At 40.8% G+C, this 144179-nt stretch overlaps 11 protein-coding genes and 1 pseudogene across 11 annotated transcripts; 8 read left to right on the top strand and 4 right to left on the bottom strand.

Annotated features, from left to right (window-relative positions):
* The window catches only part of LOC122486549, a 2625-nt pseudogene extending 340 nt beyond the window's left edge, over positions 1–2285 (top strand).
* A 12547-nt stretch (positions 2286–14832) lies between these two features.
* On the top strand, positions 14833–15825 carry LOC122486359 (putative gustatory receptor clone PTE01). Its single transcript, XM_043585798.1, has one exon. It carries the CDS (start codon positions 14833–14835, stop codon positions 15823–15825), a length of 993 nt encoding a protein of 330 aa, XP_043441733.1.
* Positions 15826–23458: 7633 nt separating this feature from the next.
* LOC122486548 (putative gustatory receptor clone PTE01) lies at positions 23459–24448 on the top strand. Its single transcript, XM_043585907.1, is given in 1 exon segment — positions 23459–24448. A coding segment is annotated over 1 exon segment (990 nt).
* An 8157-nt stretch (positions 24449–32605) lies between these two features.
* LOC122486547 (putative gustatory receptor clone PTE01) lies at positions 32606–39670 on the top strand. The gene is given in 3 exon segments (XM_043585906.1): positions 32606–32733; positions 38729–39258; positions 39261–39670. Coding segments are annotated over 3 exon segments (1068 nt in total).
* An 8348-nt stretch (positions 39671–48018) lies between these two features.
* Positions 48019–48949, top strand: LOC122486546 (olfactory receptor 18-like). Its single transcript, XM_043585905.1, is given in 2 exon segments — positions 48019–48345; positions 48347–48949. Coding segments are annotated over 2 exon segments (930 nt in total).
* A 7201-nt stretch (positions 48950–56150) lies between these two features.
* LOC122486358 (olfactory receptor 7D4-like) lies at positions 56151–57083 on the bottom strand. The gene has a single exon (XM_043585797.1). It carries the CDS (start codon positions 57081–57083, stop codon positions 56151–56153), a length of 933 nt encoding a protein of 310 aa, XP_043441732.1.
* A 4388-nt stretch (positions 57084–61471) lies between these two features.
* LOC122486545 (putative gustatory receptor clone PTE01) lies at positions 61472–64957 on the top strand. The gene is made up of 3 exons (XM_043585904.1): positions 61472–61564; positions 62373–62430; positions 64266–64957. The coding sequence occupies exons 1-3, from the start codon at positions 61472–61474 to the stop codon at positions 64955–64957; spliced, it is 843 nt and encodes a 280-aa protein (XP_043441839.1).
* An 8211-nt stretch (positions 64958–73168) lies between these two features.
* On the top strand, positions 73169–80247 carry LOC122486544 (putative gustatory receptor clone PTE01). The gene is given in 4 exon segments (XM_043585903.1): positions 73169–73296; positions 79307–79623; positions 79626–79835; positions 79838–80247. Coding segments are annotated over 4 exon segments (1065 nt in total).
* Positions 80248–88367: 8120 nt separating this feature from the next.
* LOC122486543 (olfactory receptor 7E24-like) lies at positions 88368–89360 on the top strand. The gene has a single exon (XM_043585902.1). It carries the CDS (start codon positions 88368–88370, stop codon positions 89358–89360), a length of 993 nt encoding a protein of 330 aa, XP_043441837.1.
* Positions 89361–96555: 7195 nt separating this feature from the next.
* Positions 96556–97492, bottom strand: LOC122486542 (olfactory receptor 7D4-like). The gene is given in 2 exon segments (XM_043585901.1): positions 96556–97263; positions 97265–97492. Coding segments are annotated over 2 exon segments (933 nt in total). The 5' UTR covers positions 97490–97492.
* A 16811-nt stretch (positions 97493–114303) lies between these two features.
* On the bottom strand, positions 114304–115242 carry LOC122486357 (olfactory receptor 7D4-like). The gene has a single exon (XM_043585796.1). It carries the CDS (start codon positions 115240–115242, stop codon positions 114304–114306), a length of 939 nt encoding a protein of 312 aa, XP_043441731.1.
* A 19577-nt stretch (positions 115243–134819) lies between these two features.
* Positions 134820–136121, bottom strand: LOC122486356 (olfactory receptor 7D2). The gene has a single exon (XM_043585795.1). The coding sequence runs from the start codon at positions 136112–136114 to the stop codon at positions 135176–135178; it is 939 nt and encodes a 312-aa protein (XP_043441730.1). The 5' UTR covers positions 136115–136121; the 3' UTR covers positions 134820–135175.
* Between the last annotated feature and the right edge of the window lie 8058 nt (positions 136122–144179).

Genomic DNA, 144179 nt, shown 5'->3' with positions numbered 1-144179 from the left:
TGGCCTATGATCGGTTTGTGGCCATCTGTCATCCCTTGCACTACCCACCTCTGTGTCCTGCTGGTTTTGGTGTCTTTTTTCATCAGCTTTTCACCAGTTGCACAGTCTGATGGTGTCACAACTTACCTTCTTCACAGATGTGGAAGTATACCTCATTTCCTTCATGGCCCTTCTCAGCTATTCAAACTTGCCTCCTTGGAAATCCCCACCAATAACCCATGAATTTATTTTACTGGTGCCGTTTTTGGTGGTGTTCCACTCTCAGGGATCCTTTTCTCTTATACTCAAATTGTTGCCTCCATTCCAAGAGTCCCATCCACAGGTGGGAAGTAACAAAGCCTTTTCTACCTGTGGCTGTCACCTGTTAGTTACTGGCTTATTTTGTGCAACAGGTCTTGGAGTGTACCTCAGTTTAGCTGTCTCATATTTTCCCAGGAAGGGTGAGGTGGCCTTGGTGGTGTATACTGTGGTCACCCCCATGCTCACTCCCCTTCATCTAGTCTGAGGTACAGGGCCATCAAGAGGGCCACAGAGAGGTACCTCAGAACAGCCCGTTCTCAATACTTGTCCCCATTTTTTAGTGTGGGAGCTGGAAAAGTCAGTCAAACCAAACACTTGGAACTGGAAATTCTGCCCATTTGGTTCCATAATTTTGGTAGTTTTTGTGCCTTTCAATCTGTTCAGTGCTTCATATCTGAATATTGCTTATTGTGATACATCTTAAATGGGATTGAGGGCGTTTTGTGGGATCCTACCTATATTAGAGTCAATGCATGAATGAATCATATTGTAACTATAGAGCTTTCTTTATTTCTCATCTATGACCCAGGCATTTTTTTTTTTTTTTAATAATTACAATTGGGGCACTGGGTGGCTCAGTTGGTCAAATGTCTGACTCTTGATTTCAGCTCAGGTCGTAATCTCACAGTTTGTGGGTTTGAGCCCCTGCATCAGGCTCCATGCTGGCAGTGCAGAGCCTGCTTGAGATTCTCTCTGCCCCTTCCCTGCTCACTCAATTTCTCAAACTAAATAAATAAACTTAAAAATAAACTTAAAAATAAACTTAAAAAAATTTGATGACTGCTTCTCACCACAGATTATGGTTTAATTGGACTGAAGTATAGCCTTAGCATAAGGGTTTAAAAATTATCCTGGTTGGCTCTCACGCATAACCAAGGTTGGGGGCTACTGATCTAACTACATGTTTTGTTCAGAGATAACTAGTATGTTTGGGTCTTTTAATGCTCACGAGCAGGTGCTGAAGTTCTTAAAGTAATCTGAGCTCATAAGAGAGATGATGTGAAAAAATTCACCCTAGCAACAGCCAGTGTGATTTTTCCTAAAATTCCTGATATTCCTTTGCATATATTCTCCTTCCATGCCATACAACTAATCATCTGTGCTGGTGAATTAGATATTGTCACCTTGCTCCAAACTCACCTATCTATACTTTACCTCAGTAAAGGGTGGCTCTTCTCTTTCACTAGTAAAAGTATCTTTAGGACTTTACTTTAAAACCTTTGTCTTGTCTCGACACATCTGTCTTTGGGCTCTGTTCTGTGTCCACTATATGGTACATAGTAAAGGCCACTTCCTTTAGAGATGTCACATATAGTTTCTGAGACAATAATTGGGGACTCTTTGAAACCTGCCTAATAAGTTGTTTAATTTACTTACCCTTTGGCCACTAAGCTAAGTCATCTATCAGCATCACCGACCAGGAACTTTAATACTGGAGAAGGGTAGTCCTTTATAGAGGAGAAAGCCATACTAGCCAGTGAGAAGAAATACATCCTATTAAAAATGACTAAATTACGGTTTTGATTCCTTGGTTTTCATGAACTGAGATAGAATACTTTGGGTCTGACCTACTCTGGAACAATGAATAGGGTGTGTCTCTATTTCTGAAAACCTAAATAATGGGCAAAAATGCTTGGAATTTGCCAAGATAATTGTGATGGTTAATTTTATGTGTCAGCTTGGCTGGGCCATAGTGCCCAGATATTTGGTCAAACATTATTCTGGATGTCTCTATGAAAGTATTTTTTGGGTGAGATTAACATTTAGATCAGTGGACTTTGAGTAAAGCAGATTACCCTCTATAATATAGGCGGGCTTTATCCACTCAGTTGAAGGCCTTAATAGAACAAAGACTGACCTTCCAGAGGGAGCGAGAATCCTGCCAGCAAACTGTCTTTGGACTTGAATTGCAGTTCTTCCTATGTTTCCTGCCTGCTAGCCTACCCTGCATAATTGGAGCTTACGAAGCCTCCACAATCATGTGAACCAACTTCTTAAGTCTCTCTTTATATATAAATATATACATATCCTGTTGGGTCTCTTTCTCCAGAGAATGCTAATACAGTAATACTGATGTTGATATCTCATTTAACATTCTCCCCAAAGGTGATGCTTTCTTTTTCTTCTTCAAATTCAAAATTTAGAATGAGTGCTAATTGATTAACACTAGGCATGGAGGTGAAAGCCTGGATAGGGAAATGTGTCAGGTAGGTCCACAGTAGCTATCTAAGAGTGGTGCTAATATCCTTGATATGAGAGAGGCACCACAGATAATAGAAAGGGTATGGGATTCAAAGACACAATTCTATCTCATCTCAACAACAATTTGAAACCTGTGGCAAATCAGTGTACTTCAGATTCCTCACCAGTGAAAAGGTAACCTATGGAATGGGAGAAAACATTTGCAAACCCTATGACTGATCACTGGTTAATCTCCAAAATATGCAAGAACTCCTACAATTCAATGGTAAACAACAACAACAACAACAACAACAACAACAACAACAACTAATTTGTTTAAAAAAAAATGGGTTAAGGACTTAAATAGACATTTCTCCAAAGGAGATATATAAGTAGCTAAAAAGTGTATGAAAAGGTGCTCAATATCACTCACTATTCATCAAAGAAATGCAAATCAAAACCACAATGAGATGTCACTTCACACCTGTCCTGTTGGTGTGTGTGTGTGTGTGTGTGTGTGTGTGTGTGTGTATCTCCAAAAGAATTGAAATCAAGATCCCAAAGAGAGATCTATGTTCCCTGTAGTACTACTCAAAATAGCCAAGATCTGGGAACAACCTAAATGTCCACTGACAGATGAATGGATAAAAAAACTGTGATCTATCTATCTATCTATCTATCTATCTAGTATATATACATATATATACTATTCAGCCTGAAGAAAGAAGGACATTCTGTCATTTGAAACAACATGGTGAGCCTTAAGGAGATTATGCTAAATGAAATAAGCCAATCACAGAAAGATAAATACTGCATGATTCCGTTTATGTATCTAAAATAGTAAAATTCATAGAGTCAGAGTAGAGTTGTGGCAGGAGGGGGAAATGGGCAATCAAAGGGCATAAAGTTTCAGTCAAGCAAGAGGAATAAGCTCTAGAGATGTACAGCATTGTACCTAAAGTCGACAATAATATATGAATACTTCAAAGTTTGTTAAAAGGGTAGATCTCATGTTAAGTGTTCTTAGAGCCACAAATATTAACTGAGAAAATGGAAGTACTACCAGATTCCTGATATAGAAGTCCTAATTCTCCCTAAATTGCTCAGTCATTTGCATGCATTTGATGAATGATAAACTCACATTTATGTATATTAATTTAAAAATTAAGTCTCGGTTTTTTATGGATATATGAAACCTGAAAATCAGAAGCGTACAGGTGCTATTCCCCCTGAGAAGTGGAAGGCCTCAGAGCCGACAAAAGACATTTCCTTTCCCTATGTTCCTGGTCCATTAATATTAACAAGTCTTCAGAGATTGGGAGAACACAGACCAATTTGGCTAATTAGGAGCTCTGTACATTGAGCTTTCAGGCCCACACAACTATAAATAATTGGTCTGTGCTCTGCAGACTTTCAGTTGGCCTGTCCCAGCACAGTTGGATCTGTATGTGTGTCCTCTCTTCCCAGAATCATTATATGCATCAAGGGGTCCATACCTGACTCTGTCTTCCTGCAGGTCCTGAGAACAGAGCCTGAGCCTTCATCACTCACCAGGCACAAGAAGGGTGATGGATCGTCATTCCTTTGTTATTCCCCAACACAGAGGCAGCACAGTGCCGTGAGTGATGCTGGGGATATTGGATACAGGAATGGCTTGGGGAGCGTTGTTTCTTCATCATCAGGATAAGCAGGATAGTTGGAGAAGCCAGATGGAAGGGGACCATATGTCCCCTTTGTAGTAGTTTCAACTCAGAGGCTGTGAGGTTTGTTCTTGGTTCTGGTGGGAATCTGAAAATTCTCAAAGTTCTGCTTTCCTCCCACACTGGTTCTAGCTCCTGTAGGAACCTTTCTAAATACTTCTTTAAAAAAAATTTTTTTTTAACGTTTATTTTTGAGAGAGAGACAGAGCACGAGCGGGGGAGGGGCAGAGGGAGAGAGGAAGACAAAGAATCCAAAGCAGGTTCCAGGCTCTGAGCTGTCGGCCCAGAGTCCGATGCAGGGCTCAAACTCACAAACTGCAAGATCATGACCTGAGCCAAAGTCAGAAGCCCAACTGAATGAGCCACCCAGACGCCCCTCCTGTAAGAACCTTTCTAACCAGAGCAGGAAACAAGTCCCTCTAAACCATCTCTTAAACATTCCAAAATGATCATGAAAGTGGAAGATGAGCAGGGGAATGATGCCAGATGACTACGTACTTGATATCATGAAGCCTTTTTAAGGATTCGCAAGTACCAGGCTCTGAAATAAAGTGCTTTATGTAGCCTGTTTCTTTTCACCTACGTAGTCACCCCTAAAATATGTGTACACATTATTGTCCTTTTAAAGAGGAGAGGATTATAGCCTTTTAATGTAACTTGTACCAGGTCATGGGATAGAATGGGATGAAGCCAGGTTTGAATCAAACGGTCTGTCTCCAGACACAGTGCCCCTGGCCAGTATTCTCTCCTTGCCAATGCAACCAACCACTTCACTTCTCTGGTCATTCCACCCATACACTCTCTGCTCACTGTGCTCTTCTATTTGGAGGTAACTGGTAAACCACAGTGGTGAGCCGTTGGTGTATCATCTATAGGGAGGGCGTCTGAGATCGCTGGCCCAGATCACAGAAAGAGCCGGCTCATGACAGTACAGCTTAGGGTAGGTCTTTCTCTGGTCCTGGCTCCTGGACTTTGCCTCAGTTGTCCACTTCCTCCTCCATTCTCTCTCTCTTTATTTCTTTCTTCTTTTCTTTTCTTTCTTTCTTTTCTTTTTTTCTTCTTTTCTTTCATTCTTCTTTTCTTTCTTTTCTTTTTTTTCTTCTTTTTTTCTTTTTCCTTTTCTTTCTTTCTTTCTTTCTTTCTTTCTTTCTTTCTTTCTTTCTTTCTTTCTTTCTTTCTTTCTTTCTTTCTTTCTTTCTTTCTTTCTTTCAGAGATTGCAAGTGGGGAAGAGGGGCAGAAAGAATCTTAAGCAGACTCCATGCCCAGAGTGGAGTCAGCCATAGGACTCGATCCTATGACCATGAGATCATGACCTGAGCCAAAATCAAAAGTCAGACTCTTAACTGACTGGGCCACCCAGGTGCTCCTCCTACTCCATGCTTATAATTTAGCCCTTCTCCATTTCAAAGGGAGACATAATGGCAATGTCTCAGTTTCTATCCACAATCAGGAAGCCAGAAATTATTAAAAGATGTACAATAGATGTGTTATTGTGAAGACCTGTGGATCCCTGCTTTAAAGTTTCTGAGTTTTAACAGAGTGAAGAAGTAAAATGCATGTGCCTCAGAACCATAATATAATTTTTTTAAAACAAAGATTACTGGAAATCTGCATTTCTTTTTTTTTTTTAATGTTTATTTATTTTTGAGAGAGAGAGAGAGAAGAACCAGGGAAGGGGCAGAGAGATAGGGAGACAGAAGATCCAAATCAAGCTCTGCATTGACAGCAGAAAGCTCAATGTGGGACTTGAACTCACGAACCTCGAGATCATGACCTGAGCTGAAGTCAGACACTGAACCAACTGAGCCACCCAGGTGCCCCATTCATAATATAATTTTAAGTCCTATGTTCTCTACTTATTATCTAGTGACCTGGAGCAAGTCCTTAGTATCTCTGAGCCTCAAAATTGTCATCTGAATAGATTCCTTGTTGATACTACTCCACCGAGTAAGGACTAAATAGATAATGAATACTAACAATGTCGTTAAATATGTGATGGATCCATATAGTAAGGGCAAAAGATTTAGATATTATTATTGATAATGTTGATTAATATTGTTAATACCAAGCTTTATTATACCATTCAACCCAAATATCCTGTGATCTGATTGATTTTCAATGGATACTAATAAAAATTTCAATTTTTGTCCCTGTACAAGTATTCAGTACTTGGAAGGGAATAACTGAGTCACATTCATTTCTGATTCTCCAGAACTTATATTATCTTTGTCCCAGAGTAGGCAACAACAACGAAACCCTCAAATATGTTAAATATTGAATAGACCCTTCTTTGAGTCACAGGAACGAAGCATAGTCAATATGGCTTGCACAAACTGCTGCTTTCCTGCTTGACCCTTCATCCATCCTGGGGACATCCCATAGGACAAGGGATAAGAAAAAATACCACTTGTTTGTATCTATGTCATAAACTTTCAATAGGATCTATTATTTTCTATTTAATAGCATCTACAACATTCAGTTACTAAGAAATCGTTACAGTGATTTTCATAAGTATCAAAAAGAAAAGGCAGAATGAGAAGGGGAAGATAAATTTTACTGTGTCAGCTTAGACACATTTTAAGACTCCTAGCACCTTGAGAAGAGAGCCTTCAGATTTTCTCCATATAATCGAGTAAAAGGTGATTCAAATGTGCATAGGATTGCATTTCATCAAGAAACCCACTATTACAATAATGATTCAAATTCTGGGTACAAAGTGACAAATATTTATTAAGTTCCTCTTCCTTTAAGTGCCACACATCTCTGGAGATGGCTCTTATCCTCTCCATTTCCAGAGGAGGGAGTTCAACACAGAGAGGTTGAGGGATTTACACATATTTCTGTGAATTAGGTTACTGTGGTTTTGGGGAGTATTTACAGCACTAATATAGTGGATTATAGGATTTCCTATGAATAGTAATGCAGTTTACAGCCAAGTTTGAAAATCTGAGATATGGAAATATATTCCCTACATAAAATGTGAATATTTAAATGGAGCTATCACAGAATGACTATTATTAGATACTTGAGAAATATTTCTGATTCTATACCTTTAAAAAATTTTTTTAAATGTTTATTTATTATTGAGAGACAGAGAGATACAGAGCATGAGCATGGGAGGGGCAGAGAGAGAAGGAGACGCAGAATCCGAAGCAGGCTCCAGGGTCCGAGCTATCAGCACAGAGCCCGACGCGGGGCTTGAACTCACAAACCACGAGATCATGACCTGAGTCAAAGTCGGACTCTTAACCAACTGAGCTACCCAGGTGCTCCTGATTCTATACCTTAATAATAGCATGTAGTTGTACCAACTAATTTTTCTACTGGGAAAACAAATGTAGGCAATAAATAGTGAAATTGGACTTGCACTGATTTTTACAACACAAACAACTATTTTCCATGCACATGTCATATAGAAATTCTCACCTGCATGATATGCAAAAAGGATTTTCATAGAGTTATTGAAATAAGGAATTGACAAATCAAATGAAGTTAATCCTCGGATAGTACTATGTATCACTTAAAGTATTATATCTAGATTTAAACACAATGTAGTAAACAAGAACACTTTAGATGCAGTGTATGTAGTAATATACTGTTTAGGTAAATTTTCAAGAAAAGTTTGTAAATATGTAAATCAGTACTAACATTATAGAAACACCGACAGAAAATATACTCACCTAATTGATGACAGTGGTTGCTTTGGGGGCAGGTGTGCAGGGCAATTAGATTCCGCAGGAATTTATTTATTTATTCATTTACTTTTATTTATTTATTTATTTATTTATTTATTTATTTATTTATTTCTAATTTACATCCAAGTTAGCATGTAGTGCAATAATGATTTCAGGAGTAGATTCCAGTGATTCATCCCCTATGTATAACATCCAGTGCTCATCCCAACACGTGTCTTCCTTAATACCCCTTACCCATTTAGCCCATCCCCGCCCCCCCACAGCCCATCCAACAACCCTCAGTTTGTTCTCTGTATTTAAGAGTCTCTTAAGGTTTGTTCCCCTCCCTGTTTTTACATTATTTTTGCTTCCCTTCCCTTATGTTCATCTGTTTTGTATCTTTAAGTCCTCATGAGTGAAGTCCTATGATATTTGTCTTTCTCTGAGTTAGTTTGCTTAGCATAACAACCTCTAGTTCCATCCACATAGTTGCAAATGGCAAGATTTCATTCTTTTTGGTTGCCAAGTAATATTCCATTGTGTGTGTGTGTGTGTGTGTATGTGTGTATATATATACACACACCACATCTTCTTTATCCATTCATCCATCAATGGGCATTTGGTCTCTTTCCATACTTTGGCTGTTGTCAATAGTGCTGCTATAAACATTGGGGTGCCTGTGCCCCTTTGAAACAGCACACCTGTATCCCTCGGATATACACCTAGTAGTACAATTGCTGGGTCATAGGGTAATTCTATTTTTAATTTTTTGAGGAACCTCCATACTGTTTTCCAGAGTGGCTTGCATCAGTTTGCATTCCTACCAGCAGCGCAAAAGAGATCCTCTTTCTCCGCATCCTCACCAACATCTGTTGTTGCCTGAGTTGTTAATGTTAGCCATTCTGACAGGTGTGAAGTGGTATCTCATTGTGGTTTTGATTTGTATTTCCCTGATGATGAGTGATGTTGAGCATTTTTTCATGTGTCTGTCAGTCATCTGGATGTCTTTGGAAAAGTGTCTATTTATGTCTCTTGGCCATTTATTCACTGGATTAGTTGTTTTTGGGTGTTGAGTTTGAGAAATCCTTTGTAGATTTTGTATACTAACCCTATATGTGTTATGTCATTTGCAAATATCTTCTCCCATTCTGTCAGTTGCCTTTTAGTTTTTCCGATTGTTTCCTTTGCTGTGCAGAAGCTTTTTATCTTGATGAGGTCCCAATAGTTCATTTTTGCTTTTGTTTCCCTTGCCTCCAGAGACGTGTTGAGTAAGAAGTTGCTGCAGCCAAGATCAAAGAGGTTTTTGCCTGTGTTCTCTAGGATTTTGATGGTTTCCTGTCTTACGTTTAGGTCTTTCATCCATTTTGAGTTTCTTTTTGTGTCTGGTATAAGAAAGTGGTCCAAGTTCATTTTTCTGCATGTTGCTGTCCAGTTTTTCCCAGCACCACTTGCTGAAGAGACTGTCTTTATCCCATTGGGTATTTTTCCTGCTTTGTCAAAGATTAGTTGGCCATACGTTTGTGGGTCCATTTCTGGGTTCCCTATTCTGTTCCATTGATCTGAGGGTCTGTTCTTGTGCCAGTACCATACTGTCTTGATGATTACAGCTTTGTAATACAGCTTGAAGTCCAGGATTGTGATGCCTCCAGGTTTGGTTTTCTCTTTTAGGATTTCTTTGGCTATTCAGGGTCTTTTGTGGTTCCCTACAAATTTTAGGATTGTTTCTTCTGGCTCTGTGAAGAATGCTGGTATTATTTTGATAGGGATTACATTGACTATGTAGATTGCTTTGTGTAGTATTGACATTTTAACAATATTTGTTCTTCCAACCCATGAGCATGGAATGTTTTTCCATTTTTTGGTGTCTTCTTCACTTTCTTTCATAAACTTTCTATAGTTTTCAGTGTATAGGTTTTTCTCCTCTTTGGTTAGGTGTATTCCAAGGTATTTTATGGTTTTTGGTGCAATTGTAAATGAGATCGATTCCTTGATTTCTCTTTCTGTTGCTTCATTATTGGTGTATAGGAATGCAACCAATTTCTGTGCATTGATTTTATATCCTGAGACTTTGAAAATTCATGGACCAATTATAGCAGGGGTTTTTTTGTGGAATTTTTTGGGTTTTCCATATAGAGTATCATGTCATCTGCAAAGAGTGAAAGTTTGACCTCCTCCTGTCCAATTTGGATGCCTTTTATTTCTTTGTGTTGTCTGATTGCTGAGGCTAAGACTTCCAATACTATGTTGAATAACAGTGGCGAGAGTGGACATCCCTGTCTTATTCCTGACCTTAGGGGGAAAGCTCTCAGTTTTTCCCCATTGAGGATGATATTAGCAGTTGTTCTCTCATATATGGCTTTTATGATCTCGAGGTATGGTCCTTCTATCCCTACTTTCTTGAGGGTTTTTATCAAGAAAGAATGCTGTATTGTCAAATGCTTTCTCTGCATCTATTGAGAGGATCACGTGGTTCTTGTCCTTTCTTTTACTGATGTGATCTATCACATTGATTGTTTTGCAGATATTGAACCAGTCCTGCAACCCAGGTATAAATCCCACTTGATTGGTGAAAAATTCTTTGAATATATTGTTGGATCCAGTTGGTTAGTATCTTGTTGAGGATGTTCATCAGGAAATGGATCTGTAGTTCTCCTTTTTATAGGGGGTCTTTGTCTGGTTTTGGAATCAAGGTAATGCTGGCTTCATAGAATGAGTTTGGAAGATTCCCTTTGATTTCTATTTTTTGGAACAGCTTCAAAATAGTAAGTGTTAACTCTAAATGTTTGGTAGAATTACCCTGGAAAGCCATCTGGCCTTGGACTTTTGTTTTTGGGGAGATATTTGATTACTAATTTGATTTTTTTACTGGTTATGGTCTGTTAAAATTTTCTATTTCTTCCTGTTTCAGTTTTGGTAGTTTATATGTTTCTAGGAATTTTTCCATTTCTTCCAGATTGCCCATTTTATTGGCGTATAATTACTCACAATATTCTTTTATTATTGTTTTTATTTCTGCTGTGTTGGTTGTGATCTCTCCTCTTTCATTCTTGATTTTATTTATTTGGGTCCTTTCCTTTTTCTTTTTGATCAAACTTGCTAGAAGGTTATCAATTTTGTGAATTCTTTCAAAGAACCAGCTTCTGGTTTTGTTGATCTGTTGTACTGGTTTTTTCGGTTTCAATAGCATTGATTTCTGCTCTAATCTTTATTATTTCCTGTCTTCTTCTGGTTTTGAGTTTTATTTGCTGTTCTTTTTCCAGCTCTTTAAGGTGTAAGGTTAGGATGTATATCTGAGACCTTTCTTCTTTCTTTAGGAAAGCCTGGATTGCTATATACTTCCCTCTTATGACTGCCTTTGCTGCATCCCAGAGGTTTTAGGCTGTGGTGTTATCATTTTCATTGGCTTCCATCTACCTTTTAATTTCTTGGTTAGCCCATTCATTCTTTACTAGGATGTTCTTTAGTCTACAAGTGTTTGTTGTCTTTTCAAATATTTTCTTGTGGTTGATTTTGAGTTTTATAGCTTTGTGGTCTGAAAATATGCAGTGTGATCTCGATCCTTTTGTACTTGTTGAGGGCTGATTTGTGTCCCAGTATGTAATCTATTCTGGAGAATGTTCCATGTGCACTGCAGAAGGATGTATATTCCCCTGCTTTAGGATGAAATGTTCTGAATATATCTGTTAAGTCCATCTGGTCCAGTGTGTCATTCAAAGCCATTGTTTCCATGTTCATTTTCTGTTTAGATATCTGTCCATTGCTGTAAGTGAGGTGTTGAAGTCCCCTACTATTATGGTATTATCAGTGAGTTTCTGTATGTCCATGATTAATTGATTTATATATTTGGGCGCTTCACGTTGGGGTCATAGGTGTTTACAACTGTTTGGTCATCTTGGTGGATAGTCCCCTTAATTATGATATAATGTCCTTCTTCATCTCTTGTTACAGTCTTTATTTTAAAATCTAGATTGTCTAAGTATGGCTACCAGCTTCCTTTTGGCGACCATTAGCATGATAGATGGTTCTCCATCCCTTTACTTTCAATCTGAAGGTGTCTTTAGGTCTAAAATGGGTGTCTTGTAAACAGCATATAGATGGATCTTGTTTTCTTATCCATTCGGTTACTCTACGTCTTTTATTGGAGCATTTAGTTCATTGACATTTAGAGTAAGTACTGAAAGATATGAATTTATTGCCATTGTGTTACCTGTAGAGTTGGAGTTTCTGGTGGTGTTCTCTGGTCCTTTCTAGTCTTTGTTGCTTTTGGTCTTTTTTGTTGTCTTTCATCTTTTCTTGCCTCAGAGAGTCCCCCTTAAAATTTCTTGCAGTGCTGGTTTAGTGATCACGAACTCCTTTAGTTTTTGTTTGTCTGGGAAACTTTTTATCTCTCCTATTTTAAATTACAGTCTTGCTGGATGAAGAATTCTCGGCTGCACATTTTTCTGACTCAGGACATTGAATATATCCTGCCACTCCTTTCTGGTCTGCCAAGTTTCTGTGGATAGGTCTGCTATGAACCTCATCTGTCTTCCCTTGTAGGTTAAGGACTTTTTTTTTTCCCCTTGCTGCTTTCTTGGTTCTTTCCTTGTCTGTGTACTTTGTGAATTTGACTATGATGTGCTTTGTTGATGGTCGGTTTTTGTTGAATCTAATGGGAGTTCTCTGCGTGTCCTGGATTTTGATGTCTATGTCTTCCCCAGGTTAGGAAACTTTTCTGCTATGATTTGCTCACATAAATTTTCTACCCCTTTTACTGTCTCTTCATCTTCTGGGACCCCTATGATTCTGATGTTATTCCTTTTTAATGAGTCACTGAGTTCTCTAATTCTTATATTATGCTCTGTTGCCTTAGTTACCCTCTTTTTTCCTGCTTCATAATTATTGATAAGTTTGTCCTCTATATCACTGATTCACTGTTCTACTTCATGCATCCTTGCTGCCATGGCATCCATTAGAAACTGCAGCTCAGTTATGGTATTTTTATTTCACCCTGACTGGCTTTTATTTCTTTTATCTCTGCAGGAAGGGATTCTAATCTGTTTTCACCCCCAGCTAGTGTCCTTATTATCATGATTCTAAATTCTTGTTCAGACATCTTGCTTGTATATATATTGATTAAGTCCCCAGCTGTCATTTCTTCCTATCCTTTCTTTTGGGGTGAATTCCTTTGTTTTGTCATTTTGGAAGAAGAAAAAGAATTAATAAAATAAAAATTTTAAATTAAAAACAACACAAAAAAATCAAATAAAGGATGCTAGGTCCTAGGTTGTTTTGGTCTGGTTGTTGAAAGAGGCTTGATAGAATAGAGGAAGAAGGGAAAGAAAATAAAGGGAAAAAAAGGAAAATGTTTGAAAATTTAAAAAATGAATACAATAAAATAGAATAAAATGAAATGATGAAAGTAAAATGGAACAAAAAATTCACAAAAAAGTGAAAAATATTTTAAAAATATAAAAAGAAGCAGCCCTTCTAAATGTTTAGGGTTAGAAATACCTGTAAGCACTTGTACTAATACCAAAGCACTACAAAATGCAGACCAAAAAAACAAAACAAAAACAAACAAACAAACAAACAAAAAGCACCCCAAAGAGCAGTGTCAAACACCAGTGTCAATTTCCCTGAGATTGTGTAGTGTTTATATATAATCCTGCATAAAATGAGATAAGATGACAGTATTTTTTAAAAGTTATTTATAGTTTAATGATTGAGAGCTGCATTGTACACGAATGCCATCTATGGGGTCACTGATGATGCATGATTTTGTGCATTTATCTAAAATATGTTTATCAAAATTTAAAGTCTACAGTTAAGAGTTATATTTGAAAAGACGTTCAAATTTATTTATTTTGAGAGAGAGAGAGAGAGAGAGAGAGAGAGAGAGAGAGAGAGAATTTTAAGCAGGCTTTGTGCTGTCAGCATAGAGTCCAACACAGGGCTTGAACCCATGAACCATGAAGTCATGACCAAAATCAGGAATTGGACGTTTAACCGACTGAGCCAACAGGCACCCCTATATTTGAAAAGACTTTAAGGAGACAACCCACATATTTGAGTGAATACATATTTCCACTGAGGAGAAAAGTCAGAAAACCAGACAGTGATGAAAGCCATGAAGAAAATTAATACACTTTGAAAAACTTTCTGGGGCGCCTGGGTGGCGCAGTCGGTTAAGCGTCCGACTTCAGCCAGGTCACGATCTCGCGGTCCGTGAGTTCGAGCCCCGCGTCAGGCTCTGGGCTGATGGCTCAGAGCCTGGAGCCTGTTTCCGATTCTGTGTCTCCCTCTCTCTCTGCCCCTCCCCCGTTCATGCTCTGTCTCTCTCTGTCCCAAAAATAAACGTTGAAAAAAAATTAAAAAAAAAAGAAAAACTTTCTGATTGTAAATATTTGACTTTAATTTAGAATGTCAGAATGTAATTCTAGCAATTACACAGTTTATCAATATCCTAAAGAGAATTTCTTGCAATTATTTGAATAAAATAGGATGCTTCTAAGTGCCCTTTAATTAGAATAATTTTTTCCTTAAAGGGAGAAGAATGTTTCTTAATCAATATATTTCTTTAAAAGAGTATTTTGTGTTGATCATGGATTTATCATTTATCTCTGAATGTTCTTGCTCCTCTAACATTCTTCAGTTGAGTATCTTTAAAGTGTGTATAGGAGGAGGGTACCTGGATGGCTCAGTTGTTTGAGTGGCTGACTTGATTTCTGTTCAGATCATAGTCCCAGGGTCATGAGATGGAACCCTGGATTCTCAATCCCACTCCCTCTGCCCCCTCCTCCACTCCTGTGGACTCTGTCTAAAATTTAAAAAAGAGAGAGAAAGAGAGAATAACAGAGAAACGAGTGAGGAAACAGTTCTAAGACAATTGAATTTTAGGCACAGAAATATTGTTGAAGGTACTGGAGTGTATGATCCTAAGTGTGAATATTTTCCTTGTGAACTGCTTGAATACACAATATGGACACAGTGCTGAATGCCCATTGACTTGTTTACTTTCTCCAACCTTCTTTTCTTTTTCAAAAGGTGTCCAAGGTACATAGAACCACAAAATCTAACAAGGGTTTCAGAATTCTTCCTCACGGGACTCTCAGATGATCTAGAACTGCAGCCCCTCCTCTTTGGGCTGTTCCTGTCTATGTACCTGGTCAGCGTGCTCGGGAACCTGCTCATCATCCTGGCCGTCAGCTCTGACCCCCACCTCCACACCCCCATGTACTTTTTCCTCTCCAACCTGTCATTGGTTGACATCGGTTTCACCTCTACTACCATCCCCAAGATGATTGTGGACATCCAAACTCAGAGCAGAGTCATCTCCTATGTGGGCTGCCTGACTCAGATGTCTTTTTTTATGCTTTTTGGATGTTTAGACAGTCTCCTCCTGGCTGCGATGGCATATGACCGGTTTGTGGCAATCTGTCACCCCCTGCGCTACTTGGTCATCATGAACCCTCGCCTCTGTGGCTTGTTGGTTTTGGCATCACTTTTCATCAGTGTTTTGGTCTCCCAGATGCACAATTCAATCGTGTTACAACTTACCTACTTCAAGGATGTGGAAATTTCTCATTTCTTCTGTGATCCTTCACAACTCCTCAACCTTGCCTGCTCTGACACTTTCACCAATAACATAGTCATGTATTTTGTTGGTGCCATCTCTGGCTTTCTCCCTATCTCAGGGATCTTTTTCTCTTACTATAAAATTGTTTCTTCCATTCTGAGAATCCCATCAACAGGTGGGAAGTACAAAGCCTTCTCCACCTGTGGCTCTCACCTGTCAGTTGTTTGCTTATTTTATGGAACAGGACTTGGGGTGTATCTCAGTTCAGCTGTGTCAACTTCCCCCAGGAAGGGTGCACTGGCCTCGGTGGTGTATACTGTGGTCACCCCCATGTTGAACCCTTTCATCTACAGCCTGAGGAACAGGGACATCCAAAGGGCCATGCAGAGGCTCCTCAGCAAAACAATCTAATCTCAATACTGTGCTGTCCATTTGGAGTATAGGTAGGAAAATGCAGCAAAACTAACCTAGACTTGCAAATCCTACCTCTCTCACCGTATCATTTTTTTAGCTGTCATGGCTTTCACCCCTCTCCTTGCTGAACATTTCCATATTGCTTTTTTTCATGTCTTCAATGGGACAGAGAAAATATTCTGGGGTCCTTTGTATATCATAATCATTGCATGACTGAATCCTATTATATCTGTGGAGATTCTGTGCTTTAGCATTGGTGATCCAAGCATCCCAGAAAGATGAGAGGTTCTCTTTTTATACATTTAAATCACATTTCCCCCACAGTTCTTGTGTATTTTCCATACAGATTTCTCATTTTTCCAATCAGGTTATGTGGGAGGATTCATGTCACTGGTTGTCAAACTTGACATTCATTCATTCATTCATTCATTCATTCATTTATCACATTTATCCTTTCTTTCTTTCATTTATATTCAAGTATAATTAACATACAGTGTTATATTAGTTTCAGGTGTACATTATAATTATTCAACAATTCATACATTACTCAGTGCTCATTGTGATAAGTGTACTCTTAATCCCCTTTATCTATTTCACCCATCCTCTCACCCACCTCTCCTCTGGCAATCACCAGTTTGTTCTCTGTATTTAAAAGTCTGTTTTCTTGTTCATGTTTTTGTTTGTTCATTTGTTTTGTTTCTTAAATTCCACATATGGGTAAATTCATATGGTATTTGTTTTGACTTATTTCACTTAACATTAACCCCCGTAGGTCCATCCATGTTGTTGGGAATGGCAAGATTACACTGCATTTTTTATGGCTGAATAATATTCCATTGTATATAAATATACCAGATCTTCTTTATCCATTCATCTGTTGATGGACATTTGAGTTGCTTCTATACCTTGGCTATTATAAATAATACTGCAACAAACAGAGGGGTGCAAATATCTTTTTTAAAATTAACTAATTAATTAATTTAAATTCAAGTTAGTTAACATATAGTGTAGTATTGGTTTTAGGAGTAGAATTTAGTGATTCGTCACTTACATATAACACCCAGTGTCCATCCCAACAAGTGCCCTCCTTAATACCCATCACCCATCCAGCCCATCCCCCTACCCACCTCCCCTCCAGCAAGTCTCAGTTTGTTCTCTGCACTTAAGAATCTCTTATGGGTTGCCTCCCTCTCTGTTTTTATCTTATTTTATTTTTCCTTCCCTTCTCCTATGTTAATCTCCTTTGTTTCTTAAATTCCACACATGAGTGAAATCATATGATATTTGTCTCTCTCTGACTGACCTATTTTTCTCTGTTTCCATCCACGTTGTTGCAAATGGCAAGATTTCATTCTTATTGATTGCCAAGTAATATTTCATTGTTTATACATACCACACCTTCTTTATCCATTCATCAGTCTATGGATATTTGGGGTTTTTCCATAATTTGGCTATTGTTGATAGCACTGCTATACACTGGGATGCATGTGTCCCTTCAAATCAGCATTTTTGTATCCTATGGATAAATACCTAGTCATGCAATTGCTGGGTCGTAGGGTAGTTCTATTTTGATTTTTTGAGGAACCTCCATACTGTTTTCTAGAGTGGCTGAACCAGTTTGCATTCCTACCAACGGTGGAAAAGTGTTCCCCTTTCTCCACATCCTCACCAACATCTGTTGTTTCCTGCGTCGTTAATTTTAGCAATTCTGAAAGGTGTGAGATATCTCATTGTGGTTTTGATATGTATTTGGGCATGAAAATATCTTTTCAAATTAGTGTTTTCATTTTCTTTTCTATTTTCCATTTCTAGTGGAATTGCTGGATCGTATGGCAATGCTATTTTTAGAATACGGTTTTTCACAGTGAGTGCTCCAATTTGCATTCCCACAAACAGTGCAGGAGGTTTCCTTTTTCTCCACGTCCTCAATAATACTTGTTACTTCTTATGTTTTTGATTTTAGCCCTTCTGACAGGTATCAAGTAATTTGCATTTCCCTGGTGATTAGTGATGGTCAGCATACTTTCATGTGTTTGTTGGTCATCTTATGTCTTCTTTGGAAAAATGCCCATTTTTAATTGAAAAAAATTTTTTGGGTGTTAAGTTGTATAATTTCTTTAAAAAAAATTTTTTTTTCAACGTTTATTTATTTTTGGGACAGAGAGAGGCTCTGAGCCATCAGCCCAGAGGCCGATGTGGGGCTCGAACTCACGACCGCGAGATCGTGACCTGGCTGAAGTCGGATGCTTAACCGACTGCGCCACCCAGGCGCCCCTAAGTTGTATAATTTCTTTACATATTTTGGAAATTGACCCCTTTGTTGGATATTTATGTCCTCTATACTCATCTTTGGCAGTGACACTAATATCTCATCTCCTCTACCCACTATGCTGACTTCAGTTTAATAATATTTTTGCTATTGCCCAAATATTAAAAGGCCCCAAAACTCACCTTCTCCTTCTCCAATACATTTCTTCTACCTACTTGCCATTTGGCCACTACTCATCATGGCGGGAATTGGAAAGTGGAAAAGAAAGCACATATCACATTTTACTACACAAACATAAATGCCTTTGGTTTTCCTATTCTGTGTCCTATAAATTCATCTTTATCATGACCCTAGTATCCTTTCCCCCTACTAATGTCTTTATACACCCTACTCTGAAATAACTTCAGTTTAATAACACAGTTTTTCTATGGGATAACTATTCTAAATGCCTTAACACCCCACCTCTCCCTCTCATATCTACCTCTACTTATCTGTCATGTGCTCTCCCCTAAAAATACCTTCTGTCATTTATCCACACACAGGTAAATAGCATTCTTTCCAGTACCCAGTTTAATTGGGTATACCCTAAAGTTTTCTTCATATCACTTAATGACAAACTAATCTCCATATTTCTCAGCAGAGAGATCTCTGAGTCAGGAAGGATGCTTAGAGGGAATTTAGAAGGTTACATCTCACTATCCACATACATCTCACTTTATCCACTAGAAAAAAAAAACAGATAAACCAAAACCACAGTTTATTTATGTCTTTAAAAGCTGAGAATACAGAAATCTAAAGAAAATAGATTCTTTTTTTTTTTTTTTTAATTTTTTTTTTCAACGTTTATTTATTTTTGGGACAGAGAGAGACAGAGCATGAATGGGGGAGGGGCAGAGAGAGAGGGAGACACAGAATCGGAAACAGGCTCCAGGCTAAGAAAATAGATTCTAGAGTGAGTTGATTCCTCTCTAGTTGGCGGAAATCAGAACTGCTGGGGATATTTGTTAAATTTGGCCATGGAATAGCTGCAAGTTGGCTTAAAGTTGGTGGAGGGGCTCTCATGGTGCAACAGAAACCAAGGAGTCTACTTGAGATGGCATGACCAGAAGCAGTAAAGTGGGGTCTGCAGAAGTGCCCAATGGAGAACACATTCTACCCATTTGCCAGTGTGTCTCCTAGGAATTTTTGTTGTGTGACAAATTCGGGACTATACTGGAAAGCAGACAGAAATGTCTTGAAGTGCTTGGAGCACAAAGTTCTTATGGAGGATGAGACTTGTGTGATAAGCAGTACTTGAGATGTTTCCAATGATCCCCAACTCCCGGTTTTCTGGTTCTTGTGTATTTCCCTCCCCCTGAGTGTGAAATAGACATAGCGACTCACTTCCAACAATGAGAAAGTGGAAGAAATGTTGGGAAGTCACTTTTGGGAATAGGGTGAAAAAAAAAAGATTTCTTCCTACCGCCTCTCTCTCACTCTTTCAGTTGATCATGTTGATGGAACCCAATTGCCATGTTATGAACTGCCCCATCAAGAGGCCTGAGTGTGAAGGAACTTAGGGTATTCTTTGGCCAACAGCCTGCAAACATGTGAATCCTACCAATGGCCCATGAATGAGCTTGTAAATGGGTTTCTGCCTGTCAAGACTTGAGATGATAACAGCCTTGGCCAACACCTTGATTATAACATTATGAGAGGCTCTCTAAAGTATTGAAGTAAAATATCAGTTACCAAATAAATATGTAAGAATCAATAGTTTCCTAATATATCAGTGTAACTCAATTAGAGAGAGAAAGAAAAAAAGAGAACTAAAGTCTCATTCAAATTAGCAAAAAAATAAAAATAACCCTGTGAATCTCCAACATATAAAATGCCAACCTGGGGCACCTGGGTGGCTCAGTCGGTTAAGTGACCCACTCTTGATCTTGGCTCAGATCATGACCTCACAGTTTGTGAGTTCAAACCCCACATCAGGCTCTGTGCTCATGGTGTGAAGCCTGCTTGAGATTCTGCCTCTCCTTCTCTCTGCCCCTCCCCCCACATGTGCTTTCTCTCTCTCTTTTTCTCTCAAAAAAAAAAAACTTAAAAAAAAAATGCTGACCCAAGTAAGAGCTAAAAAATGAAAATAAGAAGTTATCTTTAGAGACAGCTATTAACTGGGGCACCTGGGTGGCTCAGCCAGTTAAGCATCTGACTTCAGGTCATGATCTCACTGTTGTGGGTTCAAGCCCCCCACCAGGCTCTGTGCTGACAGCTCAGAACCTGAAGCCTGCTTCAGATTCTGTGTCTCCCTGACTGCTCCTCCCCTGCTCACACTCTGTCTCTCTATCTCAAAAATAAACATAAATAAAAAAATAAAAGAGAAAGGCAACTATTGACTGAGAAAATGGAAATAGTATCACATTCTCTGTATAGAAGACCTAATTCTGCCTAGATTTCATGATTCATATATAATGGATTTACAGATATCAAAATCTCATATTGAGTGATTCAATTGAAAATAAAGTCTGAATTTTATGTTAAGATCCTACAACTTGGAAGTAAGAAGCAAGGAGTAGAGCTGAACTTCTTCCATAGGAGAGGAAGGACCTAGAACCTTCTAAAGATACTCATTTGTTCCCCTTTCTCTTCTATTAACATTAGCAAGTCCTGAGAGATCGGGACAACATGGACCAATTGGCTAATTATAAGCTTTGTGTATTGAGCCTCCAAAGTCATACAGTTGTAAATAATTGGCAGGTGCCTCCAGCTGTTTAGTTTGACAGTTCTAATACAGTGGCTCCATACCTGTGTCTCCTCCCCTTGTGGGCATCTGCATAAGAAGGTCCCAGCCAAGTCTGTCTTCCTGCCTGTCCTGAGGAGGGACTGTGAACCTTCATCATACACCTGACAGGAGACCTGTACTCCTCCATCATGCTCCAGCAGAGATGCATTCCCACCCAGTAAGTGCTGAAGGGGACAGTGATTGGAGGAGGGACCATCAGGAACATTTTTTCCTCAACAACACAAACATGATGATGCTTGGGATAGACGGATGGGAGGGCATCATTATATAAACCTTCAGATGAGAGCCCTGTGAAATTTATTTTCTTGGTTCTGGTGGAGGTGTGAGAATTCTCATTAAGAGTTCTTCTGGGGCACCTGGGTGAGTCTGTCGGTTAAGCGTCCGACTTCAGCTCAGGTCATGATCTTGCAGTTCTTGGTTCAAGCCCCAAGTCGGGCTCTGCTCTGACCGCTCCAAGCCTGGACCCTGCTTCAGATTCTGTGTCTCCCTCTGTCTCTGCCCCTCCCCCACTTGCACTCTGTCTCTCTCTTTCAAAAATAAATAAACATTTAAAAAAATTAAAAAATAGTTCTGCTTCCACCTCTCACTGGTTCTGGCTCTTATTGACATCTGCCCCGCCATATAGCCGCAGATGGATCTCTCTAGCCTTTTCCTAAGCTACTCCAAAATGATCATGAAGGAGATTATGATGATTACAAGGAGGAGGATGACATTAACCATTAACCACAACATAGTGTGCTGGGGGCTTCCTAAGTACTCCCATAGTACTGGGGGCTTCCTAAGTGCCAGGCTCTGAGATATGTATTTTATGTATCTTGTTTGATTTCACCTGCATAAGTTGTCCCAAATGATAAATGCACACATTATTATTATTTTATATAAGGAGAAAGGAGAACAGAAGTTTATGTAACTTGTGCCAGGTCATAAGTCGGAAAGGGTTGATGCCACGTTTGAATCTGAACATCAGACCAGTATTCCCCCCCCGACAACCCAAAATGGTCATTTCACTTCCTTGTCAGTCCTGGCAGAGACTTCTTGCTCTTCCCTTTAGGGGTTTCTGGTAGACCACAGTTGGAGAGCAGTCAACTTCCTGCATCAACTATGGGAAGAATGGCTGAGATCACAGGCAATGATCTTAGAGAGTTGGCACACAGTTCTTCAGGGGAGATCTCTCTCTCTCTCTCTCTCTCTCTCTCTCTCTCTCTCTCTGCCCCTGTTCCTGGATTTCCCTTCAACTGTCCACTTCCTCTACCATTCTTATAATAAGCCTACTCAATCACAAAAGGAGACAAAGTCAGAGTCTTGGGTCTATTTCTACTTAGGAAACTGAAAACAGTTAAAAAATATGTCTCAGATGTACCTATAGTTAAAATCTCTGTACCCCTGTTGAAAACTTTCAGAAATTATAGAGACAAGGAAGTTCATGGGACTCAGAGAATAACAATTTAATTTTGAATCCTGTCTGCTCCACTTATTATTAGTGTGTTATAGGTCAAGTTCTTGGTATCTCTGAGACTTAGAATTGTTGTCTAAGTTGATCCCTAATTGGTACAACTCAACTGAAAAAATATTAAACAAACAAAGGATGCACTCTATGCAATAAGTATGTGATGAGTGCATAAAGTAAGGGCAAATTAAATTTTAGAATTTTTATTACTAATAATGATAAAGTTAACTATCATGTCATTGGACTTAAATATCTGATGACCTGAGGTTATGATTTCCCTACAGTTCTAACAGTACATTTTACTTTTGTTTACACAAGTATATCTTTCACATATGGAGAGAAGCAACCAAGTCTCATTTATGTCTGAATCCCTGGAGTCTATACCTTTTTGGCACAGGGGAGCCATCAAAAATTTAAAAATCTCTGTTAAATGTAGGGTAAACCTTTCCATTGTTCACAGAAACAAAGAAGAAACTATCTTCATAGTCATCAATGTTGGATGATTATACATACTTAACTAAACTGTGTTTTTCAAAATTTGAAGTCCACCAAAGCCAAGGATAGAAATTACATATTAAATGACTTTTAAAAGACAACCAACATCAAATCATTGCTTACCTCCATGAAGGAGAGAAGAAAGAAAATCAAAAAATGATAAAGCTCATGAATATAAGTAACAAAATATTTTCTGATTATGAATATTGAACTTTAATACAGAATCCAAATCACACAGTCCTGCCTTTCATGGGGTGTTTATGAATACTCTAAGTGAAGAGAATATCTAGCATTGCATTTGAGTAAAGAAAGATATATTTAACTGCATCTCCATTTCTTTAAATTAGAGTGATTTTTGTCTTATTCTGTGGTTTCTCTTAAAGAAGTAGGCTTGTTTACTGTGATCATGGTTTATTACCTCTTATGTTCTTGCTCCTCTGACACTCTTCAGTTGAATTTCTCTAAAGTAAATGTATATATAGAGAGGTGAATAATGTGAAACCAATGAGGAAAGAGTTCTAAGAAATGGGATGTGTCATTGAAAAATATTTCTAAAGGCACTAGGGTGCATGTCTACAAGTATTAATATTTTACTTGTGAATTGCTTGAATATACAACATGGACACAGTGCTGGATGCCCATTTACTTGTTTCCTTTCTCCAACCCTCTTTTTGTTTTCTAAAGGTGTCAAAGCTACACAGAACAAAATCTAACAAGTGTCTCAGAATTCTTCCTCACGGGACTCTCAGATAATCCAGGACTGCAGCCCCTCCTCTTTGGGCTCTTCCTGTCCATGTACCTGGTCAGTGTGTTTGGAAACCTGCTCATCATCCTGGTTGTCAGTTATGACTCTCACCTCCACACCCCCATGTACTTCTTCCTCTCCAACCTGTCCTTGGCTGACATCGGATTCATCTCCACCACTGTCCCTAAGATGATTGTGGACATCCAAACTCAGAGCAGAGTCATCTCCTATGTGGGCTGCCTGACTCAGATGTCTTTTTTGATCCTTTTTGGATGTATGGATGGTATGTTTCTGACTGCAATGGCATATGACCGATTTGTGGCCATCTCTCATCCTCTACACTACTCAGTCATCATGAACCCACATCTCTGTGGCTTCTTAGTTTTGGTGTCCTTTTGTGTTAGCCTTTTGGACTCCCAGTTGCACAATTTAATCGTGTTGCAACTTACCTGTTTCAAGGATGTGGAAATTTCTAATTTCTTCTGTGACCCTTCTCAACTCCTCAACCTTGCCTGCTCTGACACTTTCACCAATAACGTAGTCAGGTATTTTGTTGGTGTCATCTTTGGCTTTCTCCCTATCTCAGGGATCTTTTTCTCTTACTATAAAATTGTTTCTTCCATTCTGAGAATCCCATCAACAGATGGGAAGTACAAAGCCTTCTCCACCTGTGGCTCTCACCTGTCAGTTGTTTGCTTATTTTATGGAACGGCTATTGGAGTATACCTTGGATCAGCACTGTTGCCTTCTCCCAGGAAGGATGTGGTGGCCTCAGTTGTGTACACCGTAGTCACCCCCATGCTGAACCCCTTCATTTACAGCTTGAGGAACAGGGACATCAAGAGTGCCCTATGGAGGTCACTCAGAAGACTAGGTTAATCTCAGTATGTGTGCATTCCTTTTTGAAGTGTGTGTTGAAAAAATCAGCCAAACCAAACATGTAGATCAGCAAATACTGCTTTCTGGGCCCCATTATTTTTTAAGTCTCATGGTTTTCATTCCTCTTCATGTTTCATACATGAATACTATTTTTTAAAATTTGTTTTTAATTGGATTGGAGGAGTATTCTGGGACGCTTTGTACATCATAATGAATGCATGAGAAGTTCTCCTCAATGACCCTGGTATCCAGGGTGCATTCTTCCTTTTATATACTTAAAATTTATATCCTTTCCCATGGTTTCTGTTTATTTTCCATACAAATTTTGCATCTGTCAAAGCTATTTATCTGGGTAATGTCTAAATATGCCATTACTGGCCCTCAATCTTGGATTTTTTTTTAAGTTTATTTATTTTGACAGAGAGAGAGAACACGAGCACACAAGTGGAGGAGGAACAGACAGAGGGAGATAGAATCCCAAGCAGCCTCTGCACTGTCAGTGCGGAGCCCAGTGTGGGGTCAAACTCATGAATGGTGAGATCATGGCCTGAGCTGAAGCTGGACACTTAACCGACTGAGCCACCCAGGCAGCCCACAATCATGGATTTTATAGAATACGCTGAGAAGTTTTATAATTAATGATGACTGAGTCTCATCACCAGAGATTCTGATTTAGTTGGACAGGTGTGTGTCTAGGTATGAGGATTTTTTTAAAAAGCACCCAAGATGGTTTAGCTGTGAGTTGCTAAAGAGATCAAGCTCAAAAGGCTAAGTTATAAAAAACGTACTGTAGCTCGAAGCAATGGGTTTCTTCAAATATATTGTCCTTCAACACTATAAGGTTTTCCTTTGTGCTGGTTGTCAACTCTTTCTGCTCCAAACTCATCCTTCTATACTTATCCTGTAATGCTAGAGTGGGTCTCTTGAAATCCCTGCTTTGTTTTCCATATATATATTTTTTTCTTTCTCCAAAATTTTACGTAAATTCCAGTTAGTTGATGTAGAGTGCAATATTAGTTTCAGATGTAGAATTCGGTGATTCATCACAAGTGCCCTCCTTAGTACCCATCATCCATCTAGCCCATCCCCCCACCCACCTCCCTTCCAGCAACCCTCAGTCTGTTCTCTACAGTTAAGAGTTGTTGCATAATTTGGGGGCTCCTGGGTGACTCGGTTGAGTGTCCAACTTCGGCTCAGGTCATGATCTCACAGTTCATGAGTTCAAGCCCTGCATTGGGCTCTATGCTGACAGCTCAGTCTGGAGACTGCTTTGGATTCTGTGTATCCCTCTCTCTCTCCCCCTCTCCCCACTCATGCTCTGTCTCTATCTCTCTCAAAAATAAACAAACATTAAAAAAATGAAAAATGAGTTGTTACATATTTTTCATAATGGTCAGCAAATTATATTACACTCTAAAATTAAAGTTCACTCCTACCTCTAAAAACCCTAAGCCCTTGGTATTTATTGGCTTCCATCTGTCACCACATTTTCCCATCTTTTGCTTTGTCCTGAAGTAGCTATTTACTCAACTACCTACACTTAATTCTCTTTATTACAATAATCCATTGATTTTTTTTTTCTTGACCGAACCCTGAATGTTAAATTATAACATGAGGAGAAAGGTGTGTAATAAGTTGTGTGCAGTTGGAATATTGCATAATGAGCTCATAAAATAAAGGTGGTTTTAAATATAGAATTAGGAATGTACAACTGAGATCTAAGTCCTGGAATCCTATTTCCAGTAGATGAGTGGCTCTAATGGTGTCTGAGGATTATAAAGTCACAAATTTCATTATAAATAAATTGTACTTTGTCCTCCTTTTTAAAAAATCCTCAGCAGCAAAGGTTTATGTTGTCAGCAAAGGTGAGCTCTTTTCTTTGTCCGGTAACAAACAGCCTGTTTAGGACTTCACTTTGTTGCCTTACCGTCTTGTCTTCTGTCATTGATAAATCAGTCTTTGGGCTCCATTTGGTATCCATCTTTCCTTAGAAATGTCATACGTAGTTTATTGGTAGTAATCTTGGTTCTCTGAAAACCTGTCCAAAAGTTACTTTAATTTACCCTGTCTTTTACCTCTATGGTAAATCATCTACCAACTACATGGATAAGGAACTTGATATTGGAGAAAGGCATGACATTGACAGATGATGAAGCCAAAACAGTTAGCTGGAAGTTACCATCCAAGAAAAATTACCACATTTCTATATTTGCTTATCCATTTATGCAGACCTAAGTGATGGCCAAAGAACCTTGGTAAGGGGGAAAGTGATGCTGCCTTTTTGGTCAGGTGGTAGACTCTACCCAGTGGCAGCACTTTGGTTTTGTTTGTTTGTTTTTAGGTTTAGATTTAGAAGAAAGCTGAGCATGGGAAAAGACTGGAAGATTCATACAGCCATGTAAATGTGGTGTGACAACACTTGATTAGAATAGGAAACACAGAAGGAGACTGGGTGGTTCAGTCAGCTGAGTGTCTGACTTCGGCTCAGGTCAAGATCTTGTTCATGAGTTTGAGCCCTGCATCAGGCTCTGTGCTGACAGCCTGGAGCCTGGGGCCTGCTTTGGATTCTGTATCTCCCTCTCTCTCTGCCCCTTCCCCTCCCACGCTCACACTCTGTATCTCTCTCAAAAATAAATAAACATCAAAAAAAAAAAAAAACCCAACCCCCAAACCCAGAAAGAATAGGAAACACAGATAATAGAAAACAAAATGTGGGATAGGAAAATACTCCATGGCCTGGTATTGGCTCAAAAATTTGCAAATTAGTAAGTCAAAGTTCTTTTCTGAGCCTCAGAATCCTCAGCAGCAAATGAAGTGCAACAGTGTTTATCCTCTGAGGCCATGAAATAATTATATATAATTGTGCCATGGGCCAGTCAGATGGTATATGGTAATTCTTATTATACCATTAAGGAAGTTAATTTAAATAAACATTCCAGTAATTTATAAGTAACTTGATGTTACAAACAGTGTGACTTTGAGTATGATACATAGCATATTTCTATTTAATTTCTTATCTGTAGAGTTATGATAGTAAGAGCATCTAAATGAGAGGCTGATTGAGAAGATATCATCAAATGTAATGATAGAACACAACTGAGGATATAGTAAGGAGTCGATAGGGCACATTGTTGTAGTATATTGACAGGCCAGTGTATAGTTCCAACATACAGGCTTTGTAGGCCAAAATTTGACTTGTAACGTCAGCTCTGGCTTCACCATCAGCTAACTCATTAGCTGAGTGCACTGGGATATATTTTTATAACTTTCATGGCCTCTGATCCTTCATTTTAAGTAATATTTAGCTGAAAGCACTCTAGGATTCAAAAGAGAGCAGGAGGGACGCCTGGGTGGTGCAGTCGGTTAAGCGTCCGACTTCAGCCAGGTCACGATCTCGCGGTCTGTGAGTTCGAGCCCCGCGTCAGGCTCTGGGCTGATGGCTCAGAGCCTGGAGCCTGTTTCCGATTCTGTGTCTCCCTCTCTCTGTGCCCCTCCCCCGTTCATGCTCTGTCTCTCTCTGTCCCAAAAATAAATAAATGTTGAAAAAAAAAAAAGACAGCAGGAAAACAAAAGGGGGGTGGCACCTGGGTGGCTCAGTCGGTTAAGTGTCCTACTTCGGCTCAGGTCATGATCTCGCAGTCTATGAGTTCAAGCCCCACATCAGGCTCTGTGCTGACAGCACAGCTGAAGGCTGGAGCTTGCTTCGCATTCTGTGTCTCCCTTTCTCTCTGTTCCTCCCCAATTCATACATTTGTCTCTCTCTCTCAAAAATAAATAAACATTAACAAAATAATTTAAAGAAAAGTAAAAATAAAAAGACAATATGCTCATGGTAAGAACTAAATAAATATAGATATCATTATCATCAGTATATTCTAAGGTTGATATATTTCTTTTTTCTACTCTATTGAGATATAATTGACATACAACATTGTGTAAGTTCAAAATGTACAGTGTATTGATTTGATGCACTGATATATTGCAAAGTGATTTACAACTACAGAGTTAGTTAACAATTCCATATATCACATAAGTACCATTTCTTTTTTGTGGTGAGAACATTTAAGATCTCCTCTCTCAGCAACTTCCAAGTATATGATATAGTACAGTCATCATGCTGTACATTAGATCCTCAGAATTTATTTATCTGATAGCTGAAAGTTTGTGCCCTTTGACCAACATATCCCTATTTTCCCTACCCTCTATCCCCTGGTAACCAGTTTTTTACTTTTTGTTTGTTTGAGTTTGGTTGTTTTAGATTCCACATATAAGAGATAGTATGCAGTATTTGTCTTTCTCTGACTTATTTCACTTAGCATCATGTCCTCAAGGTCCATCTATGTTGCAAATGGCAGAATTTGCTTGTTTCTTTCTTTTTAAAAAACGTTTATTTATTTATTTTTGAGAGAGAAAGAGAGAGAGCAAGTGAGCAGGGAAGGGGCAGAGAAAGAGGAAGGGAGAGAGAGAACCCCAAGCAGGCTCCATGCTGTCATTGCAGAGCCCAACACAGGGCTTGAACACTCGAACCATGAGATCATGACCTGAGCCAAGATCAGGAGTTGGATACTTAACCCACTGAGCCGCCCAGGCACCCCAAATTTACTTCTTTCTTTTTGCTGACTAATATTCCCTTTTGTGTGTATGGATACATATTGCATCTTCTTTATCTGTTTGTCTGTTGAAGGACATTTAGATTATTTTTGTATTTTGGCTAATGTGAATAGTGCTGCAATGAACATGGGAGCACAGATATCTCTTCGAGATCCTGTTTTGATTTCTTTTGAATATATACCTGGAAGTGGGGTTGCTGGATCATATGCTAGTTCTATTTTCAATACTTTGAGACATCCACATGCCGTTTCCATCGTGTTTGTACTGAGGAACATTCCCACAAAAGTGCACATGGGTTCGCTTTTCTCTACTTTTGCCAACATTTGTTATAGTATCTTTGAAGACAGTATTTTTTTTCAACATATGAAATTTATTGTCAAATTGGTTTCCATACAACACCCAGTGATCATCCCAAAAGGTGCCCTGCTCAATACCCATCACCCACACTCCCCTCCCTCCCACCCCCCATCAACCCTCAGTTTGTTCTCAGTTTTTAAGAGTCTCTTATGCTTTGGCTCTCTCCCACTCTAACCTCTTTTTTTTTTTTTCCTTCCCCTCCTCCATGGGTTTCTGTTAAGTTTCTCAGGATCCACATAAGAATGAAAACATATGGTATCTGTCTTTCTCTGTATGGCTTATTTCACTTAGCATCACACTCTCCAGTTCCATCCACGTTGCTACAAAGGGCCATATTTCATTCTTTCTCATTGCCATGTAGTACTCCATTGTATATATAAACCCCAATTTCTTTATCCATTCATCAGTTGATGGACATTTAGGCTCTTTCCATCATTTGGCTATTGTTGAAAGTGCTGCTATAAACATTGGGGTACAAGTGCCCCTATGCACCAGCACTCCTATATCCCTTGGGTAAATTCCTAGCAGTGCTATTTCTGGGTCATAGGGTAGGTGTATTTTTAATTTTCTGAGGAATCTCCACACTGCTTTCCAGAGTGGCTGCACCAATTTGCATTCCCACCAACAGTGCAAGAGGGTTCCCGCTTCTCCACATCCTCTCCAGCATCCTGATTTGTTCATTTTGGCCACTCTGAATGGCGTGAGGTGATATCTGAGTGTGGTTTTGATTTGTGTTTCCCTGATGAGGAGCGACGTTGAGCATCTTTTCATGTGCCTGTTGGCCATCCGGATGTCTTCTTTAGAGAAGTGTCTATTCATGTTTTCTGCCCATTTCTTCACTGGGTTATTTGTTTTTCGGGTGTGGAGTTTGGTGAGCTCTTTATAGATTTTGGATACTAGCCCTTTGTCCGATATGTCATTTGCGAATATCTTTTCCCATTCTGTTGGTTGCCTTTTAGTTTTGTTGGTTGTTTCCTTTGCTGTGCAGAAGCTTTTTATCTTCATAAGGTCCCAGTAATTCATTTTTGCTTTTAATTCCCCTGCCTTTGGGGATGTGTCGAGTAAGAGATTGCTACGGCTGAGGTCAGAGAGGTCTTTTCCTGCTTTCTCCTCTAGGGTTTTGATGGTTTCCTTTGTCACATTCAGGTCCTTTATCCATTTTGAGTTTATTTTTGTGAATGGTGTGAGAAAGTGGTCTAGTTTCAACCTTCTGCATGTTGCTGTCCAGTTCTCCCAGCACCATTTGTTAAAGAGACTGTCTTTTTTCCATTGGATGTTCTTTCCTGCTTTGTCAAAGATTAGTTGGCCATACGTTTGTGGGTCTAGTTCTGGGGTTTCTATTCTATTCCATTGGTCTATGTGTGAAGGCAGTAATTTTAACAGGTCTGAGTTGATATCTCATTGTGGTTTCAATTTGCATTTCCCTAATGATGAGTGATGTCAAGCACTTTCATGCACCCATTGGTTGTTTGTTGGTCTACTTTTAGAAAACTGCTTGCTTGGTTCTTCTGCCCATTTATTATTATTATTATTATTATTATTAATCCTTGAGTTGTGTGAGTTCTTTATATATTTTGGATATTAACTCTTTATCAGATATATGATTTCCAAATATGTCCTCTCATTTTCCCATTCCGTGGTTGCTTTTGCATTTGTTGTTTCTTTTGCTGTGCAGAAGCTTTTTACTTTGATGTAGTCCCACTTATTTATTTTTGCTTTTGTTGCTTGTGCTTTTGGTGTCCTGTTTAGGAAATTGCTGCCAGACCAATGTGAAGGAGTTTTTTCCCCTATGTTTTCTTCTAGGAGTTTTATGTTTTCAGGTCCTCTGTTTAAATCTTTAACCCATTTCAAGTTCGTTTTTGTGAGTAGTGTAAGATAAGGGTCCAACTTTATTCCTCTGCATGTAGTAATTTAGTTTTCCAAACTTTTTTTTTTTTTTTTTTTTGGAGACAGAGTGTGAGTTGGGTAGGGGCAGAGAGAGAGGCAGAGAGAATCCCAAGCAGACTCTATGCTTTCAGTGCAGATCCCAACACGGGTCTCCATCTTGCAAAACATGAGGTGAAATCAAGAGTGAATCAACTAAGCCACCCAGATGCCCCTTCCCAACACTATTTTTTGAAAAGAATATCCTTTCCCCATTGAGTGTTCTTGGTTCTCTTGTTAAATATTTGTTGACTATATATGCAGGGGTTTATTTCTGGGCTGTTGAGTCTGTACTATTGGTTTCTGTGTCTATTTTTATGTCATTACCATACCTGCTTGTGGTTGATATTGGTAGTGCTTACACTTCTTCCTTGTTTCTAGCTGCATCTATATGTGCAAGCTTTGCCATTCTCTGGGTGGGGTATACCAGAAGCAGGTCCTTTGTGCAGAGCCCTGAACCTCAGGGCAAACTGGTCACTCACCCTACTCTCCCTTTCCTTTTGAGAGGAGCTCTTCTAGCTGAGGAATACCCTCTGGGTGCTGAGCAGTGCTAGCTGAGGGATGGAATGATGCAGGCAAAATGAAGCTATTCTTTCTTCCCTTTTGTGTAGTTATTCTTGTGTTAACCTTATTCTCAGGTTATTCCCTTTTGTGTGGTTAGTCACTGTTTGCTGAAGTTTCTTAAGTAGACTCCTGAGCTCTTCCAGAGCTGTTTTTGCTCATGGATGGTTAATTATTGATCTCTCAGGTGGGTGTGGCAGAGGCCAGGGTTGCTTCTTCACCATCTTGGATTAATTGATTTTTCTTTGCATCAGTTAACGATAAACCATTCTCTGAGTTACTCACCCAGAGTCCTCTGAACCAGGAGAACCACATGATAGGCTGTGGCAGGTTGTGAGGGACCAATATTTTCACACAATTTATTTTGTCACCCAGAAAAAAACCAACAGGCCATTTATTTAAAAATTTTTTTTTTTTTACATTTACTTATTTTTGAGAGACAGAGAGAGACACAGCACAAGTGAGCTGTCAGCACAGAGCCTGACATGGGGCTTGAACTCACAAACTTCGAGGTCATGACCTGAGCTGAAGTCCGACGCTTAACCGACTGAGCCACCCAGGTGCCCCTCAACAGGCCATTTATTTAAATGTTAGGATTTGTGAACACAAAGTAATGTAAAGAAAATACATTCGAGGGCAAATGAATTCTTCTCAATGTGCAGAAATCAGAAACTACTGGGGACATTTGTTAAATTTGAGCACAGAATGGCTCAGCTTGGTGTGATGTCAATGGAGGTAGTCATCTACCTTGGATCTTCTACCCTGGTGGTAGAAGAGAAACTATATTACCTTCATGTCCTGAAGCAACATGGTAGGGTCTGCAGAAATACCAAGTAAGTGGCCATTTCTACTCACATGTCAGATCTTTTGCAGAGGAATTTTGTTGAGAGTCTTTTGGTGTTATGGGTTGTGGGCTGTGTTGGGAAGCAGAGAGACATCTTCAAAGTCTTGTGGTGTTTAAGACCAATGTCCTGAAAAAGGGTGAGACCTGCATGGTGGGTAGATTCTCATATGTTCCAAAGACCTCCACCTCCTGGATTTATACCAAAGTGGAGACTTATCCCCTTAAGTGTGTCCTGGGCCTAGTGACTTGCTTCCAACCAACACAACATGGCAACACTGATGGGATGTCACTTCTGAGATTGGGGTACAAAAAGACTCTGGCTTTCAACTTCCTGTGTGTAGTTTCCTTGTCACCTGCCTGCTTATCCTGATGGAAGCCAGCTGCTATGTTGCTTCCCCATGAAAGACCCATGTGGCAGAGAACTGAAGAATACCTCTGGCCAACAGCCCACAGGGAGTCCATCCTTCCAACAGCTATGTGAGTGCGCTTGGAAGTAGGTCTTCTCCCAGTCAAACTTTGAGGGGACTGTAACTCCAGCTGGCACACTCATTGCAGTCTTGTTAGAGACTCTTGTTTATTTAAGAGAAGTAGCAAGTTATAAATAAACATATAAAAATTAATAGTACTTAATATGCCAACATACATCAAAGAAACAGAGAAATTAGAACTTGGGCTGTCATTTAAATAAGGGAACAAAACCCCCTAAAAACGGGAAAAAGGAAGTTCCTCTTAGGAACATAAATTTTAACTTAGAAGATGGAAATAGCCTCTGATTCTTGTTGTAGAAAACCAAATTCTCCCTAATTTACATGACTGACATAATCGATTTGTAAATGTCAAAGTCAAAAAGCCATACACTAAATTGAAAAAAAAAAGAGTCTGTATTTTATATTAAGATCCTTGAAATTAGAAGTCAGAAGGAAAGTGTACAGACAGATGAGCTTTCTCCAGAGAGGAAGAAGGGCCTAGACCCTTCTAACTCCAGTCACTTTTCTCATTTCATTCTTCTGTTATTAGGAAGTCCTCAGAGAGTGGGATAGCATGGACCAATTTTGCTAATTATGAGCTCTGTGCATTGAGCTCTCAAGGTCATACAGTAGTAAATAATTAGCCAGTGCCTCCAGCCTTTCTGGATGGCAATTCCATTAGGATTCATACTGTGTCTTCTCCTCCAAGAGTCATCATCTGCAGAACAAGATTGATGCCTGAGGCTGTCTTCCTGCCAGTCCTGAGCACAAAACCTCAGCCATCATCACTTACCAGGCAGGAGGGGAGGATGGACCCAAACTCCTATGTCATGACCCGGCAGAGGTATAGCACAGACCAGTGAGTGTCCAGGAAGATGGTGGATGGAAGAGGGACTGTGGGGAACTGTTTCCTCCTCAGCAAGACAAGCTGGGGCTGGCCAGATGGGAGGACAGCCATTGCAAAGTTTCAGCTCAGAGGCCTATGAAGTTGATGTTCTTTTTCCTGTTGGGAATTTCAGAATCTCATTCAGAATTCTGCTCTCCTCCAACACCATTTCTAGCTTCCATATGTCACACTCACATGAGAGCAAGAAATGGATGTCTCCAAATTGTTCCCTAAGCACTCCAAAAGGATCATGAATGTGATGATGGTAATCATGATGGTGATGAGGAGAGTAGCCATTCTACAACACTTTATTGAGAGTCTCCATGTGCCAGGCTCTGAACTTTGTGCTATACAGCTTTTTATTTTCATGTACATAATCCTTCCCAAAACACAGGTGCACAATTGAGGAACAGAGCACAGCATTCTTATTTATTTTCACCACGTCCTGGGGTCAAAAGGGGTGAAGTCAGGTTTGGATCTGAGGATCAAGACTCTATTCACAAGGCACAGGGTGTGGGCAATATCTTTCCGTACAATTTAGTTTCATGTGGCTTGTGAGCCCTTGAAACGTGAGTGGTCCAAATTGACATGTTCTGCCCATACAAGATACCAGATTTTGAAGATGTTCAAAAAAGAATGTAAATATCTCAGTGTTGTTTATTGGTGAAATTATAATATATTTTGACATAGTTGGTGAAGTAAAATATTAAAACAAACAAACAAACAAACGAAAACCAACCAACATCTCAACCTGCCTTTCCTTTTTCTTTCTAGGTCACTGCAGGCAGAATGTCAGCAGGAAACAACCGAGTCTCATTCATTCCTCAGCACCTACACTGTGGTTAGCATAGTGTATGTGTATGTATATGTATTATGTATATTATATATACATATAATATATATAATATTGATTACCCTTTGTTAGTTCACAGGAAGACAATGTAATCAATATGGCTTCCATACACTAGAGGCTTTCCTGTCTAAGTTTTCTTTTCTTCCAGGGATGTCCTGTATGACAAATGAATGAGATTCAGTGGTTTCCTCCAAGCACTCTTCCAGAGTGACAAATCAAATTAACTAAACCCTGAGGAAGGGGCCATGGGAACCCCTGGTTTGTAGCCAAATCAGACAGAAATTGGCCAGAACATGACGGACATACTACTCGCGACTGGCATCTGAAGTGGGGTGGGAGCAGTCTTGTGAGACTGAGCCCTCATCCTCTGGGATCTGACACTCCAGGCAGATAGTGTCAGAACTGAGTTAAACTGTAGGACATTCAGCTCTTGTAGAGAATTGCTTAGTGTGGGGGGAAAGTATTCTGTGTAAATAATGGAGAATTGGAGGAGGTGAAAAAGTGCGTGGGTTTTTCCTATACAGTGCCAAAGACTTAATTCAATTTTAGTTTACTCCTCATAGGGTCAGAGTGTTCATGCCCATTGTGGGATCTTTGAGGGCAAGGCAATAGTTTTAATGGTGAAGGTGAAGCATACATGTTTTTTCACTGTTCTTATGTTCAAGAACCTCCTCCCTAAGATTCTAGAGGGCACGTTGTTTAAATTTAATGGGATCCCAAGAAATGACTGTAACCTGAACCCCTGTATTGATTGAGAACATGAAATTTGCCAACTGGTGCATTTCAGCAGATATTAAAGTTAATTCAGTACCTGTGTGAAGAGATGCAAAGCCAATCAGCACCTTTTTATTTTTTGTTGTATAAAGTATTTTAGTACATTTCAGATTTCTAATTGGATCAAATTGTATACCTGTTCTATTTTTTGTCTCCTTCCCCATATGCAAGTTTCTTTCTTTCTCTTCTTTTGTTTTCTTTATTTTTAAACACTGTATATATTTCAAAGGAGGTCCTCTCCATCCTGCTCATATTTGTAAATTTATTTCTCCAGAGAGCCTCAAGCCAGGATCTTCATGATGAGGGGCCTCTTCCATGATGATGATTGTTTTATAGGGTTTAGATACCCCATGCCTAAGCCAGGTCTACACTAACCTCTTTACTGTGCTACAGGGATGCTATGGATGTTTCTCCCTATAACCCTGATGATCTGGATCTTTGTTGTGACAAAGGCATGGGCAACAGGAACAGCAGAGGTATTGAAAGGTCCCAGTCTGTTTTTAGGAATGCAGACCTCATATGACACACAATGACTGCTTTTCTTCTCCTTCTCCTTCCTTCCCCTCCCCTCTCCCCTTCCTCCTTCATTTCCCTCCCTCTGTCTCTCTTTCCCTTTCTATCTCTCTCATGACACTTCCATGTGCAACCACCCATTGGACCTAGATCATGCACAGGGTGTACTCTTTCCCTTGAGCACCCATAGAGGCCAATGCTCAATTTACACAACAGTCAGGGTAAGAGCCTTTCCTCAACCCTAATGTCAGTCACAGCTTCATTCTAAGACATGGATAGGTCTGGGCCAAGACACAAGACCCAGGGCCACATTAAGAAAAGACCCAATCCTGGGGCACCTGGGTGATTCAGTCGGTTGAGCGTCCATCCGACTTAGGCTCAGGTCATGATTTTGTGCTTGGTGAGTTCGAGCCCCACATCAGGTTCACTGCTGTCAGCCTGTCAGCACAGAGCATGCTTCAGCTCCTCTGTCCCCCTCTCTCTACCCCTCCCCCACTTGCGCTAGCTCCCCTCACAAAGATAAATGTTAAAAGAAAAAGACCCCATCCCATACTCTTGTCTCTAACAACCAAGTGATTATTGACACTTCTAAATTAGGTCATTTGGATCTCTAAGAAAGGATTGGAAGGGCTCAAGAAATGCATCACAGTGCAGCACAGTCCAGAGTGCATGCTTGCCATGAGGCAGCAGAGCCAGTGAGCAAGCCAGACCAAGAGAAGAAAGACCTCGTCTGGTGGTGGTCACTGCCTCATGCCCTAGTCACTGCATCAATAGGACACTGCAGAAATAGGATTGACTCCTATTCAAAATTTGGCTTGGATGTTGAGGCTGATAATGCCACACATACAAGAGGTTATAAAACGTTTTATTCTTCATAAAGATCTCCTTTTAGGGAAAGCATAGCAGGCTTTCTAAACTGGTCTGAAATGGCACAAGATGGTGTATATATATATACAATGGAGTATTACTCGGCAATCAAAAAGAATGAAATCTTGCCATTTGCAACTACGTGGATGGAACTGGAGGGTATTATGCTAAGTGAAATTAGTCAGTCAAAGAAAGACAAAAATCATATGACTTTACTCATATGAGGACTTTAAGAGACAAAACAGATGAACATAAGAGAAGGGAAACAAAAATAATCTAAAAACAGGGAGGGGGACAAAACAGAAGAGACTCATAAATAGGGAGAACAAACTGAGGGTTACTGGAGGGGTTGTGGGAGGGAGGATGGGCTAAATGGGTCAGGGGCACTAAGGAATCTACTCCTGAAATCACTGTTGCACTATATGCTAACTAATTTGGATGTAAATTAAAAAAAAACGAAATGGTACAAAAGTTCAAGGAAAGTGATTGGCTTCGATTTTGTATTGTGGCTATGGTGTGAGTTCAGAGAGAGAGAATTCCTGCCTATGTGCTTGTGAGGTTTGAATGTTTCACTGTCTCCAAAGGAGGGAGAACCCAGGCTGCCTGGCTTGCTTTTTTTGTTATTTGTTTTTGAGATAAATTGACATATAATATTATATTAGGGTCAAGTATACAACATAATGATTCAAAATTTATACATATTACAAAATGATCACTACGGTCTAGTTAGCTTCCATCACATACATAGTTCCAATGTTTTTTGAGAGAGAGAGAGAGAGAAAGAGAGAGCAGACAGGCAAGGGAGGGTCAGAGGGAGAGAAATGATCTTAAGCAGGCTCTATACTCAATGCAGAGCTGGATGCAGAGCTTGATCCCATGACTCTGGAATCATGACCTGAGCCGAAATTAAGGGTTGGGTGCTCAGCCGACTGTGCCACTCAGGTGCCCTGCAAAAATTTTTTTCTTGTAAGAGAACTTTTAAGATCTACTCTTAACAGCTTTAAAATATGAAACACGGTATTATTAACTATAGTTAACATGCTGTACATCACATCCTTAGAACTCACTTATAACTGGAGGACCCGGGTTTTTTTATCAGCTAGCCCAGGTGTTGGGCAGATGGGGTAAAGAGAGCCTTAACCACCGTTTGCAGCCAAATATCACCACAAAAAATGGAGTCACTTTATTACATAGTTCTTTAGGGTGTTTGTAATTTCTCTGCATTTAGACGAAATAAAGTACTTTTGACTGATAATTAGTGCCCTTAGATTAGAACAGTCTTTTAAGGGAGAATGACATTTCTTATTCCTTTTGTTTCCTTTAAGGAGGGTACTGATATGTTAGTGTGTTTATGGAATTTTAAATCTGTAAGTATCCTTGGCATCTCTAATTTCTTTAACTCCATCTTTCCAAAGTGGGTGCACATAGAAACAGGTGAATGGAGCAAAAGACAATGAGAAAAGAGTTGTAGGAAGAATATGTTGTCACAACTGAGAAATGTTGCTACATTTCCCTCAAGGGTGAATACTTTATTTGTGAATTGCGTGCATCCAAAGTATAGCCACACTGATGGATTCCTGTATACTTGTTTCTGTTATGTAAACTCTCATTTATTTTCCAAAAGCTGTCTCTGCTCTGTGGAACCAGATAATCTAACAGATGTGTTGGAGTTCCTCCTCCTGGGGTTCTCAGATGATCCAGAACGGCAGCCTCTAACCTTCAGCCTGTTCCTGTCCATGTATGTGGTCACCATGCTAGGGAATCTTCTCATCATCCTGGCTGTCAGCTCTGACTCCCACCTCCATACCCCCATGTACGTCTTCCTTTCTGTCCTGTCCGTGGCTGACATCGGTTTCACATCTACCACAGTCCCAAAGGTGATTTCGGACATTCAGACTCATAACCGAGTGATCTCCCACGTGGGCTGCCTGATTCAGTTGTCTTTTTTTTATCTTTTTGGCTGTTTGGACAGTGTACTCTTAACCGTGATGGCCTATGATCGATTTGTAGCTATTTGCTATCCTCTGTACTACCCAGTCATCATGAACCCCCGCCTCTGTCGCCTGCTGATTCTGGTGTCATTTTTGATCAGCCTTCTGGACTCTCAGCTGCAATGCCTCATTGTGTCACAACTTACCTTCTGCACAAACGTGGAATTCCCCATTTCTTCTGTGACCCTCCTCAACTCCTCAAGCTTTCCTGTAATGATACTTCCACCAATAAAATATTCATGTATTTTATTGGTGCCATCTTTGGTGGTATTCCAGTCTCAGGGATCGTTTTCTCTTATACACGAATTCTTTCCTCCGTTCTGAGAGTCCCCTCAACAGATGGGAAGTACAAAGCCTTCTCCACCTGTGGCTCTCACCTGTCAGTTGTTTGCTTATTTTATGGAACAGGTCTTGGGGTGTACCTGGGATCGACTGTCTCACATTCTCCCAGGAAGGATGCAGTGGCCTCCATGATGTATGCTGTGGTTGCTCCCATGCTGAATCCCTTCATCTACAGCCTGAGGAACAGGGACCTCAAGAGGGCCTTGCAGAGGCTCCTTAACAGAACAGCCTAGTCTTAATACTTGGGCTTTTTTGTGTGTGTGTGTGCCTATTGATCAGAAATGATTGCCAGACCAAACATATGGAATTGGCAAGCATGCCTCTTTGGTCACATTTTTTGTAGGTCGTGGTCCATTCCTCTTGATTTGTCATTTCTAAATATTGCTTATCTTGGCACCCTTTTGATGGAATTATGGGAGTATTCCAGGACGCTATGTATCCCAATATCACTGCACAATTGAATCTCTTTATATCTATGGAATCTTCTGATTTGTCACCTATGACCCAAGCTTCCTGTAGAAATTCACAGCTCCATTTTCAAATAGATACACAATTCTCAGCCATTTTCACCATAATGTCTATTATCCATAAAAATTTGGCTTTGGTCAAATCTATTTATCCATGTTGTGTGAGAGAATGTATGTCACTGGTCCGTAATCTTGGCTTCCTATTTGGAGTATCTGATAAGCCTTTTAAAATCCTCATACTATGGAGTGCCTGGTTGACTCAGTCAGCAGAGTGAGCAACTCTTGATCTTGAGGTTGTAAGTTCGAGCCTCACATTTGGGTATAGAGATTACCTAAAACTAAAATCTTGGGGCCCCTAGGTGGCTCAGTCCCTTGAGTCCAACTCATGATTTTGGCTCAGGTAGTCTTCTCAGGTTTCATGAGATTGAGCCCTTGCACTGGGCTCTATGCTGACAGAAAGGAGCCTGCTTGGGATTCTCTCTCTCTCTCTCTCTCTCTCTCTCTCTCTCTCTCTCTCAAAAATAAATAAATAAACTGTAAAAAATCTTTAAAAATATCCTCATGCCTGAGTCCCACCATTATAGATTAAGATTCAATTGGACTGGAGAGTGAGAACAATGTGAACAGTTTTTTTCTTTTTCTTTTTTAACAGCTCCCCAGGTGGGGCTAATGTGCAGCTAATTTGGAGGCCTATGGGATTTTGTCAGACCTTGCATTCAAAGATGATTTACATGTGTTGGGTCCTTCACTGTTCATGGCCAGATCCTGGAAATCTCCAAGTGATCAGAGCTTGTAAAGGAGGAGATATGACCTTTCCATAGCTCATATCCAATAGAGGAGACATGAGTTTTCCATAGCCATAACCAATATGCTTTTTTCCTTCATATGCCTGGTAATATTTTTTTACATGTCTTCTTCCTCCATACTCTACAGCTGGTTAACTGTGCTGAATAGCTGAATATTATGCTCTTGTTCTCTGCTCCAGACTTACCCTTCTCTACGTTAAGTTGTGATGCTGTGGTAGGGGCTAGGGACCTTTCAACCACTGCTCTAATTTTCCATCTGTCCTTTCTTTAAGTTCTTCCAGTAATGGTGATCAATGTCACATGCACTAATCCCCAATCTTTTCCCCATACTTCCTAGCCCATGCTGTTATCACTACATCCTGCGGCTACTGCTCTGTTGCCATATTTTCCTTTTGTGTCTTTCACTGTTCAATTAGTATTTAATCATAACTACATTAAATTACCTTCATTACAATAACTAGTGCAGGTTTTTCTTGATTGAACTCTGGTAAATCGTAATGTGGGGAATAAAGCTACATTGTGAGATGCGATGGGAAGAATGCAAGTGGGTGAAGATGAAAAGGTGAGTGTAATGATGTGTCTTGGTCAAGGGTATACAACTGAGGTTTCAAGCAGTGGTGATATTTCCAGTGGTTTTGATTGTGCCTGTAGGTTGTAAATCACCTAAGTCTTCGTGGATAAATGTAACTGTATCTTCATTGTCATTACTCAAGGATAGCAAAGGACCGTGTCCTCAGCAAAGGGCAGATCTTCCCTTTCACTAGTAACCACCTTATTAGGATTCCATTTTGTCACCATGCTTCCTTCTCTTCTATCATGACCACTTCTATCATGACGGGTTCTTCTCTCTTCTGCTACACTCCCAGGAACCCATGTTCATATCAATCTTTCCTTTACAGGTGGTACAGATAGTTTCTGAGGTAGAAATTTGGGGGCTTTCTGAAAAGCTTTCTGATAACTGCTTTCATTTGCTCTGCCTCTACACTAAGCCAATGGCCTACCAGCTTCACTGGCAATGAACCTAGCATTGGATTAGCTCTTCCTGCTACAAAGTGACTACAGTTTAATACTAAATTTTCCTGTTGTTCAAGCATTATAAAATATCTCAGTATGCACACTTCCTTCTCCAACCCTTCTCTATATTCCTGTCATTTGGTCCTTTGGACACTCTAAAATTTTCTTCTGCCATTTATGCACACACAAACATGATTAGCACACTTTCTTTCATATCCAATTAATTTGATAATTATTGAGGTTTTCTTTGTATCAGTAAATGAGAAATCAATCTCTGAGCTCATCTTCCAGTCAAGCCTTGAGAGGACTACATCCCTGGCCCACATTTTGAATGTAGAGATCTCTGAGAGCCCCTGAAGTATTTAAGCAAACTATCAAGTCACCAGATAAATATGTAAAACTAAACATATGTCTAATGTAGCAATCTATATGGCTAGATGGTAAATTTAGAACCTGGAGAGTCATTCAAAACAGCAAAAACCAGACATCTCCAATGTATAAAATTCCAAACCCCAAACCAGGTCTATAGAGAGAAAAATAGAAAGTTCTCTGTAGAGACATAAATTTTCAGTGAGAAAATACAAATACTATCAGATTCTTGGTATAGAAGACCTAATTATCTCTAAATTATGATTAAGTTAATGGCCTCACAGATATAAAAGTCATAAGGTGCTTTCTCTGGTTGGAAAAAAATGTGTCTGAATTTTATGGTTAGGTATGTAACTTGGAAGTCAGAAGTGAGGAGTAGAGGTCAGCTTTTTCCTGAGAAGAGGAAGGGTCTTGACACCCCGTCCCCAACCCCCTGCAACCTCAGTACATTCACTTTTTTCCTTTTCCTTTTCCATTAGTAATAGAATGTCCTTAGAGATTGAGAGAACAGGGACCAATTTGGCTAATTATGTGCCATGTGCTTTGAGCCCTCAAGGTCAAACAGCTGTAAACAATCAGCCCGTGCTTTCCAGCCCTTTAGTGGCCAGTTCCAGTTAAGTGGGCTCCATACATGTCCCTCCTTCTCCCAGAGTTGTCTGCTCCAGAAGACCCGTAGCTGCATCTGTGTTCCTGCCAGTCCTGGAAACAAAGCCTCTGTCCTCATCCAGTTCCAGGTAGTGGAGTGGCAGTGGGATCTGCATTCCTCAGACCTGCTCCAGCAGAGACACAGCACAGTCCAGGAGGAGTAAGTGCAGTGGGAGAGACTGAAGGCAGAAGGGACTGGAGGAGCATTGTTTCCTCCTCATCAAGACAACTAGAGCAGTTGGAATAGCCAGACATGAGGGGACCAAAATGGAAAGATTCAACTCACAGCCCTATAAAGACCTATTGTTACTGGTTTTTGTGCGGATCCAAGAACTCTTATTTAGATTTCTATTTTTTCCCCCATGTTATTTCTGTCTCCCGTGGGCATCTTCCCCATCAGAGCAGGAAATTGGTCCTTCTTAACTGCCCACAAGTCCTGCAAATGATCATGAAGGTGATGATGATGGTGATGATGGCAATGATGACAGTAACCAGAATGTTACAAACTTTTACCTTGGGACTCCGAGTTTCAGGCACTGAGTTAAGTTTTCTATGTAGCTTGCTACCTTTTATCTGCATTACCACTCCCAACAGACAACAACATGCATTATCATCATTTCAGAGATAAGGAGAGGAGCACAGCATTTTCTTTCACTTCCTGATTTTATTTATTTTTTGTGTCCAACCCACTTTTATTTTTAAGACTTAACTTAAATTCCAGTTAGTGATCATAGTTAACATAATATTAGTTTTAGGTGTACTGTATAATGACTCCACAATTTCATATGTCACCTAATGCTCATCATGACAAGTGCTCTCCTTAATGCCCATGACCCATTTCACTCATCCCCCCAACCACCTCCCTTCTAGTTTTTTCTCTATAGTTAAGAGTCTGTTTCTTGACTTGCCTCTGTCTCTTTTTTCCCCCTTTCCTTGTTTGTTTTGTTTCTTAAATTCCACAAAGGAGTGAAAGCATATTATATTTGTCTTTCTCTCACTGACTTATGTCACTTAGCATAATGCTCTAGCTCCGTCCATGTTGTTGCAAATGGCAAAATTTCATTCTTTTTTATGGCTGAGAAATATACATATATGTATGTATGGGTATACCCATACATACATATATGTGTATATATATATATATACATATATATATACATATACATATATATGTATATATATATTATATCTGTACTGTACATGTATATATTATATATACTGTATATATATATATACTGTACATGTATATATTATATCTCACGACTATTTTATCCATTCATCAATTGATGGACACTTGGGATGTTTCTATAACTATTATTGTAGATAATAATGCCATAGCTATCAGAGTGCATGTATCCCTCTGAATTAGTATTTTTATATTCTTTGGGTAAATATCTAGTAATGCAGTTGCTGGATCATAGGGTAGTTCTATATTTAAGTTTTTGAGGAAACTCCATAGTATTTTCCAGAATGGCTACACCAGCAGTGAAGAGTGTTCCCCTTTCTCCACATCCTTTCCAACACCTGGTGTTTCCTGTGTTGCTAGTTTTAGCCATTCTGACAGGTGTTGAATGGTATCTCATGGTGGTTTTGATTTGTATTTCCCTGATGATGAGTGATGTTGAGCATCTTGTCACGTGTCTGTATGTCTTCTTTGGAAAGATTGTTTCTTTGCTATGCATAAAGTTTTTAAGTTTTACCAGGTCCTGGAATAGATAGGGATGAAGTCAGGTTTAGATGCAGACAGTGAGACTCTGTTCACAGGGCACCTAGACTGTATTCACTCCTGCTTATCCAACCTGCCTGTCTTTTTCCCGTTACTCCAGGAAGAGACTCCTGCTCTCTGTGCTCTTTCCTTTGGGGGTTCATGGTAGAAGACACCAGAGAGCAGTGGTGCCACCAGCCTCGTCAACTATAGAAAAGATAGTTGAGATGAAGGTAGAGATCATATAAACAGGCCGCTCATGGGGCACCGAGACTGGATGTCTCGGTCAGCGGAAGCGTCAGACTCTGGCTCAGGTCATGATCTCAGGACTCATGAGTTTGAGCCCCGCATTGGGCTCTGGGCTAACAGCTCAGAGCCTGGAGCCTGCTTCGAATCCTGTGTCTCTGTCTCTATATTTTTTCCCCACTCGCACTCTGTCTTCCACTCTGAAAAATACATAAACATTAAAAAAAAAAAAAGAACTGATGACAGTTCAGAGAAGCTGTCTCTTGCCCCTTCTCCTGGATTTTGCTTCACACTCCACTTTCTCCTCCATTTTTGTAATTTAGGCCCTCTTGATCTCTAAGGGGATAGAGTCAGTATGTGAGATCCCATTCTTAAAAAAAAATTTTTTTTCAACGTTTATTTATTTTTGGGACAGAGAGAGACAGAGCATGAACGGGGGAGGGGCAGAGAGAGAGGGAGACACAGAATCGGAAACAGGCTCCAGGCTCTAGCCATCAGGCCATAGCCCGACGCGGGGCTCGAACACACGGACCGCGAGATCATGACCTGGCTGAAGTCGGACGCTTAACTGACTGTGCCACCCAGGCGCCCCGTGAGATCCCATTCTTAAGAAATAAAGAGTTCAGGGGTGCCTGAGTGGCTAAGTCGGTTGAGCTTCTGACTCTTGATTTTCGCTCAGGTCATGATCCCAGAATAGTGGGATTGAGCCCCACATTGGGCTCAACACTGGGCATGCAGCCTGCTTTGGATGCTCTCCCTTTTTCTGTCCCTCTCCCCTGCATGCTTCTCTCTCTCTCCAAAAAACAAACAAACAAACAACAACAACAACAACAACAACAACAACAAAACAGAAAGAAACAGTTCAAAGGTATATCTTAGCGATTTGGAAAAGACCTCTGGACTTCTCCTTAAATGCTCTGAAGTTCAGGGAAACAGGGACCCACCATTGAATTTTGAATCTTATCTGCTCTACTTTTTTATCTGTATGGGACTGGGCAAGCTCTTAATATCTTTGATCTGGTTTATACAACTGCACTGAGTAAGAATTAACGTGAACACTGTACATGTGACTAAATATGTGATGAATGCATATAGTAAGGGCAAGGTAAATTTTAGGTATTCTTAATATTGTTTTTCCTGTCATTCTCAAGGCTAAGCACCATCTATCCAATTAAATATCCTGTGATTGGAAGTGTTGGGTTTCCTGAGATCCTGAGAGAACATTTTTTGTTGTTGTTGTTGTTGTTCTTATGCCGGTAGGTACTGAGTGTTTGGAGGGAAACAACTGAATCACATTCATTTCTGATTTCCCAGAGTCTATACTTTGCTTGGCACAGAGTAGGTGACAAGGACAACAGTGATCTCTGTTCAATATTGAATAGACCCTACAGTGGTTCTCAGAAACAGATTTCCCAGAGTCTATACTTTGCTTGGCACAGAGTAGGTGACAAGGACAACAGTGATCTCTGTTCAATATTGAATAGACCCTACATGGGTTCTCAGAAACAGAGCATAGACAATATGGCTTCAATGCTCTCTCTGCATGCTTCTCTTCCTTCCAGTACAAACCTCTGTTAGGTGCCACATGGGTACTGTTGTCCCCATTTCTAGGTGATACCTAGAGGGATACCAGCACGGAGAGGTTGAGAGCTTGCAAATACTCCAGATTTAGTATGTGACAGATGTGAGACTCAAAGTCCTGATTCCCATCCCAAGACTCGGTGGACTCCACCAGTGTGGAATGATTTCTTCAATTTCACACATGCTTTTGTCCCAGATGAGAAAACAGAAAGAGGACGACCATTCCTTCTCTTGAGATTTTGTGACTTCGTCTGTGAATTAGGGAAATGGGCCAAATGGTTTACGGGGGCCTTTACTGTATGAATATTATAGATCATGGATTTTTTTATGAGGACTAATGCATTTGGCAGCCTATTTTGGAGATCTGTGATTTGGAAATATTATTCCCTAGACAAAAATGGAATTTTCATGTGGATCTACTATGAAAGAGCATGGCAACACAGACTTCAGGCATCTTTCCAATTCTGTACCTTGACAATAAAAGCATGAAGTTGCTTTTGTCTACCTTTTCTATTAGGAAAATAAATATAGATAATTAATAGTACAATTGTACATGTATTGATTTTTACAATTCTTCAGCTTTCTGCTTATATGGTATAGAAATTCTTGTATAATATGGAAGTGTGCAGAAGAATTTTATTAGGAATATTAAAATAAGAAATGGAAAAATAAAATAAAATCATCCATCAGGTAATACTATGCATCATTTGAAGTGCTTGAAATAGATGTGTGTACTTCACAGAGACACTTAAAACACATTATTGTGGTAAGTGAGAATGAAGAAAGCAATGTGAGCATTATTATAATATTAAGTAAGGTTTTTTTTAAACTTTATTTGTTTTTGAGAGAGAGAGAGATAGAGCACAGGTCGGGGCGGGGTAGAGAGAGAGGGAGACACAAAATCTGAAGCAGGCTCCAGGCTCTGAGCTGTCCGCACAGAGCCTGACACGGGGCTAGAACTCACAAACCATGAGATCATGACCTGAGCCGAAGTCACACACTCGATCGACTGAGCCACCCAGGCGCCCCAGTATTAAGTAAGTTTTTAAGAAAACTGTTCATGAATACACCAGTACTAATATTATGAAAACACTGAAAGGAAAATATACTGCCACATTCGTGACAGTGTTTGCCTTTGGGCAGCTGAAGTGAAGAGGGCAATAGGATCATGCAGGGATAGCAAGAAAACTCAACTTTTCCTGGCCACAAATATGAGTTCCAAAGCAAGTATAACTAAATATTTCTCTTTTTAAAGTTTATTTATTTATTTTGAGAGAGAGAAAGAAAGTACAAGCAAGGGAGGGGCAGAGTGAGAGGGAGAGAGAGAAGCCCAAGCAGGCTCTATGCTGTCAGTACAGAGCCTGATGAGGGGCTTGAACCCACAAACCATGAGATCATAACCTGAGCTGAACTCATGAGTCAGATGCTTAACCAACTGAGCCACCTACGTGCCCCTAAATATTTCTATGTTTATATATTTAGATGCTTGTCTAACATTCTTTGGCTCAATGTCTTCATGATGGGTATATGTAGAACCAGGTAAATTGCCAAGACACCAATCAGGAAAGACTTCTAAGAAGAGTTTACAATTGAGAAATGTTGCTGAAGGTAACAGGAGGTAGGATCCTCAAGTGTGAATGCTTTACTTATGAATTGCTTGAATCAAAATATTCACACTTAGCTGGATGTCTCTACACTTGTTTTGTTTATTCAACACTCTCTTCTTTTTCAAGAGGTGTCCCATCTTCATGGAACCACAGAATCTAACTGGTGTCTCAGAATTCTTCCTCATGGGACTCTCAGATGACCTGGAACTACAGCCCCTTCTCTTTGGGCTGTTCCTGTCCATGTACCTGGTCACTGTGCTGGGGAACCTGCTCATCATCCTGGCTGTCAGCTCTGACCCCCACCTCTACACACCCATGTACTTCTTCCTTTCCACCCTGTCCTGGGCCGACATTGGTTTCAGCACCACTACGATCCCCAAGATGCTGTTGAACATTCAAACACACAGTAGATCTATCACCTATGCAGAGTGCCTAACTCAGGTGTCCTTTTTTTTTCCTATTTGGATGTTTGGACAATCTACTCCTGGCTGTGATGGCATATGACCGGTTTGTGGCCATTTGTCACCCCCTGCACTACCCAGTCATCATGAACCCATGCCTCTGTGGCTTTTTGGTCCTCGTGTCATTTTTCAGCAGCCTTTTGGACTCTCAGATTCACTGTTTGATGGTGTCACAACTTACCTTCTGCACAAGTGTGGAAATTCATCATTTCTTTTGTGATGCACCTCAGCTTCTCCACCTTGCCTGTTCTGATACCTCCATCAATACCATACTAATGTATTTCGTGGGGGCCATTTTTGGTGGCATTCCACTCTCAGGGATCCTTTGCTCTTATACCCGAATTGTTTCCTCCATTCTGAGAGTCCCATCAACAGGCGGGAAGTACAAAGCCTTTTCTACCTGTGGCTCTCACCTATCAGTTGTTTGCTTGTTTTACGGAACAGGTCTTGCGGTATACCTCAGTTCATCTGTCTCCCCCTCCCCTAGGAAGGGTGCAGTAGCCTCGGTGATGTACACTGTGGTCACCCCAATGCTGAACCCCTTCATCTACAGCCTGAGAAACAAGGATATCAAGAGAGCACTGTGGGGGATTATCAGCAGGACAGACTAATCTCAGCATGTGTCTTATCCTTTTCGGTTCATTGCACTGCAAAATGCAGCAAATCAAACATGCACAAGACATTCTGGATGTGCAGTCACATGGTATAGGTACCTATATGGATCTCTGGTTTTTGTTTACACAATTTTTCCTCTTAGCATAGCTCTAATGGAATTGGGAGATTATTTTGGGCTCCCCATTTAAATTATAACCTCTGCAGGATTATGTATATATCCATATATCCCTCTGACTTTCCTTTTGCGTTACCCAGGACTCTTGGTCATGAGCAGTCTTGTTTCTATCAATGCAAGATAATCATAACTCTCTCTTGTTATGTATTGTTTCTATACTTTTCCTGAGATTCCTTCACCCTGCCCCATCCACCCACCAATTTGATGGGAGGTTCTAAACCCTACCTTAAGGACCCAGACGTCGGATACATTTTGGCACCTTAATGCTCTTGGTCAGATTTTTGAGTGAGTAGGATGACTAATTTCTTTTTGAAATTGAAATGGGACGCTATTAATAGTGAGTTTGAGTCAACAGTTATCAAGTTTCCTGGGACTTCTCTAGGAACATTGGGATGTAAGGTTCCCAAGGAATAGATGGGAGAGGAACTACCAGAACAGAGGTGATTCCCAATTTTCCTGATAATTCTCCTTCCCATTCCATCTAACTTCTCCCCAGTCATATTACATAACCTGACGCAAAGGGGCAAATATGGTATACTTCCATTTACATAAGGTGCATAAAGTAGTTGAATCCATAGAGACAGAAAGTAGAATGGTGGGAGCTGGGGTCTGGAGGAGCAAGAGACAGGGAGGTAGTGTTTAGTAGGTTCAGAATTTCAGCTTGGGAAGATACAAAGTTCTAGAGTTGGATGGTGGTGATGACTGTACAACAGTGTGAATGTACTTCATGCCCCTGTACTGAAAACTGCTTAAGATGGTAAATTTTATGTTCTTTTACCACAATTAAAAAAAAGATCTTGTGTCAGGAATAAGGGACACGTTGCTTCAAATGTTGGGTGTTACTCAGCCCTCAGCAATCAACCTCTATAGGGACCTACTTCAGCAAGCTCATGCCTCCTTCTTGGGGCAGCCCACATCCGATGACTGATTAGGTGTGGGGGTGCAAACATTTGGTCCCTTTGCCCTAATTCCAGGCAACTCTAAGAGATCATCTTAGCTCCAGAACTTCCTGCTGGTTGTTGGAGATCTTTGATGGGCTTCATCTTGGCTCGACTTTTTCCAGTTTCCTTCTTTGCTGCAAAGAATTTGCCAAACCACAAGATTGTCCTCACCTCTGACACCAGATGCAAGTCCAGGTGCCCCTAGGTCCACTCTCACATCAGACCAGTTAGATACAAATTTGGGAACTTGTTCATATTCGATACTTTGCTAGAATGATTGAAACCGAGAGGACTGCCTCAGATGCACCAGGATGACTCACAGAGCTCAAGAAGCAGTGTGCTTATGATCGCAGTTTGCTTATAGGAAAGAGACACAAGTTAGAGTCAGCCAAAGAAGGGCATATGGAGGTTCCCATATGCGAAGCTTCTTGTTGTTCTCTTCCCTTGGAGTCCAGACCCATTACCTCCTCCTGGTGACAATATGTGTGACAATACTCAAAGACCATTTCCAATCAGGTAGCTCACCTGAGCTCCATTGTCCAGAATTTTTATTGAGGCTTCATTATATAGACATGAGTAGTTGAATTATGGCCTATCAGGTTGAACCCAATTTCCAACCTCCCTCCTTATATTGGCCTGATATCCCTTTGCCCAACACTCCAACCCTTTAATCACATGGCTGGTCTTTTTGGCAAGGCCAGTTCCCATCCTAAGTCATTTCATTAGCATAAACTATCAGGTGTGGTCCTTCATGAATAACCTGAGGTCTTTCAGGAATAACCAATCACTTCTATCACTAGGATATTTTCAAGCATTTAAAGGTTACCTCCCAGGAGCTGGGACAAAGGCCATCTCTCTTTAGGTGAGGCCAAATTCTTTACGACACATATGCCCTTCCACAGATGTTGATTCTAGGAACATTGCTTGGTAAACATCCTGTGTGCTAATCATTGTCTCAGAGTCGGCTTCAGAAGGAACTCAATATGGGACACCTTGTTACTAATAAAATGTATTTGAGAACACTTTATTTTATTTTTTTTCAAGTTTATTTACTTATTTTGAGAGGGGGAAGGTGCAGAGAGAGAGGGGGAGGGAGAAATCCCAAGTGGGCTCTTCATGGTCAGCTGGGAGCCCAAGATAGAGCTCGACACTGGGCTCACATGAACTCACAAACTGTGAGATCATGACCTGAGCCGAGATCAAGAGTTGCTTGCCTCACCTACTGAGCCACCCAGGAGCTCCTTGAAAAAATTGTAAAGGCAGTTCTGAAGTAGTTGAAATATTCTTTGAATTACAAACCTACCGCTGGGCTCATGAAAAGGAAAATTCAAGGGCAAGAGATGAAGAATGGGGGCATTCATTCATTCAATGCTCCCTGGGGGCAGCAGGGAGGTCACCATTGAAATTTTTAATGACTCTGGAAACCCAAACGCAGAGTTATTTGATAGAAAAGGAGTGTAGAGTTTGAGATAATAAGGTAACATACATATCCCCATGTGTGTTACACTTTTAAAAAGTTTATTTGAAAACATTAAACCCTTGGTGTAAATAAAATATGCATTACAAATGACAATTTTGGCTGCTGCTGCTATTGTAATCCTCAAATTTCTGGAGTCAGTGGTCCAACCGTAAACACTTCCCCCCTACCCAACCCCTTATTTTGTGACAAGTTTTACCATGGCCTCACAGATTCCTCTGTTCATTGGATTTTGAAAGCATTGCTCGTGGGGATGACCTCAGTGTTCAACACTGAGGCTATTCCTGCCCTTCTCAGAAGAGGAGTTTTCTGAAGAATTAAGAAACATTCCAACACTGGTCCATTAGTGGAACTTGCTTTAACTGCATGTTGGCAGACATACTACTAAGTCTCTTCTTGTTTCCACTGCCAAAATTTACTAGCATCTCGCATCTAGCACATAGAATATAGCTGTTCAGATTTTCAAGTGAGAGACCTACTCCTCCCTTTCAAGTCACTCAGACCCCCCAAATTTTGTCATTTTAGGTCTTTGTTTTATTTGTCTTCATATCAAAGCAATTAAATGATCTGTATAGCACTGTTTTAGTGATATAATTTGCTTTTCCTATTCTTCCAAAACAATTCTTGGTCACATTGTATTATTGCTCTTACAAGAGTGCCCTAATTGGGTGCGCAATAGTCACTTTCTCCCTGTGGACATGGCAGCCAGATAGATTTTTTAGGTGTAGTCAAAACTTGTGACTTCTCTGCTTAAAACCTTCTAGTCACTTTCTGTTACTCTTTGAGTACAATTCGAACCCCTTGCCAAGGTCTATAACACCCTTCAGTTAGTCTCTCCTATGCCTTTCCAAGTCCTTGATTGGTCCCTGGACCAGCACCACCAGCTTCACCTGGGAAACTACAAATGCCAACTTTCATACCCTCTCCAGACCTGCTAAATCAGAACCTCTACAGCTGGAACCCAGCCATCTGTATTTTAACAAGCCCACCAGGTGATTCTATTGCACACTAAGTGTGAGAACCATTTGCCTAGACATATTGGATATCTTTTTTATTTTATTTTATTTTTTTAAATTTACATCCAGATTAGTTAGCATATAGTGCAACAGTGATTTCAGGAGTAGATTCCTTAGTGTCCCTGACCCATTTAGCCCACACCCTCTCCCATACCCCCTCCAGTAACCCTCTGTTTGTTCTCCATATTTATGAGTCTTTTATGTTTTATCCCCCTCCCCTTGTTTATACTATTTTTGTTTCCCTTCCCTTATGTTCACCTGTTTTGTCTCTTAAAGTCCTCATAGGAGTGAAGTCATATGATATTTGTCTTTCTCTGACTGACTAATTTCACTTAGCATAATACCCTCCAGTTCCACCCACGTAGTTGCAAATGGCAAGATTTTATTCTTTTTGATTGCCAAGTAATACTCCATTGTATATATATACCACTTCTTCTCTATCCATTCATCCATCGATGGGCATTTGGGCTCTTTCCATACTTTGGCTATTGTTGATAGTGCTGCTATAAACATCGGGGTGCATGTGTCCCTTCAAAACAGCACACTTGTATCCCTTGGATAAATGCCTAGTAGTGCAATTTCTGGGTCATAGGGTAGTTCTATTTTTAATTTTTTGAGGAACCTCCAGACTGTTTTCCAGAGTGGCTGCACCAGCTTGCATTCCCAGACATATTGGATATCTTATATTTATTTTTTTAATTAAAAAATTGTTTTAATGTTTATTTATTTTTGAAACATACAAGACAGAGCAGGAGCAGGGGAGGAGCAGAGAGAGAGGGAGACACAGAATCTGAAGCAGGCTTTGAACCGTCAGCACAGAGTCCAGCACGGGGCACAGAGACACAAACCGTGAGATTATGACCAAAGTCAAAGCTGGGCCCTCAAGTGACTAAGCCACCCAGGCACCCCTCTTATTTTTCTTTAAACAGACTATATTCTTTCAGTCTCTAGACCATTACACTTAATTCTCTCTGCCTAAAATATTCTTCCCCTTTCTTACTCAATTTTCCACTTAAATATTGAAACTTAAAGATGTTTTCTCTCTCTGGGGTACCTGGATGGCTCAGTCAGTTAAGTGAAGAACTCTTGATCGGCTTAAGTCATTTTCTCACAGTTCTTGGGTTGGAGCCCCACATCGGGCTCCATGCTGGTGGTGAGGAGCCTGCTTGGGATTCTCTCTCTCCCTCTCTCTCTGCACCTCCCATGCTTGCTCTCACTCTGTCTCTCTCTCTCTCTCTCAAAGTAAGTAATATAAACTTAAAAAAAAAAAAGATACCTTCTCTTACACCCATCTAAATTCTCCTGATGCTCTCTCCATCAGATTAGTCTCTATTCATCATTTTCTACCATTACCTTCTGAGTGAGTTCACATGTTTTGAGTGTCATGGACAGTCTTTGTACCAAGCTACCTCAGATATTTTCTTCCAAATGAAACTGATGCATCAAGAAAGTGGGTTTTGCTCCTCTTCCAGTCTGAAGTCCTTTGTGAGACGCAATATTATTTGCTTAAACAGGCAAGACACTGGGCAATTTCATCAAAAGAGTACTTTGATAGAAATTTGTTAGGAATTTCTAGAGACTTTCTAGAGAAAGTCGTTCGTTGTGTATCCAAGTAAAATTGCATTGGACATAGTCAAACAGGTAAAGAAGACCTTATTCAAGACTATTACAGTAAGGGATAAAGATTGAACTCAACTCCACAGAACAAAAGACAGGAGGATTTTAAAAGCTGGGGTGAGCTTATGGAAAAGGGGTGGAAGATATTGGGAGGTTGGTCGATGTGGCTAGTCTATCTGTGTTTGCTAATTGCTGCTTATTGAACTTAAGTCCCTACCCTCCTATGCAAAGAGGTTGGGAGATAAAGGTGCTAACATTATTGACGAATTATATTTCAAAGGGATGGCTCCCAGGTCTTTAAGGAAGACATCCTGGGTTGTAAAATTGATGACAAAGGGGTGGTCAGGCCCTTGCAGTCAGGAAGAAACATGTTTTAACTTTAGTCAAGCTGCAGGGAATGTTAAGGCAGTCTTAATCAATTGATATCCAAAATTTCTACTCTTGTTCCAAACTTGTAATTCTTGAGTGTTTTAATATGGTTCAGTTAGCTAACCTCCATACCTAGACAGAAGTTCTAAACTACAGTCACAAATATCTTGAGTTCTAAACTTAAATGGCAGTAGCCTTAACCATGGGTGATTGAGCAACAAATCCAGAATGGTGACTGGGATCCATGAGCCACAGAGACCTGTGGTGGTGGTAACACATCATAGATGAGCACACATAAAGAATATCAGTTGACTTAGATAACCCAAAATATAAAAAGCAAGTCTGCAATTATCAGATGTCGCCTACCACAATCGAATATCCTGATTCTTTCCCCAGTTTCTAGATGAAATCTGTTTTTATACACAAAGCCTAAAAGAAATTAAGGGGGAGGTGGGTCGCCCTTTTGGAAATCCATAGATAGTTTTTCAAAATGGTGCTATCCCTTGAAGACTCCACTTGATGGAAAGTAGATTCTGTCAGACACCTTCCATCCTGGAGTGGTCAGCAACTCATCTTTATCAGGACGGATATTTTTGTGTTTATGTTTGCCTTTCCTGTTGCAGTGCCTTGGCAAACACCACCATCCCAAGACTTAGCACATTATCCAATTGCTTTATGGTGAAGAAGATATGAAAACAAACATTTATCAGAAGATCCACTGGTCCTAACATACTCTACCTCAGCTGAAGCTGCCCAGAATCACATACCTAGAGAGCAGTGATTCTGTGATTCTGTCCTTACTCTCCTGAATTGTAATCCAGTAATTGACATCATTCTTAAAGACATGTTTCCTTTCACACAGATTTTATCACTGTGTGTTCTCCTGTGTTGGGCCCTTGGTAGATTCGCCTGCACAACAAGGCAACTAAACCAAATGATGTATCAGAGCCTGGTCAATTCTGATACTCTGGACCCAGAAGTTTTTCTACATTTAGTGATATATTTTTAGAGCTTATTTTGGAAGTGCACTCAAGAAACATTTGGAGAAACGTTCAACCTTGCTAATAGCCAAATAATTAATCCATCAGTGAATATTCTGTTTGGACACATCATGTGATCAGAAACTCTGAGATCCTGGGATTTATGCTCTATTAGGGCAAAGATTTTTTTCTGTGTGTGTGTGTTTTTTTTTCCTTCAGTGCTGTTTTCCAGACATCTCTTGCAGCCTAGCACACCAAAGGCGCTTAGTTAATAAGAACTAACAATGGTTATTGATAAAATGCACTACTTTTCATAATCCTCATGCAACTGTTCTGAACTGGTAGTAGCATAAGTGGCCACAGGACTGGAAATCCAAGGGGAGGTGCAGTAATAGGAAAGTGAAAGGAGGGGACGCAGAGGGTAGAACTGAGGATAACAGAGGAGTCAACATAAGAGGTTAAAGTACCTAGAAAAAGTACTGGCAGGGCAGCTCTGCGCAACGTCACTTACTTATGGAGGACGGGTGAGAAGGACAACTCAGTGCGATTAGGAGGTAGGATTTCTTTAGCAGCCACCTGCTGCTACCACTGTCAGCTCAAAAACCCAGGACTAGTGTTCCCATCACTGAACATAGAGTGTTATCCTGAGAACTTTTTGTAAAGCCCTCTTGATGTCCCTGTTCCGCAGGCTGTAGATGAAGGGATTCAGCATTGGGGTGACCACGGTGTACATCAATGAGGCAATCATGCCCCTCCAGGAAGATGCATCAGAACTGAGATACACACCAAGCCCTGTCCCATAGAACAAAGAAACCACAGACAAGTGAGATGCACAGGTGGAAAATGTCTTATACTTCCCATTAGCTGATGGGATTCTCAGGATTGAGGAGGCAATTCGGCTATAGGAGAAAAGGATCCCTGAGAAGGGAACAATGCCAAGAAAGCTAGTTACAATATATAGCAGGATGTGATTGGCCAATGTGTCTGAGCAGGCAAGTATGAGGGCCTGAGTAAGTTCACAGTAAAAGTGTGGAATTACCCAGTTGGTGCAGAAGGACAGCCGCAACATTAAGAGACTCTGGATCAGGGAGTATGACAAGCTGATGAACCAGGACACAAGAACCAGGAGGCCACAGAGACACGGGTTCATGATGACTGTGTAGTGCAAGGGGTGACAGATGGCTACAAACCGGTCATAGGCCATCACAGTGAGGAGAAAAGTGTCCATACCTCCAAAAACCATGAAAAAATACATCTGGGTGATGCAGCCTGCATAGGTGATGGATTTGCTGTGTGTTTGGATGTTCACCAGCATCTTAGGGACGGTGGTTGAGGTGAAGCAGATGTCAGCAAAGGACAAGTTGGAGAGGAAGAAGTACATGGGGGTGTGGAGGTGAGAGTCAGAGCTGACAGCCAGGATGATGAGCAGATTCCCGAGCACGGTGACCAGGTACATGGACAGGAATAGCCCAAATAGAATGGGTTGATGCTCTGAGTCTTGGGAAAATCCCAGGAGTAAAAATTCTGAAACACTCGTTTCATTTCTTGGTTCCATATTGTCAACACATCAGCTAGATGATTGAAGAAGGGAATGCACATGAAATAGACACTAGACAAACTCTAGAGTCTACTTTTTTATTTCTTGAAATGAAGCATTGGGCATAAAAGCCTTGACATTACAGAATTTAGACATCCTATATTCTGTTTTATGTGCAACATTTAATAATGTTGATCAATCCCTGTCCATTGGCCTTTGGGGCCCTCATTTATCCTCTGTATTTAGAATCACCAAATCTAAAAAGTTAAGAACAACTTTGGACATCAGCCATAACATGATCCAAACTCATTCTAACACAAATGAGCAACATGAGGTCTGGTGAACCGCAGTAACTTAATGTGGATTATCTGCCTTGTGTGGGACGCAAAAAAGGGTCAGATAACTATGTCTCAGTGGTGAGAAAATTTGAGGGTATCTCACGTGTCTGGACAGACTATTGCAGGATGAGTAGAATGTAGGTTTACTCCTCAAAAAGAAAAAAAAGGAAGAAAAAGAAAATGTTTTCACAAAATGATAAATCACATGAACAGATTCTTAATGCTTAGTGTACCAGGGGCCATCAACATCCTGCAGGAACAGGGCCAGATGCTTCCTGGACATTTGTTGCTTGACAAAATGCTCTTCATCCAGATGGTATACGTTTAAGCAAAAAATGCATATTAATATTTGCACTATTTCAGTACCATGATATACTTCAAAGGTCACAAATAGAATTTTAGTCATATCCTTTATGATGCTCATGAAATACCCGAGGAAGCATAGAAACTGCTCCAGGATGTTGACATAGGAGCCCAAAAACATGAGAGTCAGATGTGGCACTCATATTCAGGTGATGATTCAATGAGGCTGGGAAAAAGAGGAGCCCACCTACTCTTCTACTCTCTTTGTTTCAGGTCCTGAGGGTCCTGTTCCCAGATACAGAGGAAGGGGTCCTATAACCCAGGATGCTGAACAGCATAAAATCATAAAATGATCTTCAGTGTTGTATTTTGTCTTGTTAGAAGTATTTTTGCACAACTACTATTCTGTAATGCCCCTAACTACATAGGGAAAAAGCCACCATTGACTGTCATCCCTGTCAGTCCTCTTAGGTATAAAAACCAAAGTAGCAGGGAAGGGGTGGCTGAAATAGGTGAAGGTGGTCAAAAGGTACTAACTTCCAGTTATAAAACAAATAAACCATGAGGTATAATGTGCTGTATGAATACAGTTAATAATATTATATGGTATATTTGAGAGTTGCTAAGAAAATAGACTTTATAGAGGCACCTGGGTGGCTCAGTCGGATAAGTGTCTGACTTCAGCTCAGGTCATGATCTCACAGTTTATGAGTTCCAGTCCTGTATCTGGCTCTGTACTGACAGCTTGGAGCCTGGAGCCTGCTTCAGATTCTCTGTCTCCCTCTCTCTCTGCTCCTCCCTCACTAGTGCACTGTTTCTCAAAAATAAATAAAAAATATTTAAAAAAGAAGAAAATAGATCATATAATTTCTCATCACCAGAAAAAAATTTTTGTGACTATATGTGGTGGCAGATGTTAACTAGACCTATTGTGGTAATATGTCAAATATTATATGTGCAATGTGATGAATCATTATGTCATATACCTTATGCTAATATAATATTACACACCAATTTTACCTAAAAACAAACAAACACAAAAACCCCAAAGCAAAGAGTGTCTCTGGAATGATAAAGATGGTCACGTTGTAGGCAACTTGTTTAAGTATGAATGAACGTCTTTGTTCTGACTCTTGGTAGGTGGGCAGTTTGCAATCACCTCTGGTGGCTTCTGGTCAGGTGAGAGGTATTCGAAAGAGAAGGTCACGACTCATCTTTAAAGCATGATAGTTTGTAAAAATTTTCCTTGACTTTTTTTTTTTTTTAAATTTTTTTTTTCAACGTTTATTCACTTTGGGGACAGAGAGAGACAGAGCATGAACGGGCGAGGGGCAGAGAGAGAGGGAGACACAGAATTGGAAACAGGCTCCAGGCTCCGAGCCATCAGCCCAGAGCCCGACGCGGGGCTCGAACTCACGGACTGCAAGATCGTGACCTGGCTGAAGTCGGACGCTCAACCGACTGCGCCACCCAGGCGCCCCTTCCTTGACTTTTAATAGATGTACCTTTGCTCCCTTGCATTCTGATTTGTTTTGAGCAGAATATCAGAGTACACAGGTAAGGCCCACAATTCTGGATATTCCCTGGGTGCTGTGTGTCAACATCATCAACTGCATTAGAATTCAGTAAAGCCGTTTCTCAGAGGGACTGGGTTATGATTCAAGCGGGTTATGAAATGAATAATTATCACATTCATCTTAAGAAAGAGTTTCTTATAGATTAGAAACATTTTATCTTATGGCACAAAAACTGACACATAGACCAGTGGAATAGAACAGAGACTCCAGAATTGGACCCACAAAGTATGGCCAACTAATCTTTGACAAAGCAGGAAAGACGATCCAGTAAAAAAAAGACAGCCTCTTTAACAAATGGTGCTGGGAGAACTGGACAGCAACATACAGAAGAATGAAACTAGACCACTTTCTTACACCATTCACAAAAATAAACTCAAAATGGGTAAAGGACCTGAATGTGAGACAGGAAACCATCATAACCCAAGAGGAGAAAGCAGGAAGAACCCACTCTGGCCTCAGCTGCAGCAATTTCTTACTTGACACATCTCCAAAGGCAAGGGAATTAAAGGCAAAAATGAACTATTGGGACCTCATCAAGATAAAAAGCTTCTGCACTACAAAGGAAACAATCAACAAAACTAAAAGGCAACCAACGGAATGAGAAAAGATATTTGCAAATGACATATCAGACGAAGGGCTAGTATCCAAAATCTATAAAGAACTCACCAAACTCCACACCCAAAAAACAAATAATCCAGTGAAGAAATGGACAGAAGACGTGAATAGGCACTTCTCTAAAGAAGACATCCAGATGGCCAACAGGCACATGAAAAGATGCTCAATGTCACTCCTCATCAGGAAAATACAAATCAAAACCACACTGAGATATTATCTCATGACCAGTCAGAGTGGCTAAAATGAACAAGTCAGGAGACTATAGATGCTGGAGAGGATGTGGAGAAATGGGAACCCTCTTGTACTGTTGGTGGGAATGCAAACTGTGCAGCCACTCTGGAAAACAGTGTGGAGGTTCCTCAAAAATGTAAAAATAGATCCACCCTATTACCCAGAAATAGCACTGCTAGGAATTTACCCAAGGGATATAGGAGTGCTGATGCATAGGGGCACTTGTACCCCAATGTTTATAGCAGCACTTTCAACAATAGCCAAATGATGGAAAGAGCCTAAATGTCCATCAACTGATGAATGGATAAAGAAATTGGGGTTTATATTCACAATGGAATACTACTTGGCAATGAGAAAGAATGAAATCTGGCCTTTTGTAGCAACAAAAGGATGGATGGAAATGGAGAGGGTTATGCTAAGTGAAATAAGTCATACAGAGAAAGATACCATATGTTTTCACTCTTATGTGGATCCTAAGAAACTTAACAGAAGGCCATGGGGGAGGGGAGGGAAAAAAAAGTTAGAGAGGGAGGGAGCCAAACCATAAGAGACTCTTCAAAACTGAGAATAAACTGAAGGTTGATGGGGGGTGGGAGGGAGGGAAGGGTGGGTGATGGGCATTGAGGAGGGCACCTGTTGGGATGAGCACTGGGTGTTTTATGTAAACCAATTTGACAATAATTTTCATATTAAAAAAATAAAGATTTATGATCAGCAAAAGGAAAGAAAGAAAGGAAGAAACATTGTATCTTAGGACGAGAGCTTAGAAATTGGAGGTGAAAGATACAACCATTTGTCATTTATACTTTCCCCTTTATTCATGCACCAGATACATGTTGGTCTTCTGTTTCTATTCTGTTTCTAGGATCTAGTGTTAGTGGGCAATTTTGTTGAGTCAGGCAGGGTGTAGAGAAGAATGGAACTAGGCTGTTAGTCACTGAAAAAGTCCTGGAAGCCATTCTGCAAGAAGGATTACTTTGGGACAGGCTAAGTGTTAGCTGTTGGGGGTACAAAGATTAATGGTGTGGTTTTGTCTTGAGGGAGCCTGCCTTTCAGGGGTAGTGGTGGATAGAGAAACCAGTCATCGTAATACAGTGACTTAAAAGCTAAGGTAAATGCAGTCTTCAGAGTGAAGTAGAGAAAGGAACCACAAATACAGCCTGAAGTGATGCAGTCAAGGAAGGATTCCTGGAGGAACAGATCCGTGGGCAAGGAGTTGTCTAGGTTGATGACTGAGCATGGGCTTTTCCGGCAGAGAAGGCAGCAAGGAAAAAAAGCCCATAAGCAAAAAGCTGCATGGGACAGTGTGCTCTTAGCAATTTGTTGCAACACAAAGTGGGACATGGAAATGGTGAAGAATGAGGTTGACGAGATGAGTGGGGGCCACATGTCTGGGAACCTTGAAAAAAACAATGGATTTAAGGATAGGGGCTATGTAAGGACTGTGACTAAAGGAGTAACATGATCCCTATCACGATTTTCCCTGGTGCCTGGAGTGAAAGATAGATTTAAGGCAGGCAAACTAGGGTCAAAGGGAATGGGGTTGGGAATACTCACATCATTGAAGTTGAAGGGACCACGTCACCAATTTTAGGGAAGAGCAACAAAGATGAAGAGGTGAATAAATTGTTCCCATGTCTTACTAATGATTCCGTGTTTCTAGATAAGGGTGAGACTTGACACCCAAGAGGAATCAAGTGCAACTATGAGGAAGGGATATGTGAAATCAGTGTCTTCCAGAATGTTTCCAGAGCTGAAGGGGAGGGTGTCAAGAGGGGACTGGACATTGGACCTTCCTGTGTGCTTTGCTCTTCCTCCCATATCCATCCTGCCCACGTCTTTATACACTGCAGCCCTAGATACCAGGGAACACAGACTCTTCACTCTTGAATATCTCTATGAGGACCACAGACGAAGGTGAAGAAGGAAGAGGAGGGACAGGTCCTTACGGAGAAACAGGGTATGTTCCCCAGCAAATGAAGGTGGTAAAGAAGGATTCAGAAAGGATTTATCTGGTCTGAGTGAAGGTGAAGTCTCTGGAGTTTTGGGGCCAGGCGATAGGAGTAAAGAATAAGAGAAGATCCATATTGCATAGTCAAAGACCTAATAATCTCTCAGTACCTGGGGGCATCCATTTGTGCACTTCCGACTGGTAACTGTGCCATTACACGGTGTGGTCCTGGATAGTGCTGTGGTATCCAAGAGCAGACTGGCTGCTTAACTCTTCCTCCTCAACCCTATAGTCTCCATCAACCATCCACCCAAATAACATGCAAGCAAAGGAAAAGCTCACTAACAATGGTAGGGTAGCCATTCACCCTCCCAAAAAATTGGCCCCTAGAGCTCCTCCTGCATGGATACCATGGGGGTGTCCCTGCCACATGCTTAATAGTAGGCAATGCCCTTTCTACCCAACCACCTCTTTTCTCTATTTCCCACAACACTTACTGGGCTATGCATGCTTGGCAATGTGGGCTCACCACTGGGACCGACTCCCCTGCGTCTTGTTCTCTCATGGAGGGTAGGCAATGAAGAAAGATTTGTTTCCCAAAGAGAAGGGATACAGAGCCAGGCATGTAATGTAGGGTGTGTGATTTTTCCTGGCAAAGGCATGGGTATCTTGGGAGTGATACATGGGCCTTGGGGACTATAAGTTGACATGTTACAGGTTTGGTGGCCCTGGGGACTGAATCCCCTGTGAAGCTTGTTAGACAAATTGATCAATGGATTTTCCATTCCCTGATCAATTTGACTCCTGATAGGCAGGGAGCACACAGGAAAGGGTCTCTGACCTGCCAATTCCTTATCCCTAGGAGAGTAACAGTGGGGCCAGCTGTGACACCTCTCTTCTGGGTCCCTTTTCTCTGGGAAGAATTTTTCCAGTGTTTCTTAGATCTCCTCCTAAAGACAACTGACTTGTAGTATTCACATCAGGCAGATGGCTGAGTAATGAAGGATCCCAGGAGTCACTTGGGTAATGGTTCTCAAACTTCTGGCCTGTGCCAGGATGACCTTGAATATTTGTTTACCTAGATTTGTCTTTAATTTATTTTATTTTTTAAGTTCATTTATTTTTTTTGGAGAGACACAGAGAGAGAGAACAAGCAGAGGAGGGGCAGAGAGAAGGAGAGACAGAATCCCAAGTAGGCTCTACACTATTAGCACAGAGCCCATTGTGGGGCTTGAACTCACGAACTGCAAGATCATGACCTGAGCTGAGATCGAGAGTCAGACTCTTAACTGACTGTGCCACCCAGGTGCCCCTTTTATTTAAATAGATTTCTGAGTTCCATCTCCAAGTTTCTGTCTCAATGTGTCTGGTTTTGGGCCTGATAATTTGGATTTTTCACAACCTCTAAATTTTGCTGGTCTCTAGGACACTATTTTGAGAATAGTTGCCCTAGGGTAGTTTCAAAATGTAAGCTTTATGAAAAGTATCACCTTGGGCTCTTGTTAATGTATAGCTTTCCACCCTATTCCAGACATACATAGTCAATATCTCCAGGGGCAGAGGCTGAGAATGTAGTTTGAAAAAAATTTACAACAATTTTACTTTAATTTTTATTTATATTTTATTGTAGAGATAGGTACAAATATATAGGTACAGATAGATATATATCTCCACAATATGTATATAATAACATTTTCCATTTTAAGAATTTTGAAGTGTGCAAGTCTGTAGCATTAAGAACATTCACAATGTTGTACAACCATCACCACTATCCATTTCCAGAACTTTATCATCACTTCCAAGAGCACAATGTCCCCGTTAAACAAATTCCACATTCCCCCTCTCCCAACCATTGAAAACCCCTATTCTACTTTCTGGCTCTATGACTTTGCCCGTTCTAGGTACCTCATATAAGTGGACTCATAAAGTGCTTATCCTTTTGTGTCCTACTTATCTCACGTAGCATGTTTTCAAGATTCAACCATGTTGCACCATGTATCAGAATTTCATTCCTTAAGTCTGAATAATATTTCATTGTATGTATATATCCAATTTTGTTTATCTGTTCATCTGTTTTCATCCTTCGTCTATTGTGATTAATGCTGGGATGAACTTCATCAAGAATCTATTAGAGTTTCTGCCTTAAATTTTAGGGGGCATATACCTGGAATTGATGGATCTTGAGAATTTACTATTTTTATCCTTTACTATTTTATCCTTTTTGGATTTACTATTTTATCCTTTCGAATTTACTATTTTATCCTTTTTGGATGTATGGATGGTATGTTTCTGACTGCAATGGCATATGACCGATTTGTGGCCATCTGTCATCCTCTACACTACTCAGTCATCATGAACCCACATCTCTGTGGCTTCTTAGTTTTGGTGTCCTTTTGTGTTAGCCTTTTGGACTCCCAGTTGCACAATTTAATCGTGTTGCAACTTACCCGTTTCAAGGATGTGGAAATTTCTAATTTCTTCTGTGACCCTTCTCAACTCCTCAACCTTGCCTGCTCTGACACTTTCACCAATAACGTAGTCATGTATTTTGTTGGTGTCATCTTTGGCTTTCTCCCTATCTCAGGGATCTTTTTCTCTTACTATAAAATTGTTTCTTCCATTCTGAGAATCCCATCAACAAGTGGGAAGTACAAAGCCTTCTCCACCTGTGGCTCTCACCTGTCAGTTGTTTGCTTATTTTATGGAACGGCTATTGGAATATACCTTGGATCAGCACTGTTGCCTTCTCCCAGGAAGGATGTGGTGGCCTCAGTTGTGTACACCGTAGTCACCCCCATGCTGAACCCCTTCATTTACAGCTTGAGGAACAGGGACATCAAGAGTGCCCTATGGAGGTCACTCAGAAGACTAGGTTAATCTCAGTATGTGTGCATTCCTTTTTGAAGTGTGTGTTGAAAAAATCAGCCAAACCAAACATGTAGATCAGCAAATACTGCTTTCTGGGCCCCATTATTTTTTAAGTCTCATGGTTTTCATTCCTCTTCATGTTTCATACATGAATACTATTTTTTAAAATTTGTTTTTAATTGGATTGGAGGAGTATTCTGGGACACTTTGTACATCATAATGAATGCATGAGAAGTTCTCCTCAATGACCCTGGTATCCAGGGTGCATTCTTCCTTTTATATACTTAAAATTTATATCCTTTCCCATGGTTTCTGTTTATTTTCCATACAAATTCTGCATCTGTCAAAGCTATTTATCCGGGTAATGTCTAAATATGCCATTACTGGCCCTCAATCTTGGATTTTTTTTTGAGTTTATTTATTTTGACAGAGAGAGAGAACACCAGCACACAAGTGGAGGAGGAACAGACAGAGGGAGATAGAATCCCAAGCAGCCTCTGCACTGTCAGTGCGGAGCCCAGTGTGGGGTCAAACTCATGAATGGTGAGATCATGACCTGAACTGAAGTTGGACACTTAACCGACTGAGCCACCCAGGCAGCCTCCAATCATGGATTGTATAGAATACGCTGAGAAGTTTTATAATTAATGATGACTGAGTCTCATCACCAGAGATTCTGATTTAGTTGGACAGGTGTGTGTCTAGGTATGAGGATTTTTTAAAAAGCACCCAAGATGGTTTAGCTGTGAGTTGCTAAAGAGATCAAGCTCAAAAGGCTAAGTCATAAAAAACGTACTGTAGCTCGAAGCAATGGGTTTCTTCAAATATATTGTCCTTCAACACTATAAGCTTTTCCTTTGTGCTGGTTGTTAACTCTTTCTGCTCCAAACTCATCCTTCTATACTTATCCTGTAATGCTAGAGTGGGTCTCTTGAAATCCCTGCTTTGTTTTCCATATATATATATATTTTTTTCTTTCTCCAAAATTTTATGTAAATTCCAGTTAGTTAATGTATAGTGCAATATTAGTTTCAGATGTAGAATTCGGTGATTCATCACAACAAGTGCCCTCCTTAGTACCCATCATCCATCTAGCCCATCCCCCCACCCACCTCCCCCCCAGCAACCCTCAGTCTGTTTACTACAGTTAAGAGTTGTTGCATAATTTGGGGGCTCCTGGGTGACTCGGTTGAGTGTCCCAACTTCGGCTCAGGTCATGATCTCACAGTTCATGAGTTCGAGCCCTGCATTGGGCTCTATGCTGACAGCTCAGTCTGGAGACTGCTTTGGATTCTGTGTATCCCTCTCTCTCTCCCCCTCTCCCCACTCATGCTCTGTCTCTATCTCTCTCAAAAATAAACAAACATTAAAAAAATGAAAAATGAGTTGTTACATATTTTTCATAATGGTCAGCAAATTATATTACACTCTAAAATTAAAGTTCACTCCTACCTCTAAAAACCCTAAGCCCTTGGTATTTATTGGCTTCCATCTGTCACCACATTTTCCCATCTTTTGCTTTGTCCTGAAGTAGCTATTTACTCAACTACCTACACTTAATTCTCTTTATTACAATAATCCATTGATTTTTTTTTTCTTGACCGAACCCTGAATGTTAAATTATAACATGAGGAGAAAGGTGTGTAATAAGTTGTGTGCAGTTGGAATATTGCATAATGAGCTCATAAAATAAAGGTGGTTTTAAATATAGATTTAGGAATGTACAACTGAGATCTAAGTCCTGGAATCCTATTTCCAGTAGATGTGTGGCTCTAATGGTGTCTGAGGATTATAAAGTCACAAATTTCATTATAAATAAATTGTACTTTGTCCTCCTTTTTAAAAAATCCTCAGCAGCAAAGGTTTATGTTGTCAGCAAAGGTGAGCTCTTTTCTTTGTCCGGTAACAAACAGCCTGTTTAGGACTTCACTTTGTTGCCTTACCGTCTTGTCTTCTGTCATTGATAAATCAGTCTTTGGGCTCCATTTGGTATCCATCTTTCCTTAGAAATGTCATATGTAGTTTATTGGTAGTAATCTTGGTTCTCTGAAAACCTGTCCAAAAGTTACTTTAATTTACCCTGTCTTTTACCTCTATGGTAAATCATCTACCAACTACATGGATAAGGAACTTGATATTGGAGAAAGGCATGACATTGACAGATGATGAAGCCAAAACAGTTAGCTGGAAGTTACCATCCAAGAAAAATTACCACATTTCTATATTTGCTTATCCATTTATGCAGACCTAAGTGATGGCCAAAGAACCTTGGTAAGGGGGAAAGTGATGCTGCCTTTTTTGTCAGATGGTACACTCTACCCAGTGGCAGCACTTTGGTTTTGTTTGTTTGTTTTTAGGTTTAGATTTAGAAGAAAGCTGAGCATGGGAAAAGACTGGAAGATTCATACAGCCATGTAAATGTGGTGTGACAACACTTGATTACAATAGGAAACACAGAAGGAGACTGGGTGGTTCAGTCAGCTGAGTGTCTGACTTCGGCTCAGGTCAAGATCTTGTTCATGAGTTTGAGCCCTGCATCAGGCTCTGTGCTGACAGCCTGGAGCCTGGGGCCTGCTTTGGATTCTGTATCTCCCTCTCTCTCTGCCCCTTCGCCTCCCACGCTCACACTCTGTATCTCTCTCAAAAATAAATAAACATCAGAAAAAAAAAAAACCAAAACCCATAAAAGAATAGGAAACACAGATAATAGAAAAAAAATGTGGGATAGGAAAATACTCCATGGCCTGGTATTGGCTCAAAAATTTGCAAATTAGTAAGTCAAAGTTCTTTTCTGAGCCTCAGAATCCTCAGCAGCAAATGAAGTGCAACAGTGTTTATCCTCTGAGGCCATGAAATAATTATATATAATTGTGCCATGGGCCAGTCAGATGGTATATGGTAATTCTTATTATACCATTAAGGAAGTTAATTTAAATAAACATTCCAGTAATTTATAAGTAACTTGATGTTACAAACAGTGTGACTTTGAGTATGATACATAGCATATTTCTATTTAATTTCTTATCTGTAGAGTTATGATAGTAAGAGCATCTAAATGAGAGGCTGATTGAGAAGATATCATCAAATGTAATGATAGAACACAACTGAGGATATAGTAAGGGATTGATAGGGCACATTGTTGTAGTATATTGACAGGCCAGTGTATAGTTCCAACATACAGGCTTTGTAGGCCAAAATTTGACTTGTAACGTCAGCTCTGGCTTCACCATCAGCTAACTCATTAGCTGAGTGCACTGGGATATATTTTTATAACTTTCATGGCCTCTGATCCTTCATTTTAAGTAATATTTAGCTGAAAGCACTCTAGGATTCAAAAGAGAGCAGGAGGGACACCTGGGTGGTGCAGTCGGTTAAGCGTCCGACTTCAGCCAGGTCACGATCTCGCGGTCTGTGAGTTCGAGCCCCGCGTCAGGCTCTGGGCTGATGGCTCAGAGCCTGGAGCCTGTTTCCGATTCTGTGTCTCCCTCTCTCTGTGCCCCTCCCCCGTTCATGCTCTGTCTCTCTCTGTCCCAAAAATAAATAAATGTTGAAAAAAAAAAAAGACAGCAGGAAAACAAAAGGGGGGTGGCACCTGGGTAGGCTCAGTCGGTTAAGTGTCCTACTTCGGCTCAGGTCATGATCTCGCAGTCTATGAGTTCAAGCCCCACATCGGGCTCTGTGCTGACAGCTCAGAGGCTGGAGCTTGCTTCGCATTCTGTGTCTCCCTTTCTCTCTGTTCCTCCCCAATTCATACATTTGTCTCTCTCTCTCAAAAATAAATAAACATTAACAAAATAATTTAAAGAAAAGTAAAAATAAAAAGACAATATGCTCATGGTAAGAACTAAATAAATATAGATATCATTATCATCAGTATATCCTAAGGTTGATATATTTCTTTTTTCAACTCTATTGAGATATAATTGACATACAACATTGTGTAAGTTCAAAATGTACAGTGTATTGATTTGATGCACTGATATATTGCAAAGTGATTTACAACTACAGAGTTAGTTAACAATTCCATATATCACATAAGTACCATTTCTTTTTTGTGGTGAGAACATTTAAGATCTCCTCTCTCAGCAACTTCCAAGTATATGATATAGTACAGTCATCATGCTGTACATTAGATCCTCAGAATTTATTTATCTGATAGCTGAAAGTTTGTGCCCTTTGACCAACATATCCCTATTTTCCCTACCCTCTATCCCCTGGTAACCAGTTTTTTACTTTTTGTTTGTTTGAGTTTGTTTGTTTTAGATTCCACATATAAGAGATAGTATGCAGTATTTGTCTTTCTCTGACTTATTTCACTTAGCATCATGTCCTCAAGGTCCATCTATGTTGCAAATGGCAGAATTTGCTTGTTTCTTTCTTTTTAAAAAACGTTTATTTATTTATTTTTGAGAGAGAAGAGAGAGAGCAAGTGAGCAGGGAAGGGGCAGAGAAAGAGGAAGGGAGAGAGAGAACCCCAAGCAGGCTCCATGCTGTCATTGCAGAGCCCAACACAGGGCTTGAACACTCGAACCATGAGATCATGACCTGAGCCAAGATCAGGAGTTGGATACTTAACCCACTGAGCCGCCCAGGCACCCCAAATTTACTTCTTTCTTTTTGCTGACTAATATTCCCTTTTGTGTGTATGGATACATATTGCATCTTCTTTGTTTGTCTGTTGAAGGACATTTAGATTATTTTTGTATTTTGGCTAATGTGAATAGTGCTGCAATGAACATGGGAGCACAGATATCTCTTCGAGATCCTGTTTTGATTTCTTTTGAATATATACCTGGAAGTGGGGTTGCTGGATCATATGCTAGTTCTATTTTCAATACTTTGAGACATCCACATGCCGTTTCCATCGTGTTTGTACTGAGGAACATTCCCACAAAAGTGCACATGGGTTCGCTTTTCTCTACTTTTGCCAACATTTGTTATAGTATCTTTGAAGACAGTATTTTTTTTCAACATATGAAATTTATTGTCAAATTGGTTTCCATACAACACCCAGTGATCATCCCAAAAGGTGCCCTGCTCAATACCCATCACCCACACTCCCCTCCCTCCCACCCCCCATCAACCCTCAGTTTGTTCTCAGTTTTTAAGAGTCTCTTATGCTTTGGCTCTCTCCCACTCTAACCTCTTTTTTTTTTTTTCCTTCCCCTCCTCCATGGGTTTCTGTTAAGTTTCTCAGGATCCACATAAGAATGAAAACATATGGTATCTGTCTTTCTCTGTATGGCTTATTTCACTTAGCATCACACTCTCCAGTTCCATCCACGTTGCTACAAAGGGCCATATTTCATTCTTTCTCATTGCCATGTAGTACTCCATTGTATATATAAACCACAATTTCTTTATCCATTCATCAGTTGATGGACATTTAGGCTCTTTCCATCATTTGGCTATTGTTGAAAGTGCTGCTATAAACATTGGGGTACAAGTGCCCCTATGCACCAGCACTCCTATATCCCTTGGGTAAATTCCTAGCAGTGCTATTTCTGGGTCATAGGGTAGGTGTATTTTTAATTTTCTGAGGAATCTCCACACTGCTTTCCAGAGTGGCTGCACCAATTTGCATTCCCACCAACAGTGCAAGAGGGTTCCCGCTTCTCCACATCCTCTCCAGCATCCTGATTTGTTCATTTTGGCCACTCTGAATGGCGTGAGGTGATATCTGAGTGTGGTTTTGATTTGTGTTTCCCTGATGAGGAGCGACGTTGAGCATCTTTTCATGTGCCTGTTGGCCATCCGGATGTCTTCTTTAGAGAAGTGTCTATTCATGTTTTCTGCCCATTTCTTCACTGGGTTATTTGTTTTTCGGGTGTGGAGTTTGGTGAGCTCTTTATAGATTTTGGATACTAGCCCTTTGTCCGATATGTCATTTGCGAATATCTTTTCCCATTCTGTTGGTTGCCTTTTAGTTTTGTTGGTTGTTTCCTTTGCTGTGCAGAAGCTTTTTATCTTCATAAGGTCCCAGTAATTCATTTTTGCTTTTAATTCCCCTGCCTTTGGGGATGTGTCGAGTAAGAGATTGCTACGGCTGAGGTCAGAGAGGTCTTTTCCTGCTTTCTCCTCTAGGGTTTTGATGGTTTCCTTTGTCACATTCAGGTCCTTTATCCATTTTGAGTTTATTTTTGTGAATGGTGTGAGAAAGTGGTCTAGTTTCAACCTTCTGCATGTTGCTGTCCAGTTCTCCCAGCACCATTTGTTAAAGAGACTGTCTTTTTTCCATTGGATGTTCTTTCCTGCTTTGTCAAAGATTAGTTGGCCATACGTTTGTGGGTCTAGTTCTGGGGTTTCTATTCTATTCCATTGGTCTATGTGTGAAAGCAGTAATTTTAACAGGTCTGAGTTGATATCTCATTGTGGTTTCAATTTGCATTTCCCTAATGATGAGTGATGTCAAGCACTTTCATGCACCCATTGGTTGTTTGTTGGTCTACTTTTAGAAAACTGCTTGCTTGGTTCTTCTGCCCATTTATTATTATTATTATTATTATTATTATTATTATTATTAGTCCTTGAGTTGTGTGAGTTCTTTATATATTTTGGATATTAACTCTTTATCAGATATATGATTTCCAAATATGTCCTCTCATTTTCCCATTCCGTGGTTGCTTTTGCATTTGTTGTTTCTTTTGCTGTGCAGAAGCTTTTTACTTTGATGTAGTCCCACTTATTTATTTTTGCTTTTGTTGCTTGTGCTTTTGGTGTCCTGTTTAGGAAATTGCTGCCAGACCAATGTGAAGGAGTTTTTTCCCCTATGTTTTCTTCTAGGAGTTTTATGTTTTCAGGTCCTCTGTTTAAATCTTTAACCCATTTCAAGTTCGTTTTTGTGAGTAGTGTAAGATAAGGGTCCAACTTTATTCCTCTGCATGTAGTAATTTAGTTTTCCAAACTTTTTTTTTTTTTTTTTTTTGGAGACAGAGTGTGAGTTGGGTAGGGGCAGAGAGAGAGGCAGAGAGAATCCCAAGCAGACTCTATGCTTTCAGTGCAGATCCCAACACGGGGCTCCATCTTGCAAAACATGAGGTGAAATCAAGAGTGAATCAACTAAGCCACCCAGATGCCCCTTCCCAACACTATTTTTTGAAAAGAATATCCTTTCCCCATTGAGTGTTCTTGGTTCTCTTGTTAAATATTTGTTGACTATATATGCAGGGGTTTATTTCTGGGCTGTTGAGTCTGTACTATTGGTTTCTGTGTCTATTTTTATGTCATTACCATACCTGCTTGTGGTTGATATTGGTAGTGCTTACACTTCTTCCTTGTTTCTAGCTGCATCTGTATGTGCAAGCTTTGCCATTCTCTGGGTGGGGTATACCAGAAGCAGGTCCTTTGTGCAGAGCCCTGAACCTCAGGGCAAACTGGTCACTCACCCTACTCTCCCTTTCCTTTTGAGAGGAGCTCTTCTAGCTGAGGAATACCCTCTGGGTGCTGAGCAGTGCTAGCTGAGGGATGGAATGATGCAGGCAAAATGAAGCTATTCTTTCTTCCCTTTTGTGTAGTTATTCTTGTGTTAACCTTATTCTCAGGTTATTCCCTTTTGTGTGGTTAGTCACTGTTTGCTGAAGTTTCTTAAGTAGACTCCTGAGCTCTTCCAGAGCTGTTTTTGCTCATGGATGGTTAATTATTGATCTCTCAGGTGGGTGTGGCAGAGGCCAGGGTTGCTTCTTCACCATCTTGGATTAATTGATTTTTCTTTGCATCAGTTAACGATAAACCATTCTCTGAGTTACTCACCCAGAGTCCTCTGAACCAGGAGAACCACATGATAGGCTGTGGCAGGTTGTGAGGGACCAATATTTTCACACAATTTATTTTGTCACCCGAGAAAAAAACCAAGAGGCCATTTATTTAAAAATTTCTTTTTTTTACATTTACTTATTTTTGAGAGACAGAGAGAGAGCACAAGTGGGGAAGGGGCAAAGAGAGAAGGAGACACAGAATCTGAAGCAGGCTCCAGGCTCTGAGCTGTCAGCACAGAGCCTGACATGGGGCTTGAACTCACAAACTTCGAGGTCATGACCTGAGCTGAAGTCCGACGCTTAACCGACTGAGCCACCCAGGTGCCCCTCAACAGGCCATTTATTTAAATGTTAGGATTTGTGAACACAAAGTAATGTAAAGAAAATACATTCGAGGGCAAATGAATTCTTCTCAATGTGCAGAAATCAGAAACTACTGGGGGCGTTTGTTAAATTTGAGCACAGAATGGCTCAGCTTGGTGTGATGTCAATGGAGGTAGTCATCTACCTTGGATCTTCTACCCTGGTGGTAGAAGAGAAACTATATTACCTTCATGTCCTGAAGCAACATGGTAGGGTCTGCAGAAATACCAAGTAAGTGGCCATTTCTACTCACATGTCAGATCTTTTGCAGAGGAATTTTGTTGAGAGTCTTTTGGTGTTATGGGTTGTGGGCTGTGTTGGGAAGCAGAGAGACATCTTCAAAGTCTTGTGGTGTTTAAGACCAATGTCCTGAAAAAGGGTGAGACCTGCATGGTGGGTAGATTCTCATATGTTCCAAAGACCTCCACCTCCTGGATTTATACCAAAGTGGAGACTTATCCCCTTAAGTGTGTCCTGGGCCTAGTGACTTGCTTCCAACCAACACAACATGGCAACACTGATGGGATGTCACTTCTGAGATTGGGGTACAAAAAGACTCTGGCTTTCAACTTCCTGTGTGTAGTTTCCTTGTCACCTGCCTGCTTATCCTGATGGAAGCCAGCTGCTATGTTGCTTCCCCATGAAAGACCCATGTGGCAGAGAACTGAAGAATACCTCTGGCCAACAGCCCACAGGGAGTCCATCCTTCCAACAGCTATGTGAGTGCGCTTGGAAGTAGGTCTTCTCCCAGTCAAACTTTGAGGGGACTGTAACTCCAGCTGGCACACTCATTGCAGTCTTGTTAGAGACTCTTGTTTATTTAAGAGAAGTAGCAAGTTATAAATAAACATATAAAAATTAATAGTACTTAATATGCCAACATACATCAAAGAAACAGAAAAATTAGAACTTGGGCTGTCATTTAAATAAGGGAACAAAACCCCCTAAAAACGGGAAAAAGGAAGTTCCTCTTAGGAACATAAATTTTAACTTAGAAGATGGAAATAGCCTCTGATTCTTGTTGTAGAAAACCAAATTCTCCCTAATTTACATGACTGACATAATCGATTTGTAAATGTCAAAGTCAAAAAGCCATACACTAAATTGAAAAAAAAAAGAGTCTGTATTTTATATTAAGATCCTTGAAATTAGAAGTCAGAAGGAAAGTGTACAGACAGATGAGCTTTCTCCAGAGAGGAAGAAGGGCCTAGACCCTTCTAACTAAAGTCACTTTTCTCATTTCACTCTTCTGTTATTAGGAAGTCCTCAGAGAGTGGGATAGCATGGACCAATTTTTCTAATTATGAGCTCTGTGCATTGAGCTCTCAAGGTCATACAGTAGTAAATAATTAGCCAGTGCCTCCAGCCTTTCTGGATGGCAATTCCATTAGGATTCATACTGTGTCTTCTCCTCCAAGAGTCATCATCTGCAGAACAAGATTGATGCCTGAGGCTGTCTTCCTGCCAGTCCTGAGCACAAAACCTCAGCCATCATCACTTACCAGGCAGGAGGGGAGGATGGACCCAAACTCCTATGTCATGACCCGGCAGAGGTATAGCACAGACCAGTGAGTGTCCAGGAAGATGGTGGATGGAAGAGGGACTGTGGGGAACTGTTTCCTCCTCAGCAAGACAAGCTGGGGCTGGCCAGATGGGAGGACAGCCATTGCAAAGTTTCAGCTCAGAGGCCTATGAAGTTGATGTTCTTTTTCCTGTTGGGAATTTCAGAATCTCATTCAGAATTCTGCTCTCCTCCAACACCATTTCTAGCTTCCATATGCCACACTCACATGAGAGCAAGAAATGGATGTCTCCAAATTGTTCCCTAAGCACTCCAAAAGGATCATGAATGTGATGATGGTAATCATGATGGTGATGAGGAGAGTAGCCATTCTACAACACTTTATTGAGAGTCTCCATGTGCCAGGCTCTGAACTTTGTGCTATGCAGCTTTTTATTTTCATGTACATAATCCTTCCCAAAACACAGGTGCACAATTGAGGAACAGAGCACAGCATTCTTATTTATTTTCACCAAGTCCTGGGGTCAAAAGGGGTGAAGTCAGGTTTGGATCTGAGGATCAAGACTCTATTCACAAGGCACAGGGTGTGGGCAATGTCTTTCCGTACAATTTAGTTTCATGTGGCTTGTGAGCCCTTGAAACGTGAGTGGTCCAAATTGACATGTTCTGCCCATACAAGATACCAGATTTTGAAGATGTTCAAAAAAGAATGTAAATATCTCAGTGTTGTTTATTGGTGAAATTATAATATATTTTGACATAGTTGGTGAAGTAAAATATTAAAACAAACAAACAAACAAACAAACAAACGAAAACCAACCAACATCTCAACCTGCCTTTCCTTTTTCTTTCTAGGTCACTGCAGGCAGAATGTCAGCAGGAAACAACCGAGTCTCATTCATTCCTCAGCACCTACACTGTGGTTAGCATAGTGTATGTGTATGTATATGTATTATGTATATTATATATACATATAATATATATAATATTGATTACCCTTTGTTAGTTCACAGGAAGACAATGTAATCAATATGGCTTCCATACACTAGAGGCTTTCCTGTCTAAGTTTTCTTTTCTTCCAGGGATGTCCTGTATGACAAATGAATGAGATTCAGTGGTTTCCTCCAAGCACTCTTCCAGAGTGACAAATCAAATTAACTAAACCCTGAGGAAGGGGCCATGGGAACCCCTGGTTTGTAGCCAAATCAGACAGAAATTGGCCAGAACATGACGGACATACTACTCGCGACTGGCATCTGAAGTGGGGTGGGAGCAGTCTTGTGAGACTGAGCCCTCATCCTCTGGGATCTGACACTCCAGGCAGATAGTGTCAGAACTGAGTTAAACTGTAGGACATTCAGCTCTTGTAGAGAATTGCTTAGTGTGGGGGGAAAGTATTCTGTGTAAATAATGGAGAATTGGAGGAGGTGAAAAAGTGCGTGGGTTTTTCCTATACAGTGCCAAAGACTTAATTCAATTTTAGTTTACTCCTCATAGGGTCAGAGTGTTCATGCCCATTGTGGGATCTTTGAGGGCAAGGCAATAGTTTTAATGGTGAAGGTGAAGCATACATGTTTTTTCACTGTTCTTATGTTCAAGAACCTCCTCCCTAAGATTCTAGAGGGCACGTTGTTTAAATTTAATGGGATCCCAAGAAATGACTGTAACTTGAACCCCTGTATTGATTGAGAACATGAAATTTGCCAACTGGTGCATTTCAGCAGATATTAAAGTTAATTCAGTACCTGTGTGAAGAGATGCAAAGCCAATCAGCACCTTTTTATTTTTTGTTGTATAAAGTATTTTAGTACATTTCAGATTTCTAATTGGATCAAATTGTATACCTGTTCTATTTTTTGTCTCCTTCCCCATATGCAAGTTTCTTTCTTTCTCTTCTTTTGTTTTCTTTATTTTTAAACACTGTATATATTTCAAAGGAGGTCCTCTCCATCCTGCTCATATTTGTAAATTTATTTCTCCAGAGAGCCTCAAGCCAGGATCTTCATGATGAGGGGCCTCTTCCATGATGATGATTGTTTTATAGGGTTTATATACCCATGCCTAAGCCAGGTCTACACTAACCTCTTTACTGGGCTACCGGGATGCTATGGATGTTTCTCCCTATAACCCTGATGATCTGGATCTTTGTTGTGACAAAGGCATGGGCAACAGGAACAGCAGAGGTATTGAAAGGTCCCAGTCTGTTTTTAGGAATGCAGACCTCATATGACACACAATGACTGCTTTTCTTCTCCTTCTCCTTCCTTCCCCTCCCCTCTCCCCTTCCTCCTTTATTTCCCTCCCTCTGTCTCTCTTTCCCTTTCTATCTCTCCCATGACACTTCCATGTGCAACCACCCATTGGACCTAGATCATGCACAGGGTGTACTCTTTCCCTTGAGCACCCATAGAGGCCAATGCTGGTTTGAAACACACAACAGTCAGGGTAAGAGCCTTTCCTCAACCCTAATGTCAGTCGCAGCTTCATTCTAAGACATGGATAGGTCTGGGCCAAGACACAAGACCCAGGGCCACATTAAGAAAAGACCCAATCCTGGGGCACCTGGGTGATTCAGTCGGTTGAGCGTCCATCCGACTTAGGCTCAGGTCATGATTTTGTGCTTGGTGAGTTCGAGCCCCACATCAGGTTCACTGCTGTCAGCCTGTCAGCACAGAGCATGCTTCAGCTCCTCTGTCCCCCTCTCTCTACCCCTCCCCCACTTGCGCTAGCTCCCCTCACAAAGATAAATGTTAAAAGAAAAAGACCCCATCCCATACTCTTGTCTCTAACAACCAAGTGATTATTGACACTTCTAAATTAGGTCATTTGGATCTCTAAGAAAGGATTGGAAGGGCTCAAGAAATGCATCACAGTGCAGCACAGTCCAGAGTGCATGCTTGCCATGAGGCAGCAGAGCCAGTGAGCAAGCCAGACCAAGAGAAGAAAGACCTCGTCTGGTGGTGGTCACTGCCTCATGCCCTAGTCACTGCATCAATAGGACACTGCAGAAATAGGATTGACTCCTATTCAAAATTTGGCTTGGATGTTGAGGCTGATAATGCCACACATACAAGAGGTTATAAAACGTTTTATTCTTCATAAAGATCTCCTTTTAGGGAAAGCATAGCAGGCTTTCTAAACTGGTCTGAAATGGCACAAGATGGTGTATATATATATACAATGGAGTATTACTCGGCAATCAAAAAGAATGAAATCTTGCCATTTGCAACTATGTGGATGGAACTGGAGGGTATTATGCTAAGTGAAATTAGTCAGTCAAAGAAAGACAAAAATCATATGACTTCACTCATATGAGGACTTTAAGAGACAAAACAGATGAACATAAGAGAAGGGAAACAAAAATAATCTAAAAACAGGGAGGAGGACAAAACAGAAGAGACTCATAAATATGGAGAACAAACTGAGGGTTACTAGAGGGGTTGCGGGAGGGAGGATGGGCTAAATGGGTCAGGGGCACTAAGGAATCTACTCCTGAAATCACTGTTGCACTATATGCTAACTAATTTGGATGTAAATTAAAAAAAAACGAAATGGTACAATAGTTCAAGGAAAGTGATTGGCTTCGATTTTGTATTGTGGCTATGGTGTGAGTTCAGAGAGAGAGAATTCCTGCCTATGTGCTTGTGAGGTTTGAATGTTTCACTGTCTCCAAAGGAGGGAGAACCCAGGCTGCCTGGCTTGCTTTTTTTGTTATTTGTTTTTGAGATAAATTGACATATAATATTATATTAGGGTCAAGTATACAACATAATGATTCAAAATTTACACATATTACAAAATGATCACTACGGTCTAGTTAGCTTCCATCACATACATAGTTCCAATGTTTTTTGAGAGAGAGAGAGAGAGAAAGAGAGAGCAGACAGGCAAGGGAGGGTCAGAGGGAGAGAAAGGATCTTAAGCAGGCTCTATACTCAATGCAGAGCTGGATGCAGAGCTTGATCCCATGACTCTGGAATCATGACCTGAGCCGAAATTAAGGGTTGGGTGCTCAGCCGACTGTGCCACTCAGGTGCCCTGCAAAAATTTTTTTCTTGTAAGAGAACTTTTAAGATCTACTCTTAACAGCTTTAAAATATGAAACACGGTATTATTAACTATAGTTAACATGCTGTACATCACATCCTTAGAACTCACTTATAACTGGAGGACCCGGGTTTTTTTATCAGCTAGCCCAGGTGTTGGGCAGATGGGGTAAGGAGAGCCTTAACCACCGTTTGCAGCCAAATATCACCACAAAAAATGGAGTCAGACACTTTATTACATAGTTCTTTAGGGTGTTTGTAATTTCTCTGCATTTAGACGAAATAAACTACTTTTGACTGATAATTAGTGCCCTTAGATTAGAACAGTCTTTTAAGGGAGAATGACATTTCTTATTCCTTTTGTTTCCTTTAAGGAGGGTACTGATATGTTAGTGTGTTTATGGAATTTTAAATCTGTAAGTATCCTTGGCATCTCTAATTTCTTTAACTCCATCTTTCCAAAGTGGGTGCACATAGAAACAGGTGAATGGAGCAAAAGACAATGAGAAAAGAGTTGTAGGAAGAATATGTTGTCACAACTGAGAAATGTTGCTACATTTCCCTCAAGGGTGAATACTTTATTTGTGAATTGCGTGCATCCAAAGTATAGCCACACTGATGGATTCCTGTATACTTGTTTCTGTTATGTAAACTCTCATTTATTTTCCAAAAGCTGTCTCTGCTCTGTGGAACCAGATAATCTAACAGATGTGTTGGAGTTCCTCCTCCTGGGGTTCTCAGATGATCCAGAACGGCAGCCTCTAACCTTCAGCCTGTTCCTGTCCATGTATGTGGTCACCATGCTAGGGAATCTGCTCATCATCCTGGCTGTCAGCTCTGACTCCCACCTCCATACCCCCATGTATGTCTTCCTTTCTGTCCTGTCCGTGGCTGACATCGGTTTCACATCTACCACAGTCCCAAAGGTGATTTTGGACATTCAGACCCATAACCGAGTGATCTCCCACGTGGGCTGCCTGATTCAGTTGTCTGTTTTTATCTTTTTGGCTGTTTGGACAGTGTACTCTTAACCGTGATGGCCTATGATCGATTTGTAGCTATTTGCTATCCTCTGTACTACCCAGTCGTCATGAACCCCCGCCTCTGTCGCCTGCTGATTCTGGTGTCTTTTTTGATCAGCCTTCTGGACTCTCAGCTGCAATGCCTCATTGTGTCACAACTTACCTTCTGCACAAACGTGGAATTCCCCATTTCTTCTGTGACCCTCCTCAACTCCTCAAGCTTTCCTGTAATGATACTTCCACCAATAAAATATTCGTGTATTTTATTGGTGCCATCTTTGGTGGTATTCCAGTCTCAGGGATCGTTTTCTCTTATACACGAATTCTTTCCTCCGTTCTGAGAGTCCCCTCAACAGATGGGAAGTACAAAGCCTTCTCCACCTGTGGCTCTCACCTGTCAGTTGTTTGCTTATTTTATGGAACAGGTCTTGGGGTGTACCTGGGATCGACTGTCTCACATTCTCCCAGGAAGGATGCAGTGGCCTCCATGATGTATGCTGTGGTTGCTCCCATGCTGAATCCCTTCATCTACAGCCTGAGGAACAGGGACCTCAAGAGGGCCTTGCAGAGGCTCCTTAACAGAACAGCCTAGTCTTAATACTTGGGCTTTTTTGTGTGTGTGTGCCTATTGATCAGAAATGATTGCCAGACCAAACATATGGAATTGACAAGCATGCCTCTTTGGCCACATTTTTTGTAGGTTGTGGTTTCCATTCCTCTTGATTTGTCATTTCTAAATATTGCTTATCTTGGCACCCTTTTGATGGAATTATGGGAGTATTCCAGGACGCTATGTATCCCAGTATCACTGCACAATTGAATCTCTTTATATCTATGGAATCTTCTGATTTGTCACCTATGACCCAAGCTTCCTGTAGAAATTCACAGCTCCCTTTTCAAATAGATACACAACTCTCAGCCATTTTCACCATCATGTCTATTTTCCGTAAAAGTTTGGCTTTGGTCAAATCTGTTCATCCAGGTTGTGTGAGAGAATGTATGTCACTGGTCCATAATCTTGGCTTCCTATTTGGAGTATCTGATAAGCCTTTTAAAATCCTCATACTATGGAGTGCCTGGTTGACTCAATCAGAAGAGTGAGCAACTCTTGATCTTGAGGTTGTAAGTTTGTCATCTCTCACGTTGGGTGTAGAGATTACCTAAAACTAAAATCTTGGGGCCCCTAGGTGGCTCAGTCCATTGAGTCCAAGTCGTGATTTTGGCTCAGGTAGTCTTCTCAGGTTTCATGAGATTGAGCCTTGCACTGGGCTCTATGCTGACAGAAAAGAGACTGCTTGGGATTCTCTCTCTCTCTCTCTCTCTCTCTCTCAAAAATAAATAAATAAACTGTAAAAAATCTTTAAAAATATCCTCATGCCTGAGTCCCACCAGTATAGATTAAGATTCAATTGGACTGGAGAGTGAAAAGAATGTGAACAGTTTTTTTCTTTTTCTTTTTTAACAGCTCCCCAGGTGGGGCTAATGTGCAGCTAATTTGGAGGCCTATGGGATTTTGTCAGACCTTGCATTCAAAGATGATTTACATGTGTTGGGTCCTTCACTGTTCATGGCCAGATCCTGGACATCTCCAAGTGATCAGAGCTTGTAAAGGAGGAGATATGAGCTTTCCATAGCCATAACCAATATGCTTTTTTCCCTCATATGCCTGGTAATATTTTTTTACATGTCTTCTTCCTCCATACTCTACAGCTGGTTAACTGTGCTGAATAGCTGAATATTATGCTCTTGTTCTCTGCTCCAGACTTACCCTTCTCTACGTTAAGTTGTGATGCTGTGGTAGGGGCTAGGGACCTTTCAACCACTGCTCTAATTTTCCATCTGTCCTTTCTTTAAGTTCTTCCAATAATGGTGATCAATGTCACATGCACTAATCCCCAATCTTTTCCCCATACTTCCTAGCCCATGCTGTTATCACTACATCCGGCGGCTACTGCTCTGTTGCCATATTTTTCCTTTTGTGTCTTTCACTGTTCAATTAGTATTTAATCATAACTACATTAAATTACCTTCATTACAATAACTAGTGCAGGTTTTTCTTGATTGAACTCTGGTAAATCGTAATGTGGGGAATAAAGCTACATTGTGAGATGCGATGGGAAGAATGCAAGTGGGTGAAGATGAAAAGGTGAGTGTAATGATGTGTCTTGGTCAAGGGTATACAACTGAGGTTTCAAGCAGTGGTGATATTTCCAGTGGTTTTGATTGTGCCTGTAGGTTGTAAATCACCTAAGTCTTCGTGGATAAATGTAACTGTATCTTCATTGTCATTACTCAAGGATAGCAAAGGACCGTGTCCTCAGCAAAGGGCAGATCTTCCCTTTCACTAGTAACCACCTTATTAGGATTCCATTTTGTCACCATGCTTCCTTCTCTTCTATCATGACCACTTCTATCATGACGGGTTCTTCTCTCTTCTGCTACACTCCCAGGAGCCCATGTTCATATCAATCTTTCCTTTACAGGTGGTACAGATAGTTTCTGAGGTAGAAATTTGGGGGCTTTCTGAAAAGCTTTCTGATAACTGCTTTCATTTGCTCTGCCTCTACACTAAGCCAATGGCCTACCAGCTTCACTGGCAATGAACCTAGCATTGGATTAGCTCTTCCTGCTACAAAGTGACTACAGTTTAATACTAAATTTTCCTGTTGTTCAAGCATTATAAAACATCTCAGTATGCACACTTCCTTCTCCAACCCTTCTCTATATTCCTGTCATTTGGTCCTTTGGACACTCTAAAATTTTCTTCTGCCATTTATGCACACACAAACATGATTAGCACACTTTCTTTCATATCCAATTAATTTGATAATTATTGAGGTTTTCTTTGTATCAGTAAATGAGAAATCAATCTCTGAGCTCATCTTCCAGTCAAGCCTTGAGAGGACTACATCCCTGGCCCACATTTTGAATGTAGAGATCTCTGAGAGCCCCTGAAGTATTTAAGTAAACTATCAAGTCACCAGATCAATATGTAAAACTAAACATATGTCTAATGTAGCAATCTATATGGCTAGATGGTAAATTTAGAACCTGGAGAGTCATTCAAAACAGCAAAAACCAGACATCTCCAATGTATAAAATTCCAAACCCCAAACCAGGTCTATAGAGAGAAAAATAGAAAGTTCTCCGTAGAGACATAAATTTTCAGTGAGAAAATACAAATACTATCAGATTCTTGGTATAGAAGACCTAATTATCTCTAAATTATGATTAAGTTAATGGCCTCACAGATATAAAAGTCATAAGGTGCTTTCTCTGGTTGGAAAAAAATGTGTCTGAATTTTATGGTTAGGTATGTAACTTGGAAGTCAGAAGTGAGGAGTAGAGGTCAGCTTTTTCCTGAGAAGAGGAAGGGTCTTGACACCCCGTCCCCAACCCCCTGCAACCTCAGTACATTCACTTTTTTCCTTTTCCTCTTCCATTAGTAATAGAATGTCCTTAGAGATTGAGAGAACAGGGACCAATTTGGCTAATTATGTGCCATGTGCTTTGAGCCCTCAAGGTCAAACAGCTGTAAACAATCAGCCCGTGCTTTCCAGCCCTTTAGTGGCCAGTTCCAGTTAAGTGGGCTCCATACATGTCCCTCCTTCTCCCAGAGTTGTCTGCTCCAGAAGACCCGTAGCTGCATCTGTGTTCCTGCCAGTCCTGGAAACAAAGCCTCTGTCCTCATCCAGTTCCAGGTAGGGGAGTGGCAGTGGGATCTGCATTCCTCAGACCTGCTCCAGCAGAGACACAGCACAGTCCAGGAGGAGTAAGTGCAGTGGGAGAGACTGAAGGCAGAAGGGACTGGAGGAGCATTGTTTCCTCCTCATCAAGACAACTAGAGCAGTTGGAATAGCCAGACATGAGGGGACCAAAATGGAAAGATTCAACTCACAGCCCTATAAAGACCTATTGTTACTGGTTTTAGTGCGGATCCAAGAACTCTTATTTAGATTTCTATTTTTTCCCCCATGTTATTTCTGTCTCCCGTGGGCATCTTCCCCATCAGAGCAGGAAATTGGTCCTTCTTAACTGCCCACAAGTCCTGCAAATGATCATGAAGGTGATGATGATGGTGATGATGGCAATGATGACAGTAACCAGAATGTTACAAACTTTTACCTTGGGACTCCGAGTTTCAGGCACTGAGTTAAGTTTTCTATAGCTTGCTACCTTTTATCTGCATTACCACTCCCAACAGACAACAACATGCATTATCATCATTTCAGAGATAAGGAGAGGAGCACAGCATTTTCTTTCACTTCCTGATTTTATTTATTTTTTGTGTCCAACCCACTTTTATTTTTAAGACTTAATTTAAATTCCAGTTAGTGATCATAGTTAACATAATATTAGTTTTAGGTGTACTGTATAATGACTCCACAATTTCATATGTCACCTAATGCTCATCATGACAAGTGCTCTCCTTAATGCCCATGACCCATTTCACTCATCCCCCCAACCACCTCCCTTCTAGTTTTTTCTCTATAGTTAAGAGTCTGTTTCTTGGCTTGCCTCTGTCTCTTTTTTCCCCCTTTCCTTGTTTGTTTTGTTTCTTAAATTCCACAAAGGAGTGAAAGCATATTATATTTGTCTTTCTCTCACTGACTTATGTCACTTAGCATAATGCTCTAGCTCCGTCCATGTTGTTGCAAATGGCAAGATTTCATTCTTTTATATGGCTGAGAAATATATATATATGTATGTATGTGTATATATATATATATATATGTATATATATATTATATCTCACGACTATTTTATCCATTCATCAATTGATGGACACTTGGGCTGTTTCTATAACTATTATTGTAGATAATAATGCCATAGCTATCAGAGTGCATGTATCCCTCTGAATTAGTATTTTTATATTCTTTGGGTAAATATCTAGTAATGCAGTTGCTGGATCATAGGGTAGTTCTATATTTCATTTTTTGAGGAAACTCCATAGTATTTTCCAGAATGGCTACACCAGCAGTGAAGAGTGTTCCCCTTTCTCCACATCCTTTCCAACACCTGGTGTTTCCTGTGTTGCTAGTTTTAGCCATTCTGACAGGTGTTGAATGGTATCTCATGGTGGTTTTGATTTGTATTTCCCTGATGATGAGTGATGTTGAGCATCTTGTCACGTGTCTGTATGTCTTCTTTGGAAAGATTGTTTCTTTGCTATGCATAAAGTTTTTAAGTTTTACCAGGTCCTGGAATAGATAGGGATGAAGTCAGGTTTAGATGCAGACAGTGAGACTCTGTTCACAGGGCACCTAGACTGTATTCACTCCTGCTTATCCAACCTGCCTGTCTTTTTCCCGTTACTCCAGGAAGAGACTCCTGCTCTCTGTGCTCTTTCCTTTGGGGGTTCATGGTAGAAGACACCAGAGAGCAGTGGTGCCACCAGCTGCGTCAACTATAGAAAAGATAGTTGACATGAAGGTAGAGATCATATAAACAGGCCACTCATGGGGCACCTGGATGTCTTGGTCAGCGAAGCGTCAGACTCTGGCTCAGGTCATGATCTCAGGACTCATGAGTTTGAGCCCCGCATTGGGCTCTGGGCTAACAGCTCAGAGCCTGGAGCCTGCTTCGAATTCTGTGTCTCCGTCTCTATATTTTTTCCCCACTCGCAATCTGTCTTCCGCTCTGAAAAAAACATAAACATTAAAAAAAAAAAAAAGAACTGATGACAGTTCAGAGAAGGTCTCTCTTGTCCCTTCTCCTGGATTTCGCTTCACACTCCACTTTCTCCTCCATTTTTGTAATTTAGGCCCTCTTGATCTCTAAGGGGATAGAGTCAGTATGTGAGATCCCATTCTTTTTTTTGAATTTTTTTTCAACGTTTATTTATTTTTGGGACAGAGAGAGACAGAGCATGAACGGGGGAGGGGCAGAGAGAGAAGGAGACACAGAATGGGAAACAGGCTCCAGGCTCCGAGCTGTCAGCACAGAACCCAACGCGGGGCTCGAACTCACGGACCACGAGATCGTGACCTGGCTGAAGTCGGACGCTTAACCGACTGCACCACCCAGGCGCCCCAGAGATCCCATTCTTAAGAAATAAAGAGTTCAGGGGTGCCTGAGTGGCTAAGTCGGTTGAGCTTCTGACTCTTGATTTTCGCTCAGGTCATGATCCCAGAATAGTGGGATTGAGCCCCACATTGGGCTCAACACTGGGCATGCAGCCTGCTTTGGATTCTCTCTCTCCCTTTTTCTGTCCCTCTGCCCTGCATGCTTCTCTCTCTCTCCAAAAAACAAACAAACAAACAACAACAACAACAACAACAACAACAACAACAAAACAGAAAGAAACAGTTCAAAGGTATATCTTAGCGATTTGGAAAAGACCCCTGGACTTCTCCTTAAATGCTCTGAAGTTCAGGGAAACAGGGACCCACCATTGAATTTTGAATCTTATCTGCTCTACTTTTTTATCTGTATGGGACTGGGCAAGCTCTTAATATCTTTGACCTGATTTATACAACTGCACTGAATAAGAATTAACGTGAACACTGTACATGTGACTAAATATGTGATGAATGCATATAGTAAGGGCAAGGTAAATTTTAGGTATTCTTAATATTGTTTTTCCTGTCATTCTCAAGGCTAAGCACCATCTATCCAATTAAATATCCCGTGATTGGAAGTTTTGGGTTTCCTGAGATCCTGAGAGAACATTTTTTGTTGTTGTTGTTGTTCTTATGCCGGTAGGTACTGAGTGTTTGGAGGGAAACAACTGAATCACATTCATTTCTGATTTCCCAGAGTCTATACTTTGCTTGGCACAGAGTAGGTGACAAGGACAACAGTGATCTCTGTTCAATATTGAATAGACCCTACATGGGTTCTCAGAAACAGATTTCCCAGAGTCTATACTTTGCTTGGCACAGAGTAGGTGACAAGGACAACAGTGATCTCTGTTCAATACTGAATAGACCCTACATGGGTTCTCAGAAACAGAGCATAGACAATATGGCTTCAATGCTCTCTCTGCGTGCTTCTCTTCCTTCCAGTACAAACCTCTGTTAGGTGCCACATGGGTACTGTTGTCCCCATTTCTAGGTGATACCTAGAGGGATACCAGCACGGAGAGGTTGAGAGCTTGCAAATACTCCAGATTTAGTATGTGACAGATGTGAGACTCAAAGTCCTGATTCCCATCCCAAGACTCGGTGGACTCCACCAGTGTGGAATGATTTCTTCAATTTCACACATGCTTTTGTCCCAGATGAGAAAACAGAAAGAGGACGACCCATTCCTTCTCTTGAGATTTTGTGACTTCGTCTGTGAATTAGGGAAATGGGCCAAATGGTTTACGGGGGCCTTTACTGTATGAATATTATAGATCATGGATTTTTTTATGAGGACTAATGCATTTGGCAGCCTATTTTGGAGATCTGTGATTTGGAAATATTATTCCCTAGACAAAAATAGAATTTTCATGTGGATCTACTATGAAAGAGCATGGCAACACAGACTTCAGGCATCTTTCCAATTCTGTACCTTGACAATAAAAGCATGAAGTTGCTTTTGTCTACCTTTTCTATTAGGAAAACTAAATATAGATAATTAATAGTACAATTGTACATGTATTGATTTTTACAATTCTTCAGCTTTCTGCTTATATGGTATAGAAATTCTTGTATAATATGGAAGTGTGCAGAAGAATTTTATTAGGAATATTATAATAAGAAATGGAAAAATAAAATAAAAGTCGCCCATCAGGTAATACTATGCATCATTTGAAGTGCTTGAAATAGATGTGTGTACTTCACAGAGACACTTAAAACACATTATTGTGGTAAGTGAGAATGAAGAAAGCAATGTGAGCATTATTATAATATTAAGTAAGGTTTTTTTTAAACTTTATTTGTTTTTGAGAGAAAGAGATAGAGCACAGGTCGGGGCGGGGTAGAGAGAGAGGGAGACACAAAATCTGAAGCAGGCTCCAGGCTCTGAGCTGTCCGCACAGAGCCTGACGCGGGGCTAGAACTCACAAACCATGAGATCATGACCTGAGCCGAAGTCACACACTCGATCGACTGAGCCACCCAGGCGCCCCAGTATTAAGTAAGTTTTTAAGAAAACTGTTCATGAATACACCAGTACTAATATTATGAAAACACTGAAAGGAAAATATACTGCCACATTCGTGACAGTGTTTGCCTTTGGGCAGCTGAAGTGAAGAGGGCAATAGGATCATGCAGGGATAGCAAGAAAACTCAACTTTTCCTGGCCACAAATATGAGTTCCAAAGCAAGTATAACTAAATATTTCTCTTTTTAAAGTTTATTTATTTATTTTGAGAGAGAGAAAGAAAGTACAAGCAAGGGAGGGGCAGAGTGAGAGGGAGAGAGAGAAGCCCAAGCAGGCTCTATGCTGTCAGTACAGAGCCTGATGAGGGGCTTGAACCCACAAACCATGAGATCATAACCTGAGCTGAACTCATGAGTCAGATGCTTAACCAACTGAGCCACCTACGTGCCCCTAAATATTTCTATGTTTATATATTTAGATGCTTGTCTAACATTCTTTGGCTCAATGTCTTCATGATGGGTATATGTAGAACCAGGTAAATTGCCAAGACACCAATCAGGAAAGAGTTCTAAGAAGAGTTTACAATTGAGAAATGTTGCTGAAGGTAACAGGAGGTAGGATCCTCAAGTGTGAATGCTTTACTTATGAATTGCTTGAATCAAAATATTCACACTTAGCTGGATGTCTCTACACTTGTTTTGTTTATTCAACACTCTCTTCTTTTTCAAGAGGTGTCCCATCTTCATGGAACCACAGAATCTAACTGGTGTCTCAGAATTCTTCCTCATGGGACTCTCAGATGACCTGGAACTACAGCCCCTTCTCTTTGGGCTGTTCCTGTCCATGTACCTGGTCACTGTGCTGGGGAACCTGCTCATCATCCTGGCTGTCAGCTCTGACCCCCACCTCTACACACCCATGTACTTCTTCCTTTCCACCCTGTCCTGGGCCGACATTGGTTTCAGCACCACTACGATCCCCAAGATGCTGTTGAACATTCAAACACACAGTAGATCTATCACCTATGCAGAGTGCCTAACTCAGGTGTCCTTTTTTTTTCTATTTGGATGTTTGGACAATCTACTCCTGGCTGTGATGGCATATGACCGGTTTGTGGCCATTTGTCACCCCCTGCACTACCCAGTCATCATGAACCCATGCCTCTGTGGCTTTTTGGTCCTCGTGTCATTTTTCAGCAGCCTTTTGGACTCTCAGATTCACTATTTGATGGTGTCACAACTTACCTTCTGCACAAGTGTGGAAATTCATCATTTCTTTTGTGATGCACCTCAGCTTCTCCACCTTGCCTGTTCTGATACCTCCATCAATACCATACTAATGTATTTCGTGGGGGCCATTTTTGGTGGCATTCCACTCTCAGGGATCCTTTGCTCTTATACCCGAATTGTTTCCTCCATTCTGAGAGTCCCATCAACAGGCGGGAAGTACAAAGCCTTTTCTACCTGTGGCTCTCACCTATCAGTTGTTTGCTTGTTTTACGGAACAGGTCTTGGGGTATACCTCAGTTCATCTGTCTCCCCCTCCCCTAGGAAGGGTGCAGTAGCCTCGGTGATGTACACTGTGGTCACCCCAATGCTGAACCCCTTCATCTACAGCCTGAGAAACAAGGATATCAAGAGAGCACTGTGGGGGATTATCAGCAGGACAGACTAATCTCAGCATGTGTCTTATCCTTTTCGGTTCATTGCACTGCAAAATGCAGCAAATCAAACATGCACAAGACATTCTGGATGTGCAGTCACATGGTATAGGTACCTATATGGATCTCTGGTTTTTGTTTACACAATTTTTCCTCTTAGCATAGCTCTAATGGAATTGGGAGATTATTTTGGGCTCCCCATTTAAATTATAACCTCTGCAGGATTATGTATATATCCATATATCCCTCTGACTTTCCTTTTGCGTTACCCAGGACTCTTGGTCATGAGCAGTCTTGTTTCTATCAATGCAAAATAATCATAACTCTCTCTTGTTATGTATTGTTTCTATACTTTTCCTGAGATTCCTTCCCCCCCGCCCCATCCACCCACCAATTTGATGGGAGGTTCTAAACCCTACCTTAAGGACCCAGATGTCTGATACATTTTGGCACCTTAATGCTCTTGGTCAGATTTTTGAGTGAGTAGGATGACTAATTTCTTTTTGAAATTGAAATGGGACGCTATTAATATTGAGTTTGAGTCAACAGTTATCAAGTTTCCTGGGACTTCTCTAGGAACATTGGGATGTAAGGTTCCCAAGGAATAGATGGGAGAGGAACTACCAGAACAGAGGTGATTCCCAATTTTCCTGATAATTCTCCTTCCCATTCCATCTAACTTCTCCCCAGTCATATTACATAACCTGACGCAAAGGGGCAAATATGGTATACTTCCATTTACATAAGGTGCATAAAGTAGTTGAATCCATAGAGACAGAAAGTAGAATGGTGGGAGCTGGGGTCTGGAGGAGCAAGAGACAGGGAGGTAGTGTTTAGTAGGTTCAGAATTTCAGCTTGGGAAGATACAAAGTTCTAGAGTTGGATGGTGGTGATGACTGTACAACAGTGTGAATGTACTTCATGCCCCTGTACTGAAAACTGCTTAAGATGGTAAATTTTATGTTCTTTTACCACAATTAAAAAAAAGATCTTGTGTCAGGAATAAGGGACACGTTGCTTCAAATGTTGGGTGTTACTCAGCCCTCAGCAATCAACCTCTATACGGACCTACTTCAGCAAGCTCATGCCTCCTTCTTGGGGCAGCCCACATCCCATGACTGATTAGGTGTGGGGGTGCAAACATTTGGTCCCTTTGCCCTAATTCCAGGCAACTCTAAGAGATCATCTTAGCTCCAGAACTTCCTGCTGGTTGTTGGAGATCTTTGATGGGCTTCATCTTGGCTCGAGTTTTTCCAGTTTCCTTCTTTGCTGCAAAGAATTTGCCAAACCACAAGATTGTCCTCACCTCTGACACCAGATGCAAGTCCAGGTGCCCCTAGGTCCACTCTCACATCAGACCAGTTAGATACAAATTTGGGAACTTTTTCATATTCGATACTTTGCTAGAATGATTGAAACCGAGAGGACTGCCTCAGATGCACCAGGATGACTCACAGAGCTCAAGAAGCAGTGTGCTTATGATTGCAGTTTGCTTATAGGAAAGAGACACAAGTTAGAGTCAGCCAAAGAAGGGCATATGGAGGTTCCCATATGCGAAGCTTCTTGTTGTTCTCTTCCCTTGGAGTCCAGACCCATTACCTCCTCCTGGTGACAATATGTGTGACAATACTCAAAGACCATTTCCAATCAGGTAGCTCACCTGAGCTCCATTGTCCAGAATTTTTATTGAGGCTTCATTATATAGACATGAGTAGTTGAATTATGGCCTATCAGGTTGAACCCAATTTCCAACCTCCCTCCTTATATTGGCCTGATATCCCTTTGCCCAACACTCCAACCCTTTAATCACATGGCTGGTCTTTTTGGCAAGGCCAGTTCCCATCCTAAGTCATTTCATTAGCATAAACTATCAGGTGTGGTCCTTCATGAATAACCTGAGGTCTTTCAGGAATAACCAATCACTTCTATCACTAGGATATTTTCAAGCATTTAAAGGTTACCTCCCAGGAGCTGGGACAAAGGCCATCTCTCTTTAGGTGAGGCCAAATTCTTTACGACACATATGCCCTTCCACAGATGTTGATTCTAGGAACATTGCTTGGTAAACATCCTGTGTGCTAATCATTGTCTCAGAGTCGGCTTCAGAAGGAACTCAATATGGGACACCTTGTTACTAATGAAATGTATTTGAGAACACTTTATTTTATTTTTTTTCAAGTTTATTTACTTATTTTGAGAGGGGGAAGGTGCAGAGAGAGAGGGGGAGGGAGAAATCCCAAGTGGGCTCTTCATGGTCAGCTGGGAGCCCAAGATAGAGCTCGACACTGGGCTCACATGAACTCACAAACTGTGAGATCATGACCTGAGCCGAGATCAAGAGTTGGTTGCTTCACCGACTAAGCCACCCAGGAGCTCCTTGAAAAAATTGTAAAGGCAGTTCTGAAGTAGTTGAAATATTCTTTGAATTACAAACCTACCGCTGGGCTCATGAAAAGGAAAATTCAAGGGCAAGAGATGAAGAATGGGGGCATTCATTCATTCAATGCTCCCTGGGGGCAGCAGGGAGGTCACCATTGAAATTTTTAATGACTCTGGAAACCCAAACGCAGAGTTATTTGATAGAAAAGGAGTGTAGAGTTTGAGACAATAAGGTAACATACATATCCCCATGTGTGTTACACTTGTAAAAAGTTTATTTTAAAACATTAAACCCTTGGTGTAAATAAAATATGCATTAAAAATGACAATTTTGGCTGCTGCTGCTGCTATTGTAATCCTCAAATTTCTGGAGTCAGTGGTCCAACCGTAAACACTTCCCCCCTACCCAACCCCTTATTTTGTGACAAGTTTTACCATGGCCTCACAGATTCCTCTGTTCATTGGATTTTGAAAGCATTGCTCGTGGGGATGACCTCAGTGTTCAACACTGAGGCTATTCCTGCCCTTCTCAGAAGAGGAGTTTTCTGAAGAATTAAGAAACATTCCAACACTGGTCCATTAGTGGAACTTGCTTTAACTGCATGTTGGCAGACATACTACTAAGTCTCTTCTTGTTTCCACTGCCAAAATTTACTAGCATCTCGCATCTAGCACATAGAATATAGCTGTTGAGATTTTCAAGTGAGAGACCTACTCCTCCCTTTCAAGTCACTCAGACCCCCCAAATTTTGTCATTTTAGGTCTTTGTTTTATTTGTCTTCATATCAAAGCAATTAAATGATCTGTATAGCACTGTTTTAGTGATATAATTTGCTTTTCCCATTCTTCCAAAACAATTCTTGGTCACATTGTATTATTGCTCTTACAAGAGTGCCCTAATTGGGTGCGCAATAGTCACTTTCTCCCTGTGGACATGGCAGCCAGATAGATTTTTTAGGTGTAGTCAAAACTTGTGACTTCTCTGCTTAAAACCTTCTAGTCACTTTCTGTTACTCTTTGAGTACAATTCGAACCCCTTGCCAAGGTCTATAACACCCTTCAGTTAGTCTCTCCTATGCCTTTCCAAGTCCTTGATTGGTCCCTGGACCAGCACCACCAGCTTCACCTGGGAAACTACAAATGCCAACTTTCATACCCTCTCCAGACCTGCTAAATCAGAACCTCTACAGCTGGAACCCAGCCATCTGTATTTTAACAAGCCCACCAGGTGATTCTATTGCACACTAAGTGTGAGAACCATTTGCCTAGACATATTGGATATCTTTTTTATTTTATTTTATTTTTTTAAATTTACATCCAGATTAGTTAGCATATAGTGCAACAGTGATTTCAGCAGTGGATTCCTTAGTGCCCCTGACCCATTTAGCCCACACCCTCTCCCATACCCCCTCCAGTAACCCTCTGTTTGTTCTCCATATTTATGAGTCTTTTATGTTTTATCCTCCTCCCCTTGTTTATACTATTTGTGTTTCCCTTCCCTTATGTTCACCTGTTTTGTCTCTTAAAGTCCTCATAGGAGTGAAGTCATATGATATTTGTCTTTCTCTGACTGACTAATTTCACTTAGCATAATACCCTCCAGTTCCACCCACGTAGTTGCAAATGGCAAGATTTTATTCTTTTTGATTGCCAAGTAATACTCCATTGTATATATATACCACTTCTTCTCTATCCATTCATCCATCGATGGGCATTTGGGCTCTTTCCATACTTTGGCTATTGTTGATAGTGCTGCTATAAACATCGGGGTGCATGTGTCCCTTCAAAACAGCACACTTGTATCCCTTGGATAAATGCCTAGTAGTGCAATTTCTGGGTCATAGGGTAGTTCTATTTTTAATTTTTTGAGGAACCTCCAGACTGTTTTCCAGAGTGGCTGCACCAGCTTGCATTCCCAGACATATTGGATATCTTATATTTATTTTTTTAATTAAAAAATTGTTTTAATGTTTATTTATTTTTGAAACATACAAGACAGAGCAGGAGCAGGGGAGGAGCAGAGAGAGAGGGAGACACAGAATCTGAAGCAGGCTTTGAACCGTCAGCACAGAGTCCAGCACGGGGCACAGAGACACAAACCGTGAGATTATGACCAAAGTCAAAGCTGGGCCCTCAAGTGACTAAGCCACCCAGGCACCCCTCTTATTTTTCTTTAAACAGACTATATTCTTTCAGTCTCTAGACCATTACACTTAATTCTCTCTGCCTAAAATATTCTTCCCCTTTCTTACTCAATTTTCCACTTAAATATTGAAACTTAAAGATGTTTTCTCTCTCTGGGGTACCTGGATGGCTCAGTCAGTTAAGTGAAGAACTCTTGATCGGCTTAAGTCATTTTCTCACAGTTCTTGGGTTGGAGCCCCACATCGGGCTCCATGCTGGTGGTGAGGAGCCTGCTTGGGATTCTCTCTCTCCCTCTCTCTCTGCACCTCCCATGCTTGCTCTCACTCTGTCTCTCTCTCTCTCAAAGTAAATAATAAAAACTTAAAAAAAAAAAAGATACCTTCTCTTACACCCATCTAAATTCTCCTGATGCTCTCTCCATCAGATTAGTCTCTATTCATCATTTTCTACCATTACCTTCTGAGTGAGTTCACATGTTTTGAGTGTCATGGACAGTCTTTGTACCAAGCTACCTCAGATATTTTCTTCCAAATGAAACTGATGCATCAAGAAAGTGGGTTTTGCTCCTCTTCCAGTCTGAAGTCCTTTGTGAGATGCAATATTATTTGCTTAAACAGGCAAGACACTGGGCAATTTCATCAAAAGAGTACTTTGATAGAAATTTGTTAGGAATTTCTAGAGACTTTCTAGAGAAAGTCGTTCGTTGTGTATCCAAGTAAAATTGCATTGGACATAGTCAAACAGGTAAAGAAGACCTTATTCAAGACTATTACAGTAAGGGATAGAGATTGAACTCAACTCCACAGAACAAAAGACAGGAGGATTTTAAAAGCTGGGGTGAGCTTATGGAAAAGGGGTGGAAGATATTGGGAGGTTGGTCGATGTGGCTAGTCTATCTGTGTTTGCTAATTGCTGCTTATTGAACTTAAGTCCCTACCCTCCTATGCAAAGAGGTTGGGAGATAAAGGTGCTAACATTATTGACGAATTATATTTCAAAGGGATGGCTCCCAGGTCTTTAAGGAAGACATCCTGGGTTGTAAAATTGATGACAAAGGGGTGGTCAGGCCCTTGCAGTCAGGAAGAAACATGTTTTAACTTTAGTCAAGCTGCAGGGAATGTTAAGGCAGTCTTAATCAATTGATATCCAAAATTTCTACTCTTGTTCCAAACTTGTAATTCTTGAGTGTTTTAATATGGTTCAGTTAGCTAACCTCCATACCTGGACAGAAGTTCTAAACTACAGTCACAAATATCTTGAGTTCTAAACTTAAATGGCAGTAGCCTTAACCATGGGTGATTGAGCAACAAATCCAGAATGGTGACTGGGATCCATGAGCCACAGAGACCTGTGGTGGTGGTAACAGATCATAGATGAACACACATAAAGAATATCAGTTGACTTAGATAACCCAAAATATAAAAAGCAAGTCTGCAATTATCAGATGTCACCTACCACAATCGAATATCCTGATTCTTTCCCCAGTTTCTAGATGAAATCTGTTTTTAGACACAAAGCCTAAAAGAAATTAAGGGGGAGGTGGGTCGCCCTTTTGGAAATCCATAGATAGTTTTTCAAAATGGTGCTATCCCTTGAAGACTCCACTTGATGGAAAGTAGATTCTGTCAGACACCTTCCATCCTGGAGTGGTCAGCAACTCATCTTTATCAGGACGGATATTTTTGTGTTTATGTTTGCCTTTCCTGTTGCAGTGCCTTGGCAAACACCACCATCCCAAGACTTAGCACATTATCCAATTGCTTTATGGTGAAGAAGATATGAAAACAAACATTTATCAGAAGATCCACTGGTCCTAACATACTCTACCTCAGCTGAAGCTGCCCAGAATCACATACCTAGAGAGCAGTGATTCTGTGATTCTGTCCTTACTCTCCTGAATTGTAATCCAGTAATTGACATCATTCTTAAAGACATGTTTCCTTTCACACAGATTTTATCACTGTGTGTTCTCCTGTGTTGGGCCCTTGGTAGATTCACCTGCACAACAAGGCAACTAAACCAAATGATGTATCAGAGCCTGGTCAATTCTGATACTCTGGACCCAGAAGTTTTTCTACATTTAGTGATATATTTTTAGAGCTTATTTTGGAAGTGCACTCAAGAAACATTTGGAGAAACGTTCAACCTTGCTAATAGCCAAATAATTAATCCATCAGTGAATATTCTGTTTGGACACATCATGTGATCAGAAACTCTGAGATCCGGGATTTATGCTCTATTAGGGCAAAGATTTTTTTTGTGTGTATTTTTTTTTCCTTCAGTGCTGTTTTCCAGACATCTCTTGCAGCCTAGCACACCAAAGGCGCTTAGTTAATAAGAACTAACAATGGTTATTGATAAAATGCACTACTTTTCATAATCCTCATGCAACTGTTCTGAACTGGTAGTAGCATAAGTGGCCGCAGGACTGGAAATCCAAGGGGAGGTGCAGTAATAGGAAAGTGAAAGGAGGGGACGCAGAGGGTAGAACTGAGGATAACAGAGGAGTCAACATAAGAGGTTAAAGTACCTAGAAAAAGTACTCGCAAGGCAGCTCTGGGCAACGTCACTTACTTATGGGGGACGGGTGAGAAGCACAACTCAGTGTGATTAGGAGGTAGGATTTCTTTAGCAGCCACCTGCTGCTACCACTGTCAGCTCAAAAACCCAGGACTAGTGTTCCCATCACTGAACATAGAGTGTTATCCTGAGAACTTTTTGTAAAGCCCTCTTGATGTCCCTGTTCCGCAGGCTGTAGATAAAGGGATTGAGCATTGGGGTGACCACGGTGTACATCAATGAGGCAATCATGCCCCTCCAGGAAGATGCATCAGAACTGAGATACACACCAAGCCCTGTCCCATAGAACAAAGAAACCACAGACAAGTGAGATGCACAGGTGGAAAATGTCTTATACTTCCCATTAGCTGATGGGATTCTCAGGATTGAGGAGGCAATTCGGCTATAGGAGAAAAGGATCCCTGAGAAAGGAACAATGCCAAGAAGGCCAGTCACAATGTATTGCAGGATGTGATTGACCAATGTGTCTGAGCAGGCAAGCATGAGGGCCTGAGTAAGTTCACAGTAAAAGTGTGAAATTACCCTGTTGGTGCAGAAGGACAGCCGCAACATTAAGAGACTCTGGATCAGGGAGTATGACAAGCTGATGAACCAGGACACAAGAACCAGGAGGCCACAGAGACACGGGTTCATGATGACTGTGTAGTGCAAGGGGTGACAGATGGCTACAAACCGGTCATAGGCCATCACAGTGAGGAGAAAAGTGTCCATACATCCAAAAACCATGAAAAAATACATCTGGGCGATGCAGCCTGAATAGGTGATGGATTTGCTCTGTGTTTGGATGTTCACCAGCATCTTAGGGATGGTGGTTGGAGATGAAGCAGATGTCAGCAAAGGACAAGTTGGAGAGGAAGAAGTACATGGGGGTGTGGAGGTGAGAGTCAGAGCTGACAGCCAGGATGATGAGCAGATTCCCGAGCACGGTGACCAGGTACATGGACAGGAATAGCCCAAATAGAATGGGTTGATGCTCTGAGTCTTGGGAAAATCCCAGGAGTAAAAATTCTGAAACACTCGTTTCATTTCTTGGTTCCATATTGTCAACACATCAGCTAGATGATTGAAGAAGGGAATGCACATGAAATAGACACTAGACAAACTCTAGAGTCTGCTTTTTTATTTCTTGAAATGAAGCATTGGGCATAAAAGCCTTAACATTACAGAATTTAGACATCCTATATTCTGTTTTATGTGTAACATTTAATAATGTTGATCAATCCCTGTCCATTGGCCTTTGGGGCCCTCATTTATGCTCTGTATTTAGAATCACCAAATCTAAAAAGTTAAGAACAACTTTGGACATCAGCCATAACATGATCCAAACTCATTCTAACACAAATGAGCAACATGAGGTCTGGTGAACTGCAGTAACTTAATGTGGATTATCTGCCTTGTGTGGGACGCAAAAAAGGGTCAGATAACTATGTCTCAGAGGTGAGAAAATTTGAGGGTATCTCACATGTCTGGACACACTATTGTAGGATGAGTAGAATGTAGGTTTACTCCTCAAGAAGAAAAAAAAGGAAGAAAAAGAAAATGTTTTCACAAAATGATAAATCACATGAACAGATTCTTAATGCTTAGTGTACCAGGGGCCATCAACATCCTGCAGGAACAGGGCCAGATGCTTCCTGGACATTTGTTGCTTGACAAAATGCTCTTCATCCAGATGGTATACGTTTAAGCAAAAAATGCATATTAACATTTGCACTATTTCAGTACCATGATATACTTCAAAGGTCACAAATAGAATTTTAGTCATATCCTTTATGATGCTCATGAAATACCCGAGGAAGCATAGAAACTGCTCCAGGATGTTGACATAGGAGCCCAAAAAAATGAGAGTCAGATGTGGCACTCATATTCAGGTGATGATTCAATGAGGCTGGGAAAAAGAGGAGCCCACCTACTCTTCTACTCTCTTCGTTTCAGGTCCTGAGGGTCCTGTTCCCAGATACAGAGGAAGGGGTCCTATAACCCAGGATGCTGAACAGCATAAAATCATAAAATGATCTTTAGTGTTGTATTTTGTCTCATTAGAAGTATTTTTGCACAACTACTATTCTGTAATGCCCCTAACTACATAGGGAAAAAGCCACCATTGACTGTCATCCCTGTCAGTCCTCTTAGGTATAAAAACCAAAGTAGCAGGGAAGGGGTGGCTGAAATAGGTGAAGGTGGTCAAAAGGTACTAACTTCCAGTTATAAAACAAATAAACCATGAGGTATAATGTGCTGTATGAATACAGTTAATAATATTATATGGTATATTTGAGAGTTGCTAAGAAAATAGACTTTATAGAGGCACCTGGGTGGCTCAGTCGGATAAGTGTCTGACTTCAGCTCAGGTCATGATCTCGCAGTTTATGAGTTCCAGTCCTGTATCTGGCTCTGTACTGACAGCTTGGAGCCTGGAGCCTGCTTCAGATTCTCTGTCTCCCTCTCTCTCTGCTCCTCCCTCACTAGTGCACTGTTTCTCAAAAATAAATAAAAAATATTTAAAAAAGAAGAAAATAGATCATATAATTTCTCATCACCAGAAAAAAATTTTTGTGACTATGTGTGGTGGCAGATGTTAACTAGACCTATTGTGGTAATATGTCAAATATCATATGTGCAATGTGATGAATCATTATGTCATATACCTTATGCTAATATAATATTACGTACCAATTTTACCTAAAAAAAAAACAAACACAAAAACCCCAAAGCAAAGAGTGTCTCTGGAATGATAAAGATGGTCACGTTGTAGGCAAGTTGTTTAAGTATGAATGAACGTCTTTGTTCTGACCCTTGGTAGGTGGGCAGTTTGCAATCACCTCTGGTGGCTTCTGGTCAGGTGAGAGGTATTCGAAACAGAAGGTCACGACTCATCTTTAAAGCATGATAGTTTGTAAAAATTTTCCTTGACTTTTAATAGATGTAGCTTGCTCCCTTGCATTCTGGTTTGTTTTGAGAAGAATATCAGAGTACACAGGTAAGGCCCACAATTCTGGATATTCCCTGGGTGCTGTGTGTCAACATCATCAACTGCATTAGAATTCAGTAAAGCCATTTCTTAGAGGGACTGGATTATGATTCAAGCGGGTCATGAAATGATGAATTATCACATTCATCCTAAGAAAGAGTTTTTTATGGATTAGAAACATTTTATCTTATGGCAAAAAAACAGACACATAGACCAGTGGAATAGAACAGACACTCCAGAATGGACCCACAAAGTATGGCCAACTAATCTTTGACAAAGCAGGAAAGACTATCCAGTAGAAAAAAGACAGCCTCTTTAACAAATGGTGCTGGGAGAATTGGACAGCAACATACAGAAGAATGAAACTAGACCACTTTCTTACACGATTCACAAAAATAAACTCAAAATGGGTAAAGGACCTGAATGTGAGACAGGAAACCATCATAACCCAAGAGGAGAAAGCAGGAAGAAACCACTCTGGCCTCAGCTGCAGCAATTTCTTACTTGACACATCTCCCAAGGCAAGGGAATGAAAGGCAAAAATGAACTATTGGGACCTCATCAAGATAAAAAGCTTCTGCACTACAAAGGAAACAATCAACAAAACTAAAAGGCAACCAACGGAATGGGAAAAGATATTTGCAAATGACATATCAGACGAAGGGCTAGTATCCAAAATCTATAAAGAACTCACCAAACTCCACACCCAAAAAACACATAATCGAGTGAAGAAATGGACAGAAGACGTGAATAGGCACTTCTCTAAAGAAGACATCCAGATGGCCAACAGGCACATGAAAAGATGCTCAATGTCACTCCTCATCAGGAAAATGCAAATCAAAACCACACTGAGATATTATCTCATGACAGTCAGAGTGGCTAAAATGAACAAGTCAGGAGACTATAGATGCTGGAGAGGATGTGGAGAAACGGGAACCCTCTTGTACTGTTGGTGGGAATGCAAACTGTGCAGCCACTCTGGAAAACAGTGTGGAGGTTCCTCAAAAATGTAAAAATAGATCCACCCTATTACCCAGAAATAGCACTGCTAGGAATTTACCCAAGGGATATAGGAGTGCTGATGCATAGGGGCACTTGTGCCCAATGTTTATAGCAGCACTTTCAACAATAGCCAAATGATGGAAAGAGCCTAAATGTCCATCAACTGATGAATGGACAAAGAAATTGGGGTTTATATTCACAATGGAATACTACTTGGCAATGAGAAAGAATGAAATCTGGCCTTTTGTAGCAACAAAAGGATGGATGGAAATGGAGAGGGTTATGCTAAGTGAAATAAGTCATACAGAGAAAGATACCATATGTTTTCACTCTTGTGTGGATCCTAAGAAACTTAACAGAAGGCCATGGGGGAGGGGAGGGAAAAAAAAGTTAGAGAGGGAGGGAGCCAAACCATAAGAGACTCTTCAAAACTGAGAATAAACTGAAGGTTGATGGGGGGTGGGAGGGAGGGAAGGGTGGGTGATGGGCATTGAGGAGGGCACCTGTTGGGATGAGCACTGGGTGTTTTATGTAAACCAATTTGACAATAAATTTCATATTAAAAAAATAAAGATTTATGATCAGCAAAAGGAAAGAAAGAAAGGAAGAAACATTGTATCTTAGGACGAGAGCTTAGAAATTGGAGGTGAAAGATACAACCATTTGTCATTTATACTTTCCCCTTTATTCATGCACCAGATACATGTTGGTCTTCTGTTTCTATTCTGTTTCTAGGATCTAGTGTTAGTGGGCAATTTTGTTGAGCCAGGCAGGGTGTAGAGAAGAATGGAACTAGGCTGTTAGTCACTGAAAAAGTCCTGGAAGCCATTCTGCAAGAAGGATTACTTTGGGACAGGCTAAGTGTTAGCTGTTGGGGGTACAAAGATTAATGGTGTGGTTTTGTCTTGAGGGAGCCTGCCTTTCAGGGGTAGTGGTGGATACAGAAACCAGTCATCATAATACAGTGACTTAAAAGCTAAGGTAAATGCAGTCTTCAGAGTGAAGTAGAGAAAGGAACCACAAATACAGCCTGAAATGATGCAGTCAAGGAAGGATTTCTGGAGGAACAGATGAATGGGCAAGGAGTTGTCTAGTTTGATGACTGAGCATGGGCTTTTCTGGCAGAGAAGGCAGCAAGGAAAAAGGCCCATAAGCAAAAAGCTGCATGGGACAGTGTGCTCTTAGCAATTTGTTGCAACACAAAGTGGGACATGGAAATGGTGAAGAATGAGGTTGACGAGATGAGTGGGGGCCACATGTCTGGGAACCTTGAAAAAAACAATGGATTTAAGGATAGGGGCTATGTAAGGACTGTGACTAAAGGAGTAACATGATCCCTATCACGATTTTCCCTGGTGCCTGGAGTGAAAGATAGATTTAAGGCAGGCAAACTAGGGTCAAAGGGAATGGGGTTGGGAATACTCACATCATTAAAGTTGAAGGGACCACGTCACCAATTTTAGGGAAGAGGAACAAAGATGAAGAGGTGAATAAATTGTTCCCATGTCTTACTAATGATTCCGTGTTTCTAGATAAGGGTGAGACTTGACACCCAAGAGGAATCAAGTGCAACTATGAGGAAGGGATATGTGAAATCAGTGTCTTCCAGAATGTTTCCAGAGCTGAAGGGGAGGGTGTCAAGAGGGGACTGGACATTGGACCTTCCTGTGTGCTTTGCTCTTCCTCCCACATCCATCCTGCCCACGTCTTTATACACTGCAGCCCTAGATACCAGGGAACACAGACTCTTCACTCTTGAATATCTCTATGAGGACCACAGACGAAGGTGAAGAAGGAAGAGGAGGGACAGGTCCTTACGGAGAAACAGGGTATGTTCCCCAGCAAATGAAGGTGGTAAAGAAGGATTCAGAAAGGATTTATCTGGTCTGAGTGAAGGTGAAGTCTCTGGAGTTTTGGGGCCAGGCGATAGGAGTAAAGAATAAGAGAAGATCCATATTGCATAGTCAAAGACCTAATAATCTCTCAGTACCTGGGGGCATCCATTTGTGCACTTCCGACTGGTAACTGTGCCATTACACGGTGTGGTCCTGGATAGTGCTGTGGTATCCAAGAGCAGACTGGCTGCTTAACTCTTCCTCCTCAACCCTATAGTCTCCATCAACCATCCACCCAAATAACATGCAAGCAAAGGAAAAGCTCACTAACAATGGTAGGGTAGCCATTCACCCTCCCAAAAAATTGGCCCCTAGAGCTCCTCCTGCATGGATACCATGGGGGTGTCCCTGCCACATGCTTAATAGTAGGCAATGCCCTTTCTACCCAACCACCTCTTTTCTCTATTTCCCACAACACTTACTGGGCTATGCATGCTTGGCAATGTGGGCTCACCACTGGGACCGACTCCCCTGCGTCTTGTTCTCTCATGGAGGGTAGGCAATGAAGAAAGATTTGTTTCCCAAAGAGAAGGGATACAGAGCCAGGCATGTAATGCAGGGTGTGTCTGATTTTTCCTGGCAAAGGCATGGGTATCTTGGGAGTGATACATGGGCCTTGGGGACTATAAGTTGACATGTTACAGGTTTGGTGGCCCTGGGGACTGAATCCCCTGTGGAGCTTGTTAGACAAATTGATCAATGGATTTTCCATTCCCTGATCAATTTGACTCCTGATAGGCAGGGAGTACACAGGAAAGGGTCTCTGACCTGCCAATTCCTTATCCCTAGGAGAGTAACAGTGGGGCCAGCTGTGACACCTCTCTTCTGGGTCCCTTTTCTCTGGGAAGAATTTTTCCAGTGTTTCTTAGATCTCCTCCTAAAGACAACTGACTTGTAGTATTCACATCAGGCAGATGGCTGAGTAATGAAGGATCCCAGGAGTCACTTGGGTAATGGTTCTCAAACTTCTGGCCTGTGCCAGGATGACCTTGAATATTTGTTTAACTAGATTTATTTTTAATTTATTTTATTTTTTAAGTTCATTTATTTTTTTTGGAGAGACACAGAGAGAGAGAACAAGCAGAGGAGGGGCAGAGAGAAGGAGAGACAGAATCCCAAGTAGGCTCTACACTATTAGCACAGAGCCCACTGTGGGGCTTGAACTCACGAACTGCAAGATCATGACCTGAGCTGAGATCGAGAGTCAGACTCTTAACTGACTGTGCCACCCAGGTGCCCCTTTTATTTAAATAGATTTCTGAGTTCCATCTCCAAGTTTCTGTCTCAATGTGTCTGGTTTTGGGCCTGATAATTTGGATTTTTCACAACCTCTAAATTTTGCTGGTCTCTAGGACACTATTTTGAGAATAGTTGCCCTAGGGTAGTTTCAAAATGTAAGCTTTATCAAAAGTATCACCTTGGGCTCTTGTTAATGTATAGCTTTCCACCTTATTCCAGACATACATAGTCAATATCTCCAGGGGAAGAGGCTGAGAATGTAGTTTGAAAAAAATTTACAACAATTTTACTTTACTTTATTTTTATTTATATTTTATTGTAGAGACAGATACAAATATATAGGTATAGATAGATATATATCTCCACAATATGTATATAATAACATTTTCCATTTTAAGAATTTTGAAGTGTGCAAGTCTGTAGCATTAAGAACATTCACAATGTTGTACAACCATCACCACTATCCATTTCCAGAACTTTATCATCACTTCCAAGAGCACAATGTCCCCGTTAAACAAATTCCACATTCCCCCTCTCCCAACCATTGAAAACCCCTATTCTACTTTCTGTCTCTATGACTTTGCCCATTCTAGGTACCTCATATAAGTGGACTCATAAAGTGCTTATCCTTTTGTGTCCTACTTATCTCACGTAGCATGTTTTCAAGATTCAACCATGTTGCGGGGCGCCTGGGTGGCGCAGTCGGTTAAGCATCCGACTTCAGCCAGGTCAGGATCTCGCGGTCCGTGAGTTCAAGCCCCGCGTCGGGCTCTGGGCTGACAGCTCGGAGCCTGGAACCTGCTTCCGATTCTGTGTCTCCCTCTCTCTCTGCCTGTCCCCTGTTCATGCTCTGTCTCTTTCTCTCCCCAAAATAAATAAACGTTGGAAAAAAAAAAAAGATTCAACCATGTTGCACCATGTATCAGAATTTCATTCCTTAAGGCTGAATAATATTTCATTGTATGTATATATCCACTTTTGTTTATCTATTCATCTGTTTTCATCCTTCTGCTATTGTGATTAATGCTGGGATGAACTTCAGCAAGAATCTATTTGAGTTTCTGCCTTAAATTTTAGGTGGCATTTACCTGGAATTGATGGATCTTGAGAATTTACTATTTTTTAAATGTATTTATTTATTTTGAAAGAGAGAGAGAGAGCACGAATGGGGGAGGAACAGAGAGAGAGGAGGAGAGACAGAATCCCAAGTGGGATGTACACTGTCAGCATAAAGCCCAACGTGGGACTCGAACCCATGAACCACAAGATCATGACCTGAGCAGAAATCAAGAGCCGTAAGTGACTGAGCCACCCAGGTGTCTTGAGTTTTATTTCTTTTCTGCAGAATTCTATTTTATTTCTATTGGAAATTCCAACATTGCACCCAGACATTGGAATACACAGGATAAAAAAGATAAATGAAGTGTAACCTCCCCCCAAAATTTAGAAGGGGAGGGGATTCAAAGTTCAGGTGGACATTTTTAAGAGGCAGCCATTCATAAAATAATCATACAAATAATTGTTTAGTAACACTAGTGGTGAATGTGGTGGATGGCAGAGTGTCCATGAGAACATATATCTGGTGGAGACGGTGTACCCGAGAACTAAGGGTTATGGGCAGGATTCAGCCAGGCAACAGCTTGTCTAACTCCTGACATTCACAGCAGAATCTTCTCATTCTTCCCTTACAAGTAGTTGGTCTGTACCACCATCCCTGCAGACCCATGATCGCCAGACTAGTACATTTCACCTCCAAGATAATAGTGCCTATGGGGTGCTCTGCAGGCCCTTCAACATCTTCCCAAGATATTTTCTCCTCCCTAAAATGTTGTTTTTCTCTTATCCCATCTCTTTGAAAGCTAACAGCATCAACTTCTGCACTCAGGGAATGGTTTTGCTCCAGTGTTCTCCATGGGGCTGATTTTGACCCTTCTGGAACAATTTCTGGTTATCCCAACACAGTGCTGGCATCTCGTGGCTGAAGGCCAGGGATGCTGTTAAACATCATGTGATATACAGAACAGTCCCCTGTAACAAATAATCAGACCAAAAATGTCAATATTGTGGAGACTGAGAAACCCTGGTCTAGACAAGTGTTGACAAGTAATATTAAAATTTTTATCTAAAAAAATCTCAACCATTCTCTTTATTATTTAATGATATTGAAATGTTATGTAAAACAAATCTCGATTTTTCATTTTTGTCTTAGGCTGCTTGACGTTTTGCATTGTGGTTAGATTTAAATGACATAAGATGTACCATTTTGATGATCTTCAAGTGTACATTCTGTGCACTTGGCATCCATATCTCTCCAGAATGTTTTCATCCTCCCAAATTGAAACTGTCCCTGTTGACACTAACCCTCTATCTCCTCCCTTCTTCCAGCCCCTGGCAACCACCATTTTACTTTGTGTCTCTGTGAGTTTGACTCCTCTTGGTACCTCATATGAGTAGAATCAAATGTATCCATTCGCAACGTCTCCATTTTGAAATTCTCAACTTCCAAAACCTGAACTTCTGACGTCCACTTTTCTTCCAAATATGCTCCGTCCACAGCCCTCCCTGTCTCGATGGATACACTTCCGTTCTTTCATTGTTCAGGCCCCAAACCCTGAAACCCACCTTGGCTCCTCTTTATCTCATCCCCGTATCCTGACTGACAACAAATCATCCTGGCTCTTCCTTCTAATCATAGTTCCAGGGAGCACTTCTCAACACACTGTCACCTCCCTGCTCCTAGCTAACTATACATATTTCACCTGGTTTACTGCAGTCATCTCCAAGCAGACTTTCCCACACCCTGCAATCCACTCTCAACCAGGCAGCTGGAATGATCTGTGAAATCCTGTCATATAGTGTCCTTTGTCTGCCCCCAAACCCTGCTATGACTCCTCACATTGAATAGGGAAAGGGTTACGATAGGCATGGAGAGATAAGGGACCGTCAGGGAGGCAGGATGCAGCTACAAATGGGAAGAAGCAGCAGTGGCAGTGAAGTTCAGGGGGAAGAAAGAGGATAAGGTAAACGTGTTCCAGAACTGCCCAGGCTAGGCGGCATGCATAGATTCTCACAAACTTTCTGATAAGGTCCCAATAAAAAGCCAGGGACAGAAATCCTCAGTGGCAACCCAATTGGGATGCCACACTTTCTCTCCGTAAATTCTATCACTTTGCTCTGTTGTCCACAAGATTCATTCTCCGACTCCGTGAGACAAGGACGACCAACGTCTCTCCCACCCTCCTGTAACAACATCACTCAGAACAAATAAAGGCGAGAATCCTTGAAAGGCAGGGAAAGCCTCAGGTAATCAGCCCTGGATACCTGTCCTTCTCTTGCACTATGGCTCCATCACTCCTCCAGCCATGTCCTCCCCGGCAACCTCCCACCTTAAGGGCTTTGTATTAACCTTTCCATCTGCTCAGGGCATGTTTCCACAAGACGTGCCTTCACCTTCTTCACAATGTAATGTACTCAAATGAGGTTTATTAAGAACACAGTTTTTATTGTGACAACCCGTTCTCCCCATACACCTGTACCTGCTTATCCTTGTGGTAGTTGAGCCTAAAATATGACTGACACAGTAAAAAATCAGTAAACAAATAAATGTTCTAAAGGGGCTCCTAGTAACATTGTTTCCTGACCCCAGTTGATTGGCCCAAGGTGGAAAGAGAACATATTTGTGCGGATTAGAATTGTTTCCTGGGATTTTCTTTCTTTTTTTTTTTTTTTTTTTTTTTTTTTTTTTTTTTTTTTGCATCTGAGTAACCAAAGTAATTCCAGTTCTGAAAAACGCAGCTATGAGGTGTGAGAGGTGAGAACTGCTGATCTCCATGTCTGTTTCCACTTGAAAGTAGCCAGTTTGAGAAAATAAAGCCGATAGTCTGAAAGGAAATCCTCATGGTGTTTGAGCCCCAGTGTTTAGTTGTGCCAGTGCCCAGCTGACCCGCCTCTCAGCTATGTTCAGATGAATCAGAGAATTCTCTTCTGTAACTTGTGGCCCAAGCACACCTGTCTAGTGCAGCCTTATCTTTACATGAGACAGGATCATGAGGTGATAATATCCACTGAAAATCAGCAAGGAGTACTGTGACAGACCCTCCACCTTCCAGCTCAAGGCCTTATCAAGCTGTCATTGGCAAATTGTAACTCACACACATCTCCTGTGGTAAGCTGAATAATAGCCTCCCAAAGATGTCCATTCTGCAGAATAGATGTACTATTCTGCAGAAGCTGTGAATGTGCTACTTTAGATGGCAAAAGGCACTTTGGGAGTGTCATTTAGTTAAGGATCTTGAGATAGGAAATGTACTCCGAATTATCTGGGTCGGCACAATGTAATCCTCAAGGTCCTAGGAAGAGCAAGCAGGAGGGCTAGAGGGAGATTTCAAGATGTCGTACTTTGTACTTTGAAACTGGAAGTAGGATCCATGAGCCAACGAATGCAGGGGGGCTCTAGAATTTAGAAAGGCAAGGAAAAGGACTTTCTCAGGCACCTCCAAAAGGAAAGCAGTCCTGCTGATACATTTTAGACTTTTGACCTCCAGAATGTAAAATAATAAATTGTGTCATTTGAAACTACTAGACTTATGGCAACGCAAAACAGATTCAATAGGAAATTAATATACCTCTCTTCCAAAATTTGCCTATCTTATTGCCACTGGCTAGGTCAGGTACCCATTATCTCTCTCCTTGACCGTTTCAACTGTCTCCTAACTGATCCCTGTGGCTCCAATTCTCCCACTCAGAGTAATCCTAAGGTCCTCATATGATACCTTTGAATACAACATGTTTTGGTTCTCAAATGATTACAAAATCCTTAGTATGTCAAGTTTGACTCTCAATGGTCTGTCTTCCATCTACATTTACAGGCTTATTACTTTCTTTTTTCTTTTTAAAAAATTATTTACTTATTTATTTTTGGAGAGAGACAACATAATTAGTAGAGTGAAAGAGAGGGAATCTTTTTTTTCTTATGTTTGTAAGATAATTTTTTTTTTTAAATTTACATCCAAGTTAGTATATAGTACAACGATTTCAGGAGTAGATTCCTTAATGCCCCTTACCCATTTAGCCAATCCCCCCTCCCACAATCTCTCCAGCAACCCTCTGTGTGTTCTCCATATTTAAGAGCTCTTATGTTTTGTCCCCCTTCCTGTTTTTATATTACTTTTGCTTCCCTTCCCTTATGTTCATCTGTTTTGTATCTTAAAGTCCTCATATGAGTGAAGTCATATATTTGTCTTCCTCTGACTAATTTCACTTAGCATAATACCCTCTAGTTCCATCCATGGAGTTGCAAATGGCAAGATTTCATTCTTTTTGATTGCCGAGTAATACTCCATTGTATATATATATATACCACATCTTATCCATTCATCCATTGGTGGACATTTGGGCTCTTTCCATACTTTGGTTATTGTTGATAGTGCTGGTATAAACATTGGGTTGCATGTGCCCCTTCAAAACAGCACTACTGTATCCGTTGGATAAATAGTGCAATTGCTGGGTTGTAGGGTAGTTCTATTTTTAATTTTTTGATGAAACTCCAGACTGTTTTCCAGAGTGGCTGCACCAGTTTGCATTCCCACCAGTAGTGCAAAAAATACCCTCTTTCTCCGCATCCTCGCCAACCTCTGTTGTTGCCTGAGTTGTTAATGTTAGCCATTCTGACAGGTATGAGGTGGTATCTCATTTGTGGTTTTGATTTGTATTTCCCTGATGATGAGTGACGTTGAACATCTTTTCATGTGTCTGTTAGCCATCTGGATGTCTTCTTTCAAAAAGTGTCTGTTCATGTCTTTTACCCATTTATTCACTGGATTAGTTGTTTTTTGGGTGTTGAGTTTGATAAGTTCTTTATAGATTTTGGATACTAACCCTTTATCTGATAAGTCGTTTGCAAATATCTTCTTCCATTCCATCGGTTGCCTTTTAGTTTTGCTGGTTGTTTCCTTCACTGTGCAGACGCTTTTTATCTTGATGAGGTCCCAATAGTTCATTTTTGCTTTTGTTTCCTTTGCCTCTGGAGACATATTAAGAAGTTGCTGTGGTCAAGGTCAAAGAGGTTTTTACCTGCTTTCTCCTCTAGGATTTTGATGGCTTCCTGTCTTAGATTTAGGTCTTTCATCCATTTTGAGTTTATTTTTGTGTATGGTGCAAGAAAGTGGTACAAGTTCATTTTTATGCATGTTGCTGTCCAGTTTTCCCAGTGCCACTTGCTGAAGAGACTGTCTTTATTCCATTGGATATTCTTTCTTGCTTTGTCAAAGATTAGTTGCCCATACATTTGAGGGTCCATTTCTCTATTCTGTTCCATTGATCTGAGGGTCTTTTCTTGTGCCAGTACCATACTGTCTTGATGATTACAGCTTTGTAATACATCCTGAAGTCTGGGATTGTGATGCCTCCAGCTTTGGTTTTCTTTTTCAGGATTGCTTTGGCTATTTGGGGTCTTTTGTGGTTCCCTACAAATTTTAGGATTGTTTGTTCTAGCTCTGTGAAGAATGCTGGTGTTATTTTGATGCGTATTGCATTGAATATGTAGATTGCTTTGAGTAGTATCAACATTTTAACAATATTTGTTTTCCTATCCAGGAGCATGGAATATTTTTCCTTTTGTGTGTGTGTGTGTGTGTGTGTGTGTGTGTGTGTGTCTTCTTCAATTTCTTTCATAAGCTTTCTATAGTTTTCAGTGTAGAGATTTTTCACCTCTTTGGTTAGATTTATTCCTAGGTATTTTATTGTTTTTGGTGGAAAGACAGAGAATATTAAGTAGGGTCTAGACCTACCAGGGGTTTGATTCCAACACCTGAGATGATGACAATGAAGTCATGATCTGAGCTGAAATCAAGAGTCAGATGCTTAACTGAGTAAGCCACCCAGGCACCCCCAGGCTTATTCCCAATAACTCAGCCATTAAATTCTATATATATTCCTAAAATACTTCATTCTTGCATGTCTGTTAAATGTCTCCCAAGCCTATTATCCAGTTAAATTTCTACTCGTTATTCATCACGTAAGCATATATTTTCCTATAGAAGTTTTCCCTGAATACAAAGTGTTGCCAAATTGTGGAAAAACTGGACCTTCATGCATTCCTGGTAGGAATGTACATTGGGCAGTCACTTGGGAAAACAGTTTGGCAGTTGCTTAAAAGCTTAAAGATAAACTGACCGTATGACCCAGCAATTCCAACCCTAGGCATCTACCCAAGAGAAATAAAAACACACGTTGGCACAAACACATGTGCTCAAGTACCCACAGCAGCATTATTTATAATGACACGAAACTGGAAATGTCCAAATGTGTGCCAATGGACAAGTAGATTAAAAAATTAGTACATCCACACATTTGAATACTGTTCTGCAATTAAAAGAAACAAAACGTTGATACATAGTTCCACATGGATGACTCTGAAAAAACATACGCTGAGTAGAAGACCAATACAAAAGACTACACATTGTATGATTGCATCTATATAAGATATCTAGTAAAGCAAATTAATAGAGACAGTGATAAGTGATTTCCTAGGATTGAAGTGGGAGTCAATAGTAACTGCAAATGGGCACAAGGGAATGTTATGAGGTAACAGAAATATTCTAAAAGTATATTACAGTAATAATCACATAATTCTACAAATTTGCTAAAATCATTTAATTTACATTATCATTGGGTAAATTTTGTATATGTAAATCATGCCTCAAAAATTATTTTAAAAAAGTTGAAAGAGTTTTCTTGGAATTATTCAGGATGGTTTCAAAACTTTTACCTTTGTTTTCAAAACGATCTATGACACACCACATTATGCTCACCACTGTGTATTGCAACCATTTGGACCCCTCCTCGATTTGGACACAGTAGCCAAAAAATTCACATTGGTGTCAACTTAATGGAATCAAAGTGAATTGGAGCTACATCAAATAAGCCTTTCCTCTCTAACAGATTATAATTTTAGAGTAATTTTGCAGTCCTATGTTCCCAATGATTAGTTTCCTTTTTTTTCTCTCCAGAAGTTTGAACTCCTTTCAGGATATGGTGTTGTACGTTATAGCTTTACCACCTGTCTTAGCTTGGATTCTCAGAGAAGCAGATGCTTAGCCAAGGGTTTATGTGCAAGCACTTTATTGGAAAGAACAAGGAACATGGAACATGGGTGAGAGGAGAAGTGATACATGGAAGAAAATACATTAGGGGTGCCTGGGTGGCTCAGTTGGTTGAGTGTCCGACTTCGGCTCAGGTCATGATCTCATGGTTTGTGGGTTCGAGCCCCGTGCTGGGCTCTGGGCTGACAGCTCAGTGCCTGGAGCCTGCTTCAGATTCTGTGTCTCCCTCTCTCTCTGCCCCTCCCCTGCTCATGCTCTGTCTCTCTCTGCCTCTCAAAAATAAAGAAACGTAATAAAAAATTTTTTTTGAAAAGAAGAAAATACATTAGAATTAAGTTTATGTTCAGTCTGCTACCACAGGGAAGGAGCAGAATTTCATCCTGTGGGGCAATTCCGGAAAGTGGTACAAAATACAAACCTCAGAATTATCCAGTCTAGTGTGTGAAAGACATGCCATACCCTATAGGTCTCCATGAAGGGCTGTCTTTGTGTGGGCATAATTCTCTGTCACTTCCACCACCACCTAGTGGGGAAAGTTGGTTCTGGCTAGGGCTGTCATTTGGCAGTCATGCAGTGGACATGGTGAGGGGTCCCAGGGAAGAAATGGGAGAGAAATGCGGGAGAAATGTTGACAGCATCTACTAGTCCATCTTTCACTGAACACTCAGTTCTATCCATGTTATTCCCCCAAAGTGAGTTATGTTCTGAACACATTCCACATGTGTGTAATTACCATTCCTGATGGCACCTCCAGAGAGTCCCAGAAACCACACTAGAAAATAACTTTTATTCTATTGTCTTCACTATTGTATGTTTTAGGATCTTAGAGGGTATATCTTATTTATTTATTTATTTATTTATTTATTTATTTATTTAGAGGGTATATCTTAAAATTGCACATATGGGAAATAAAAGTCAAATAAAAGAAGGAAAGGAAGAAAAGGAGGAAAGATGGAAAGATCACAAAGAATGAAGCAACATCTCAGAGTTTTCCAAGGCAGGATATTACTATGAACATGATCATAGAAATCTAGATTCTGATTTTGAAGTTGAAAATCACATCACTATTCTTATACAAAGTAGGATGGAAACTCCATGTCAGTTAGCCAGGTCCTACCCAATTCCATCTTATTCTCCTCTTTTGAAAAGTGGGGTGAATGAGAGGAAATGTCTCCATACACGTTTTCTTTTTTTTTTTTTTAACTTTTTTTTAACGTTTATTTATTTTTGAGACAGAAAGAGACAGAGCATGAACGGGGGAGGGGCAGAGAGAGAGGGAGTCACAGAATCGGAAGTGTGCCATCAGCCCAGAGCCCGATGTGGGGCTCAAACCCATGGACTGTGAGATCGTGACCTGAGCTGAAGTCGGACGCTCAACCGACTGAGCCACCCAGGCGCCCCTCCACACACGTTTTCAAGATGACATAAAATCATACATGCGAAGGAAAAGGCACAGTTCTGAGAAGGTAAGCACTTTTGAATGGCCACATAGGATTTCATTCCATTTCTTGTGGGGAAAACAAGCACACAAACAAAAGGTGAAGAGCCTTTCACGAAGATGATGCCAAAGGCAAAGAAGGAAGCCCCTACTGTTCCCAGAGCCGAAGCCAAAGCAAAGATTTTGAAAGCCAAGAAAACAGTGATGAAAGGCGTCCACAGTCATAAAAAAAAAAAAAAATCCACATGTCACTTACTTTCTGACCGCCCAAGACACTGCATCTCCTAAGGCAGCCCAAATATCCCTGGAAGAGAGCCCCTAAGAGACACAAACTGACACTATGCCATCATCAAGTTTCCCTGACTACTGAGTCAGCCATGAAGAAAATAGAAGACAACAACACACTTGTGGTCATTGTGGATGTCAAGGCCAACAAGCACCAGAACAAACAGGCTGTGAAGAAGCTCTATGACATTGATGTGGCCAGGGCCAACACTCTGATCAGGCCAAATGGAGAAAAGAAAGCATATGTTCAACTGGTTCCTGACTATGACACTTTGCAGTTGCCAACAAATTGGGATTTTCTAAACTAAGTCCAGCTGGGACACCTGGGTGGCTCGGTTGAGCGGCTGACTTCAGCTCAGGTCATGAGCTCATGGTTCATGGGTTAAAACCCCACATTGGGCTCTGTACTGTCAGCTCAGTGCCTGGAGCCTGCGTCAGATTCTGTCTTCCTCTCTCTCTGCCCCTCCCCCGCTTGTGCTCTGTCTCTCAAAAATAAATAAACATTAAAAAAATTAAAAAAATAAACTAAGTCCAGCTGGCTAAATATAAGTTTTTTCACCATTAAAAAAAAATTGAGGTGAAGAACATCAACATTTTAGAGCATTATTCTTGCAGCAAACACAGCAACGTTTGATATGACAAGTCCTTCAAGCCTGAAGTTAGAAATCTTAAGAATGGCTGCAAGAAAGCTGATCAAACATGGAAATTTATCGACAGCATATGGAGAAGCAAAGTCCAAAAGGTTTTATGGAGGAGTTGTTGAGGAGAGACTAATACAAAAACAAACAGAAGGGAAGTCATGGGTGCTTTGGGAATAGAATAAATCAAACATGTTCATTAGAGGAGAAAAAGAGACAGATTTAATCTCACATTTGTTTTTGGGACCTACAATGTCCACATGGCTTCAAAGCTAGTGGCCCATCATGGCCATGAGGTTGCTCTGCTGAGGAATCTTTGCAGGGCCCCCTTCACATCCTTGTTCCTCAAGCTGTAGATGAAGGGGTTCAACATGGGGGTCACCACAGTGTACATCACTGAGGCAATTGAACTTCTCTGGGAAGAATGGGTCACAGCAGAAGTGAGGTAGACCCCCAGGCTTGTCCCATAGAACAGACAGACCACAGAGAGGTGAGACCCACAGGTGGAAAATGCTTTATACTTGCCCTCACTGGACGACATCCTCATTAAGGAGGAGACAATCTGAGAGTATGAGAAGAGGATCCCAGTGAGAGGAAACACACACAGCAGTGCAGTGGCAACATACAAGCAGATGTTATTGATGAGGGTGTCAGAGCAGGCTGCCTTAAGAATCTGAGCCAGTTCACAGAAGAAATGTGGAATTTCAGTGCCTTTACAGAAGGTCAGCCGCCTCACCAGTAGAATATGAATCAAGGAGACCCAGAAAAGGGTGAGCCAACAACTCAGAACCATGAGGACACAGAGTCGTGGGTTCATGATGACTGTGTAGTGTAGGGGGTGGCAGATGGCCACAAACCGGTCATAGGCCATCACAGTCAGGAGGAAATCATCCATTCCAGCAAAAATCATAAAAAAATACACTTGAATGAGGCATTCTATATAGGAAATGCCTTTGCTGCATTCCTGGATGTTCACCAGCATCTTTGGGACAGTGGTGGAGATGAAACAAATGTCAACAAAGGACAGGTTGGAGAGGAAGAAGTACATGGGGGTGTGGAGGTGAGAGTCAGAGCTGACAGCCAGGATGATGAGCAGGTTTCCAAGCACAGTGACCAGATACATGGATAGGAACATGCCAAAGAGGAGAGGCTGCAGTTCTGGATCATCTGAGAGACCCCGGAGGAGGAATACTGATACTTCTGTCTGGTTTTCTGCTTCCATGTATCTGGTGTGTTTGCTGGAGAAGGAGGCAAAAGCAGCCTTCAGTGAAGAGTCAACTGATACCTCCTAGTCATCACCTTTTTGCATGGATATCCTTTTTGCATCCATTCTACACGGATATCCTTCACTCTCAATCAGTCCTTCCAAATCTAGTGATTCACTCATTGAGGTCATAGCCCAAATCCATTTAAATGTATGCAATCACTCAGACTATCTTTAACTTATCAGAAATCTTTCTCATTGTATCTCCTACTCACTGGTTCTAATTCTATTCAAATCTATGGATATAAACCAATTTCTTCCTTGATATGATCTTCCAAAATCATTGAAGACAAATAAGGTCTTCTCTTTGATAACCTCCATAACTGCCCTTATTCTAAAAACCCTAAAATAGTGATTAAGATAGGTTTTCAACTCAAACACCCTTGACTTTGTGATCTGATGTGTCCTGTTATTGTCACAGTTAACTCTGTCTTTTTTTTCCCTAAAAATGTGGTTACTGCTATTACTTTCTTTATGATGATTCAAAATGCTTTTGTGCACCAAAAGTTAAATGATGTCAAAAATGATAACTATTTTTTATAATCTATTACTTTTATGACAATTGTTTATTGATATATAACTGTCATAAAAATCATTATAGACCTATGATTTAAAAAAAGGAATCTTGGGGCACCTGGGTGGCGCAGTCGGTTAAGCCTCCGACTTCAGCCTGGTCACGATCTCGCAGTCCGGGAGTTCGAGCCCCGCGTCAGGCTCTGGGCTGATGGCTCAGAGCCTGGAGCCTGTTTCTGATTCTGTGTCTCCCTCTCTCTCTGCCCCTCCCCCGTTCATGCTCTGTCTCTCTCTGTCCCAAAAATAAATAAACGTTGAAAAAAATTAAAAAAAAAAAGGAATCTTGAGTCAGACCTTCTAGAATAAAACTTTTGTGCACCAGTCTACTTTCTGTGTACCTTGACAGAGTTAATTAAAATCATGAGACTACAGATACCTCAGTTTACAATGAGAGTAGTAAATTTCCCTGCTTTACAAGCCTGGTCAGTGAATTAAACAAGATAATGCATGTTATGTTTCTATTGTGGTTTTTGTGACATACAGTGGACACTTGACAAATATGAGCTTCTGTTCTTAGTATCACAAGAACTTTGTCATTTATGGTTATCATTTATCAATATTCTACTCAGACTGGGCAGCCATCAAAGATGGAATTCTAATCATTAAAAAAATTTTTTTTAAGTTTATTTACTTATTTTAAGAGAGAGAGAGCACACGCCTGGGAAAGGGAGAGGGAGAATCCCAAGCAGGTTTTGCATGGTCAGTGCAGTCTGTTGGGGACTGGCACTCAGGAGCCATGAGATCATGACCTGAGCTGAAATCAAGAGTCGGATAGCTTAACTGACTGAGCCACCAAGGTCCCCCAGAATTCTGATCATGATAAGCACATCAGGTCTGGTAGTTCTGCTGACCATGATGTAGCACTTCTAGTTAATGAAGACTCTATACCTCCCTCTTTCAGATATCACCTGCCAGGTGGATTCCACCACAAGGGAGGCAAAGCATATGGACTACATAAATAAGGGGGGGAAATCACAAAACCACTAAAATGAAATACAAAGCATGTGTGAGTGTGTGTGCTCCTGTGTACATGCTCACAAGTGAGATGTGTTGTATTAAGATCAGAGGAGTTAATTGCCAAAAATGATTGATTTATTGATTGATTGAAAAATATTCAAAGCAAAAAAAAAAAAAGAAAAGAAAAATATTTAAAGCTTCTATAAATTGAAGCATCCTAAAAATTGAAAATATATGTTTATTTCCTCTGTGATAGAAAAAATTTCAATATTATTAGTGTCTATAGAATGTTAATTAATTTAAAGGAAAACAGGGATGTCTGGGTGGCTCAGTCAGTTGAGAATCTGACTTTGCCTCAGGTCAGGATTTCCAGGTTCATGAGCACATTGGCTGTCTGTGCTGACAGCTCAGAGCCTAGAGCCTTCTTCGGATTCTGTGTCTCCCTCTCTCTCTGTCCTTCCCCCGCTCGTGCTCTGTCTCTCTCTCTTTCAAGAAATTAAATCAACATTAAAAATTTTTTAATTAAAAAATTTTAGTTAAAAGGAAAACAAAATTTGGGGGGACCAATTTACCCCAGGAGATGGGTAGGAAAGACTTCTCTGAAATATGAATATCTGAGCTGCAAGAGGAAAGATGGGTAAATGTTAAAAGGGAAATTAGGTAAGGCCACAAATTTGAGGTGGAAAGAATAGAATTTGCACTTTCTCCATGGTTGGATGAGGTTGGTAATGGGAAGGATTTGAGAAGTCAGTAAGATGGAGGGCAGACAGTGAGGGCCAGGAGGGACAGAGTGTGTGAGGAGCACATGTGGAGAAAGCATCCTGTATGATTCCTTATTGTGGCCATCATGTTAATAATTATATATATATATATATATATATATATATATATATATATATATATTTAAGCGGGTCAGAAATTAAGATATTTCTGCTCACTTGTCTTTGCAGGGACTTACAATGTGTCTGCATATAGCAGGTGTTCAATACATGCAAATGTTAGATGTGTAATAAAGATTGAGACCAAAAGCATCAACAATAATGCAGAAAAATAATAATATAATGAATAGTGCAAATTCATCATATACCTGAATGTAGATACACAATATAATAGCAGAGTAAATACAGTGCATTCATGTCTATTTAAAAGGGTAATACACCATGAACAAGTCATACCTATTCTAGGAATGGAAAGATGGTTTAACGCTAGGATGTTTGAAAATACAATTCATCACAAATACAGGGAAATTAAGAGGATTATAACCATAATCTCCATAGAAAATAAATTTGAGGAAATGTAGCAGCTATTTTCATGGTTGGCAGCCAGGACACAGCCTCTCACCAAAGGAGGAATCTAAGAACAATTTCTTAACCCAATGGAGGACAGCTGTTTAAAACTGTAGCCAACAGGGTCCCTCCATTCAAACACTAAAACATTTGTGTTAAATTCATGAAAAGGCTAAGGCAGTCCACATTCTCATGAACATTTAAAAAGATTGATGAAAAAAGGAAATTAGCGTGAGAACCAAATGTCAGAAACAATGATGTTACTTGTAGATACACTGTGGACACTAAAAGTAAACACAACAATATTGACTATTAAGTGCTCTAAGTAAGTCGAATCTGCCAGCAAAAACAGAATATTATCAAAAAATCCAATCACATGGGAAACAAAATAGGCAATATCTTGGGCTTAATAGATCTTCAGTGAGTAGTTAAGAAATAAATGATGGGGCAGGAAATCAAACAGGAGCCTACTATTTATGGGAAAGAATAGAGAGAGGAGGAAACTCACTAGAAAATAACTCTTACTGGAAGAATCTCTAGATTCTGAGAGAGGTAAGGAGACTTAGTAAGAGCTGGAAAAGACTGGTTTAAGTAGCAAGTAAAGCACCTTCAAACTACAATGACTTCAGCTTTGTTGACTAAATGTGGGGCTGCTCCAGTCTCATTATTCTAGAGGTAAAGCCAGCATCCACTTTCTCGTCCCTTTTCTTCATACTCCTCCAGCCCTTACTGGAGAGCAATGATCCTACCCTCTGTGATGGTTATCACTGAAGCTTTCTCTTCTCTGCAGTGTGTCCAGAAGTAGCTCATTTGGGTTTTCCCCTAGGCTGGTATCAGAGAATTATAGGACAGGAACAGCAGGGATATGTTATTATCATCTCAAAGATGGAGTTCTTAGAGTTGCTCATTAAATAAATTGTTCTACTGATTTTCCTCTCCCCAAACAATTCAGTTCCCTTGGGATACAAAAATAAAAGAATGGAAAAAAATCAGAGAATGTCGTGTTTATGTGGACAACAATGGGCAAAGCTGAAGGCATTTTCTCCAAGGAGAAATTCTCTTGTGTTTGGTTTGACTGAAATGACAATGTATCCCCTAAGGAACATTTCATTCCTGCAAGAACCAAAACCGGGAATGAACATTCTGTGATGTTCATCCCTTGAAGACTCTTTAGAGATTTCAAAGATCACTTGTGGCTGACAGTGTCATGGGGACAAACAGGTTCTTTCTGAAGAAAAGCAGAGTGATTAACGCTTTTGACTGTTCAAAGGACTAAGGAAATGAAGAGTGAAAATATCCCTTGACGTTTGCTAGTGACATGGAAGCCTTGTTGATGTTAGATAGGGCTCCATTTTTTACCTCTGAAGTAAGGGATAGGGGCACAAACCATCCATGTAGAGAAGCTTGAGGAGTATTGAGGAAATAGAGGTGCCAGTATAAATCACCTATTAAGTTTGTCAGGGAAGGTGAGATAGAGGTAAAATATTGCATAAAGAAATTATGGACTATGGTTAGTTGACAAAATTTTTGCTTAATGGAAAATATGCAACAGTTTTAACTTGAAAGAGACCGGTCATATTCAGTGCAGGTATTTGAATCCACAACACGTCCTGGCTACACACTTCACAGGATGCATATACACTCTAAGTCAATGACAATCATGATGTGCTCTATGTCTCCAATATGTGGGATACATGGGTTCAGAAATCAGGCTTGTTAGTAGAAGCAGCCCTGTGTAATGTCACTCCCAGTGAGCCACTTGAGCAGTATTTGTTTCAGGTCTCCTCAACTCTGCCATCAGCAAGTTTAAAGGTCTTGACACCTAAAAGGGTAGCACTTCCAGAGACATGGCAGGAGTCCCATTGGACCTGAAGCTATCTGACTACCTGGCACCTGAGGTTCCTCATGCCAGGAGAAGGAGTCACTGTCTTGGCAGGGTTGATTGAACCTGGTCACCAATGTCCTTGTGTGAGCATGGCAATGGGCATGCACTGGTACCCTAGTGTGCTCAGTCAGTGGATGGGAGCAGCCCAACAGTATCCTCAGAGCAAAGACAGTGGTGGCTACAGATGGCTGTCAGGCAGTTATATTCCCACGGCAAGAGACCTTTGTGGTGGGAACTTGGGGAATTGCAGCAGCTTCCTTCAGCTGAGAGCAATTCTCTAAGAGGGCTGAAGGCTGAGGGCTGCTGTCAGATGGCTGCACTCCCTGAACCTGGAGAGGAACCCTTCATTCTGAAGGGAGTAGTGGGTGACCCAACACAGGCTTACCGTCCACCTTATCACCATTTGGATAGTGACCTGCAACAACGTGTAGTGTCCATGAGAATTTATTTGTGAGGCATGAGGGTCAGTAGTTGGGAAGAATTGTCATTAGGAAGTGGGAGCTCACACTGGGGCTGAGCTAAGCATAATATTATATCTTGGACCTACTCCTCTGTAACCCAATTCTCTCCCCAACTACTGCCACTAAGACAGAACACAAGATCAACCCATGCCACCGCCAAGTGGAAATTATCTGCGAGGGATGTGAAACTGAATCTTTCCAACAACAAACTCAATGTTTTTTCCCTCCCTTCCTCTCTTCCTTCCTCCCTTCCTCCGTTCCTCCCCTCTCCCTTCCTTCCTCCCTTCTTTGCTTCCTCCCTCACTCCTTCTTCCCCTCCCTCCCTCCCTCCCTTCTTCCCTCCCTTCTTCTTCCTCTCCCTTTCTCCCTCCCTTCCTCCCTCCCTCTATCCCTCCTTCCTTCCTTAATAGCCATGAGATAGGTGTTTTACATGGTCTACATTTTCAAAACTTTTTAAAAATAAACTTTCAAAACTTTTGAATTTTTGAACCCTGAACATACTCATTAGACAAATAATTATTTTATTTTACTTTTTTTTTTAAAAGTTTATTTACTCCTTTGGAAAGAAACAGACAATGTGATTGGGGGAGGCTCAGAGAGAGAGAGGGAGAGAGAGAGAATCCCAAGCAGGCTCTGCACTACCAGTGCAGAGTCCAATGTGGTGCTCAAACCAAGAAAACCATGAGATCATGACCTGAGCCAAACCAAGAGTTGCATGCTTAACCAACTGAGCCACCCAGGTGCCCCAAACAATTATTTTAGAGCAGGATGATAAGGCTCAAATTATTCATATCAAAAAATTATTGTAGAGAAAATCTGGAGTAGATTTTGACAACAGGAAAGTTGACAAATTGAAGTATATAGAGAGAATATTGGTCATGTGGGAAATTGTATCTAAAACTAGATGGATTAGGGGCACCTGGGTGGCTCAGATTGTTGAGCATCCAACTTTTGCTCAGGTCGTGATCTCATGGTTCATAAGTTCAAGCCCTGCATCAGGCTCCATGCTGACAGCCCAGAGCCTGGAGCTTGCTTCAGATTCTCTGTCTCCCTCCCTCTTCCTACCCCTCCTCTGCTTGTGTTCTCTCTCTCTCTCTCTCAAAAATAAATAAACATTAAAAAATAGATGGATTATACAAATTCTTTCATCTACTTGAACAGTGACGTCATAGTCAGTTTGGGCTGCTATAATAAAATATCATAAACTGCATGGCTTTAAACAACAACAGCAAAAATATTTCTCACAATTCTGGAGGTTAGAAGTCTCTGAGAGAAGGGAGCCAACACAATCAGGTTCTGGCGAGACCCCTTTTCTGGGTTGCACATAGCTGACTTCTCATTGTATCCACATAAAGCAGAGAGAAGAAGCAAATCCTCTTGCAACTCTGATAGGGATATTAGTTGCATTCGTGAAGATTTTATCTCTATGACCTCTTCTAATCCTAATGACCTTCCAAGGCTCCACCTCCTAATACCATCACACTGGGGGGTAAGGTTTCAACATAGGAATTTTGGGGGGACATTCAATCCATAGCAAGTATTAAAGAAGAAATGAGCTTCCAATAAGGATGTGAAGGGCTACTACAAAGATTAATGGCATGATTTCATTCTTTTTTATGACTAATATTCCATTGCGTGTGTATGTGTGTATATATATGTATATATATGTGTGTATATATATGTATATATATATGTGTGTATATATATATATATGTACATATATATATATATATATATATACACATCTTTATCCATTCATCTGTTGATGGACACTTGGGTTACTTCTGTCTTGGCTATTGTAAATAAATCTGCAATACACATGGTGGCACATATCTCTTTGAATTAGTGTTTTTGTATTCTTTGGGTAAATACACAGTTGCAGAATTAGTGAATCATATGGTAATTCTATTACTACACCATAAAAAAGAATAAAATCTTGCCATTTACAACAACATGGATGGATCTAGACATAAAATAAATAAAATAGGTCAATCAGAAAAGACAAATACCGTGTGATTTCACTCCTATGTGGAATTTGAGAAACAAAACAAAGAAAAAAAGAGACAAACAAAAAGCCAGACTCCTAACTATAGAGAACAAACTGGTGGTTGCCAGAGGGAAGGTGGTGGGGAGATGGGGGAAATAGGTGAAGGGGATTAGGAGTACACTTGTCACGATGAACACTGAGTAATGTAAAGAATTGTCGAATCATTCTATTGTACACCCGAGATTAACATAGCACTGTATATTAATTATACAGAAAAGGTTAAAAAAATTTAAAAATATTTAAATTAAAAAAAAAAAGACTAATGACACATTTGTTGCCAGAGAGAACTCTGATCTTCCCCAAACAGTCCTTAGCATCAATGGATCCATTACTGGGAATTCACCCTTGTTCAAGGAAATCCATCCTCTCATTTAGAAAACATAGTGGGGGTGGTGGGGGACACCTGGGTGGGTCAGTCAGTTAAACGTCCAACTCTTGGGGCGCCTGGGTGGCTCAGTCAGTTAAGTGGCTGACTTTGGCTCAGGTCATGATCTCACAGTTTGTGAGTTCAAGCCCGCATCAGGCTCTGTGCTGACAGCTCACAGCCTGGAGCCTGCTTTGGATTCTGTGTCTCCCTCTCTCTCTCTGCCCCTCCCCTGCTCACACCCTGTCTGTCTGTCTGTCTGTCTCTCTCTCTCTCAAAACAAAAAAACAAAAAAACAAAAAACAAAAAAACGTCCAACTCTTAATTTCATCCCAGTTCATGATCTCACAGTTGATGAGTTTGAGCCTGTGTCAGGCTCTGCACTGACAATGCCCAGCCTGCTTGGGATTCTGTCTCTCCTTCCTGCCTCTCTCTGTGTCCCTACCCTATTTGCTCTCTCTCTCTCAAAATAAAGACATAAACTTTAAAAAATTAATAAAATTTAAAAAAATATGAAGTGAAATGAATGACACAAAGTTCTTTTCTACCTCTATGAGTCTATGGTTAAAACCTATTATTCCACATTTATTTCAAAAAAGGTGGTTCAGGGACGTCTAGGTAGCTAGGTCAATTGTGCATCTGTCTCTTGACAGCTCAGGTCATGATCCCAGGATCCTGGGACTGAGCCCTGCATTGGGCTCCACGCTGAGCATAGAGTCTGCTTAAGATTCTCTCTCTTGTGCACTCTCTCTCTCTCTCTCTGCCTCCTTCCCCGCTTGCACTCTCTAAAAAAAAAAAAAAAATTAAAGGTGTTCAAATTTGGTTTAATTCATTTGACAAATATTTGAATGCCTACCATTTGGTACAGTTTTGTCATGTATAGTCAGACAAAAATTGGCTAACTACAGATCATACAAATGATGACTGAGATCATACAAATGATGACTGTGTTGTGAAGGAGGTGGCAGATGGTCACAAACTGGTACTAGGCCATTATGGCCTGGAGGAAAAAGTCCAAATACCCAAACACTATACAAGAAATACATCTGAGTGATGCAACCTGCATGGGTGATGGCTTTGTTCTCTGTATGGATGTTCACCAGCATTACTGGAACCATGGTGGAATTGAAACAAGTATCAAAAAAGACAAGTGGAAGAGAATGAACTACATGGGCATGTGGAGGTCCTAATCAGAGCTGATGGCCAGAATGATAAGTAGGTTCCCAAGCATGGTGACCAGGTATATGGACAAGAACAGCCCAAAGAGTAGAGTCCCAAGGAGAGAATTCTGAGACACCTGTTTGGTTTCCTGCATCCATATAGCTGATAATTCTGCCAGGAAACAGGCAAACCAATGCTAATTAAAACAAACAAATAGGGGGGCTCCTGGGTGGCTCCGTTGGTTAAGCGTCCGACTTTGGCTCAGGTCATGATCTCATCGTTCGTGGGTTCGAGCCCCACATTGGAATCTGTGCTGACAGCTCAGAGCCTGGAGCCTGCTTCATATTCTGTGTCTCTCTCTCTGCTCCACCCACCCTTGTGCTCTGTCTCTGTCTCTCAAAAATGAATTAAAAAGTCAACAAAAATTAAAAAAAAAAAAGGAAGGGTGTCTGGCTGACTCAGTTGGTAGAGCATGCAACTCTTGGTCTCTGGTCATCATTCAAGCCCCACGTTGGGCATGGAGCCTACTTAACAACAACAACAGCTGCTTTTCTGAATAGGAGCCCTCAGATATAAAAATATTTTTATGATATGAATACCCAAAGAAAAACAAAATTATACATTTTCACTAGCAATCTGATATTCATCCACCAAAAAAAGGATTACAGATGCCATTTTCTTGTACAGTTATCATTACGGGGGGTAATCTATTCCTCCTTATGATCTTTATCACAAAGTAGCCATGCCTTCAGATCTATCTCAATGGACCGTCACCCTCTGGGATGTCCAATTCAGAATCAGTCCATTTGAAATATAGAACATCAGTGGTTTGAACATCCTTCCTTCTTTTGGGCTGAAATTTGCCTCTTGGATAATTCTGCTTTCCCCCACATTTCTTTCATATTGTAGCCGATCTGTGGGTGTTCGTGGGCCACTTTGCTCTGTGGCCCTGTGATCCAATGGCTAATTGGATCAGAGAGCGGTGTCTGTTCCAACCTGGCTAAATAGTTTCTCTCCTGGAAATTTGGAAATGAACGTCAGATTCTGGTTAATAATATGAGGGGATAGAGTTGATGAGATACAGAAACCATTAAATTTATAAATACAATAAGCATGGGGGACTGCTTGCTCTCGACCTCCTAGACTACCCCGACGATCCTTATACACAGAGAGTTGTAACTGGGCCACAGGTTTGAGGGCTGGGACTTCCTGCCTGCTTCTGCTGTTCTGGGAATATAGCACGTGTGAAAAAGGCAAAGACCCTGCTCACCAACTTCGTAGTGAGGGATGCAGTCAATACACAATTTTTGGTGAAGAAAATGGAATCCCATGCTGACTGCTAATGGCCTGTGGGACAGGCAGATGTACAGGCCAGTCACCTGCATCTGTAGAAGCTGGTGAAGAGTGAGAATTCCAACCAGAGTCAGGTCTCCCAGATCTCTACAGTGCCTCATCAAGAAGGAAAGCTTGTATTTCTAAAATGTCAAAGTGATCTGGCCTTGAAGCTCGAGGGAAGATGGCGGCGTAGGAGGACGCTGGGCTCACCGCGCGTCCTGCTGATCACTTAGATTCCACCTACACCTGCCTAAATAACCCAGAAAACCGCCAGAGGATTAGCAGAACGGAGTCGCCAGAGCCAAGCGCAGACGAGAGGCCCACGGAAGAGGGTAGGAAGGGCGGTGAGGTGGTGCGCACTCCATGGACTGGCGGGAGGGAGCTGGGGTGGAGGGGCGGCTCGCCGGCCAAGCAGAGTCCCTGAGTCTGGCTTGCAAAAGCGGAGGGGCCTGACGGACTGTGTTCCGACAGCAAGCGCGACTTAGCGTCTGGTAGGTCATAAGTTAACAGCTCTGCTCGGAAAGCGGGAAGGCTGGAGGACAAAGGGAGGGAGAGCTGCTGAGCCCCCTGACGACAGAGCTCAGTTTGGTGGGGAACAAAGGCGCTCGCCAGTACCATCTCCCCCGCCCATCCCCCAGCCAAAATCCCAAAGGGAACCGGTTCCTGCCAGGGAAATTGCTCGCTCCGCGCAAACACCCAACTCTGTGCTTCTGCGGAGCCAAACCTCCAGTAGCGGATCTGACTCCCTCCCACTGCCACAGGGCCCCTCCTGAAGTGGATCACCTAAGGAGAAGCGAGCTAAGCCTGCCCCCCCTGCCGCCGTGCACCTTGCCTACCCACCCCAGCTAATACGCCAGATCCCCAGCATCACAAGCCTGGCAGTGTGCAAGTAGCCCAGACGGGCCACGCCAACCCACAGTGAATCCCACCCCTAGGAGAGGGGAAGAGAAGGCACACACCAGTCTGACTGTGGCCCCAGCGGTGGGCTGGGGGCAGACATCAGGTCGGACTGTGGCCCCGCCCACCAACTCCAGTTATACACCACAGCACAGGGGAAGTGCCCTGCAGGTCCTCACCATGCCAGGGACTATCCAAAATGACCAAGCGGAAGAATTCCCCTCAGAAGAATCTCCAGGAAATAACAACAGCTAATGAGCTGATCAAAAAGGATTTAAATAATATAACAGAAAGTGAATTTAGAATAATAGTCATAAAATTAATCGCTGGGCTTGAAAACAGTATAGAGGACAGCAGAGAATCTCTTGCTACAGAGATCAAGGGACTAAGGAACAGTCACGAGGAGCTGAAAAACGCTTTAAATGAAATGCAAAACAAAATGGAAACCACCACGGCTCGGATTGAAGAGGCAGAGGAGAGAATAGGTGAACTAGAAGATAAAGTTATGGAAAAAGAGGAAGCTGAGAAAAAGAGAGATAAAAAAATCCAGGAGTATGAGGGGAAAATTAGAGAACTAAGTGATACACTAAAAAGAAATAATATACGCATAATTGGTATCCCAGAGGAGGAAGAGAGAGGGAAAGGTGCTGAAGGGGTACTTGAAGAAATAATAGCTGAGAACTTCCCTGAACTGGGGAAGGAAAAAAGCATTGAAATCCAAGAGGGACAGAGAACTCCCTTCAGACGTAACTTGAATCGATCTTCTGCACGACATATCATAGTGAAACTGGCAAAATACAAGGATAAAGAGAAAATTCTGAAAGCATCAAGGGGTAAACATGCCCTCACATATAAAGGGAGACCTATAAGACTCGTGACTGATCTCTCTTTTGAAACTTGGCAGGCCAGAAAGAATTGGCACGAGATTTTCAGTGTGCTAGACAGAAAAAATATGCAGCCGAGAATCCTTTATCCAGCAAGTCTGTCATTTAGAATAGAAGGAGAGATAAAGGTCTTCCCAAACAAACAAAAACTGAAGGAATTTGTCACCACTAAACCAGCCCTACAAGAGATCCTAAGGGGGACCCTGTGAGACAAAGACATCACTACAAGCATAAAACATACAGACATCACAATGACTCTAAACCCGTATCTTTCTATAATAACACTGAATGTAAATGGATTAAATGCGCCAACCAAAAGACATAGGGTATCAGAATGGATAAAAAAACAAGACCCATCTATTTGCTGTCTACAAGAGACTCATTTTAGACCCGAGGACACCTTTAGATTGAGAGTGAGGGGATGGAGAACTATTTATCATGCTACTGGAAGCCAAAAGAAAGCTGGAGTAGCCATACTTATATCAGACAAACTAGACTTTAAATTAAAGGCTGTAAAAAGAGATGAAGAAGGACATTATATAATAGTTACAGGGTCTATCCATTAGGAAGAGCTAACAATTATAAATGTCTATGCGCCGAATACCGGAGCCCCCAAATATATAAAACAATTACTCATAAACATAAGCAACCTTATCGATAAGAATGTGGTAATTGCAGGGGACTTTAACACCCCACTTACAGAAATGGATAGATCATCTAGACACACGGTCAATAAAGAAACAAGGGCCCTGAATGAGACATTGGATCAGATGGACTTGACAGATATATTTAGAACTCTGCATCCCAAAGCAACAGAATATATTTTCTTCTCAAGTGCACATGGAACATTCTCCAAGATAGATCATATACTGGGTCACAAAACAGCCCTTCATAAGTTTACAAGAATTGAAATTATACCATGCATACTTTCAGACCACAATGCTATGAAGCTTGAAATCAACCACAGGAAAAGGTGTGGAAAACCTCCAAAAGCATGGAGGTTAAAGAACACCCTACTAACGAATGAGTGGGTCAACCAGGCAATTAGAGAAGAAATTAAAAAATATATGGAAACAAACGAAAATGAAAATACAACAATCCAAACGCTTTGGGACGCAGTGAAGGCAGTCCTGAGAGGAAAATACATTGCAATCCAGGCCTATCTCAAGAAACAAGAAAAATCCCAAATACAAAATCTAACAGCACACCTAAAGGAACTAGAAGCAGAACAGCAAAGGCAGCCTAAACCCAGCAGAAGAAGAGAAATAATAAAGATCAGAGCAGAAATAAACAATATAGAATCTAAAAAAACTGTAGAGCAGATCAACGAAACCAAGAGTTGGTTTTTTGAAAAAATAAACAAAATTGACAAACCTCTAGCCAGGCTTCTCAAAAAGAAAAGGGACATGACCCAAATAGATAAAATCATGAATGAAAATGGAATTATTACAACCAATCCCTCAGAGATACAAACAATTATCAGGGAATACTATGAAAACTTATATGCCAACAAATTGGACAACCTGGAAGAAATGGACAAATTCCTGAACACCCACACTCTTCCAAAACTCAATCAGGAGGAAATAGAAAGCTTGAACAGACCCATAACCAGCGAAGAAATTGAATCGGTTATCAAAAATCTCCCAACAAATAAGAGTCCAGGACCAGATGGCTTCCCAGGGGAGTTCTACCAGACGTTTAAAGCAGAGATAATACCTATCCTTCTCAAGCTATTCCAAGAAATAGAAAGGGAAGGAAAACTTCCAGACTCATTCTATGAAGCCAGTATTACTTTGATTCCTAAACCAGACAGAGACCCAGTAAAAAAAGAGAACTACAGGCCAATATCCCTGATGAATATGGATGCAAAAATTCTCAATAAGATACTAGCAAATCGAATTCAACAGCATATAAAAAGAATTATTCACCATGATCAAGTGGGATTCATTCCTGGGATGCAGGGCTGGTTCAACATTCGCAAATCAATCAACGTGATACATCACATTAACAAAAAAAAAAGAGAAGAACCATATGATCCTGTCAATCGATGCAGAAAAGGCATTTGACAAAATTCAGCACCCTTTCTTAAAAAAACCCTTGAGAAAGTCGGGATAGAAGGAACATACTTAAAGATCATAAAAGCCATTTATGAAAAGCCCACAGCTAACATCATCCTCAACGGGGAAAAACTGAGAGCTTTTTCCCTGAGATCAGGAACATGACAGGGATGCCCACTCTCACCGCTGTTGTTTAACATAGTGCTGGAAGTTCTAGCATCAGCAATCAGACAACAAAAGGAAATCAAAGGCATCAAAATTGGCAAAGATGAAGTCAAGCTTTCGCTTTTTGCAGATGACATGATATTATACATGGAAAATCCGATAGACTCCACCGAAAGTCTGCTAGAACTGATACATGAATTCAGCAAAGTTGCAGGATACAAAATCAATGTACAGAAATCAGTTGCATTCTTATACACTAACAATGAAGCAACAGAAAGACAAATAAAGAAACTGATCCCATTCACAATTGCACCAAGAAGCATAAAATACCTAGGAATAAACCAAAGATGTAAAGAATCTGTATGCTGAAAACTATAGAAAGCTTATGAAGGTAATTGAAGAAGATTTAAAGAAATGGAAAGACATTCCCTGCTCATGGATTGGAAAAATAAATATTGTCAAAATGTCAATACTACCCAAAGCTATCTACACATTCAATGCAATCCCAATCAAAATTGCACCAGCATTCTTCTCGAAACTAGAACAAGCAATCCTAAAATTCATATGGAACCACAAAAGGCCCCGAATAGCCAAAGGAATTTTGAAGAAGAAGACCAAAGCAGGAGGCATCACAATCCCAGACTTTAGCCTCTACTACAAAGCTGTAATCATCAAGACAGCATGGTATTGGCACAAAAACACACACAGACCAATGGAATAGAATAGAAACCCCAGAACTAGACCCACAAACGTATGGCCAACTCATCTTTGACAAAGCAGGAAAGAACATCCAGTGGAAAAAAGACAGCCTCTTTAACAAATGGTGCTGGGAGAGCTGGACAGCAACATGCAGAAGGTTGAAACTAGACCACTTCCTCACACCATTCACAAAAATAAACTCAAAATGGATAAAGGACCTAAATGTGAGACACGAAACCATCAAAACCTTAGAGGAGAAAGCAGGAAAAGACCTCTCTGACCTCAGCCGTAGCAATCTCTTACTCGACACATCCCCAAAGGCAAGGGAATTAAAAGCAAAAGTGAATTACTGGGACCTTATGAAGATAAAAGCTTCTGCACAGCAAAGGAAACAACCAACAAAACTAAAAGGCAACCAACAGAATGGGAAAAGATATTCGCAAATGACATATCAGACAAAGGGCTAGTATCCAAAATCTATAAAGAGCTCACCAAACTCCACACCCGAAAAACAAATAACCCAGTGAAGAAATGGGCAGAAAACATGAATAGACACTTCTCTAAAGAAGACATCCAGATGGCCAACAGGCACATGAAAAGACGTTCAGTGTCGCTCCTTATCAGGGAAATACAAATCAAAACCACACTCAAGTATCACCTCACGCCAGTCAGAGTGGCCAAAATGAACAAATCAGGAGACTATAGATGCTGGAGAGGATGTGGAGAAATGAGAACCCTCTTGCACTGTTGGTGGGAATGCAAATTGGTGCAGCCGCTCTGGAAAGCAGTATGGAGGTTCCTCAGAAAATTAAAAATAGACCTACCCTATGACCCAGCAATAGCACTGCTAGGAATTTATCCAAGGGATACAGGAGTACTGATGCATAGGGGCACTTGTACCCCAATGTTCATAGCAGCACTCTCAACAATAGCCAAATTATGGAAAGAGCCTAAATGTCCATCAACTGATGAATGGATAAAGAAATTGTGGTTTATATACACAATGGAATACTACGTGGCAATGAGAAAGAATGAAATATGGCCTTTTGTAGCAACATGGATGGAACTGGAGAGTGTGATGCTAAGTGAAATAAGCCATACAGAGAAAGACAGATACCATATGGTTTCACTCTTATGTGGATCCTGAGAAACTTAACAGGAACCCATGGGGGAGGGGAAGGAAAAAAAAAAAAAGAGGTTAGAGTGGGAGAGAGCCAAAGCATAAGAGACTGTTAAAAACTGAGAACAACCTGAGGGTTGATGGGGGGTGGGAGGGAGGGGAGGGTGGGTGATGGGTATTGAGGAGGGCACCTTTTGGGATGAGCACTGGGTGTTGTATGGAAACCAATTTGTCAATAAATTTCATATATATATATATAAAAAATAAAAAATAAGAGAAAGGTTAAAAAAAATAAAATGTCAAAGCAATAAGAATAAAAGAATGTATTATGTTGAAAAAAAAATAAGCATGTTTGCTCTCATAATCATCATTATTTCATCCACTCCAGAGTCTGAAGTACCCTTCAAAGCCACAAATCTAAAATCTCTAGGGATTTTTAACTAGGCTGTCTTGGCCATTACTGTCCTTGTTCCTGGAGTTACTGCTAGCAAAAACTCTCTATGCACATGTTAGACACTCCTCTTTCCAAAAGCATTTACTAAGTCCAAATGGATCACCCAGACTATAGTGGGAAAGAAGAACATGGTTGTACTGATGGATGGTACACTCCAAAAATAGGGTTTATTATGGAATCCAAGCCAACCTGGGGTCAGCAGGACAACAATATTATTCTTATTGTCCTGGTCAGTGAGTGGAAAGCAAAGGGGCAGACAAACAACATTTACCCTCTCAGGGACATCCAAGGTTGAAATCTTAAAACTCCTAATTAAATAAATGTTCCTTTTCTCTTTTTTCTTCTCTTTTTCTTTTTCCTTCCTTCCTTCCTTCCTCCCTCCCTCCCTCCCTCCCTCCCTCTCTCTCTCTCTTTCTTTCTTTCTTTCTTTCTCTCTTTCAAGATTTTATTTTTAAACTATCTCTAGATCCAATGTGGGGCAGGAACACATAACTCCAAGACCAAGAGTCTCACACTCCAGCCACTGAGCCTGCCAGGCTCCCCTTATTACTTTATTTCTAAACAGTTTAGCTAGTTGGGAGAGAGAATGATAATATAATGGAAAATGTGCTTGACAATTCTATTCCAATGTGGAGAATTTGAAGGTGATCATGTTTTTCTTCACCGTGGAAACTCTTCTCTTCTTAGGTAAGATCTCATAGTTCAGGATTCCTTCTAAAAAATATCCCACTGGAGTCTGAGCTACATGTTCCTTGCCAATCAGAATACTTAAATAGCAATTGTAAAAGGCCTGCTAAGTGTCTGGTGGCTCCCTAAGTCAAAGACGTGGCCTATCAGTATGAATATAAAAACATGTAACAGTATCAATAAAGCTTACTAACAAAGCCAACAGTAAACACCATAGTCTTTATAATTATTAGCTCATTTAATATGTACAGCACCCCTGACATCTGTTATTGTTATTTTAGAGATGACTGACAGAAGTACAGAGAAGCTGACCAATCTGGTGTAGATGGCATGGCTGGGATTAGACCAGATACTTGACCTCAGAATAGGGGGAAAACTGTGGTTTGAGAATTTTAGAAAGTGCCTTTAGAAGTCAGTGGGAAAGGAAAGAGTAGTATAAACTGTTGGAACAAATTTGTTTTTCATAGGGAAAGAAGAGATCTCTATATCCTACTGAACAGAAATACATCATAGGTGGAGTAAATTTTAAATTTTTAAAATGAAAATATATATTTGAGGGGTGCCTGGGTGGTTTGGTCAGTTGAGCATCTGACTCTTGATTTCAGTTCAGATCATGATCACGAGGTTCATGGGATTGAGCCCCCTGTTGGGCTCCATGCTGACAGCATGGAGACAGCTTGGGATTCTCTCTCTCCCTCTCTCTCTCTGTGTCCCTCCTCTGTTCGTACTCTCTTTCTCACAAAACAAGCATTTTTAAAAAGAAAATACATATTTGAACTATTATAACGAACTGTTGAAAAATATATTTGTTACACTACATAGACAAAAATTTTAACATGATGCAAAATCACAACCCATATCATGCCATATCAGAGATATCACATATCAAACTGGAAGGAGATTATGAATTATGACACTAACAGAATGGAATTTTATGTTAAAAACCCTATTCCAATTACCATTTTTAAATGTGTATTCATCTGAGAGAGAGAGAGAAAGAGAGAGTGCACACAAGTGTGGGAGGCGGGGAGGGTGGGGCAGAGGATCCAAAGAGGGTTCTGTGCTGACAGCCGAGAGCCCGATGTGGGGCTTGAACTCAACGACTGCAAGATCATGACCTGAGTCGAAGTCAGTCGCTCAACCAACTGAGCCATTTAGGTGCCCCTCAAATTACCATTTTGGGAACTAGACTCAATATTCTTTATTTTTTTATTTTTTTTATTTTTTTAAATTTTTTTTTTCAACGTTTATTTATTTTTGGGACAGAGAGAGTAGACTCAATATTCTTAAGTGGTCCAGTTAGACAATGTGATACCTCCACAGTCCTACAAGTGGACAGTGCTAGTCTTATTTTAAGATATACAGGATTTCTACTTCAGAGGAACTTACCTCCCATTGAAAGAGCATTTCTGGCACAATAATAAATGAATTCTCCTCTTTCAAGGATGCAGGCCATGTATAGATTAACATATGTTTCTGTATGTGTATATACATGTGTGTGTGTGTATAAGTATTAATGTAAAATTGAATTAAAGCTCTCAAAAGAAAGTGGAAAGATTGCAAAGGAATGAAAAAGGAGATCTCAGACTTACTCTTAGCATAACAGTAAAAATCATCAGAGTAGGTAAACTCTCAAATTTGGATTTCCAGCCTTGGGATACATAACAGTCAGAGTAAGTTAGGCTATGCTGATGTTGACACAGCAACAGTATGTAATAGAACTAAAATGTTACTGATTTAATCAAACAAAAGCTTATTTCCTGTTCATGAAAAGTATCTACCAACTTGGGCAACAATCCAGGGGAGTCCTCTGCCTATTGGCCAGCTTTCTAGACTCTTTGGATGATCACTTCACTCCACAACAGCCATATCAAGGGAAGAGGGAGTACAAAGAATAATGTGCCAGCTCTTACTTTGTTTTAACGGAGAAGGGACACATCACACTTCCACTCACGTTTTATTAGACACATGAAAACATATTACCAGCTTTAATTTCAAGGGACAAAGAAAATGCTATTCTCTTAGATATCCAAAAGGAGAGAATAGCCAGAAATATTGTCCACCAAGCAATAAAGTCCACCATTCAGATGTCTCTAAACTGGAGACAGTGGGGTGCCTGGGTGGCTTCAGTCGGTTGAGCATCCGACTTCAGCTCAGGTCCGGATCTCGCCATTCATGAGTTTGAGTCCCAGGCTGGGTTCAGTGCTGACAGCTCAGAGCCTGGAGCCTGCTTCAGATTCTGTGTCTCCCTCTCTCTCTGCCCCTGACCTACTCGCATTCTGTCTTCGTCTCTCTCAAAAATAAACATTAAAAAAATTTTTTTAATGGAGACAGTAATCATTTCCATTGAGGAAGATACTTAAGAAAATAGAGAGCAGCTAACATAGGTTTACCATATAATAAGCACTAAAACATTGACTTTATTTTATTATGTTTTAAAATCATATTTTATCCAGTTTAAAAAAAACTCCAGAACACTGTTGGTAATACATGCACATGAACAACACAAACCCACAATAAAACACATGGGAATAAGTTAATATGAACAACTGCACTCTCCATCAACATTTCCGACAACAAGGCTGAAGTTAACACTCCAAATCCAGGTTGGAACTCACCAGTGAGGAAGTAAGAAAGAAAGTGGAGGACATAACTTTGGGACAACAGATGGGGCAGAAATATCATCACATAAATTATGAGGAAATTGGTTGTTTAAAAATTTGTAAAAACTAGGAGAGAGAAGTCATTGATCCTTCAGAATTGGGTGAAAGGTGTGTAAGATTCAAGAGTAAACTCCAGAATCAAAGTTTTTGCTCTTAGGATCCATAAAATTTCGTAGTCTTGGGGCCAGCAGATCCGTCACAGACAAGAAGCCACTCTACTGAAAAGCCTTCCCAGCGCCCCCTTCACATCCTTGTTCCTCAGGCTGTAGATGAAGGGGTTCAACATAGGAGTGACCACGGTGTACATCACCGAGGCCACTGAGACTTTCTTGGGGGAGTGAGTCACTGCAGAAGTGAAGTAAACTCCAACACCTGTCCCATAAAATAAAGAAACCACTGAGAGGTGAGACCCACAGGTGGAAAATGCTTTTTGCCTTCCCCCAGCTGAAGACATCTTCCTTATGGATGAAGCAATTCGTGAGTAGGAGAAAAGGATCCCGACAAGGGGAAAAACACCTAGCACACCAGTCATAAAGTATATCAATGTGCGGTTCAGGAAGGTGTCAGAGCAGGCCAACTTGAGAATCTGTGTCAGTTCACAGAAGAAATGTGGAATTTTGAGATCTCCACAGAATCTCAGATGCATCATCAGAAAGATATGAAGAAGGGAGGTCATGACACCAATAAACCAGGTAACAAAAACCAGCAGGCCACAGAGGGGTGGGTTCATGATGACCATGTAGTGCAGGGGGTGGCAGATGGCCACAAACCGGTCATAGGCCATCACGGTCAGGAGGAGAGTGTCCAGGATAGGAAAAAACATGGAAAAATAGACCTGAGTGAGGCAGTCCATATAAGAGATGGCTTTGTTCTCTGTGTGGATGCTCACCAGCATCCTGGGCACGATGGTGGAGCTGAAACTGATGTCGACCAAGGACAAGTTGGAGAGGAAGAAGTACATGGGTGTGTGGAGGTGGGGGTCAGAGCAGATGGCCAGGATGATGAGCAGGTTCCCAAGCACAGTGATCAGGAACATGGACAGGAACAGCCCAGATATGAAGGGCTGCAGTTCTGGATCTTCAGAGAACCCAAGGAGGATGAACTCTAAAATTCCTGTTTGGTTTCCTACTTCCATGTACCTGATATATCTATGAAGGAAGACACAAGAGCAACGTCGATTTGTAGCAAACCAGCACCCTCCATGTAATGAAAATGTTGACCATGGCTTTCGCTCAAGTCATTTATGAAGTCAGTCATTCTGTCTAAATGGGTCTCCATTCACTTATAAGTGAAACCCAAAAACATGGAGTTTCTTATGGCAACCACCCTTCTTAAGCGACATAAGTCAGTCAGAGAAAGACAAATACCATATGATTTCACTCATATGTGGAATTTAAGAAACAAAACAAACAAGCAAAGGGAAAAAAAAGAGAGAGAGAGACAAACCAGGAAACAGACTCTTAACTATAGAGAACAAACTGAGGGTTGCCAGAAGGGAGGTGAGGGGCGGGAATGGGTGATGATGGGGATTAAGGCACCCACTTGTGATGAGCACCAGGTATTGTATGTAAGTGTTAAATTAGTAAATTCTTTAACTGAAACTAATATTACACTGTATGTTAACTAACTGGAATTTAAATAAAAACCTTAAAAAAAAAGCCTTTAAAAATCCATATTATGTGTGTCAACTATATTTAAAAAAAATCCATTTTATAACACAACCAAAATGGAATCCTACAGAATAGGGTCTAGAATTCCCAATCACCTATCTTGAGCATCCATTCTTTTTTTTTTAATTTTTTTAAATGTTTATCTATTTTTGAGAGACAGAGAGAGACAGAACGTGAGTGGAGGAGTGGCAGAGAGAGAGGGAGACACAGAATCTGAAGCATGCTCCAGGCTCTGAGCTGTCAGCACAGAGCCCGACATGGGGCTCCAACTCAGGAACCGTGAGATCATGACCTGAGCTGAAGTCAGACACTCAACCGACTGAGCCACCCAGGCTCCTCAAACATCCAATCTATTTTATTTTAAAAAATGATTTCTTTTTAAATATTTTATTACTTTTTAAGTAATCTCTATACCTAACGTGAGGCTCGAATTTGCAACCCTGAGATCAAGACTCATGTGCTCTGCCAGCTGAGCCAGCCAGGCGCCCCATAAGCAACCATTTTATAATAGTCCTGTCATATGGTCATGGAGCTTCAAAATAGGACACAGCAACATCACATACCTCCTGGTAGGAGGTACTGGAAAGGACCCAACGTTACTTCTGTGGGATTCCTCCCAAAGATGCAGGACTTCAATCTAAAGACTAGGAAGCATCAGACAAACCCAAATTGAGAGACATTCTACACAGTTTCTGACCTGTGCCCTTCAAAAATGCCAGTGTCATCAAATACAAAGAGAGTCTAGGAACAGTTCCCAATTAAAGGAAGTTTAAGAGACATGTCAACAGCTCAGTAGGTTAAGCATCTGACTCTTGATTTCTGCTCAGGTCATGATTTCATGGTTTGTGAGTTCAGACCCCAAGTTGGGCTCCAGTGTGGGGCCTGCTTGGGATTCTCTCTCTGTCCCTCTCTCTCTGTCCCTCTCCTCTCTCGAAATAAATAAATAAACTTAAAAAGAAAGGGAGCGACATGACAACCGAATGAAATGCATGATCTTGGATTTTCTTTTGCTACAGATGACATTCTTAGGATAACCATCAAAAGTTGTAACTGTCAACATTCTGTAAATTTGAGAGTAGCATTAGATTAATGCAACTATCTTGATTTTGATCATTGTGCCGTGGCTATGTGAAGAAAATATCTTTGACTTTAGGAAATAACCAAAGAGCTAGTGGTAAAGAGGTACCACATTTGTAGTGCACCTTTCTCACAAATGGCTCTGAAGACACACGCACACACGAAGACAAAGGCAGAGAGAAAAGTGGACGAAGAAAAAAGTAAAGATAGCAAAATTTAACTTTGGGGGGATCTGGTAAAGGATATACATAGGAGCTATTTATATTGTTCTGTCGACTTTTCTGTAAATCTGAAAGGAGGTCACAACTAAAAGTTAAAAAGTAGCATTTTCATACAATGCCGAGTGGCAACAAAAAAAAGGAAGAGAATCCATCCATAAGGTGCTGTCAGGAAAGAGTCAGACTTCTAACACTACACTTCACCCTCCCCTAGAAACTTCAGTCAGAGGGATCCATCTGAAGTGGTCCTGAGTGAATTGTATTCTGGGTCTCAGGTGGAAGCAAACACAAATCTTCTCTGGAAGGTGCTTTCATCTGAGGATGTCTGCCTCTGTGCCCACAAGGGAGGCTGGTCTGAGATTTTCTTTCTTTTCCAGGCATGCCTGCATATGCTGGTTCCTTCTGAATTCCCAGTTTTATTAAGCACCACACTGGCCTTTCACTCCTGAAGAACCAACACTTTTGCCTTCTTGGGAATTCTAAAAATGCTGTGATTCTTCCCCCAGCCATGTAAGTACATGTAAGCCTGTGTAAGTACTGCCCTCTCTGCTGGGGCCTTTGTCTTCCCGTGATCATTCCTATCCTTATTTCTCAGATGAATCATCACTTCCTCACTTCTATCACTTCCTCAGAGGAGCCTTCCCTGAACCCTCCCTGACCACCAGCATAGTCCCCTAATCCACGCCTGTTATAATGATTTAACATTGTTTAAATGTTCAAAAGAAATAATTCAATAATTCAATAATTATTCAATAATTCAATAATTCAAAAGAAATGCCATAAGACAGAAGAGCGAATAAAATATAATATTAGGAAATCAAAAGCAAATCTGGTTACTATCAGCTGCCGATGTGATTGTCTGCTTAGAACACCAAAGAAAGTCAACTTAAACACAATTAGAATTAATCAGTGTCATTAGCTCCTTATGTACCTGTAAACCATCATTAAGAAAAATAAGAGACAGATCTATTCACAGTCACAATGACGACACAGATAACACCTGGCCCAGAGTGGGCATTCAGTACCTACTCCATGAATCACAGAGTGTATACAACCTGGGAGAAACCCCATGATGGCGGTGGGGTGGAGAAGGAGATACCTTGCTGGAGTGGAGATTCTCCAATTACTGCATGCATTAGAATCACCTGGAGGACTTACTAAAGCAGATTTCTGGGTCTCCCCCCAGAGTTTCTGTCAGCATGTCTTGGGCAGGGCCTGGGAATATGCATTTCTAACAAGCTCCCAGAAGATACCACTGCTGCTCCAGGAACCCCACTTTGAGAACTACTGCACTAGAGGAGAACAAGGAAGGTGCAAGCAGGTGCGTTAGAAACTGTTAAGAGTCCATTTGAGGGAGTGTCAACGCCAGTGACACTGAGAAAGTTACTAGTTTCCAGAATGAGGGCACCTTAGAGCTGGAGGTGACAGAAATAGCAGCAATGGAATCTAAAAAGACATAAATAATCAGAGAGATAAATTCCAGAAGTTAAAAATAAAAAGGGCCATGAGTCATCATCAACCCTGTTACCTCCTTCCCCTATCCCATTTTTACCCTCCTTTCATACCTAGTACTCACTAGGACAGTGTGACTCAATTGGCTGGCATTGCATAAAGAAATACTTGTGCAACGTCTTTCTCCTCTGTTGGATGCTGAAGATAGACTCTACCAGAGAATGACGGGGAGATGGAACCTATCACCAAATCATGTCTGTGAGAGAGGCAAGGTGTGGTCTCCTCCTGGTCAGGCGTCACTGCACTGTGGGTGAGGGTGCTAGAGAAGTATTTATGGTTTCTCAAGTCCCTGGGAGATGATTTCTCATCACTCCTCATTAAATAAATTGTTCCTCTGATGTTCTGTTCTTCCACTCATTCCGCTCCCTTGGGGTAGGGAGAAAATGGCACAACAGAACCATGTGTGCTAATTCTGTTTCCAGGAAGGCAGTTTTGGAGCCAGATGGATCTCTCTGCCTCCATGGGCCTCCTCCTTCTTGGAGGATGTTTCATCACTATGGCTTTGGCTTTGAGGCAAAGCGTTCCCCCTCAGGAATGTGTCCCTGCTGCAAAGACCCATTCCCCCATAGCCACAGCACTTAGGGTCTCAAAGTAACACAGAAGAAAAGAGAGATGCATCTGTCTCAGTGAATCCCTTGTGACCACGTTGTGACTGTGTAGGCTACACGGTGTTGAACATGCTGTGTAGATAAACACAGTCCTGTTTCAAGAGAGGGAGGGCGAACCGTGTAAAATGATGATACTAGGTCGAGTAATAAAGGCTGCACAATGTCCTTTGGACTCATTGACATGGAAATATAATAGAAAGTGATTTAGTGGGGTGGTGGAGATGAGTCTGCTTGTACTGGGGCTAGGGCAGTGAGAAAACTGACCTCTTGAGTGCAGAATGCTCCGTCAGGAATTGTAATTGCAAGTGAAATGTATCACTTTTAATTAGTTGGGTAAATTAAAACTGGAGTGGTGAAATCAAAGTCCGATGTGTTATTAACACAACTTTAGTAAGCAAAAGCAATTGCCTGTCCCCAAGTATTAAAATCATAGCTTGCTACCATATATATATATATATATATATATATATATATATATATAAAATTTAACAAACGTGTAATCTCAGTGGTATAATCCAACAGCTGTTGGAACCATAAGTAAAAGACTTCAAATACCATATAGGAAATATCTTCATCCCTTTTTGTAAATAGTCTTAGAGAGCAGTAACTTCACTATGGCAAGATTCAAAAAAACCTATGCCAGGAATTCATATATATATTTTTTAACATTTATTTATTTTTGAGACAGAGAGAGACAGAGCATGAATGGGGGAGGGGCAGAGAGAGAGGGAGACACAGAATCGGAAGCAGGCTCCAGGCTCTGAGCCATCAGCCCAGAGCCCGACGCAGGGCTCGAACTCACGGACCCGTGAGATAGTGACCTGAGCTGAAGTCGGACGCTCAACCAACTGAGTCACCCAGGCGCCCCAGGAATTCATATTTTTAAAGCTATGAATTGAACACATTCCTTAATAAATTTAGAAATTCTTTGAGACAAAGTGTATCAAAACATTAATTGGACAGGGTCCCTTCTACTGCAAGTCTCAGTTAAAGAGAGATATTTGCAGTTTTTCAGATTTTGAACAAATTTTCTCTGATACTCTAAGAAAGGTCTTTAGTCTGTGGGCAATTGTTTAGTGCCTTAGTTGAACCTTTCACGGTAAAAATATCCTTTTTGTCTTTTCCTGATAATTTCCTAACAAAACTTTGATAACTGAAAAAATATGTTTTTTCTGTTTTATTGGTCTAAAAGTCTTTCTCCTTATTTTGTGTGTAAGATTCTGAGCTATATATATAGCTGACCAAAGCTACAAGCTCAGATGGGGGGAGGGGCGGGGAATGGCTTTAAAACTTCTGTTGGTTTTACACCCGTGTTCTTGGCAGCACTATTTGCATAGCCAAGAGGTGAAAGCCACCCAAGGGTCCATAGACCGATGAATGTGTATACATACAAGGAATATTCCTCAGCCTAAAACAGGAAGGAAGTCCTGACACATACAACAACATGGATGAACCTTGAAGACATTGTGCTGAGTGAAACAGACCACTCAAGAAAGGACAGATATTGTATCCTTCAGCTTACATGAAGTCCCCAGGGTAGTCATATTCAGAAAGACAGAAAGCAGATGGTGGGAGCCAGGGTTTGGACAGGGGTTGGGGGAGTTAGTGTTTAATGGAGACCGAGTTTTGGTTGGAGAAGATGAGAAAGTTCTGGAGGTGGATGGGGGGGATGGTTGCACAACAATGTCGATGCACTTAACGTCACTGAGCTGCACTAAAAGTGGTTAAAATGGTATCTTTTATGTCACATATATAATATATGCACACATTATATTTTACCACAATACCAACAAAACAAGTTAAAAAAAGAACTTCTGCTAGACATTGGTCACCTGATTTCAGGTGACAAAATTAATCAACGTTTTGACCTTTGACAGGAAACTCATCGGATTCATTAATTATTTCCTAAGAACATCTCTTAACTTTGTCCACCGTATTGTTTCTGAAAAGTTTTTACAAAACACATCTTTTTTCATTTTGCTCCATCGCAGCAAATTGTAACTGCCATCCATGCGGACACACCTTCTTCAGTCTCTGTTTCTTTACATTGTGCTCATTGTATACCTTCCTGCGTCTCCACTCAGCTCTGCACCATACTTCATTTGGAATTCAAAAAGCGTTCATACTTGCTTTCTAAACTAGAAAAAAAGAATTGTACTGTAAGGGAAAGGAAATATTTCGATTTAATTCCCAATTACAATCTACATGGTATCCCTGTAACTTGTGCTTTAATTCTTATGAAGACATTATCATGTTACATTGGTGCGTTAAGAAAATCACTCAAACTGAACGAATCTGTTGTAGTAATGAGATGGTCTGCAACATACACACAGGACGATACACTCAGTTATGAAAGTTGAAATGTAATATCAACAAGGAAATAAAGGTTTGTGTATAAACAACGGAGTTTTTTAAGTTGTGGTAAAATACACATAAAATCTGCCATGTTAACCACTTAAAAATTTTTTAATGTTTATTTTTGAGAGAGAGAGAGAGGGAGAGAGAGCAGGGGAGGGGCAGAGAAAGAGGCAGAGAGAGAGAGACTGAACCCATGAAATGTGAGATCATGACCTGAGCTGAAGTCGCACACTTAACCGACTGAGCCACCTGGGCACCCCTCACACTGTATTTAAATAAAAATGATTTACGTTTTTAAAAATGAAATTTCTCTGGCAATAGGACTTAACTGCTTCCTGATCTATAGGGTTTAGATGCCACCCCATTACTAATTCCCCAGTGCTCTTGAGGCACATGCCATACATGTTCTTCTCTGCTGGAGGTCCTTGTGGCAACCTCAGGGGCTTGATTCTTATCAAATGTTTAACCACTTTCAGTTTTGCATTCCCTGAAGGGATAGTGTTATGAACCTGAGGAGTATGTGCTTTTTCTAACCCAAGCACCTTTATTATATCTTTTTCCCAATATGGACATCTTTTTGTACTTTTTAGTCTGGTAACAATATGCAGTTTATGATGGTGCTAAAGATTCCCACCATATTTTTCATGACCTTCAGGTGAACGCTGAAACACTTTTCTTTTATTGTAGTTTATTTATTTTTTTATATTAAATATAATTTAATTGTCAAATTGTTTTCCATACAACACCCAGTGCTCATCCCAACAGGTGCCCTCCTCAATGCCCATCACCCACTTTCCTCTCTCCCCCACCCCCCAAGTTCCTCCACATCTTTTCATGGCTTGATAGTTGATTTCTTTTTAGTGCTGAATGATAATCCACTGTCTGGACACACCACACGTTATTTATCCATTCACCCATTGAAGGACATCTTGGTTGCTTCCAAATTTTGGCAATTATGAATAAAGAAACCACAAACATCCATGTGCAGGATTTTGTGTGCATATAAGTTTTCCAGTCCTTTGGGTAAATTCCAAGGAGTGTAACTGCTGGAACATGTAAGAATACGTTTAGTTTTGTAAGAAACCACCAAACTCTCTTCCAAAGTGGCTGTACCATTTTGCATCCCCACCAGCAATGAATGAGAGGTCCCTTGTTCCATATCCTTGTCAGCATTTGGTGTCGTCACTGTTCTGGATTTTCACCATTCTAATAGGTATGCAGTGATATGTCACTGTCATTTTAATTTGCATTTTCTTGATGACACATCATGTGGAGCATCTTTTCATATGCTCATATCTTCTTTGGTGAGATTTCTGTTCAGGTCTTTGGCCAAATTTTAAACCAGATTGTTCTCTTACTGTTGAGTTTTAAGAGTTCCTTGCATATTTTGGATGGCAGTCCTTTGTCAGTTGTGTTTTTGCAATTTCCCCCTCCCCAGTCTGTGGCTTATTTTCTGATTCTCTCAGGATTCTCTTTCTCAGGGCAGAAGTTTTTAATCTCAATAAAATTCAACTTATCAATGATTTCTTTGATGAATTGTATCTTTGGTGTTGTATCTAAAAAGTCATTGTAGGGGTGCCTGACTGGTACCTGGTCCCAGTAGAGCATGCAACTCTTGATCTCAGGCTCCATGCTCAGTGCAGAGCCTGACTGGGGGCTCCGGTCGCACGACTGAGAGATCACGACCTGAGCCCAAATCAAGAGTCAGATGCTCAACCGACTGAGCCATCGAGGCACCCTACCTGTGGATATTGTAA

This window comes from Prionailurus bengalensis, chromosome A2 (assembly GCF_016509475.1).
Source record: "Prionailurus bengalensis isolate Pbe53 chromosome A2, Fcat_Pben_1.1_paternal_pri, whole genome shotgun sequence".
In the NCBI taxonomy this organism is placed as follows: Eukaryota; Metazoa; Chordata; class Mammalia; order Carnivora; family Felidae; genus Prionailurus; species Prionailurus bengalensis.
Note: the sequence above shows the minus strand (reverse complement) of the source record. Positions and strands in the feature narration are given on the sequence as shown.

Bases quoted from the DNA above. Each gene is read 5' to 3' on its own strand.
- LOC122486359 (XM_043585798.1), top strand. From the start codon at position 14,833: ATGCCCATTGACTTGTTTACTTTCTCCAACCTTCTTTTCTTTTTCAAA.
- LOC122486358 (XM_043585797.1), bottom strand. From the start codon at position 57,083: ATGGAACCAAGAAATGAAACGAGTGTTTCAGAATTTTTACTCCTGGGA.
- LOC122486545 (XM_043585904.1), top strand. From the start codon at position 61,472: ATGGAAATGGTGAAGAATGAGGTTGACGAGATGAGTGGGGGCCACATG. The intron at 61,565-62,372 runs GTAAGGACTGTG...TCAACCCTATAG, and splicing joins GATTTAAGGATAGGGGCTAT to TCTCCATCAACCATCCACCC. The intron at 62,431-64,265 runs GTAGGGTAGCCA...ATGGATCTTGAG, and splicing joins GGAAAAGCTCACTAACAATG to AATTTACTATTTTTATCCTT.
- LOC122486543 (XM_043585902.1), top strand. From the start codon at position 88,368: ATGTCTCTACACTTGTTTTGTTTATTCAACACTCTCTTCTTTTTCAAG.
- LOC122486357 (XM_043585796.1), bottom strand. From the start codon at position 115,242: ATGGAAGCAGAAAACCAGACAGAAGTATCAGTATTCCTCCTCCGGGGT.
- LOC122486356 (XM_043585795.1), bottom strand. From the start codon at position 136,114: ATGGAAGTAGGAAACCAAACAGGAATTTTAGAGTTCATCCTCCTTGGG.